Raw genomic sequence first — 132,693 nt, 5'->3', positions numbered from 1 at the left:
TAAAAGGAACATGCTGAGGTTGACAGGTATGCTGCATTAAGTCCTTTCTGTTTTGTGAACGGACCCAAGTGAATGGAAGCAAGAACTGAGGTTGGGGTGCCCAAAATAAGATGGTATTTAAGAACGAAACCAAAAACAAAGTAACAAACAAACACAGTGTCACAAAACAGATAACGTGTTAAACACAATCAAAAGGGACGATGTCCAAACCAGGAAGAAAGACAAAACCGGAAATGATAATGCAAGGAACATAGCAACAAACAAAGAAGGGGTCACACAACAAACAACATGTTCAAACCAAAAACAGAACCTGACTGGTAACTGAAGACAGGATGAAAGTGCATGAAAATGGCAGTAAAATGACCCGACGTGGTGTGTTGTCCGAGCAGTCAATATAATGTCTTGGGATAGGGACAGATGCGTGGAGATAGGGCTCAGGCGTGTCATCCTCCACACTGGGTTAGCACACCCAGGGGGTGGCGATCCTTACACTTTCCAAAATAATTGTAACAGTTTACTTCTTTATGAAACTGAAAACATTTGGAATTTGTATACTTGTATAGTTTTAAGATTATGTTTATAGTTCAGTAGACACTAACAATAAGGAGAGAAGACATCAATTGGTTTTAAACTTGCAAGGAGAACCATGCAGACCATTTACCATATGTTGAGTATGATTTACTTCTAAAACAGTATCTCATACCAATGGTGGTTGGTTAGTTGGTTGGATCCCTTAACCGTCCTTCTCCAGGCCAACGTATGTTTCCGAACACATACGGTATAAGTGCCATGATTACTTATTGCACTCACCTGTGCCTGCTAGTTTGGCGCCAGCTGCTGCTAGTTGCCTGATTGATTCCCCTCCTATTTATGCCCAGTACGCCAGTCACTCCTTGTCAGTCCTTCAGCGAACCTCTGCACACGCAAGGCAAGCACTTTGACTCTGGCTTCCGTCGGTCCCATTTTTATCCGTATCTTACTCGCCTGTTCCTGATTTCCCGTTTATCCCCGGCTATTGACCCGTTTTTGTTCACCGACCATGTTCTGATCTCCCACTCCGGCTATCGACCCATTTTGCCCATTTGACCACGCTCCGATCGCACGCTCCGGCAATTCGACCTCCACATTCCGATCACGCTCCAATCCCGTGAGTTACTTGCTCCCCCTGTCCAGCGAGCACCGGATCGCTGGCGTTTGTGTCCACAATATCCCAATAAACTTTTTTGTGCGACGTTACGCGATTGGGTCTACCATCTGTTCTGGTTCTGACAATAAGCACTTAAGAGTCAGGTAAAACGGGAAAGGCACAGCCAATCACGTTGGTCCACTGTGTTAGCGCTTCAGTAGGTAATGCAATTTAACCTGTTCTAGTAATTGAACAAAAGTTGATTGAATTTCATTTTATTATTTGTTATTTATTTAGTCATTACATAGTATTGGCGAACAAATAGTCGACAGTCGTCGAATATATTTTTCAATTCGAGATTACTGTCTTTTTTTCATATATAACTCCTTTTACTGTGTACCAGTGTCAGGACCAGAACGGAAACAGGACCCAACCACGTAACGTTTCTCACGAGTTTATTGAGCTAGAGAGAGGAAGGGCAGCGCCCGCGATCCGGTGCTCATAAGACACGGGAAGCAAGTCGCTCTCGCAATCGGATTGTGATCCGAATACAGAAGTGAATCTGGAAGTGGAGGGAAAAACAAGTCGATAGCCAGGACAGGAGAGCAAAAATGTGATTGGAAACGAGTCGTAAGTCTGGACGGGAGAGCAGACGTGGTCGGGATCAAAACAGGTCGTAGCCGGAACGGGAGAGCAGATGTGGTTGGGATCAAAACAGGTCGTAGCCGGAGACAAACGGGAGCAAAAAACGGGACAGGAGGGTGTCAGTGTCGAAAAAGGCTTGCCTTGTATACACAGAGGTTTGCAGACGGACTGACAACAGGGGACTGACAACAGGGGAGTGACAGGACTGGGTTCAAATAGTGACAGGGAGCCAATCAGAACCCGCGGCGGTTGGCGCCAAATGAGCGGGCGCAGGTGATTCCCATCAGTAATCATGACATCCAGTTTTTCTTGTCGAAGACTAGGAACTTGAAGCAAAGAAAATACATTTGTCTGCTGCTGTTAACACTTTATATGTGTTGAAATCTTAAAACTTAAGCGAAGTAGACACTTATCTGCTCTGCTGCTGTATTCACTCTAAGTGTGTGTGTGTGTGTGTGTGTGCGTGCGTGTATAAAAAATGGTTTTTTTGCATCTGTGCCCTTCATTTTTGCACTTTGTTGAATTGTGTACTTTATTACTGAGAAGTTGAGTCAGAGACCTTTCGACCTGTTACCTCACCTGCGCCTTGTTCCTCAAAAAGTTTTAACCTAACAGGCTGAAATCCTGCATTGTTGCAGTTGTTTGAATACAATGAACAGAATGTTAAGTTAATAACGATTTCTCGACTTGATTTCTTGACCATGAAGGCCACAGGAAAATGTTGCTTCCATGGCCTCAGTGGTTAAGGGATGCAACCACCCACCCGCCGGTCGGCCCACAGTATATGTAATCCGAAGTTTATGTTATCATAGGAGCATACAATTCAGAAGGGGAGGGGGGGGGTGTATTTGTCATTTTTTATTATATGTGGGACAATTGTCTCCAGAAATTCCATCCTGAAAACACCCTACAGACAAAACAACGATTGTTTGATAGATAGGTTCCCCTAATGATCTCATATTGCCATATTGCATACAAGCTTCAAGTTAAAGACTGTTTTAACAGACAAGATTATTGCATTTGTAAAACTCTGAGTACTGGACTCGTCCATACAACTAAGTTTGTTACAGTTTTAATTTTTTGACAGTATTTGTGTTGTGCATGATTGAAATGCTTGTGTGAGCTCATCTCACACAATGATGCGAGCCGTTGTACAGCACATGCTATTGTTTGGAATACGGAAAGTGTTAATGGTTGACTGCAGAGATAAATGTTGCCGCTGCAGAGCATCACGAATCGGATGAATCATGGTCGTGTTCCTCACCGAATACAATATCTCCAACGTCATTCCTGTACTAAGAAAGAATAGAAAGCAAACCCACCTCCTACATCACTATTCACTACATCTTGTTGAACATAATCTGACCCTGATCTCACCATTAACAACACAGAACATTTCACGAAATAGGTGCTTCTCAATTTTTTTCTGTCGTGCCCTTCTTGAAAAAATAAATTATCTCGTTCATCCAAATCAATGCCTTTTGGGACATTTTCCTGAAAAAAAAACAAAAAACCCTCAAGCGTCTTATAAGGGTGATTGGGATGTAATGTCTTTAAGTGACTGTTTAGTTTGTTTGGCTTTGTGCTGTCCGCTGCCAACATTTTCAACATAGCAAGCACACCGTTTCTATCTGTGGTCGCAGTGATGCGCTACACACACTTCTTCAAACTTCCTAATTTTAGCTTGCGGGAGGAGACTTTTGTTTGACTCTTTACCCAGCCTCTCTTGGCCTGTCTCTGTAACCGTATACAATGTATTCTTTATGGTGTGACTTGAGGGTCTCTTACACTTGGTGTCTTCACTTCATACTCGATGCTTATACTGCGTGGAAGCTAAACGTAAACAAAACACTCTACCATTGAGAAAGCCGCTGCACCCTAGTGTAGTGGAGGTGTAATTGCACTTTATTCAGGGAAAGAAAAAAGGTCATCCAAAGTCAGATGCGCCTGTGCGCCCCTTTGGCAGAGCCTCACGCCCCTTCAGGGAGGCCCGCCCCACTATTTAAGAACCATTGCACCCAGATTGTGTTGTACAATAAACAGTCTCAAATACCCTAACCCAGGGGTCTCAAACCCAATATACTTCAGGGCCACCAAAGCTAGGGTCTGGGTGAAACTGGGCGGAATGGGTTTTCCACAAGAAAAACTCTGATAAAAATATTCATTTGTTCTCAAATATCTTTTTTTTAATGCCACAAAAATAAGGTCTTTCAATTAAAACATCAATAATATGAAAAAAAAAATCAAATCAATAAGTTATATTTGTCCACTAGATGTCGCTGCTTTGTGTAGGGCGACCGGAAAAAAGTGCTAAAAAACACTATGAAGAAATACAAACTCCAAGACTACTTACACGGTTTAGAATAGACCATCATTTTAAGTGCAAAACTAAAATTTTGTAGTAGTTTTTGTCGTATTTCTACAGTAGTATTTACATGGTATTTCCATAGAATATTTTTTATAGTACATCTGCAGTAAATTTAAGTTTTGTTTATTTGAAAAGGTCACCAGTATGCCTCCATAAACTCATGTCACAGAGAATAACATTTTAGCCAAGGCTAATTCTCAATGTCTGTCCCCAGAAGGGCTTTTACAGATAAAAACATACATAAAATACACAATATCATAAAACAGCACAATTGCAGAGACTACAGGTTGTCACATATCTGACCTCTGATTAAAAAGTATTTAAGTTTATGTTTAAAAAGGACCCAGTTTGACTTTTCCTTTAGTTCAGTGGGTAGACAGTTCTCGGCTTTAATGTCTTGTACAGTAAAAGCTGATTGTCCAAAAGTAGTTTTCCTCCTTGGGACTTGACAGCTCCTCTGGTTCTGGAGACCACAGCCCTGAGCCCTCACTAAGAACCTGAGGGGGCTGTTGATGCAAGCATTTATAAATAAGCTTCAACTGTGCACATTTAACGAAGTTCTCAAAAGAGAACATTTTTAGATTCTCCAAACTAACACAATGATGTGAGCTAATGGACTTCTTATCCAGAATTTTAACCGCTCTATTGTAAATCATTTGTAGCGGCTTTATTGTAATGACCGTTGCCTGCGAGCAGGAGCAGATGCAGTAGTTTATGTGTGCGAAGATCATGCAGTGCATGAAAGTGCGTGCTGCGTGGAAAGGCAGGTTAGTCTCTGATCAGTCTAAATGTGTACAAGTACTTTGGCAACTCTGCAATTTGTTATAACATGGTTGTCAAATCAAAGTTGAGAATCAAGTCCAAGGTATTTGATTTCTGAGACCTGTTCAATTTTTTGACCATCCATCCATTATATGCATCGCTTATCCTCAGTAGGGTCGCGGGGGTGATGGAGCCCATCCCAGCCACCCTCGGGCAGTGGGCAGGGGACACCCTGAACTGGTTGCCAGCCAGTCGCAGAGCACACAGAGACAGACAACTCACTTGCTCATTCACACCTGGGGACAATTTGGACCGGCCAATTAACCTGACATGCATGCTTTTGGAATGTGGGAAAACCGGAGTGCCCGGAGGAAACCCAACATGCAAACTCCGCACAAGAAGGTTAGATCTCATGACCTCAGAACTGTGCCGCATACGCACTAACCACTGCGCCGCCGTGCTGCCGACATTTTTTGACCATTTATTTGTAGATTTATTTTTCCGGTTATAGACTTTTTAGAGGCAAAGCAAAACAGCCATGGTTTTTTTCTTTTGAAACTACTCCGTCACAGTTTGTAGGTGTTTAGACAGTTCATCAGACAATGCACACACCTCTCACATAAATCAATGCATTGTCTGCATACATCTGAAAACCTGCATTTGACATGATCCTGGCAGATCATTTATAAACACTGTAAAGAGCAAGGGCCCAAGAATGGACCCTTGCGGTACTCCTGTTTTTGATTTAAAAAATGTTGATGCTTCATTACCAATGACCACACATTGTTTTCTCTCTTCTAAGTATGATTTGAACCACAGTAACCACAGTGGTTGAGAAATTTAAGCTGGATAGTTTGTGGATCAAGATATCATGATTTAGCGTATCAAACGCCTTTTAGAGATCCAAAAAGACAGCAGCAACTATTACTATAGTACTGTTGTCGTGTAATTTTTAAAGAATTTCTATTATAATATTTCTGCAGTAGTATTTTTATAGGAGTGTTTTTGTATAATAGTGTTGCTGTAGTAATATTTTGCAGTATTTTTCTTTTCAGAATGAAAACAAAATAATACAATATTTAAGCACTAAATTTGATACTTAATTTAATTGTAGTAATTTTGTAGTATTTTTGAAGTCGTTCTTTCGAAGTATTTTGGGGGGAGAATTGGGGTAAAGTGAGCACCAAAATGTTTTTATAAGTAGTACCTTATTTGCTATTATAAATATGGATACAACCAGTCACTCTCGGTGCTCATCACCCCCGAAGCTTTGAATCTAAAATCGCCCCTGCCTCAAACCATCATCCCAAGGGCTTTAATTGACCCCGCGTTTGAGACCCCAGCTGTAACCCATGCCAACTCAATTGCTTTGGTAATGTCACAGATTTTAGCTTAAAGCTACAGGATATGATAACAATCTGTGATTGTCGTCTCTTTAGCTCTAATCTGGGTAAGAAAATCCTGTCATTGATCTCTGCTAAATTAAAGTAAAAGAGCAGTATACTCCTGGGAATTGTATCTATCAACCAGAGAACATAAAGCAATGTCCTCTGTTACAAGTAATCACAAAGGGCTTTGAAAATCTATGGTACTCATAATGGTTGTTACATGAGCTAAATGACTTATTGTATTGCTTTTATTAAATACTCCCTTAATAATCTTGCATTGTGCTGCCGTTTCCTTGACGACCAATTTAACAGGAATTGACTTTAAAAAGAGTGCAAAAAATTAAGATCTGTTCTTTAAACCATTTGATACATCTTTGTACATGAGGCATTATAACAAAAAAATAAATTAGATTGAGGAAGACCAGCAGTGAAAACTAAGAGAGCAATTGTCAAAGTCCAAATCTTATGAAACACAAGTAGGCCCCACAGTTTTTCAAATACCGAGATTGCTTTGGCCAACCTTGCTGTGAAAACCAGAGATATACATATATACATATACTGTACATACATCCTGGAGGGGGATTACCTCATGTGTGGTTCCCTCTCAATGTTTCTTCATTTTCCGCATGCTGAGGGATTTGGGTTTTCCCTTGCTCTCGTGTAGGTTTCAGATAAGGGGATGGTTTAATGGGAGTCTGTCATCAGTAAAGTCCTCTGAAATGTCTTGTGATTAAGGGCCAAACAAGTAAGCATGACTTGAATTGATACATACACACAAAAATGTTTTGATCATAGTACTCCTGTATTGGCCAACTGGCACGGCTCCCAGTCCGAATAAGATGTGACTTCAAGGTTCTCTTACTAACATACAAATGTTTGCATGGACTTGCCACCTCTTATCTCTCAGATTTGATTTCCCCCTATGTCCCTGCACTAGGCCTACTCTCTGAAAATGACGGTCTACTTGTGACTCAGAGAGCCAAGAAGTCTGCAGGCTCAAAAGCGTTCTCCATTCAGACCCCGGTGCTGTGAAATGCTCTGCCTCCAGATATAAGATTTGCAACTTCAGTGGAAGTTTTTAAATCTAGACTTAGGACCCACTTCTATTCAATAGATTATGATTGATGCCCACCTCATATTTTTCCTTTCCTTGTCGTTTTTTGACTGCCTGGCTCGTGGTGATAGGAGGGAGAAGGACAATTTGAGATGGAATGGCGTCTGGACCTGAAGGATGTCAACGCCTGCATCAACCAGCCAGTGGAGATGGGAAGCTGCGTCGTTGCCGTTATACTTTTTGGACTATTGTACAGGCTTGAGGCGACGTGACTGTCATGCACTTTCTGGACACATTTCATCATATTACCTATTGTTCTCGTTTATTGATGTTCACTATGTTTTTTGTAATGTTACCCAATGCTAAATATATTTGACCCTGGTCATCCGGGAAGGGGGATTACCACTTGTCAGGCCCCTTCTCAAGATTTCTTATTTTCTTCGTGCTGAGGTCTTTGAGTATTTCCTTGCCCACATGGTGGATTAAGATCAGGTGATGGTGTAATTGTAATCCTGTGAAGTCCTTTGAGACATCTTGTGATTAAGGGCTATACAAAAAAATATGACTTGACTTGACACACATGTATATAGTGAGAGCAGGGTTCATCAAGAACTTACTCCAGAACAATATGACTCAAGAAAAAAATAGCCATCTAAATAAGTACTTTGTGAAAAAAATACTCAAATACTGAGTTACTATAGCTACATCTTTCTTTAAAACAAACATTTGATCCATCCAATAAACAATAAATTACCGGTAAATGCTTTAAGTTTAAATTAAAATAATTAAGGTAAATTCGAGTACTTTAAGTAACAAAAAAATAAAATAATATAAATCACGGACATAAATTAGGCAGAAGCACATTTCAAGCCCCAGTCCTTCATTTGGTATTTTTCACAGCAGTATCACTTGAGGAGGAGGACTAGCGCATTTTGAGGGACTCTTGCAAGTCTGTGTACTTGACAGTTTGTTTGGGTGAACTGTGGACTAAAAAACTAACATATATTTGAGTGTGTAAGGCTACAGCTATATCCACTGCACATACAGTACAGTAAAAACAACACATCCCTAACCCTGCTGAAAGAGCCCCGTGGTGGTTGTTTGGGTCACCGGTCGATTCTAAGTAAAAGATACGAGGTCACTGAACAATTCATTTTTACCCACTTGATTTTCTGTATTCAAAACGTGGTCCATCAAGTCAGACCGCCAGGAAACACGGCAATGGAAATAATTTCAAGTATTTTCAAGCACTTCACCCAAAATTCAAGCACCTTTCTGACCTTGATAACATACTATTAAAATTGGAGCATTTTCAAGGATTTCAAGCACGCGTACGAAGCGGTATAGGCAAAAATTAAAGCAACTCTTTTCCTTCTGTGCGGTCTGGTACCAAAGGACCCAATGCTCCGTGCCGGTCCGCGGCCCAGTGGTAGCAGACCACTGCTTTAGTTGATTACTTATCATGCTGCGAGGATTTGGCCAATCGGATATCTATGCCAAGATCAAGTGACCTTTAAAGGTTGCTACTATGATCACGCCACTAACACAAGATGTCCGACAGCCGTGTAGTGCTTGAACACATCAAGGAAAATCCAACAGTATTTGGTGTGCCTCCTAGCTGGAGCAGTACGGCATCTTGTTATAATGACATTTGTCTTAGTGAAATGACATTTTTAAAGCAGCTGATGTAAGAGTGAACTAAGATGTGAATCTACACCATGTTCTCAATTGTAACCTTTTCTCTCCCAGTTGTATTTACCCTGACATTTTAAAAGAATGAGGAATAATTGTCAGGGGGTGGAGGAAGGTCCCAACTAATGGGCAATGCTAAATCAGTGGTAACTCTACACAGGCATGTCCAAAGTTCGGCCCGGGGGCCAGTTACGGCTCGTAATCAAGTTTTTACTGGCCCGCGGCCTCTGTCATAAAATTAATAATATGTGGCCCGCCAGTAATGTTGACCGCAGTATAAAATAAATATGTACATAACAAATTCACCATTTCACCAGATGATGGCAGTAGCCCTTTGCCACTTTGCTCAATTCGCTTTCTGTGAGAATTTTAGGCCACCCCATTTCTGACATGGCGACTGTAAATAAAAAAAAGGAAAGTCGACTGTGAGAAAGTAGAAATTGGGGGGGTTTTTTTTCCGAGAAATCTGAAAGAACTGCGTCTGCCTAATTGGCAAAGATATTGTGGCGGTTTTCAAAGAATATATTATCAAGTGGCACTGCTAGACAAAATCGTGCCTACCACGACAATCTAACCTGAAACGACCGCCTTGAAAAGGTGAAGCAACTGGAAGCTGTTTTAAGGTCAAAGCAGCGCCCTTTTCAAGAGAGCCTGTGAGTCAAATGAAAATGCTACAATGGCGAGCTACGAGGTCACGACGCTGATCGCCAAGCACTGCGAACCTTTCCCGGAGGGTGAATTTATTAAAAACTGTTCAAAGAATGCCAGCACTCACACATTTTCAGCTTTTAAAATCTGGCCTCTCTGAAAAGTTAGGACAACCCTGCTCTACACTATAGCTTAATTCATTCCAGCTTGAAGCTCAAATTGCTCATGTACGAGCAAATTTCCCTGATATGAAGTAATCAAAACAAATTAGCCTGTTCCTGACCTCCCAAAAGGGTCTAAGTAAAACCTCAATAGCTATAAAAATACAAGTTCCTACACACTAAAAACACATTTAAATATGTATTAAAAATTCTGAAAATAATGCAAATAAGATAAATATTCACAAAATAAAATGCGAGTTTAGAAGGTGGGGTACGGGAGAGTGACAGCGGACTTTCTATGATACGTAAGCACTTACTGTACACTTAAAATTAAAGTTACTGTAACTTTAAATGAATTCGAACGCATTTTTTTACAGTAAACTTTTTCTTTTTGGCCTGTTTCAGTTTTCATTCATCATTTTCTTTTCCCCCCGATAGCGGGACTCGCAAAGTTTTCGCTTAAAAAAATCATATCAGGTGTATTAGTAGAGCACTTTTCAGGCAATAAATTGACACTCAAAGTGCTGTATACAAACATTCAGTGTACAATAAGACCATAAAATCACCGTACTTTATCCCCACCCAACAACCCAAAACACAGACACACATAATGGTTAAAATACAATAAAAACAAAGTAAATAGTAATAGAAATACTATATGATTATGGTAAGGCATAGACCAATCATGTTAAGAAAGGGACCTGAGGAGGGCTTATCCACACTGATAGGGAGGACAACATATGATCTCGGGATTTCCAGCCATTGAACCCTACCAGTGCGGGCCCCCGAAATGAGGAAACTCTGAAATATAAAAATAGAAATGAAATAAACTGCAGAACAAACATGCCCACTGCCCGAAGATAGCTGGGATGGGCTCCAGCACCCCCGCGACCCTACTGAGGATAAACGGGGCAGATAATGGATGGATTGATGATTTAACATTGCACTCGCAGCTTGGCTACGTGACAATTGTATGCAAGCACGTAAGGAGCTGTATAGGTGTTGGGTAATAATATAATTGAATATGGGTGACAAAAAAAGACTGAAAGTACTGTATGTATATTAACTGAAAAATGAGCCTATCTTGGACTCATTTTAAAGGTATTGTTGATTCCTCAGAAGCCTAATGCATTCAACCTTCTTTTGATTTATGTTTTACTTATCTTAGTTCATATTATTTCTGTGTTTTTCAGAGGATCGGTGTCTAAATTGGTGAAAAAAAGAATTATAAATCGTTTTATATATTTATAGCACAGAATATTTTTTAATATATATTTTATTTTTTTGCATTTTTGGAGATTTTGTCTAGTTCGAGTTTAAATCTGTTCAGCGTGTAAAAAGCTCTGTGTGAAAATCTAAAATTGTTTTGTGTATTAAAACTTTTTTTGTAGATCTGTAAATATATTCATATATTAATGTGTTTTTCAGGGATCGCCTGCAAAACATATGACATTACTAATCACTTATTAATTTGGAGCATACAGTGTTATTAACAATTTCAAGCATTTTCAAGCACTTCACACTTAATTCAAGCATTTTCCTGACCTTGAAAACACAACATTAAAATTCAAGCATTTTCAAGGATTTAAAGCCCCCGTACGAACCCTGAAGAAAGATGTCGGATAACCAGTTGCCACTTTTTCTTTATGTTTACTTTTCACAACGAAAGAAACTTCTTCCCACTTAGCCAGCGCCTATGTAATCTCCTTTGTAGATGCCAGCTTTATTTGTTCGTCATGCTTTCTGTTGTTTTTTTGATACAAGAATACGACCTTTTGCAGCAAAGCGCTGTGTTATTTCTTTGGCGACTTTGTGATTGGCGCTCACTGGTTCATTATTGTACTCCCTGGCTCGGTCACTTACTAACACCCGGCCTGCGTTTTTCTATCATTTCTTGCTCCTTTTGATTTTCATTATTCTCCTTTTTTTCTTAGACAACTTGAAAATATCACAAAAAGGAGATGTAATGAAATGTGATTAAAGGTGTGCTCAAAACAAACGTGCTGCAGAACACAGGAACTCTACAGGTATAACCAAAGGAGCAGAATAAGGTGCTGATGACAGGAGGCGCATGTGCAAACCCAACTGAGCCGATGGTGAGCGGTCAGGAGCATTGAGCAGTCTCGAGCGGCCTCTAAAGGTAGCTTTTGGGACTGCTTGTTAACTGAATTTTCTTTCGTAAGGCAAGGTCGATGTTACGTACGGTTGGACTCCTTTGTGTGCATATATTTAATTGGCTGCAAAAAGGTAAACGTTTGTAACTCTTAATTTGTAGCATTACATGACGTTAACGTGCAAAGAACACAACTGAAAATAAATTGCAAAATTCCTTTTTTAATGATATTATCACGCAAAAGGAACATCAGTGAGGAAATATGTAGAATGGATTACATGCAACAGTGAGGGCTCAAATAAGTAAAAACTGTTCTACCAATTAAACAAAATGCAGGCTAAATAAATTAAAGGGTTTAACTTCTTACATAATTATAGCAAAACATCCTGCTGTAGAAAACGGCAGATCATTATACACTGATGCATTTCTTAATTGACTGCAAAAAGAAAAAATCTAAGACATTGATATGTCTTTTTACTATCAAAGTTGCACGCACTCTAAACTGCAACTTTTATGAATACCAGTATTTAGATATGTTCACATGGCCAGCATTAATACAACTGAAAAACATGTTTTTTTTAACTTTTGCTTGTATGTGTTATTTACCCTTTCAAACCTAAATGTTCAAATTAAATCCTGTTTTATTTTTGTTACTACCATTTTAAATCCCAATGTCATCCGTTTTCTTGAATCGGAACATTGTTTCCTCATTCACACTGTATTCCTGCACTATAGTATTGCATATGGTTCCCTCATTGAGTTTCATAATTTGGACAGCTAGCTTATTACTTGCTGCACTCGTCACGGATTACCATCGTCTTGCTTGCGCTATTTGTATTTCCTGTGGCCCTAAATAACCAGTTTGATTGATGATCAATATTTTTCAAACTGCATTCTGGATAAACAGCATCAGACTCCCTATTAATCTTTTATTGGCCGAATCTCCGTTTCGGAGATCCGGACAAGACCCTTGACAAGATTTGACATCTTTATAGTTAACAAAAGTGATAATAACGTTAGTTTGAATATATTGCTGCCAAAGTCAACAAAATATGTAGCGTTTTGGAAGACGCATTTAAATTTTCCAACTGGTGTATTTCTAGGCTATGGACACATTTGGCATGTTGTCTTTGGATCGCAATCTGCAGTCTTTGCAGCAAAGTAAACATAAGCACCAACAACAAATGCGACAAAAGGTTGATAAATGGGGCACGACGGGTGTTTCTCAAACCACAAATTTGTTCTTGGTGGTGGAGCCGCTTTTGGTTGCTGTGTCATGGTGGCATTGGTAGCCAATAGCCATCTTCATTGGAATCCCCAAGCGCTCTTTGTAAACTCTCCTGTTGGCCAGGGGGAATAAATCGTTTAAGAGAGTGACAGCTGACATTTAAGATAACCGTAATTTCCGGACGACAGAGCGCACCTAAATGAAATCCGCGTGCTCTCATTTAAGAACCAAACTCAATTTTGTCTTTAGACAAGCCAGAAACAGTGCCGGAAACAGTGCCGGAAAAGGCGCCGTAAAGGGGAACGGCACTGGCTGCAGCGACAATGTAGGGGCGGCCGGGAGACGCGGTAGTCCCGATGCTAGCGGGAAACTAGCCAGACAAAAAACACCCGGCCTGCAGCAGGCAAGCTATGAAAAAATTTGAATACAGCAGTATGCACCTGCCACGTGAGAAAATAAAAGTGGCGTACCGGTGATGAGACAGGAATTAATGGACTTTCCTGAGGACACAGATGTAATGGAGTGACTAATTTGGGTATGCATTTCTCGAACTGCACATGCGGCAAAGGTTAAAACAATGAACTAATAAACTACAGTTAAACCTTAGGTTTTGCTCCTGTTATGTATTATATGAATAATGTTCTCCTAAAGAAGGGCGTCATAAATATTTGCAGGTGTCACCGCAATTAACCATATTATTATATTGGAATCTTTTATTGGTCCAGTAACATGTTTTCCTGCCTCAAAGAAAAGAGAATAAACTGCACTGTAATTTAAAGCCCAGTGTTTAAAGCGGCTTGTAGTCCGGAATCCACGGTAATTATAAAAACAAACTAAGACACTTTCAAGTCATGAGCCTCACCCTATGTGCGTTATAGCATCACGGTTTTCTGCGTCAGATGTCCAGACAGCAATTTTATCTCCTTTTGTGCGGATGTTGACCACTGCTCCGCAAACATCATCGCTGTAGTCATCAAAGGCCTCTCCAACTAAGCATAGGAGCTTCAAAAACAAAGTGAAGGAACAAATGTCATAAAATGGACACAAAGAGAAAAAGTCAAATCATGTTTATTTGTATAGCCCTTAATCAGAAAGAGACTCAAAGGGCTGCACAGACCACAGATTATTGCAAACCGCAGACTATTATTACACCATCACCTGATCTAAAACCTACACGAGGGCTAATAATACACAGATAAAACAACTTAAGTTATTTTTACGCTACAGACCTACTGTTTTTCTGGAAAAAAGGCAAAAAGTGGAGACTAATTTACCTATCAGAATGCACTTTCCAAAACAGTGTTTCTGGCACTGTGAGTAAAAACAGTGTAATAATGAGACAAGCTCTGCCTTTTCGTATGTAATCTGTACAACTGTGTTGATGAGTTATGCTAACGGTTACATGCTAAAAAGTGATGCAAACGGCTAAATGCTAACTTCTTCATGCTAAAAATGTTTGGTAATGCATTATTTTAACGACTTCATATTTAAAATCATGCTAAGGGCCTCATGTTAATGAGTCATGCAAATGGTTACATGCTAAAAAGTGATGCTAACAGCTAAATGCTAACTTCTTCATGCTGACAAATTATTTTAATGCTAACACGCTAACGACTCAGCAAATTGAATGCGTTCAATGCATTCCGGGTGGGCCAATTCAAATGTAATGATTCATTCCTTTTGAGGATGTACAATTTAAATGTTTTTAAAGTGTAATAACAGTGTTATTATTATGTTATTACCGTGAAAGTGATTTTTAGACCTCCACAAGGCATATCCTTGTTGCTAACGATTATGGGCCCAACTTAAATGAACTTGCCAGTGCCGGGGGGATGTGTGTGTGTGTGTGGGGGGGGGGGGGGGGGTGCAATAGTTTAAACCTATGGTATGTATTTATGATATGCAATTCTTATGGGTTTTCACTATGTTTTTGTATTTTGGTTATAAGTTTGCCTTCTGTTTTTTTTCTCAAACAGTCCGATATTATATAAAACAGTTTTAACAATGATAAAAAAGATTTGGGGGGGTTTATTATGCAGCCAAAAAAGAGCGGTCAACAATGACTTACAGTTTCTAACCAGAAGCGGTCTAAGTCTGATCTTCTCTGCTGCTTGTTGAGTGTGATTAGCCAGCGTCCTCCACGATTGTTCCTCTTATCCTCCCACATGGGCTCAATACCATCCTGCAGAAACCCGATCATAGTTATTATATAATCATAGTTTAACTTTAAAATCAAATGCCAAGAGACAAAAAAGAACATTCACGCCTAGTAGCATGTCAATACACAGAAATAAACGGTATTTTTACTTTACCCAATTATTTTCAAGAGGTAGGAGGATATACAATGATTTACGTTTTCAAAGTAGGTTATCTGCGGTTATAAAACAATCTGGATAAACCACTGGGCAGCATAATGAAAATTTCAACAATTTTTTGGTAAGTAAATGGGGTGTTTAGACCAGTGTTTCTCAATTTTTTTGAGCCGAGGAACACTTTTTTAGTCGAAAAAAATCTTGAGGCACAGTCTCTGCCGAAAATGGTAATATATTAATTCAATTATTTTTATTCTTAAAGTTTAAATGTCGCGTAAATTGACGGTGTAACATTTTTATCATTGTTTCTGGTCACCGTGGATCTAGAGGTCTCATCTCATTATCTTATTAGCGGGGGTGCTGAAGCCCATCCCAACAATCATTGGGCAGTGGGCAGAAGACACCCTGAACTGGTTGCCAGCCAGTCGCAGGGCACACAGGGACAGACAACTCGCTCGCTCATTCACACCTAGGGACAATTTGGACCAGCAAATCCACCTGAAATGCACGTCTTTGGAATGTGGGAGGAAACCGGAGTGCACGGAGGAAAACCACGCAAGCACGGGGAGAACATACAAACTTCGCACAGGAAGTCCGGTAGCTGGATTTGAACCCACACAGGAGGTTCCCGAGACCTTAGAACTGTACCGCACACGCACTAACCACTGCGCCGCTTATTTTGGTTAATAATTTTACAGTAATTTGGGATTTTACTATATTTGTCACCTTTATAAGTTTTGCCACATATTTATTTTCTTTTTATAAAAAATAGTGGTATAAAAATAATACTTGAAATAAGCAAAAAGATCTGCCAGTACGACTTTTTATTTTACTACATTAACTTTTTAAGTTTTTTTTTTTAAATGAGAAATTATCAATCCAAATGAGTACAATTAAAAGCAATATTTTTACACCGATTAATTGTATTATTTTTATTGGAGTACAATCTTGAACAGCTTCATCAAACAAAATAGGTTATTAATAACATTTACCTGTCTACCTCATAATTAATATACAAAGAGTAAAATAATAGGAAACTGCTGCCAGGTAAATGAATGTTAAAGGTTTTTGGCTGACCACAGGAATAAAAAGAAATATACTGAACAATGGCATGCTTTTTTATGGAAAGATATCGGGAAATTTCCTGCGGTACACTAGACAAGGTCCCCCGGCACACTAGTGTACCCCGGCGCACTGGTTGAAAAACACTGGTTTAGACCATAGGTATTTAGGGTTAGTTTTCGGGGAATCTTTACAAAACGCTCAGGGATCACGTTTGAGGGTGGGTGCTCAGTCCAGGCCTTAATAGTACTCCGTCAAGCTGCGACATTGACTAAAATACAGCTGAAATGGGCTTTCGCTTTTTACGTTCTATTTATATATATATATATATATATATATATATATATATATATATAAATAGAACTCTGTCTTTGTATATTTGGAACGTCCTTGCTCATAACTCTTCCACAACAATATCAATCCAATGCGTATTTTTCCACTTTCTATTAAGAGTTTTTAAATTATTCATCAATCTGCATCTTCTCACTCAAAAAATCCGTCCACGACACGTACAGCCAGAAACCTATACAAAAAAACATCATGTTTTCTCATTTTTGCACCTTGTGACGTTGTAAAAGCCAACTGCAGTCTGCAGTCTAGACATAGGAGTGAGGGCTGAATTTAATCAGGCCTTCCCAGTAAAAGTTCAACAAAATTCTGGGCAATCAGATGTCTCATCTCATTAGCTGCACCGCTTATCCTCAGTAGGGTCGCGGGGGCAATCCAATGTACTTTTTTCTAAAAAAGTTGTATTCATTTTGCATTTAGTTTTTTAAATACTTTTTCACCACCTGACGGTAGGGCTGTAACAGTTAGTAAACGTTGTCAACCAAAATCGATAATAGAAATAGACAACTGCTGAAAGTCATTTATGCACCGTAGCGTTACATGTTTATCTCCCTACTGACTGAGCACAGTGCCTAATTGGTTTTACATTTTGCATTTTTATTTTATTTTTGTACAAATCCAGAGTATGTTCAATAAAAGATGTAATATTCATTGGAGCCATTTTTCTTGTCTTTATTATCATTTGCCACATAATTACATCAGATTCATGTTAAATTTAAGTAAAACTAAAATCTATTATCCGACTTATAGTGTCAATAGTCGGTGACTAGTTGACTAGTAAAATAGTTGTTTGTTGCAGCCATACCTGACGGATGAATATCATGCAACATATCTATGTAAGTTTTACTTATTTGAACAATATGACTCAAACATCTTATCAGATTACCAGATGATCTGTAACTCCTGCAACAGAGTTGCTTAAATTTTTTTAGGCTGGATCTGGGTTTCAGGTTTTTGCCTTTGATATATTCTAAGTATGATGTTACGAGCCCAACCCACGACACAGCCTGGAGCCAGGCAACAAAGAACACAGTTAAAAATATTTTATTCAGAAAAAAATGGGAGAAAACATCAGAACATCGGATGGATCGGACAAACCTTAAAAAGGGAGTAGTCGCAGCCTGCCATGAGATTACTTGACACCTGGATATAGTTGTACAGACTGGAAAGACAAAAAGCAAGATTTAATTCAATTCTAATTTCAGTAAATCTCATCTATAATAAATACATTTATTGTGACTTACGCCCAAAAATCTTCAACTGTGTCAAATTTAGAGATAAGTCGCAGGTTAGCCTGCCATGTTTTGGTCTTATCATTCTTGAAGAACCACAAACACCATCTGTTGGGTGAGAACAAAAGAAAGACACCAAATTATATGAAAAAATATTTAAATTAACACTGGGGCAATTATTCCCAATATAGGCACTGAGCTTCATAGAAACTTGGGTACATTAGATGGCACTTGGATGCTGCCAAAATAAACTATTCAGCAAATAATTTTTCTATTGCGTAGTTGAATTATATACTTTGTTGCGTGTTTGAATTTTACACAAGTAAGGAAAAACTTTGTGGATGGCTCAAAGACTTGTTTATAACTGTTAGAGGCTATCTAATTGTGGCACAAAGTAACTTGTGCACACCCTTTTTTGGTTTTTGTGCACACGCTAGATTTACGGATTTTGCAAAACTCTTTGCCATGTCGACTACATTTCGTTAAAAATCTTTTCTTGTAGGATTTATGTCATCCAATTCCTAGTTGGGGCAAAACATACTTAATTGCGATAGGTCAATAAAGCTTCATGAGAATAACCTAGTAAGAGTTAATGCCTTGTTGGGCTTTTCAATGGCTAATCATCCTGAGGCCATCTGATGCCATCCCTATCAGTGTGGATAAGCCTCTCTCAGGTCCCTTTGCTTACATGGTTAGTCAGGGCCTTGACATAATCATATAATAATAATAATTTCCTTTGTATTGTCATTCTTTGTAACAATGTACACATAACGAAATGTCGATACACGTGACCCGTTGTAGCGAGCCGATGCAGCCGCAGCCAACAGAGGGCGCTGCCATTTTACCAATGTTATAAGTCTTAGGTATGACTCGGCCGAGGCGCGAACCAGCGACCTCCCAGTCTCAAAGCGGGCGCCCTACCATCTAGGCTACTGAGCTGGTGTATTCCATATCTATTAATATTAACTTTGTTTTTATTCTATTTTAACCATTGTGTGTGTGTATTAGCTGTATTGGGTTGTTGGGTGGGGACAAAGGAGATTTGATTGTCTTATTGTACATTGAATGTTTTTATACAGCACTCTGAGAGGCAATTTATTGAAAGTGCTATACAAACAAATTTGATTGGGGTTTTCTGGCGGCCTGGCACAAGAGAAACAATAGTAATAACAATAATAACAAAATGCCCAAATCATCTGTGTAACCACTAGACCACTAGGGATTTAGATGACATAGCAAAAAGCATTAGATGTTATCATCACACCATTTTTACTCACTGTAACACGTTGTTAAAACGTTGTTTTGGCTGAACTCTTTCCCATGGTGCTTCATAAAATGCAATCCCTTTCCTTTTGTTATCTACAATCCTAGTAGCCAAGAGGATAGAATTCGGCTCTCGCATTGCCACGATACGGGTTTGATTACTGCTGGAAATAAACTATGAAATACAAAAACAAACTTTACATTTTATATAAAAACAACCACAGAAAAACACAGAAAGCATGAATTAAAAAAATGTACCAAAGAAGGTATAATACAAAACAATTTTAACCTTTTTTATACTCAACAAATTTAAAGTAAACAACACGCATATCGACCAATCAGAAGAGGAAAAAAAAGCGCCTAGAAGGGAACCGGCTTTTGATCGGTGGGGAGCCAGCCCCGGTCGTTCACTACCGAGAGCTAGCCCCTGATCTGTAACCTACATAGGGGCAAGGACAAACTCAAAAACCTCAGCTTGAGGAAATGAAAATAGACTTGAGAAGGGGCTGGAAAAGGGGATTGGTCTCTGTGGTGTCAAACTCATTTTAACTTGGAGGCCACACGTTCTTTCGGGGGCCGGACTTGTAGATTAGAGAGAAAGTAAAGAAGAAAGAGAATCTATCTGATTTAGATAGTTGTGGGGAAAAGAACTGTTATGCTCCTCTCAAAATCCATAGATATCACTTTTTTCTCATAACCACATTACACCTGACCTCCGTTGGCTCTTCAATTTATTAATGTGTTTACATACAGCTTCTTGCTAAAGATTAAAACCCCGCACACCCAAATCCACCTTGGCAATAAAAAGATAATTATTGTGGTATAATTTTTGCCATGAGAAATAATGATATAGTTCAACCAAACACAATGTATTTGAACTGTAGTTACACCATCTGAACGCCGGAGGAAATGGGGGAACTAATGCAATAAAAAGACGAAGAAGGTGACAAGGACCATCCGATCATTTTGCAAGAACAGCAGTTCACAGAGTGAAGTGGAAATATCAACAACACTGTCAAAATGAGCGAGGGAGGCGTCCAGGAGGCATTCTTATTGGATGCCCGAGCCAGCTCAACTGGCTCCTCTCAATACGAAGGAGCAGTGGCTCTACACTGAGCCCCTCCCGGATGACTGAGCTTCTCACCTTATCTCTAAGGTAGAGCCCAGCCACCCTGCGGAGGAAACTCATTTCAGCCACTTGTATCCGGGATCGTGTTCTTTCAGTCATAACGGACAGTCCATGACCATAGGTGAGGGTAGGAGCGTAGATCGACCGGTAAATCGAGAGCTTTGCCTTTCAGCTCAGCTCCCTCTTCACCGCATGACAGCAGACGCTGCACCGATCTGTCTGTCGATCTCCAGTTCCATCCTATCCTCACTCATGAACAAGACCCCAAGATGTGTTGGTTCCCCTTTATAAGAAGGGCGACCGGAAAGTGTATCCAACTACAGGTTATGTTCTGCTTTTTGATAACCTCATTTTTTAAACTCTTTATTGTATTTAATGTGTATCATATTTGTGAAAGGGTGTGTAAAAGTTTCTCAACATGCGTCTTTGTTCTGACATTAAAGATTGGTTAAAACAGCATCTGCTTTTGTCAACTTTCACTCAAGAGGCGAAAAATTAAGACCTAAACTGTGAAAGAAAAAAAGACGTGATTATTATCTATATTGATAATACATTTCATTACGTAATAAGAATTTTGTCGCATCGTCCAGGCCTACATCCATCACAGACCTGCCCCACGTCATCAATCACATTATCATGCAAAGCCACGGGGTGTTCTCCACCCCATCCCTTACTTCCTGGGACTGCTTCCCACAACACGTACAAGACGACATCTCAAATTTAAATCCGTCACACGATTCTTTGATTATCTTGCAAGATAGTCTCCTGCATATGTTTTGCCTGGCATTAGACAAGATAAAAATCCCAAATAAGATGGTATGCAAAAATCAGACAAGGTTTTTGCCAAATATAATTCTTCAAAGGAACATCAGAAATTTTAGATTTCCGTAAAATTCAGACTATAAGGCGCACCTGATTATAAGCCGCACCAAGTATCTTTAAAGGAAAAAACATTTTGTACATATATTAGCCACACCTGACTATAAGCCGCATGTGCCTCATTGAAACATCATACATTTACAAAGAAAGACAGTACACAGAAAAAGCTATTATTATATGAGATATTTTAACCCCTTAACGACGGCCGGTGAGCTGCAAGACTTCTGATAAAAAATAAAAAAAAACTTGTCTGACTGATAAGACCAGTTACTGGAATACATCATGCCACTTATCAATAAAAAGCCTAACTCTTGGGATTTAAGATATGATCACCGTGTCAAAATATACTCAACATAGAAACATCACCATCAGTCTGAAACAAGATACCCAAAAACTATAAAGCCGAGGTAACTTACCATTGGGTACCCTGGCCGTGTTCAACTTCTTTTAATGTCTGCGAAAATGGCTTCGTTACATCAACGACAATCCATCGAATCCAACCGTGTACAATAATTACTCAAAAACACACGATAATGGCGACAGATTAATAGGAATCCGCCTTAAATATTTCTTCAGCTTTGGACGTTAATTCTTGTACTCGTTCGTTTCGCCACATTATTTCCGTTTACAAATAAACAGACTCATAAAATTATTTTCAATGTGGTAGTTAGCGCTCCCATTTTGATTGACACTTTTCATAATGAGGGTCTGCTTATGCTAGTTTAATTCATGAAGGAAGCGTGAAGCTACATCAAACTTGCGTCTTTCTTGACACATACAATCTATGTGTCTCACTCATACCTTCACTGCTCGGGCGCCCCTGGCAGCAGTTAGCAAAAATGCATAAATTAGCCACATCATTGCATAGGCCGTAAGGTTGAAAGCTTGGAAAAAAAGTCACGTCTTAAAGTACTAATTTTACCATACAAAATCTCATATTAAATCTAAGTTAAAAAGTGTTCTAAATTGTTGTGCACCACTTTGCAAACACACACTTTTTTTCTTTAAATATAATAGTTTGCATGGGAAATGTTTTAGGTGTGACAGAAAGCCATACCTATTTTGTAGGGGATGTTTGATGTAGGGTTCAGCGCTCAAAATCTCTTGACCAGTCTCTTTTGCTTCTTCAGCACTTTCCTCTTTTGTCTGGGAAGGGATTGGGTCGGATTCCTGAAAAACAAGGCAACTCCATTCTTTATGAGTTTTACATCACGGCTTTTAAAAGGCAACTACTAATGGGAAGGGTATTAAAAAAAACATATATTCGATCTATGCAAAGCATATTTAATTGCAATCCCATTACTCCCCCCTTCCATGCATGATCACAACCAGGGTAAGAAAATCCGAACTTTTAGCAAAGTACAGAGTAAGAAAGGTAAGGGATATGAGCCTCTTATTTCTAACTCAGGTTGGGAGCAACCAAGCGTTTTCTCTAGTTACATCCCATTGGCGTTGGTTTAGTGGTTAAATGGTTGAGTCCATTTAATTACTAGCACAGCCCGCGCCCCCTCGGCTAGTGTCACCTGCAACATAGCGGTAGAATCTGTGGAGGCTCCAGTGTATTACGGTGCAAGTATGTCATACAGTGGTTATGTTGGACAATTATTTTACCACCCGATACCAAGACTTTGTTATCATCAACAGATATTAGTCCTCATTTTAACTGCATTGAACCAAATGCTACACTGATTAGCCTATCTTAATGGTTACGAGTGTGTAAGCTATGTTTGTGGACGTGGCGACACTGCTTAATCCGTAAAGTGCAGGGTGGAATTAAAAAAGGTTGAATAGAATGCATCATTGTCTAATATGCTCCACGTTTTTTTCTGTATGTGTACTCTATCAGAAGTAAATGAGTAAACTGGGCATGGTGGAGTAATCTTGTTTCTGGTAACCACTTAGTGTCATGTGATTTTTACAAATGGGAAGCGACACTCGTGAACAGTGTTGAATGATCCCAAATCATTTGAAAGGGACAGTGTGTAATATCTTTATTTTCAATATGTATCCATTCGAGAAAGAACAAAAGACTCAGCAATAGGTTCTTCCCTAAAGGTGTCACAATACACAATACAAATTTGAACTGAACTAAACTGCTCCTTTTTTAATGAGAGGTAATCTGTAATTGCACCTTAAATAACCAATAATCTGTAAATAACCAATATTGATCATTGATTGCTGCGATCTCAGTTGCTGCCAAATCATTTTTTGTATTGATGGATAGATACTTTATTCATCCCCGCAGGTAAATTCACATTGTGTTCCGTCTTGTGTTGTGTAATTTTATATATTCATATTTATGATTGCACTACTTTGAAATTCTATGTTACTTTAGATTCTATGTGTATATGTGCACTATATGGGACAACTTTAAATTTCATTTACACCCCGGGTAATAACAATAAAGGCGTTATATTTTAATAAGTGCCTCCTAGTAGTAGAAAAAAACCTTCATTCGGTAAAAAAAACTAAACATATTGATTTGGAAAATAGGCAAAAATACATGAACTATCATACTTAGGTTAATTAGATATATATTTATAGGTCGAATAATTTGTATTTTTTGTTTTTCTCTGTGTGCTCTGCGACTCGCTGGCAACCAGTTCAGGGTGTCCCCTGCCCGAGGATGGGCTCCAGCTCCGCCGCGACCCGACTGAGGATAAGCGGTGCACATAATGGATGGATGGAATTTGTATTTGTTTTTTTGAATCCATTCCAAGTAGTCACTGCCAAGTTAGTCTGGCATCCCACTGCTGAACTATGCTTATTTGACACTGTTTTTTGTTCGCATTAGACAATACAGTGTCATTTAGTGGTCAAATATTACACAATGTACCTTTAAGGGGAATGGAAAAAAAGTTACGCAGCCAGACACTGGGTGAAACTAAAATCGCCCTTGATTTCAAGCACCGGTACGAACCCTGTACAAGTTGCCAGGAAGGTCGTTAAATGAAGCTGTACTTCTACCACTTCGCAACAATTGACTTCAAAGTTAAATTTCGACGGAAAACAATAAAATGTTTATGATAAGAATCTTACATTTAAGTTTGCCAATTAAGTATAAGTGTTAATGTCCATTTAAGGATCAGGTTGACAGACTTGCAATGTGCAAAGTGGACGGCGAGTCCTCAACGTCAGCTTAAAACTTGCGAGGTCTCCATACTGCTTGACGTTAAGCACAGGTCGTGTTAAAGCTGACTAACTTAAAGCAAAAAAAACAACATGGCGAAAGAACAATGTTAGGTTTACATTTTATGACTACTGCTTCGACTTCGGAAAGTCACAATTTGCGTCTAAAACGGCAACATTGATTTTGTTTGCAAGTTTTTCGAGAAAGTGCTCACCGGTTCGGAGGTCGCCATTTTACAAATCTATGTTGAATGCTCCGAAGGTTTCGTCTGATTGGCGGAAATCGAGTCACGTGCCCATCTGCCCCGGGCATGCGCAGTGCGCCACATCTGGCAGGCTGCTTTCCCCGGCGCCGGGACTCCACCCCTCCGCCGGGCGTAGTGATAGGAATTCCGGCTCTTTTTAGAGAAACGGCTTTTTCGGCTTGGGTTACTTTAAAAAAAGATGGCTCTTTAAATGGAATCAGATCAAAATTTATTTGTATACTATACAAGTTTTCAGTCACCAAAATACAACCAAAGTGCTGTATAAAAACGTTCATTATACAATAAAAAAATCAACACTCCCAACTCAACATAGCAAAACGTAAAACACACAGAGACATACACAAAATGAGTAAAAAAAATAAAAATAAACAAATAAATGGATAAAATAAAAACATGACACCACAACCCCAAAATAATTTTGTTTGCTTTAATTCCTCTATTGCCAATTATTAGGTAGCATTTTGCACGAAATGACTTAAAACGTGAAGAAAATAAAACAATCAAAAAAGACAAAAAGGAAAAAAAAGAAACTTAAGAGGTAAAAAGAGAAGAAAAGGGGAATAAAGAGAGAAAACTGAAGAAAAAATAAAAGGTAAGAAAAAATATAAAAGGTAGTAAAACAGAAAAAAAAGACAAAGAAAAAAAAGAAAAGAGAAAATTGAAGGTAAAAGCTTGGAAAAAAAATGAAAATAAAAAAGGAGAGATGAGGTTAAAAATAGAAGAAAAAAAAGGAGTACGAAAAAAATAATTGAAGTGGTATGAAAAAGGAAAAAAAAAGAAAATGAAAATAAAAAAGAGAAAAAACACAGCAAGAAAAATGAGTAAAATGCCAGAAAAAAAGATACAAAGGAGGGATTAGTAAAGGAAAGAATGGGAAAAGGGAGAGAAAACAAGGAAAAAGGAAAAACCTGCAAAAAAAGAAGAAAAAAGTAAAACAAAAAAAGCGAGAACAAGAAGACAAAAATCAAGAAAAAGAAATAATACATGATGGGGAAAAAAAGGGAGAAAACTATAAAGGAGGAAAAAGAGAAGTATAATGTTAGTAAAAAACAAAAGAGGAAGAACACAAAAGCGAAAAGTAAAAAATAAAAAGGAAAAGTAGAAAAAAATCCAGGGAGAAAAATAAGGAAAAAACAGTAAATTACTAATAATAATGTAACATTAGTCACAAAATTGATTAAAAAAAATTAGAAATGTTTCTGCTTATTGCTAACAGCATTTATTTTTTCACTCAACAATTAACTTTTGTTTTGAAAACGGAACCTTTTTATATTAAGCAACTTTAAAGTCAAGATACTCCGAAGCTAAACTGAAATATCAATTGAAGATATTGACTTTTCAGTGCAGGCAGCACGGCGACGCAGTGGTTAGCCCGTCCGCGGCACAGTTTTGAGGTCTTGGGAGCAAACCATCCTGTGTGGAGCTTGCATGTCCTCCCTGTGTTTGCGTGAGTTTCCTCCGGCTACTCTAGTTTCCTCCCACATTTCAAAAGAGTGCATGTCAGGTTAATTGGCCGGTCCAAATTGTCCCCTAGGTGTGAATGAACGAGTGAGTTGTCTGTCTCTGTGTGCCTTGAGACTGGCTGGCAACCAGTTCAGGGTGTCCCCTGCCCACTGCCCAAGGATAGCTGGAATGGACTCCAGCACACCCGTGACCCGACTGAGGATAAGCGGTGCGGATAATGATGGATGGATGGAGTTTTCCCTTGCCCGCATGTTGGTTTACGATCAGGCAATGGTGTAATTGTAATCCTGTGCAGTCCTTTCAGACATTTTTGTGTTTAACGGCTAGACAAATAAATGTGACTTGACTTAGCTTTTCAGCACAGGCGGTAGAGCGCTCGTCTTGGGATCAAGAGATCGCAGTCGAAGTGTCTTTGGGTAAGACACTGAACCCCTAATATCCCCAATAAGCAGGATAGCGCCTTACATGGCTGCACGGCCGCTATTGGGAAATGTGAAGCACACTGTAAAGCGCTTTGGGAAGTCTTGACTTGAAAAGCGCTATATAAATGCAGATCATTTCATTTTAAATAAACCATGAAATACGAAAGTGAACCTTACATTTAAAAACAAAAAGCTTATCATGAAATAAATGATCCCTGAAAAATACAGAAAATATAAATTACAATATTGACACATCCACAAAAAAGATAAAACACAAAACAATCGTAACCTTGTATACTCCACAAGCCGCACGTGGGGCCATTTGGTTCGCGAACGACACACCACTAGCCGGCCAAAAGCATGGCGAGCACAGAGGAGAGAAGAGAGTGCGAAACGGAATTGTGCAGCAAAGACGCCAAACTCCAATGTCCTACATGTATCAAACTTGGCATTCAAGGCTCGTATTTCTGTTCTCAGGTAAAACGTCACTCTTTTTTCTCTAAATCCATCAAAAACGCTGTTTTAGCTCAGCAACGGGCCCTGTGTTATCACGAGGCTGCCATGCTACACAGATTGCTACAAATGTCTGTTGCTGTTTAAACTCACAACATTCATGTTCAAAGTATGACAGTGTGATATAAAGTTAGTTTACAGTTAAGGTACGTTGTAGGTTCCACCTATTATTTGAAATGTACTGCACTGCCTAACTACCTAGCCAACTCCTAACCGGTTGTCATAAGTGGGAAATAACAGTGCTGTATTTTACTCATCGTACTTCACGCACTGGGTTTTAAGGCGCACTTCCCAAAAATGAGCCTCTTGTCATTCATGTTTTATACATAAGGCGCACTGGACAAATCGGCGTATGGATTCCAAACCAATGTTCGGCGCGTTACTGAGAAAAAAAAATGTAATTGGATACAATTACATACTTGTCAAGCTCCAGGGCTCCATGCCCTTACAAACTGTCGTATTTTCCCTTACAAAATAGAAAAAAATCTTACACCATATTTTTTTTAAACGTGTTTATTTATGTAGCTCAACATGTTATATTGTAAATGTGTTTCGTTATATCATTCTGAACAGATTCTTAATATTAAAATAAAAAAATAAAAAGGAACAATTTTTAGCAGCGTAACTGAAATCCTTTAATAACACTTTAAATTTAAATTTGTAAATAAAGATATTGTTTGGAGGATAAAATTATTAGGCATTTCTATTTTGTAAACCAAACCACAATATCAACCATTGAATGACTGAATGAATGAAAACTTTATTTCAAACATTAAAATAAAAACGGAACAATAACTCAACAACAAAATAATGTTTTATTGTTTTAATAAGCTTATTATGTAGACTATGATTGCTATTGTCGGAAGCGCAGCAGAATGCGCGTTCACGCGATGGGGGAAGATTTTGCTGGGGAGTCAAAATTAGGCACTACAGCAGCATGTGCACAGTAGCATCAAACGCGCGCTTTGTTTGTAACGAAATAAACGATACCGAGATAGAGGCTACCGCGGCAACTCGTTTGACTTGATTGATTTGCCGTTTCGTGATAGTCTGTGTATACCGGATGGTACCCATAATTGACAAATTTGCGTATTTCCGTACAGATTTGCTTGTACGTCGTACACGTCTTAAAATGCATAATAAACGTACCTTGAACGGCAAAAACGTACAGGTTGACAGGTATGCAATTAAGTTACTTCATTTAAAAACTAAGTCCGTTACCCTCCAAATTACTGACACCCATATTTAGCACGTTTTTCGAGTTACAAATTACCATATAAACTCACATTGAAACCTCCCCCCTCTAAAACGGCTCATTAATAGCCTCATAATAAATAAAATAAACAGAAAAAAACCCTGTAAACTAACCTGTGGAAGCGGTGAAGTTTTCATATTTCTTGTGTAATCTTGAGAGCTTGCAAACAAACATTTGGCAGAGACAATGCTTATCCATTTTGTCTATAGGCTTCAAATCACTCGAAGATTTCCTTCTCAGTTGCTGAGTAATCTTCAAGATGTTTTTTTTCCCAGATATGGTGTATTGCAAATATAATTTGACAATAAATAAGACCCAAATTCAGCACTCCTCTACTGTTTGCCACATTGATATTGTTGTTCCTGTATAAGCCACGCACCCTCCCCATGCAATGCCTATCATTTGCTATTTGTGACACGCAACCAATTATGTGCATATGAACTGACCTATTGATTTTAGTGTTTTATTTTATAGTTGTAAATATGGCTTCGATGCGAGTATATATGGCCGGGAGAGTATCAGTACCTGCAATTTTGGAAAGAGTGGCCGCTTTAGGCTCAAAATGTTGGGTCCAAATGCTTTAGTAAGTTAGAATGCATTCCTGAAGTTAATACCTATCAGCAATGTATACTGTAAATGTATTACTCTGAGCGACATATGAACGGATAATTGGCAAGATGAGTTTTCGAAACTAGATAGGATTCTTATTGCATGTTTTGATACAGTTTTATTTTTTAATCTACAGGAATGTTTTAAGGGGAGCTGGCCGTCTCACAAGTTGCTGCACAAAAAAGCCAGTGAGTGTTTTTTGCATTAAAACCCAAATTGCGATGTCATATATCCCAGATTGACAATGGAGAGTGACGACATGTAAACATTGGCACACGACAATTGAAATAATCCGTTTGATTTAATCTTAGCCATGCTTAATAGTTTTCTTACAAATGTTGCAACACTGTTATAAAAATTAAAGTGGCACTGCTCCCAAGACCTTACCTGACGATTGTTTTTTCAGAGGAGGACAAGCATCAGAATGAATGCAAGAACTGTGTGGAGAAAGACATCAATACAGACCCCTGGCCTGGCTACCGCTACACAGGAAAACTTCACCCTTACTACCCCCTGGTGAGTTGTCACAAAACGAAATCTGGCCTTCCATAACCTCATAGTAACGCCACAGCACATTGAGGGAGTTAGAAAGGTATAAGGATTTTCAACCAAGTGTTGATGGAATATTATGTATCTTATCCGTTTGTGTGTCAAACCATGAATTTTTGTTCGAGTTTTATTCTACTCAAGCATGACGGCATGATCAACGTTTGTACTGAGAATTGCATCCGAGGATTGAATCCCTCACTTTAACAATCGTCAGTTTTTTTTACAGTTAAACGTCATTGATGTCCATTTTTTAATAGATAATTGTCTCTGTCAACTTTATAAGGACATTTTGAACATCACAGGTGGTCAGGTCATTTTCATTTCCACCACCAGCCATGTCTGTGTGTTTCTGGTTTCTTTGATACTTTGCTTCCAACATTTTCCAAGTCAAGTCCTGGTATTTGTATAACCCGTAATAACAAAAAGTCTCAAAGGATTCATTCAATATCAAAATTAGATAAAAGTTAAATCAGTTTATTGTTTGATAGGCAAAGGTTTTCTAAAAATAAAGATAACACTTGGTTCAAAAAATCCAGAATGTGATATATATATACACACACACTTTCTTGCTTTCTATCGTCTACTTTTCCTGTTTTAAGTTCCGAGTGTGGTGTTTTTATTGAATTTAATTTTCTTTATTGTATTGATAAAAAGGTAGTGAAACATGAATCCCATTCTGACAATGTAGTATTAAATGTAACCACCATAACAATTTCCTTAATCACTTGAGTGTGTCCGTCTTGATTAGAATATCATGAACCACTAAAACGGTACAAATGATTCAATTAAATTGTCTTGTAGCCAAATGTCAGATTATAAGATTGATTGTATGATTTTTTTCATCCCTTTTTCCTGATAGAACTGTTCTAAGTCTGATGTTGTGCTCAGAAAGGCGGGACTATATAAATATTTGTCTTGTCAGATTATTTTGTCAATCGATTTTAAAATAATTACTGTATTTTCCAGACTATAAGGGGCACGAAAAACCCCAACTTGGCCAGGAATTTGAACCGCGACTATAATCCGGCGGGCCCTTTATACGGACATAATTGGAAGTACATTACCATGTTTGTGCAATTGCTGCTTAGTTGATAAATGTTATCGCTGACCACAGTTGCTTAATAAAGGTGGCAACGGATTGAACCGGACAGCAATGCGAAGAGCACCGAATCCTAATCACCAGGTTGCCTGAGACATGGAGGCAATTGCATTCCATTGAATACAACGGGAATCTAACCCGGATTGCGGAGGGGAGTGCCCTGGAATCTATCCACTAGACCAGGGGTGGCCAACCCGGTCCCCGAGAGCCGCATGTCCTGCATGTGTTTGGAGTTGCTCTGCTCCAATACAGTTGTTTCCAATCACCTGGATCATTATCAAGCTCTTACAAAGCTTGCTACAAGCAGAAAATTGGCATCACCTGCAAATTTGGGAAACAATTATACCTTTTCACATTAATTAATTTATAGGTTCACATTCATTCTTAATGTTTTTCTCGAGGTCTTGTTTTGTGGAGCAAATTAAAAAGTATATTTGAGAACAGTAAAATGTTTTTAACCAGAGCTTTTCTTGTGGGAAACCTGATTTGGCCCAGTTTCACCTGGACCCTCGCTCCAGAGCAGTGCCAGGAATCAAATGGACTATTTCTGACGCTGCCTTGTTCACATTTTCGTTTTGTTTTATTGATTTTATTTTTTAATCTAGCGTTTTTCATCTCATTTAGGGCCTCTCATGTCCTTTGTTAAGGAAATGAGAGTTTAGAAAATGCTATAATTGTTGGGGGTACTTGGGTATTAGGCTGGTTACGCCCAGTGGTAAAAGTTTACTGTAGATTGAAAGATAACGCCCTAGGGATTGCATCATTTAACTACTGTTAATTTGGTTTAATGTGTGTTTGACTTGAACTCTTTCCTATTTAGACACCTATGCGGCCTGTACCCAGTGGAATCCAAAGACCTGACTATGCTGACCACCCTAGAGGTAATACAGCTTTTAAAAAATATTGTCTTAATTAAAAGTTCAACAGTTTCCAATAATAACAGTGTATATATTTGACTGTAACTATTGACCTTTAAGGTGAAATTAACCTATTTTGTATGTCTTAACATGTCTTATTTTCAGTAACTGGTTACAAACGACCCCTTTCTAAAACCCTTTGTTTTTGTGTCAACAGGAACTGTGGACAATTTATACAGTTAAAATTAAAATTAATAAATCAAGTGCTTAGCATAAATAAGTAAACCCCAACAGGTTTAAAGGAACATCTTGGTTTTTCTTTAAGAATCGAGTCTTATTTTACAAAATATTTCCACCTCCATCCATAAGATTGGCCAATCAACCTGACATGCATGTATTTGGAATGTGACTTACGCCGTTAAGCACAGCGGTGAACAGCCATGACACCACACTGCAGCAATACTATAAAAAATTCTGTCGTTTTTCTGTGTGGTTAGTTTCAGGGTGTTGGCTTCCAATGCCTCCATTTATTTTGGTTGCGTTAAACATCAACAGAATTACTGTCTTATTAAATTTTTAAATCTTCTGTAATAATGGGCTCCCTCTAATATTGTTACCTCTCTTCAAATTCCCTTTGCAATTGATTCAATGTTACCATGGCAACTCTACATCTGTCGTCTGCCTGCATAGATCCTTACCCAGGTAGCCATGGTTACTATGTCTTCATTTTCCATGTGATGCCATTTGAGGCACCAAAACTGCAATGTTTCCTTGTATCTTGATTTGTGTCAAAAATTTTTATACTATAAATTGAATCCACTTTTACCCACAAGCTTAAGTCATATGAAAATGTCAACTATACTGTATTTTTCTTTTCTTAAGCTGCTCCAATGAAATGTAAGTAATTTTAAAAATGCTGTGAACTTCTAAATGTGAAGGCTGGATTTTGCAAAAGTCAAAAATCCCTGTTGACAAGCAACTGTTGATACTCATACAGCAATCATCTTGTTGACTATATACATCATGGATCGGTAGAAGCCAGGCAACATTACTACCTAAATTCCCCTGGTATTGTTTTCGCTTGTTAAACAAAACATTGTTCAATTATCATACATTTAAATTTTCCCCTCAAAATGCAGGGTGTTCCAAAAGTCTTGGGTACATTTGAAGTCCCATGTCTCCTGAACTATAATAGGTGGTGAGATAAAAGTTGTGCCATTTTAAAGCTAATTACATTTAGTGTTTTGTAAGGCTGTTGATTATGTTAGGACCTTAGCTCAGCCCTTTGGCTGAGAGCAAGTGTCCCGGCTCCTTGGCTTTGTAGCGTATTATGAACTGACCGATAATGGATAATTTATAAAGAAAATAGAACAAGAACCCTTATTCCCCCCCCCCAAAATGGCAATCACTCAACCAGAAAATGCGTTTGTGTGCTTAAATTTGCAAAAGCTGAATCATGAATTGTTGTTCAATGTGCATTTTGCCCAACATTCGGAAAGGAGCCACCAGAGAGGAAATCCATAGTGAAATAGAATGTTTAAGTCATAGCGGATGGGTGTTTGTGCCAAGCTAAAAGAACGGGACAGCCCTCAACTTCTGAAGATGTGATCAGACAAGTTCGAAACTGGTTCATGGATAAATTGAGTGAGAAAGAGTCAACTGACATAATTTTCCAACAGAATGGGATGCCACCACCGTTTCTAAACGCAACACTGTCAGATAGATGGATTGGACGATTTGGGCAAAATTATCACATTCTTTTGCCTCATATCCCATGGTGTATGGGTCCCCTATCAATGTGGTTCTGAATCAATTGAGGACCAAATGTGAAAAATAGGCACCCTGGCAGGGGAGATACCATGATCAAGTTTGATTTTTGCAATCGGGAGATGGAATAAGAGCTTGCTCTGTCCACTCCACGCATCGGCCCGGTATTGCAGTACCTCCGGGAATGGTGCACTCGCACTGATCGCTGCTTGGCTCTGTGGCTAGGACCTTGACTCAGCCTCTTGGCTGAGAGCAAGTGTCTCGGCCCCTTGGCTTTGTAGCGTATTATGACTTGACCGATAATGGATAATTGATAAAGAATATAGAACAATAAACCTTACAAAATCCCTTCCCCCCTATCACAAGAATCGTGAATGAGTTGAAGGGACAAATAACAGAAGATGTTGCAACTACTGACAATGCAATGATGGAACAAATTTGACTACTGGCTTTGTGTTTGAACATATTTGAATATTACTTGTCAAAAAAGGGATTATAAGCTTTCTGGGTTTACCAGATGCTCTTTTATATGCTTCATAGGTTGAGATATTCGAGGTCAAAATGTGCCCAAGACTTTTGGATCACCCCTTTTTTGACACAAAGTTGACCTCTGTAACACTCTCCAGTCTAGTTCCGCAATCTTGCTTTTTTCATCTCTAGAAACCCCATTAGTGCCATCCTTTTTAAGTAGCATAGTCTCTGAAATGTAGTGTCCCTGTAAAGGTGTCTAGGGTGTTTTTGCTTGTATTTCATGTAAAAACAAAAGCAAAGAAAATTATAAGTTTACTGTATTAGAACAGGTGGAATGGTGGTTGAGAGGTTAGCACATTCGCGGCACAGTTCTGAGGTCATGGGATCGAATCCAGCTATCTGCGTTCCTGTGCGGAGTTTGCATGTTCTCCCCGTGCTTGAGTTGGTTTCTTCCCACATTCCAAAACATATATGTCAGGTCAATTGGCCGGTCCAAATTGTCCCTAGGTGTGAATGAGGGAGTGAGTTATTTGTCTCTATGTGCTTTGCGACTGGCTGGCAACCAGTTCAGAGTGTCCCCTGCCCACTGCCTAAAGATGGCTGGGATGGGCTCCATCACCCCCGGGACTCTACTGAGGATAAGCAGTGCAGATAATGAATAAATGAATGTATTAGAACAAAATATTAACTGTAACCTACAAGGAAAGTGCCTTCTTCCTTTTGATGGTACTGGAAAATTAAAAGGAAAAAATGGCCTCGAAAGTGCTTTAATTTGGCCATTTCGGTAGCAATGATTTGATAAAGGAGTACAAAACATTTATATATTTACAGTGTCCTTTGTGTATGTCCGGTACATAATAGTAACATATTTTGTCCTGATTAAAACACCCTCTTGCAGACTCGTTAAGCTAGCTCTCAATTTTTATCAACAAACTGTCAATCTTTCACACACACGCATGCAGAAAAGCCACAAAAAGTAATAAAAATACAGCAGAGACAATACAGTTTGGTTAATAGTCTTGGTGTGATTTTATTATTATATTTTTAACCGGATTTTAACTTTTTGTAATTTTTTTTTCCTACAAAAATAATACTCAACGAAAAATCCCTGTGACCCTAGTGAGGACAAGCGGTGCATAAAAATGGATGGGTAAATGAGAATAATGGTTGTACGTGAAACTTTAAATTTGTTTCAGCTGTTTTAATTTTTTATTTAGTAAACTGAAAAAATGATTATTTGCAAGATTTTCAGTTTACCTTTTATTCAATTATTTTTGCAGGGCAATTTTAACCTCTCAACATTATGACAGCCCGCCGGCGGACAGCCGGACTTTTGATATACAAATCGTGTCTGAAAATTTAATATTGGAAAGCTTAAACTCATGGGATTCTAGATATACCATTTCAAAATTTAATTATCACAGAAACATCACAATCAGTCTGAAACAAGATACCTAAAAACTACAAAGCCGGAGTAACTCACCATTTACGTCCTGGCCGTCATCAAATTGGTTAAATGGCTTTGTTATATCCAGGACAATCCATAGAATCCAACTTTGTGAAATATATCCTCCAAAACACACGATAATGCTGACATTTTAAAACTGCATGTTTCGCTCCAAAACTCCCCTTTGAAATTCAGACTCTGAAAATTATTCCCAATATGGTAGTCAGCCACTCACTTTTCGATTGACACCACTTTTGGCCTATGGCAGGCTTCACTTTCCGTGTCCACAGCCCACATTCGCCTACGCGTGCTTGTCTGATAAAAGGGAGATCGACACCTGTAATTCCGAATATTTTCAGCCAGTAGTAACCATATTGAATGATGATTGACTCATTGGTTAGCCAATGAAGATCCCAACATAATTTAATGCAATTTTCCGGGGTTATATTCAAATCAGAGACGAAAATAAATGCGCGTAATACAATTTGTGATTGATTTTTACGCACGGGTTTTACGTGCAAGTGTGCACAGTCATTGATTGACTTCTGGAAAGAGAAGTAAAAAATGTACAATTCACAATGTCTAAAAACATAGCCTAAGTAAAATACACATTTGCAAAGGTTTTATTAACTAAATTGTGCTGCTACTTCTATAGAACCTCAAAGTTCTGTTGCAATGAGGAACATAAATGGTTACAATCTTGTAAATAAGTAGTGTTGGTTGATTAGATATTGTAAAATGGCTTCAAGTGACTAATTATTGGTTGTTTTTTGTTTTGATTGGCTTGATAACTGTGAAGTCATATTTTTCCGTTAACTGTTACCTAAATATCGGCAGGATCACGCATCCCTATTTACTACTATAATTGACTGTAAATGTAGGCCACTATTAATGTCTCAATGTATCATTCCGTGCAATTTGTCAGTCTTCACCTAAAGTTGATTGAATCAATTTCTTTCTGCAGGGATGTCAGAATCTGAGGTGTTTCTTAAAGGAACATCACAAATCAAGACACTCCCCACTGAGGACATCGAAGGCATGAGAGTAGTATGCAGGGTACAGACGTATAGATTCATGTACTCCCAGCCCTTGTCATGTTTTACCTTTCATTTGTAATATATTTAGCCTCTCAATTGCAGCTTGCGCGAGAAGTCCTCGATATTGCAGCTTTAATGGTGAAACCTGGTGTTACAACAGAAGAAATTGATCATGCCGTGCATTTGGTAAATGCACACACAATGACAGGCAGAGAATACAAAATCATTTATCCATAATGTTACTACATGTGTGAACTTTTTTGTTTTGAGATGTGAGCATTTAACACCCGATCGCAACCCAATAGAGGATACATTTTATAACCTAGACGATGCCAGCTAATGACTATGAATACATTTGATTTTGTGCTTGTGTGAAAAAAAAATGTTTATATTTTAACCTGTGGCTAAATTTAAGAACATAAGTGCTTCACTTGCAAAGTAGCATCCTAATATTGTGTCACTTGTATTTGCATCAGAAAATTAGACATTTTTCATATAGTATATTTTTTTTTAAGACCTTGGGTAAATTTTCAATTATGGGATGCATTGCGAGTCTATTAAGAATCATTCTGAATATATACATAAACGAGAAATTCTTATTAGTTAAGTATGTCAAGTTGTGGACACAAAGCGGAAGGGAATTCAATCCCATTTACCACCCAGCGATAGGCCTGCACACACGGGACATTGTAAACAGCTTCTCATTTAAACGCAATTGTATCGAAGCAGTTCACCTTCTAACATAGACTGCAGAAGACAACTACACAAAAGCCATATTGTATAAAAGCTGTAACTCTCAAAAATAAAACAGTTAGAGGACCAGGCAAACGATAAGCTGCCTCGGCTGCTACCGTTAAGCTACCAGATAACATTTGAGAAAACAAACTATTGCCTCATACAAACGTGTTAGCTTCTACAGAAAGGCTAACATCCTGACGTTATTTACCTTAAATTACACTTCACGGAAACTAATATAACACTCACTCAAGTCAAACTCACTTTTTTAACAGACTCATTTGTTCCGCCTGTAATTGTACTAAAAAATTATACCAGGGTGTTCTTGCAGAAATTATAACCTGCTCTGCTTCAAATTATCCGCAGAACCTGGAATGGTGAAATATTTAAACTTGGGTAAATATATTTTATACAAATTAAAAGCAGCAGAACTATTTTTAAGCTTTAAACACGGATCTAGTAGTTTTTACTTCAATAAAAATAAATATGACTCAATCGACCGTGACACCACTTGTACTTATGAGAAACATTTGGATACCGCTATACGGCCCAACTCAAATCCCTAATTTTCTGCTCAGGCTTGTATTGCAAGGAACTGCTACCCTTCTCCTCTTAACTATTACAACTTCCCAAAATCCTGCTGCACGTCTGTCAATGAAGTTATCTGCCATGGAATCCCAGACAGAAGACCACTGCTAGAGGGTGATATTCTTAACGGTATGTATCATTGAGTGTTCGACCCTTATTTGTACTGGGCAATCTTCAATTTCTCATCTCCCATCTCATACTAACACTGAAGATAGGTTAACGCTGATATGGGTTGAACATTTTTCAATCCTAGTATTCTATTTATTTATTCATTAAAACAAGCATGCAATTTGGACCTCTTCATGAAAAAAAAATCACAAGTCTTCAATGAGAGACTCCCCCCTCCCCATGTTGTCTGACAGACCTGCCTTTAGGGATCAACGTGATGCCTCAAGACAAATGATGTCATTAACCATTCACAGTGGTGGTTCTCTTTTCACATTTCCTTTGTGTATTTCTGTAAAATTTTACCCACCCACACTCCCAATTTTATCAACCTAGAAAATTCTCATTTACCAACTAACATCCTTTTAATCCTGCTGCTATGTTACATGATAAAATCGATTTTCTGTCATTTCAAGTACTCATAAATTCTCTCTCTTGTCTTGTACACAGTGGACATCACAGTTTACCACAATGGTTTCCACGGGGACCTCAATGAGACCTTTTATGTCGGAGAAGTGGACGAAGGAGCCAAGAAACTTGTCCAGACTACATATGAATGCCTTATGCAAGCTATTGACTCTGGTAAAGTCCACAATTTAGCTGTTCAATGGGGTTTCTAGTTAGTCATCCTGCCATTGTAGCAGCAATCTGTGTATAATGTGTACGCATGCATTTGAGAATATATATAAATAACTGTACTAGACTATAATTACTGAAATGTAATGAACTGAAATTAAGGAAATGGAGCTGATCAAAAAGGTTAGAAATCTTATAAGAGACTGAAAAAAAAGTTATTTTTTTCACACACATTTTTGAAACGGCGCCAAAAAGCAGCATGTGGCTCCAGAACATGTTTAGCGGGTGGAAAGTCCAACTTTGTTGGTGATAGAATATAGTTTTCTATGTCTTTTGGTGCTTTAGTGGGTCCAGAGTGTTTTGTTGACATCATGGCCTCTAGAGAAATTCGGAAAAAGATTTGCACATACACTTATATGTAATGTAGGCATACAGTTGTAGTCGAAAGTTCATTAACTTTGTAGTCTTTCATAATAATAATAATAATAATTTCTTTTGTATTGTCATTCTTTGTAACAATGTACACAGAACGAAATGTCGATACACCTGACCCGTTGTAGCGAGTCGATGCAGCCGCAGCCAGATTCATGCCAAACGTGTAATGATGCCTTGTTCGACGAAAAATGAGTTTAAAAGAATGTATGAAACTTTTATAAAAGATCACAACGAGATCCAATGCTCTTATTTGCATTAATTAAAGCTGCTTAGTGGCGCATAAATCGCGCAACACGTCAAATCGATGAGGTAATTAGTTGCCAAAGCATTTAATAATCGTTTTTAATTGTTTCTTTCGATTCGTTGTTGCGGCCCTAGTGTCATTTGACGATCACTAACATTGTCACTAACGTTGTCTATCCAGTGAAGCCCGGCGTCCGCTATCGGGAGCTGGGCAACATCATCCAAAAGCACGCTCAGGCCAACGGATTCTCTGTAGTGCGAAGCTACTGCGGCCACGGCATCCACAGGCTTTTCCACACTGCTCCAAATGTGCCACATTATGCCAGTAAGTCGCTCCGACCCAAATGTCAGCTCGGTATTCGAGTTCATCCGCATATTTATCAGGGCGGCTTGTGCCTTCATGTTTTTCTTTCCAGAAAACAAAGCAGTTGGTGTTATGAAGCCGGGTCACGTGTTTACTATTGAACCTATGATATGTGAAGGTGAGTTTTGTTCATCAACTATTAAGACCGCTTCTCGTGAGCACGGTAAACAAATGAATTGTCCTCCTAATCAAAAAAAGTATTAGTCTGCATCAACTGTTTTAATACTAGACATTTTTAATGATCTACAACAGAGGTCTCCAACGTGGTGCCCGTGGGCACTAGGTTTCCCCCTAAGGACAATAAAGACAAATTATAATCATAAATAGAATAAGTGCAGGGTCCAGTTGAAACGGGGTACGAGGCAAACAATCATTCACACATAGAATATAATTGTTATATTTTATATTTTTTGTACATACTGTATTCCAGCCTTTTCGATTATTCATAGAACTCTCAGATTGAATTATCCCAAAACTGGTCCATTCATCAATCTCTTTATCTGTAGTCATGTTTGAATCTTTACATGGCAATTCACAATTCAGTAAGTTTGCACAATACTTTTTGATAGTCAAGATTGTCTTTATTGTCATTAACATAAAATCCCAATTAAGTTTTGTGGCCTTGGTGTCCAGTTTTTACAAAGGGAGTTCAAATTTACAAAGGGGGTTCATAACAGGATATAATATCACACATGTATACACGCATACACAAAGACGGTCTACATCAGGGGTCTCCATTGTGGTGCCCTCTGAGGACAGCAGAGGTGCCCTCGGATCTGTTCTGAAAATGAGTCATTGTTTGTTTTTTTTTGACTGATTCTTTTTAACCTTACTTCCAATAATGAACCTGGTAGCAACATAGTAATAACATGATAAGCGGTTATTTTAAAATGTATATCAAACTGGGAGCCCTTTGCTCTAATTACCGGAAATTTCAGACTATAGAGCGCACTTGATTATAAGCCGCACCCACCAAATTTTAAGAGGATAACCGCTTTTGTATTTACACAAGCCGCACCTGTATATAAGCCGCATGCGCCCACAATAAAATATAACAATCATGAAATCAACCCAAACCTTACTCTGAGTCCCGCAATTTCAACTGAACATAAAGTGCACAGTTAAAAAACCACAGCCGGTAAAATGAACTAAAAAGGATACCGGTAGTTAAGATTTGATGCAGACCTGCAGAGTCCAGGTCCCGTTAAAAGTAATCCAAGGAAAAAAAGTGTATATTTCCAAAGGTAAGGGTGGTAAAAATATATATCCACTATTGTCTGCCGTGTCCACAAACAGTGACCTTTACCGGTCCCCACTTCCCGTCATCCCCGCGTCTGATGCGCCCCTTCTTTTTAATTGGTCAGTGCAAGACTTATCAGAATAAGTGTCCAAAATAAATACAAATAAATACATTACAAAAATATACAGTTGCAAATACATATTATACGTGGTTACACATATTTACAAAGAAAGACTGTACACCGAGAGAGTTTTCAAAGCTTTAATAATAATATTATAACTTTCATCCCAAACCATGCCTGTAAAGGGTAGCAAAACGCTACTAAGAACACGCTCGCAATATAGTTAGCGGGTCTGTTAAAAAAACATACCGTACATGTAGAAGTCACGGTAAACCGTTCTCATTTTCCCCCCTATAACTGACTGCATCAACGTTGTCCTCCTTTAGTATGGGAAAGAGACTTTGTCTTACAGACTACGACCCACGCGCCCTTATTCAAAAACACGCTAGCAACACTCTCGCAAGGTAAAGTTTACGTGCAGTAGCTCTGTTTCCTCCTTTATCGGACTGCTCGATTGCGTTTAGCTTGTAAGCTGCGTCATGTGCCTTGAACTCGAGCGCCGCTGGCGGCTGTTAGAAAAATTACATAAATTGGCCGCATCACTGAATAAGCCGCAGGGTTGAACGTTTGGGAAAAAAGTAGCGGCTTATAGTCCGGAATTTACGGTAGTAACAAAAATTATATCTTGGCTTAAAAGAGGTTGGAGACGCCTGGTCTACAAATATGTACTTATTTGTTCCCAAGATCATTCTGAGTTGTAGATCTAGGTGCAACCGAATAGTAAAATGCATTGTGCTGCGGCTCACAGCCTATAAGTACTGAAAACCAATTGTGTTTCTATATGGTATGGCTAGACAATAACTGTAGAATTAAAAAAATAGAACCTATGTGTCTTTGCAGAAGTTGAATAATATAATAATCTGAAAAGTCACAACAAAGTTCCCGAATTAAGAAACATTTCCATTTAAAAAAGCTGAAAAAAATACTTCAATCAATCATTCAAATCATTTGCACTAAATTGAGTAATTGTGGGTTATTTTTGTCATTTTGGCAAAAGCTATCGGTCACTTATTTACAGTAGCCCAAGGGTATCAAACTAAGCTCGGGGGCCAAATGGTACAAAGAAAAACAGGGCATAACTAGTAAATTAGTGGCAAAGAAAAGTGTACTTTGATTGGCTCATAGGCTAAACATTGAATGATGATAACGGGATGTAAGATTTTATTATAAAACAATTCTTGAGGGTATTTTTTTTTCAATATTTTTTAAGATTTAATCTCTTGTAGTGTCTTGCATTGTTCATAAACTGCATTTGTTTACAAAATTAAAATGACAATTGAATGAAATTCCACTAGTCAAGTCACATTTATTTGTATAACCCTTAATCACAAAAATGTCTCAAAGGACTGCACAGGATTACAATGACACCATCGCCTGATCTTAAGCCAACATGCGGGCAAGGAAAAACTCAAAACCTCACTACCGTTTACTTAACTCAGGGAAACTAATGCAAACTAGAAAAGTGACTGAAATAGCACAAAATTGCAAATGTTATTGATAATGGATTTACCGAAGTATTTTTCAGTTTTATTTTTTAATATATAATCATATATAATTAGGCAGAAGGATTTTGATGAAAAAAATACTCAAATTTTAAATTGTCTTGGAAGTGACAGCCCTTACAGTCAACTTTCCTTTTATTATTTACAGTCTCCGTGCTGTAAATGGGGTGGGCTAAAGAATTTCACAGAAGGCCAAGGTCAAGGTGGTAAAAGGGCTATGTCCATATCTGGTGAAGTGATTTCTTTTTTCTTTTTTTTGAAAAATGTATTTTATACTGCAGTCTATTATTCATTTTTTGACAGAAGCCGCAGGCCAGTGAAATTTTGATCAGGGGGCGTACTTGGCCCCTGGGCCGGACTTTAGATATGCCTGGTTCAGGGTTAGGAACTAGTTTGAGCTCCAGATTCGGGTTCTAAAATTTGTTTAGAGCTAGGGTCTCGGTTTGAAACTGGGTCAGGGCTAGCGTGACAGCTAGGGTTAGGTCTAGACTTAGGGTTAGGAACTAGGGTTGGAGCTCCATGTAAGAGTTCTAAACTGGATGTTACAAAATACGTTTAGAGTCAGGGTTACGGTGTGAAACTGGGTTAGGGCTCGGGTTATAGCTAGAGTTAGGTGATGGGCTAGTGTTGGGAGCTAAGATTTGGATTTTAAATTAGGGTTTTAAACCGATTTTTAGAGTTCCGAAATAAAGTTTGGGATAGAGTTAAGGTTTAAAACTAAGGTTTATGCTCACTGTCGTCTAACCGGCACTAGATTTCTTCTTTTAATGGTACTGGGAAATATTGGCTTTGAAAGTCCATTAAAAAAAGGTATACGAACCCTGTTGTTAACCTTTGCGTTCTCTTTTTGAAACCTTGTGCGTTTTGTGTCTCAGGTGGCTGGCAAGACGAGACTTGGCCCGACGGCTGGACAGCGGTCACCAGAGACGGAAAGCGCTCGGCTCAGTTTGAACACACCCTCCTGGTCACAGACACGGGCTGCGAGATCCTGACTCGCCGCCTGGAAGACAACGGTCGGGCTCATTTCCTGAGCCAAATATAGGCCGGACTGAAGCGCACATGAGAGCAGGACCCTATTACGCCGACATATTGACATCCAGCATGTTGGGTTCTATGTAGACGCTCTAACACGTGCAAATGAGAGCTTACTTTTCCCCGGAGTTTCATGTCTAAGTGGCTATGGTGTTGTTCACAAATTAAACGGACATTCGTGAATGTTTCAAGTCTGGATTGGTTTGTTTTACAGAAGGAAGTATTAAAATATTTATGCAAAACTGATATGTGCAGTTATGTCTCTGGTAAATTAAGAAATGGCCTGTAGTGCTCAATGCTGGCCACGTGAAGCATTCGAATCCGCACAGCTGAACAAGATTAGTAAAAAAAATAAAAAAAAATAATATATATATATATATATATATATATATATATATATATATTAGTATATATAGTAAATACAGTACTACTAAAAAATTTCCCCATTTTTTTGTGTGTGCCACAAAATATTACAAAACTAAATCTCAAATTTAGTGATTAAAAACAGGGACCTATTATATAATTTCGTCTTGATTCTGAAAAGAAAAATAACACTACTCAAATGCTATGAAAGAAATGTCAACAAAAAACTACAAAAATCATATTCAAAAATACAACCATAATAATGCTAGAAAAACTATAGAATTACAACAAACTCGCACACTAATATGACAGACTAAATACGCCTACAGTGATGATACACAAACTACAAAATACTACAACATCTACACGAATACAACAAAATACTACAAAACTAAATATTAAATATAGTGCTTAAAAACAGGGACTTATATTCTTTTGCTTTAATTCTGAAAAATTACCGGAATACTATGGTAAATTAATACAAAATAACGACTTAATATTACAAAACTGCGTACAGAAATACTAGAAAATCCTACTCAGAAATACTTCAAAAGTACAACCGTAGTAATGCTACAAAAATGCTTCTACAGAAATGCTATAAAAATACAGTAATACTACAAAATATTAGACGTACTACAATGGAAAAACGGTAAAAGTACTCCCGTATTGCTAAAAATGCAGTACTACCAAACTTAATATAAATGTGATTAAAATGGACTTAATTTAATATCTTGCTTTAATTGTGACCATTGTGATCTTCAACAGAATTCATTTGAATGGCATTCTTGAATTAATCACACAACTTTCAGTCAAAATTCGTTCTCCATTGATTGGCCAACTGAGTATTACATTAAAACATGATGAAAGGATAGCCTACATATGTTTTTTTTTCCATTAAAGCATAAAAGTAGGTTACATTAACATATAGTCATGTGATAAACCCACCATCTATAGATTGCATTTTATATGCACATTTTTCTCTTTTCTCTCTTGAGGCAATGCTTTGGTGTCCACCACTATTAACACACAAGAGGAGCAAATCATAATTACCAGAATTAGAATGTATTTAATTGTCGTTGATAACAGCATAGTGTACATTGTTTGCAATGAGATTAGACGTGGCACTCAAGGAAAAACGTGGATCTATATTATGTTAATATTGATGGGCAGTATTTACAAGGTATTTACAGTGTACCTTACTGGATTGAAGGCACTATTTGGATGTTAAATTAAAAGTACATCGGCCCGTATCCAAGAAAAGACGATTTGTACCTTCAACCGTTGATTTACATTTTGTAAGAGAGCTGTTAAAAGGCGTTTCCACAAAAAGACAATTTGTAACTGGTTGATTCTTTTTTTAGCAGCAACATTTGGGCGTCATGTTTTTGGAAAATACATTTAAAAAAATTATGTTTCATGTTTTTATGATTTTGTTACAATACTAATATGTTTAATACTAAAATATAGTGGTCAAACTCAGGGATGAATACAATCATAATCATAGCTTGTTTTCTTAAACAGTGTCTCTAAACCGGGCGGCACGGCGGATGAGTGTTTAGCACATCGTTGCACAGTTCTGAGGCCATTGGATCGAATCCTCCTGTGCAGAGTTTGCATGTTCTCCCCGTGGTTGCGTTGGTTTCCTCCCAGATTCCCAAAACATGCTTTTCAGGTTAATAGGCCAGTCCAAATTGTCCCTCGGTGTGAGTTGTCCTTCTCTGTGTGCCCTGCAACTGGCTGGCAACCAGTTCAGGGTGTCCCCTGCCCACTGCCCTAAGATAGCTGGGATAAGCTCCAGCAGCCCCGCGACCCTACTGAGGATAAGCGGTGCAGCTGATGAGATAAGTACAACAAAAAGCAAAAGATCAGCAGTCTCTAATATTAAAAGATTAAATCGAATATGTTTAAAAAATGAACTCAATTGACATTTTCCATAATCTGCCATAACAGGATAGAACTTTAAGAATTACTCATACAAGTATAGCACATTTCAAATGCAATAAAAAGCAAGGCAAGTAAAAGTTAAACACCCGCCAAAATTAAATGATGTCACTTCTTGTAAATTGCTTCTATGGAATTGTAGTCTTTTTGGGGGGGAATTTAGCACATTCCATGAGGGTGGATAATTACTCCTGGGACAAGTAGAATTTGAACAAAATAGCAAGTAATAGTACAGTATAAATTCATAACATTTAATTGCACATTGATATACAGTTTAGGGTAGTTTATCAAATTATTAAAGAAAATAAAAGTTTTTATAATTCTATGGCCTACACCTTAAAGGATTTTATACATTTGACTATAAAGGATTTTATACGATTGACTCAGTTTAATGCAATAAAGATATTCTCTGACTGGGCTGTAGTTCAATGTCAGGGCAGGCTGTTTGAAATGCATAATATTTTGTCTAGGAAATTTTGATAACAGGACTCGTTGATTTGCTGACAACAAGGCGCTGTGTTGTGAGATTGTGGGGCGCAAACAACCGCTTGGCGCGCCCATGGGAGGAGCAGAGACGCCATCTTGCGGGGAGACGTGAGCCAATAAGAGAAAGCTAAAGGACTTCAGAAGGAGGCTTCCCAGACATTCCAACGTCACTACTTCAGCCGTCTCCGATGGAGTACACTTAGTTCTTCTGTTAGGAAAAATAAACACCCGCCCCTGTGTGAAAGGACTTCCTGGTAATTTTTTTTCTCTCAAGAAATGAGCGCACATGATTGTTGGATGAATGTAGGTTGTGTTTGGTTAATGGAGTCAGATAACTAATTTGAACGATTTAGTAAACGGTGCATTTTGATAATTAAATTCCAACAACCCCAGGAAGTTGATTACAATGCACTGTGACACAATACAATTGAGCATGTGTGTGACCAAAAAATGATCTAAAATAATAAAGGAATATATCTAATGCCTTTTATTTAGGGTTAAATGATTGCAAACACCTAAGGTGAATCAATCAAGTACTCTTTATAAACGTTTTGCAGATTTTTAAAGAAAAATCAGGGGAAGAGAAAGATGCAGACATGAAATGTTGCTCCAAAGAGAGAATCGCTCGCCCACCACAAAATGACGACTTATACGTGTAAACGTCTTGATTTGTGTGTTTACAATATTTTTTGCATGTCAATCAAAAGTGGTATGGTGCTCGAACGAAACACAAAAATAAAAACAGCCGCTGATACGTGTCAAAAAGCTACGAGTAGAAAACGAAAAGTTATGGGAAAACATACGGGTATGAATTAGAACTGCAAGCAAGCTTCAATGGCGTCAAGGAGGCTACCGTTAGAGACCAGGGGAAACTAGTCAAGCTGTAATTTTTCCATCTGCGCATATGCAAAGAAGACAAATGACTGAAGCAAGCAGATTATTTTACAAGTCAGGACCTGGATGTCATGTCTTGGCAACAGGTAACTTGAAAAAAAATGTTTATCATCCAACTTCTTCTATATACGACATATCACACAAATAAATCGTTAAAAAATCTTGCATTGTGATTTCGGGATTTTTCTTTTTAGTTTATCTCTTTTTCAGTGGACATGCACCTACGATGAAAATTTCCAAGCCCTCCATGATTTCTAAGTGGACCAAAGGGCAAAATAGCAGAGTTTTCAAATACTTGATTTCTTGACTATAAAGGTCATTTTTTAGAATATATGGCTCATAGGTCCACTGTCTTTGCCAGGGGTGTCTGTACTTTTCAGGAAGCGGGCCAGATTTGGTAAACTGAAAATGCGTGAGGGCCGACGATTCAACCTGGCAATCTTTAAACAGTCTTTAATAATGTCACTTTCCGTGAAGTGTTTGCAGTGCTTGGCGATCAGCGTCGCGACCTCGTAGCTCGCCTTGGTAGTTGCCTTGGTAGCGATTTCATTTGACTCGCAGGGTCTTGTGAAAAAGCGCTGCTGTGCTGTTTAAACAGCTTCCAGTTGCTTTACCTTTTCACAGTGTTCGTTTCCGGTAGGCTTTTGTAGTCAGCATGTTTCCTTTAGCAATGCCTCTTGTTATTATATATTTTTTAAAACAGCCACAGTCTCTTGGTGGATTAGGCAGATGCAATTGTTTCAGAATTCTGTGAAAAAATACTCAAATTTCCACTTGTCCTGGAAGCAGCAGAGTTCAAAGTCAACCTTCCTTTTATTATTTACAGTCGCCATGACAGAAATGGGGTCGGCTAAAATTCTCACAGAAAGCCATGGGCAAGGTGGCCAAAGGGCTGTGTCCATTATCTGGTAAAATGGTAAACATTTTATGTAAAAATGTATTTTATACTACGGTCAGCATTACTGGTGGGCCACATCTTTTCAATTTAATGACCGAGGTTACGGGCCAGTAAAAAATTTGATCCCGGCCGTAACTGGACCCCGTGCTGAAATTTGGACATGGGTGCTCTGAGCTAAAAAGATACTGACGGTCGTGGCTAACATTAGCTCTGGCTTGCAAAATGTGAAAAAATATATATTTTCACACTTATTGATTGGTCTATTAAAAAATATATATATTAAAGAAAGATCATGTAGTGCAATATATGGAAAATGTGAAACTAGTTTGTTTTGTTTTGATCTTTGTCGACTGTCCTCTTCGGCTTTGTTATACAAACATTGCAGTCTTAAGTTGTCAACTTTATTGCTTGCACTATTTCTTTTATAAACGAACATTTATGATATGTTTTAATGTGATACCTTCATAAATGAGATGGCCAACACTTTATTTTAAAAAGTATTGAACACAATTGCAATAGTTTTATTTATGTATGAACATGGTTGAAAAACAAAGAAAACTTACAGTATTGCTGCAGTGTGTTGTCATGGGAATAGGAACCTTTGTGAGGTATCTGTTCACCAGTGTGCTTTACAACATGAGTCACTCGAACCCAAATTACAGAATACAGTATATTCAAGAAGAGTGGTTTATACTGCTGTCAGGATTATTGTAAATTTAGAATGAATTAACTATAAATATTGAGCATTACAGAGATCCTTACAGTTAAGTAGTATTTCCTTATTTCAAAAAGTCTTATTACTTGGTGAACAACTCAACATAATCAACTATTTGCCGGAGAACAGCTGCATTGTCATGTATTTGTAACCCCAGTCTGTTTCATGTTCCTTGTGTTATGATAGTGTAATGTGTGAACAGCTATTCCTTAACAACTTACTGACTGGTTGTAATAAAATAGAGAAGACTCTCAGGTTATGGTGAAATGAGAATCAGGCCTAGAACTGACTACATCTCCTCATGAGCTAAAAATAATGTCTCCTGTTTCTTAAGATGATACCAAAAGTTACTAATATGAGTTTATCCCATATAGGTCTTATTTAAATAAGAACTAAATGATTTCATGTTCAACATGAATAACACCATACCACTGAGGGAATCCCATCTCTTTTCAAAGTACTGTACTGGCTCTTTTCACTCGGCTCACCTAAAAGAGCCGTCTCTTTTGGTTCCCAAACGGCTCTTAAACTTGTGTGTACTGTACAGTTCTAAGCTACCTGTGGAGGTTGTCGCTTGAGCTGGCTCTATATAAAATTCTTGTTTTGCAGACATCATATACTGCTTTGGAGTCATCAATATAGTTTAAGAGTCCAAACGTGGCTCATTTTCCTGGTTTCACTCGTTTTCTTTTGACTTTTTTTCTTTTGCTCCTCTGTACCGTCTACCCTCTTGAACTGTTCCTGTGCTAATTGAGTGTGTATGTCTGCACATGATGTGAAAACCTTTATATGGTAAAAAGAATAACTTAGAAGTCACCAATGTATTTTATTTTTCTCAGTTTGATCTAATGTGAACAAATCTCTGATAAATCCATCTATTGGAGTTGTTTGCATTGTTTTAAAGTCACAATTGGCATTCATGGACTGGAGTGCGATAAATCAGAATTTAAGGAATGATAACAGCTTTGGAGTAATGGAAGGTTGTTTAGGTATCCCTCTAGCAACAGATTTATTGTGGACTCAGACTCAGGACTGTTCGGATGCTGTGGAACAAACAGACAAAGACAAAACCTAAAAGTATCTGCGCGATAATTGAATAATCAATGTTTTCAGTGATACCTTTTGCCTTGCATTAGCAGTTCAAGGGCTTCATTGATGTTGTCCAAAGGCATTTTGTGGGTGATGAACTCGTCCAGTTTCACTTTTTTGTCCATGTAGGCTAAAACCATTTCAGCCACGCCGTCCTTACCTTTAAATCCTGATTCAGACAGTAGGGAAAAAAAGCAAAAGTCACAAAACAATCTCTGAAACATAACCCATTTTCAAAAGTGTTTAGCTAACACAGAACGCATATGCTTTTATTTTTTGACACATTCACCTTAATCAGACTTAATCATAAGCATTTTTACAATGCTATAATTGAAAGGATTGGATTCAAACAGAATCCTTTAGATCAGGGGTCTCCAACATATTACAAGCTCAGAGCTACTTTTCGCTTTGGGATCAAGAGGTCGCAGGTTCGATTCCAAACGCCTCCATGTTATATGTCGAAGTGTCCTTGGGCTGGACACGGAACCCCTAATGCCCCTGATAAGCAGGTAGCCTTGCATGGCTGACACTGCTATCGGTGTTTGAGTGTGTGTGAATGGGTAAGCGTGAAGCAAATTGTAAAGCGCTTTGAGAGGTCTTCATTGACTTGAAAAGTGCTATATAAATGCAGACCATTTAAATGGTTGATTGGTTGGATCCATTAACCACTAGGGTCGTAGGGGCACCGTTTCCTGTGATGTGTCTTGGGCAAGTACAGCCTAATGGCGTCCATTCATCTCCAGGCCAACTTGTGTTTCCACCCGAACCAGGGACCTTTTCGCGTGCAAGGTGAATGTGCCAATGCACTACTTCTAAAAAAACAAGTAACCATTTCACTATTATTTTGTTCCTATGTAATTATCACAGAGTTCGTACCCCTTTCTCACGGCTAAATTCAAGCACTTTTTAAGGACTTTCAAAGCTTATTTTTTTAATTTCTCCAGTAATTTGAAAAGAAGAAATAATACATTATTATATTGTTAATTATAATAGTTATTGACTGATAGTTGTTGTTATTATTATTATTATTATTATAATTGATCCCACCAACAAAAACAATGCATACCTGCCAGCACTACTGTGTTACACTACTGCTTTTGGCCCCTTAAAACACTTTCCAATTAAAAAACATTAATATACACTTCTCCAAAACTCTTGACACGAGTAATATAGTATATGGCTGCATTACTTTAGATAAAATTTTGCAACTTCCAGTTATAAACAAACATATTTTTGGTTGTATTTTTTATATTTTGGAGAAAATTGCGCGTAAAAATAGAGTGCTCGATAAAAGCTACCGCTTTAATGTCGAAAGGTTGGTTCTAGTGGGAATTGACGCTTTACATTGACAACGCAGTACAAACTAATGTCATTTGCTGGTAATCACGAGAGAAGAAGAAATGGAATGGTAAAGCAGTTTTTAAGCAGACTTATTTTTCTTCATTTAATGTGAGGTCTTTCGAGTCAGACTGCCGAGAAACATAGCAACCATTTCAAGCATTTAAAAGCACTTCACCCAAAATGTATACACATTTCAAACCTTGAAAAGACAACATTAAAATTCAAGCCTTTTCAAGGATTTCGAGCACTTGTACGAACCCTGTTACTGGATTAGTCATTGAAAGTAGAGTGGAATAGACTTAGCCAAGTAAAACATTAATTTGACTTAAAAATCACAATGACCAAGCACTGGTGTGTTATATTCAGTACAGGTTTGCAGGCACCTCAGCTGTCCTAAGGGGCACTCTGGTGCCCCCGGGCAACATGTTGGAGAACTCTGCTCTAGAATATTTACCTCCAAACACAGAACCCTTCCATGTCCGCCCACCAATCAGATCATTGGGACGGGCAGAGAAATCCTCCTTGTCGGTCCAGCCAACAATCACACTCACTCCCCAGGCCGGCATGCAAGACTCCAAGGCGGTACGCTAGACAGGAAAGGAAGACCTTTATCTTGCAGGATTGTTTCACACAGACCCCTCCCCCTAATATTTTCTCACCATTAGGGCTGCAACTAACAATCATTTTAATAATCGATGACTCGGTTGATTATTCTTTCGACTATTCAATGGATCGGATTTTTAAAAAAGATAGTTTTAATTTCTCCCTGTATACAAATATTGACGTTTTCTACAGATTGGAAAAATAGAGCACAACACAACAGAATATTCTATAATATGACAAATAATAATACAACAATTTAAAAAATATATACAAATGCATGCTATATACCTGCAAATGTGTAATATACGCTTTTCGTAGTACCTTATTCAAAGATCATATTACACTTAGACTTTTCACACAAAACACAAGTCAAGTCAAGTCAACGTAGAAAGCGCAATAAATTTTATTTAAATATGTGTAGCAAAAATATAAAAAATGTAAACCCACTTTTAAAACTGTTTAAAAAAAAAAATCCTTTAATGTGATCAAAATTCCCAATGTGCGAATAATAAACACTGTGCTTAAAAGGCTCCCCTTTGTGTTGGGATAAATATATCATCATCAGTATATTTATTTTTACTTTACATATTTTATTACTTATTTTCATATTTTTTCCTGTATTTCTGCATCACTTTCTGTTCCCTTGTTAACTTTGTATTGTTTTACTGTTCAATGACGATTTTGTTTGAATTGATTCAATGTTCAATGAAAAATCTTTGAAAAAATAAAGTAAGATATTTTTATGGAAACGGTCCCAACATGCTCTCTGCTGGACCAAAGTGGTACTGCAATATTACAACTTCACGAGATCCACTGCACTTATTTACATTGATTAATGTGCTTAGTGGCTCATAAATTGTGCAACACAATGAATCGATCAGGTAATTAGTTGTCAATTCTTTTAATAAGCAATTTTGATTGATTTTATCGATTCGTTGTTGCAGCCCGACTCACCATTAGTTTGACATCCCCGACACATTCCAGCGAGTAGTCAACTCCACCGTCGGTCATCTCGGCTATCACTTGGTTGACGGGTTTCTTATGATCCTTCGGATTTACAAATTCGGTGGCTCCAAACTCTTTGGCTTTTTCAAACTTGTCAGCGTTTATATCCACGGCAAGAATTCTTTTGGCTCCGGCATATTTGCAGCCCATGATTGCAGCCAAACCCACCGCCCCTAAGCCGAAAACAGCGCAAGTCGAGTCCGGTTGCACCTGGGGATAAAAATGTTTGTATAGTCATATATCAGGGTTCCCCCAAAGTCTTAGAAACTTGAAAAGTCTTAAATTTGACTGCTGAAATTAAGGCATTGAAAAGGTCTTAGTTTTAGGAATCGTAGACAAAATTTAGCTCTTAAATGTCCTAGTTTTCCCCTGTTTTATCTGCGCTAATAACTGTTAGGGCTGGTATACCTCCCTCCACCAGATGGCCCCCATTGGCATTTTGAACACGTGTGTCTATTATTAAACACCTGTGCCCAATCTTCCTGAACCCTTTAAAATTGCATATTTGTTTAGGAAACTCTGTCTGGTCGTTTTGAATTCTCCTTTTATTCTGCTTGTGTCATTTTCACAACCATGCCAGGTATTTTTGGTTTCTTTGTTACTTTTCTACTTGCATTTTCCGATTCTAGGTTTGGCCTTTTGGTTGTTGTTTTGTGTCCACTTGCTTGTTTGGTACTTTGGTCCTGATTTTGTGAATAAATACCGTTCCTATTTCAAGCACCTACAGTATGCCTGCAGTTCCTGCCTCACTACTTTCAAATCATAACAAATAACTGTGTAACATGTTAAATAACAAAAGTATAGAATGTCCTGTCTTGGAAGGATTTTTCATTTTTTTCCAACTTTATTGATCTGTGACCGATAAATGCAATGCGTGCGGGATTTTAGACCGACGTGCCAGTGTGTCCAGGTTTGGTTTCATCGCAGGGTCACTCCGTCCCCCTCGGGTTCATCACATTCTGTAGTGTTCCCAAGGGGGTGCCGGGGCCTTGTACTCGGAGTCACCTCGGCACCTGGGTCGGTCCCTACCCGTCACCGAACCCTCCTCTGTCTTGCTCACAGGCACCTCAGGTTCCTAATGGTGAACAAGACCTGGCCACAACCAGGTTGAAGGCCGCAGTGCTAGTCCAGTCCACCCTTGCAAACCCCACATCCTGTGTCCCATGAAGTTGCTGGCGATTGAGGGGGGCATGTCCGAGGGGGGCAGACCCGTAATAAGCAGTATTGCCTTGTAGGGGACCACGCGCATGTATAAGGATTTTACATACACAAACGATGTAAAATGAGCTGACCTTTTGGGCTTGCCCAACTGGGGGATTTAGAAGCTCTTAATCAATAGCTCAAGTTTAGTTGAGTGACCTGTATGGTCAATCAATAGGGGATTGTTAGATTAGGCCACTCAGATATGAAATAGGAGACTTGAGCTGACCTGCTAGGTTGCTGTGACTGTCCTTGCTTTGCGGATTCCTATCGACAAGCACTTGTTAAAAAACATGAAAGTTGTCCGTATGCTACATTTTATAAACTTCACTTAAGTATAATTTTGTACAAATTCCTTAAAAATGGCACAAACACACCTGATATTGTCTCCCCATACCTTAGCATTATTTACTGCCGCTCCAAATCCGGTACAAATCCCACAGCCAAGGAGGCAGACTTTTTCCAACGGTGCGGCTGGGTCGATCTTGGACAGAGCAATTTGGTTCACCACACTGTACTGCGAAAAGGTGCTGATTCCCATAAACTGCAACAGCTTCTTCCCCTTGCAGCTCAACTTGGAGGAAGGCGCTTGGCTGACATTGTGAGGTACGACATGCCTGGACAAGATGAAAGTTTTGATGTAGAACAGGGGTCAGGAACCTATAGCTCACAAGCCACATATGGCTCTTTTGATAAGTACAAATGGCTCAAAGATAAAATAATATTCATACAGATTGCACCTGTAGCATTCTGATATGCATATGTTGTCATGATTACCCAAGTGGAGCCACCTGGGGTAATCATGTGGCGCGCTGGAATGTGCTTCCTGATTGGTTAATGCTCCCTTTTTAAACGCGTTACGCGGAGAACTCTTGGTCGGAGGATTACTTTTTACCCCGTTTGACTCGCCTGATTTTCCTGTGTATTTTTGACTTGTTTACCTGATTCTGCCTGCCTCCGATTCGACCTGCTTTCGTCCCACGCTACGATCTTCTCTTCAGTCCTGGTAAACTCGACCTGCCTTCGTCCCACGCTACGATTGATCACGTCTCCCGCTAACCCTTACGCTTACCCAAATAAAGAACTGTACGAACGCTCTGGGGTCTCCTGCTCTGTTCTGGTCCTCCTGACAGAATCCTCCGACCAGAATGGACCCCGCGTTCGTACATTTGCCCCCTGACCACTATGAAAGCCTGAATCAGAAGCGCAATTCCCCTTCAGAATGTGCAGTTCGGCAAGTCCTTTCCGAAGTGGCAAAATTGGCAAAGGCACCTCCGGCCGTATGACTGCGCAATGACTCCCATGCCTGTCTGTTCGACTCCCATGCCTGCCTGTTCGACTCCCATGCCTGTCTGTTCGACTCCCATGCCTGTCTGTTCGACTCCCATGCCTGCCTGTTCGACTCCCATGCCTGCCTGTTCGACTCCCATGCCTGCCTGTTCGACTCCCATGCCTGCCTGTTCGACTCCCATGCCGACTCTTCTGAATCTGCCCGCCCTGAGTCCGACTCTTCTGAATCTGCCCGCCCTGAGTCCGACTCTTCTGAATCTGCCCGCCCTGAGTCCGACTCTTCTGAATCTGCCCGCCCTGAGTCCGACTCTTCTGAATCTGCCCGCCCTGAGTCCGACTCTTCTGAATCTGCCCGCCCTGAGTCCGACTCTTCTGAACCTGCCCGCCCTGAGTCCGACTCTTCTGAACCTGCCCGCCCTGAGTCCGACTCTTCTGAACCTGCCCGCCCTGAGTCCGACTGTTCTGAACCTGCCCGCCCTGCGTCCGACTCTTCTGAACCTGCCCGCCCTGAGTCCGACTCTTCTGAACCTGCCCGCCCTGAGTCCGACTCTTCTGAACCTGTCCGCCCTGAGTCCGACTCTTCTGAACATGTCCGCCCTGAGTACGACTCTTCTGAACATGTCCGCCCTGAGTCCGACTCTTCTGAATCTGCCCGCCCTGAGTCCGACTCTTCTGAATCTGCCCGCCCTGAGTCCGACTCTTCTGAATCTGCCCGCCCTGAGTCCGACTCTTCTGAATCTGCCCGCCCTGAGTCCGACTCTTCTGAATCTGCCCGCCCTGAGTCCGACTCTTCTGAATCTGCCCGCCCTGAGTCCGACTCTTCTGAACCTGCCCGCCCTGAGTCCGACTCTTCTGAACCTGCCCGCCCTGAGTCCGACTCTTCTGAACCTGCCCGCCCTGAGTCCGACTCTTCTGAACCTGTCCGCCCTGAGTCCGACTCTTCTGAACATGTCCGCCCTGAGTCCGACTCTTCTGAACATGTCCGCCCTGAGTACGACTCTTCTGAACATGTCCGCCCTGAGTACGACTCTTCTGAACATGTCCGCCCTGAGTACGAGTCTTCTGAGTTGACTCTCCTGATTTTCCTGTGTTACCCTGTGACGTGCCGTGGGTTTATTATTTTTTTTTTTCTGGGGAACTTCTGGAGCCGTTCCTTGAGGGGGGGGTTCTGTCATGATTACCCAAGTGGAGCCACCTGGGGTAATCATGTGGCGCGCTGGAATGTGCTTCCTGATTGGTTAATGCTCCCTTTTTAAACGCGTTACGCGGAGAACTCTTGGTCGGAGGATTACTTTTTACCCCGTTTGACTCGCCTGATTTTCCTGTGTATTTTTGACTTGTTTACCTGATTCTGCCTGCCTCCGATTCGACCTGCTTTCGTCCCACGCTACGATCTTCTCTTCAGTCCTGGTAAACTCGACCTGCCTTCGTCCCACGCTACGATTGATCACGTCTCCCGCTAACCCTTACGCTTCCCCAAATAAAGAACTGTACAAACGCTCTGGGGTCTCCTGCTCTGTTCTGGTCCTCCTGACATATGTGCAAAATTGAATGTTCTACGCGCATAGCTAGCAAATCACTAGTATTAATTATGGTGTGGTCCAGTATACAAAGAGCATACTGCCCACCACAGTTTGCAGTCAAGGTGCCACATCAACAAACCCCATTTTGGCTGTAGGTCACTAAGCAATCCTTTATATGGAAGCTCATTGAACAATTAAGGTTCACTGATGAGACTCTTGATGATAAAAACTCACAGAAAAACTAATCAGTTAGAAATGCCAGCCAAATACACAGAGCAATTTCATTGGGTAAGCAGAAGGGGTAGGCATGGCTATGCACAAAGTGTACTTTTCTCTACTGAAAATAAATGGTCAGTATCCTCGTTTGCAGTATTTACAGAAGAACTCTGCTTGCATGTATTTTTGAAACTGTTATTATGTAAAACAAAGGTTAAAGTAAGTAATTGTATGAGGGAGACAAGTTTAAAGTGGTATTTATGTTGGTATGGGATACAGGTTCTGATATTATTCTTGTTTCATAAATTGTATTTAATTTTTTAACATCACACTGTGAAATAAAATGCGCTGAAAAATTAGATTTTGTCTGGAGAGCAGGTTTGGCGGTTTTGCTAAAATTTGTCTTAAAATATATGCCGTGGTTTAAAATATTTTCCTATTATGGCTCTTTGGGTCAAAAAGGTTCCTGAACCATGATGTAGAATATTGCTGATTTACGTAAAGTTTGTGAAAGTTATCATTAAAATGATTCATTATTCATTGCCATGAGACAAAAGCTGTGAACTAAAAGCAGTGTTGGAAGAATGCATTCCTGGAACGCAATTACTTTTCTCCGTAACAAGTACGCGTTATTAATATCATTTTGTAACCCCACTGTTGCATGGTGCGTTTTTAGGCTACTTATTAAAGGCAAAATGGAAAATCGGATCTTTGATTGGTTTGAAGCACCGTTCAAAAATGGATATGGAGCATCTTGTCTATGTGTAAGTATATATGTTAATTTGTGACTTGATAGGTACTGTCAGAGGAAAGGACTACTTTTTGGTGCCTGTATTCTGCAGGTAACTGAATTACTTTTTGAATATAGTAACTAGTAACTGTAACTTATTGTTGTATTTAACGGACTATATTGTTTCTAATTGTTTGGCCAGGGTGCGATTTATACGCCGTTGGGGACTAATCTGTGAAATTATTCACACTTTTCATATATATATACACATATCTAGATATATATATATATATATAGGTATATATATATATATATATATATATATATGTGTTTTTTTTTCTTTCTTTCTTTCTTTCTTTCTTTCTTTCTTTCTTTCTTTCTTTCTTTCTTTCTTTCTTTCAGGATCGTACTAGTCATTAGCTGACCAAACCCCAATCCAACCCCTAATGCCGAGCGCCAAGCAGGGAGGGAATGGTTACCAATGTTGTCTTAGGTGTAACTCAGGCAGGGCTCGAACCAATGACCCCATAGTCTCGGGGCGGCAAACGTTCAGAAAATACCAAAGTAAATATTTCTAACTTGCTCAGAATTGATTTCTATGCAAGGAACAAACACTTTGTGCTTTACTGTTCGTTTACATTTCCCCCAAAAATTAGATACAAAGTCATTTTAGTGATGCTTGTTAGGGGGTGGGGAACATTGGGGCGCAACTGTTTAGCTCGTGCGACTTGTACTCTGAAGGTACTCATAGTCTGGAAAATATGGTACTTTTTTCAGTAACACGCCCAACACTGACTAAAGGATAGAGAACATCAGGGGGGGGTCGGCGGGGTTTTTTTTATCCGCGGTGTTCGCTTGGCAGAGGAAGGACGAAAGCCGTAAGATTCGAGCTGATGTTCCATCGAGGGGAACTATTTTGTAATGACGTAAATGTCACCTATCAAGTGATTAATGTCTCGTTTAATAACTTCACTCCGTCATCCCGTCTCTTTGCAATGACCAATCAGGTGCTCGGGGATATAAAGCATGGTGCTTTTCAGCACATACTTTTCATAAAGGAGCAGTTTTTGTTAATATACGTTCTCAATCAAAGAAGAACTTGTCTGAGTCATTGGGATGAGTGGGGCTGGAACAGTTGAGGACTATTGGGAAATGCTCAGGCCTTAGGTAATAACCTTTTTTTGACAAACTCTTTCCACCCAAAAAAAAAAATGGATGTAGCGGTGAGGTGAGTTTGAAAATAAAAACTAGAAAAATAAAAGACAAAAGAAGAAACAATAAAATAAAGATAAAAAAAAGAGAAAAAAATGAAAATAAAATAATTACGATAAAAACAGAAGAATAAATGAAAAATAGGAAAAAGAAAGAAAGACGAAAAAACACAAGAAAAAAATAAAAAGAGGAAAAGCAATAAAAAAATTAAAAGTTAAAATAAACAAAAGAAAAAAAATACAAAGGATAAAGGAGAACATAATAAAAATAGTGGAAAAAATGAATAAAAAGTAGAGGGGGGGAAGCAAAAGAAAATAAGGACAAATACATTAAAAAATGAAAAAAAACAAGCAGGAAAAAGACAGGTTTTGTGGGTCTTAGATATTACTACTAATAATGTAATATTCTCCACAAAATAATGTGTTTTTAAAATATCTATTATTCTGTTTAGTGACAATAACTTTTATTTTTTTCAGTTTGCCGTAAACCTTTAACCCATTTTAATGTTTTTATACAGAGCAACTTGGAAACCCTGCATGACACAGCAAAATGTCCGTTAAAAATACTGAAAACTTTCAGTGCAACAACAAATACAATTAAAAATAAACTACACATTAAAAATTAAACTAATCGTGAAACACATCCCTGAAAAACATAAGATACAGTGATGGGCAAAAACATTTTAGGTGTAATAATAGTAATTTGTCCCCCTTGCATTTGGTATGTCCGCCCTGAGACTTATGTATAGATAGGGCCATGTCTAACATTTTGTTTTAATAATGCATGTTCATATTATTTTTTGCTTTTTAAAATCAATACTGGGGAAGCACGGCGGCGCAGTGGTTAGTGCGTGTGTGGCACAGTTCTGAGGTCATGGGATCGAAACTTTCTGTGTGGAGTTTGCATGTTCTCTCCATGCTTGTGTGGATTTCCTCCGGGCACTCTGGTTTCCTCCCACATTCCCAAAACATATATGTCAGGTTAATTAGCCGGTCCAAATTGTCCCTAGGTGTGACTGAGCGAGTAAGTTGTCTGTCTCTGTGTGCTCTGCGACTGGCTGGCAACCAGTTCAGGGTGTACCCTGACCACTGCCGGAAGATAGTTGGGATGGGCTCCAGCACCCCCGTGACCCTACTGAGGGTAAGCGGTGCAGATAACGGATGGATGGATGGAAGGAACTGAATAATGCATACTGTCCAGATCTGGGCCATGGCATAGTCACTATCTTTGATTTTTGCATTTCGGAGATGGAATATGAGCTTGCTCTGTCCACTCCACGCATCGGCCCGGTATTGCAGTACCTCCGGGAACGGTGCATTCGCAATGATCGCAGCAAGGCTTTAGGGCTAGGACCTTAGCTTGACCTTTTGGCTGAGAGTAAGTGTCCCGGCTCCTAGGCTTTGTAGCGTATTATGAACTGACCGATAACGGATAATGGATAATGAATAACGACGATAGATCAATAACCCTTAAAAACCCCAAAACCCCAAGCGGGCTAAGAGTCTGCTTAGGGCCCCGCAACCACTAGGGGACCCTCAAGAGTAGTTAATTTTTTTGGTGCCAAAATTGTCAATTTGTGTGTCCACTCAAAAATATGTCTACAGAAATACAACAAAAATACTACACAATAACTAAAATACTAAATATCAAATATGGTGCTTAAAAACAGGGATACAGATATTCTAGACCACAGGTGTCAAACAGGCGGCCCGCGGGCCAGATCAGGCCCGCTAAGGGATTGAATCCGGCCCGCGAGACAACACTCAGAGAAGCGCAAGAGAAAAACAAGCTGCAGGTTGAAATATGTCAACTTGATGTTGCCAAAGCCAGGTGCCTCAAACAAAGACACTGTACTTGTACTTATTTCTCTCTCTCTCTCTCTTTTCCACCCATTTCCACTCTCTGTCTCTTTCACTCTCTGTGTCTCTCTTTTTCTCTTCCTTTGTTGCTCTTTGTTTCTTTCTCTCTCTGTGTTTTTTTAACTTATTTTGCTCTAACTTCCTTTTTTCTCTCTTTTCTCTTTCTCTCTTTCTACCCTTCGTGCTTTCTTTTCTCCTTTTTCTCCTTCTGTCTTTCTATATCTCTTTGGATTTCGTTCTTCCTCTCCCTTTCTTTTTCCCCTATCTCACGACTTTTTATCTTTTGTTTCTCACGCTCTCTCCCTCTCTCTCTTTTTCTTTCTTTGCCCTGCCCTCTCTCCTTATCCCTCCCTGTTTCTCTTATTTCTTTATCTATTTTTCTTTCTCTTTAATCTACTAGTCTGGCCCCCGACAGAATGTTTGTCTTATCGTGTGGCCCTCGAGTTAAAATTAGTTTGACACCCCTGTTCTAGACAGTAGTACTATATAACTTAATACCACTACAGAATTATTTTCTCCAAAAATACTACAGAAAGACAACTACAGTAATATTACAAAAACACTAAAATAATATGGCAAAGATACTACTACAGAAATGCTACCAAAATTATAAAAAAATACTACTAAAATACTGCTTTGGAAATACAACAATTATACTTCTACTGAAATACTATGAAAATACCAATACATAATACCAAAATAAAAAACTACCAGAGAAATATTACTCCAAAAATACTACTACAAGTGTTTTACAACAGAAGTACTGCAAATTACAATAGCGATACTACAAAAATTATCCTATGGAAATATCACAAAAATACTACAGTAAAAAACTACAGTAACACGACAAAAAACTACAGAACTTCAATAAGAATCCAACTTCAGAAATAAGAAAAAAAAAAAAAAACTAAAAAGACCCAACAGTAATGCTTCAAAACTAAATTAAAAAATGAAGTGCTTAAAACAGGGACCTAATACACTATTTTGCTCTAACTGTGGTCGTTTCAAAGCCAATTGATGAAACTTATCTATTTCAAAAGAATTATAACATATCACATGCGGCCCCCGACACCAAATTGTTGCCCACCCCTGGAGTAGAACATAGAATGAGTTCTAGTAGGTATACAAATTATCGTGTAATCTAATTTTGCTTAGGGCTCCATGACTTGTGAAAAGGCAGTAACTCACCATGCTTTTTCACACTGGTTCGTTTTGGGACTCTTACAAAAGCGACACTCTCTGCATTGGGAGATGATGAGGGGAATAACTTTGTCACCTAAAAGAAAAAAAACAGTGTTGTTAAAAATATGGGAGCTAGCAAAAATCCTCCAAGTTTATGGAACAAATGTGTGGTCAGAGATCAACTGACCGGGCAGAAATTCTGTGACCCCGGGTCCGACACTTTCCACAATGCCTGCTCCCTCGTGACCAAGCACAAGAGGAAAGAGGTTCTCTTTGTCCGTTTCGTGCAGATAGAAAAGGTCCGTACGGCAGACACCCGTTGCCACCATCTGCTCCCAAAAGAATAACATGTACCATACATTCTGGAATATGGAGCGCAAGTGATTAAAAGTCACATGCTCAAATTTAAGAACATACATGTTTAATACTGCACGGAAAAATGTGAGCCCTGTATTTCTAGCGACAGCAACCGGGACAACCATACTGTGAAGAATAATGCCAGATTGCAACACAGACCTAGTGTCACAGACCATAAATGGACACAGGACCCAATAGCGCTCGTTTTCTCAGTTTTTATTAATAAAGAGGGATAGCAGGGCTTGCTTCCAGGATCCGATGGTTGACGGACAAGAGGAGCAGGAGATGCAAAAGTGGCAATTCTGTGTCCAGCGAGGAGGGTCGAAGACAGGCGGGAATTACGAGTTGTTAGCCGGGACTGGAGAGCAAGGGCGGTGTCAAGTTTGGAAACGAGGTCGGCAACAGGAGGCAGGCAGGTAACGGGGCAAAACAGATCGGATAACAGGCAGGCAGAATGGGGCAGAGTCAGATCCGGAAATAGGTTGGCAACAAGGATCAGGCAGAAAAAAACAGGGCAGGAACAGAGTCTGACGCAAGAGCTTGCCGAGCTGGGAGCAACGGTTCGCTTAACGATCTGACAGGGATCTCTTGGAAGTTGGGGCTTTAAAAGGAGTACATCAGCCAATCAGCTGTCCGGGCTGTTGGCGCCAAATAAGCAGTCGCAGGTGCTCTGAATCGGCTTTCATGACACCTGGTGTTTGTGCTGTTGTCATTGGTGGTTGCCATGTTGATGGACCAAATTGCATTCACTTGTCATCGTTCTTTAAGGTTTAAAAGAAATGTATGCGGCCTCACATGAATGCAGACGATACGGAAAGAGAGATCTAATGTTGTTGAAAGATAACTTCCACCTCTGTTCAAGTTGGATGTATAAGTTAAGGATTTATGGGTGACCATTCAAGTCATAGTGTTGAGAGCACTGAACTCTTGACACTGGACTAACAGTGGTATAGATGACTTGTGAAAAGGCAGTAGATTTGATCTAGTTTTAGTTAAAGAACCATACACAAATGTTAATTTTGGTATGTAGTTCACATGTTACAATGACAATAAATTTGCCACTTACAATGCTGGGAGTAAAATATAAGAATAGAATATGATTATGATACTGGGACTAAGAGTAGTGATAATGAGATCTAATCTACCGCTTTTTTGCAAGTCATCTATACCACTGTTAATCCAGGGCTCTGACAACTGAGCTGAACTTGTTGAGACGGTGTACAGCACAACAAAATGTTAATGTTCTATGGACTTTATTTATGTGAAGAACCCACAGAATGTTTTTTGGCTATTATTTATTTCATAAACAATGTTATTATTCAATTTCTGACTTTTGTTTTGTAAAGTCAAGTCGTGTGAAGAACCGAGAAGGGTTATTTGACTGCGGCTTTCTGGAAAAACATTACATTTTTACTGGGCACTCATGCAATTGTCACACAGTTTCTGTTAGAGACTGAAACACCTAAGGGGAAAGTTATGTGGCCCTCACAGACAAAAGGGTGAATATGCTTTTTTAATGATCTAATTAATAAAAAGGGATCAGGAGAGGGCTTTTAGAACAGGTTGGAATTTCTTATCCTAGGTTTGTGTGCTCTCCTGTTATATTTGCAAGTTGAAAATCCATTGATGTCTTCCCTCCTTATGCTCTACTATTTATAAACTTAAAACATCGGCATATTCCTGAGTTCAATACCAAGAACATATTCTACATTGCCTTCATTAGTATGCTAATGCTTAGGAGTCGAGTTTAACTCAGTGCAGTATGCTTTTCTTGTTCAGTTCTGATATGTCTGGGGCTGAGGGGGCTCGGGATATTTTGTTTATTTCCTAGAGGTGTTTGTTCAACCCAGGATCTAAGAGGAGAGACGACATTGTAAGTCATGCCGCACGATGGCATTTGCCCGGCAACGTCAGCGTGTTTCAAAAGACGTTGTCTGCGGTTTTGCTGGGGGATTCAAATTTCTTTTTCTGCAGTTCCTCAGTCAGTCAGTACATCGTGACTTTTTTTCTTTTTCATTTTTTGTTTGTTTTCTAGGGTTGTTGTTATTCTCAATGCTGCTGGCATACTAAACAATGTTGGAAAACTCTCATTGGAGTTTAGCACCTCAAAGTATTGTTCTGTTGGTGTAAACCAGAGGTGGGCAACCCGGTCCTGGATGTCTATGGAAGTTTATATTTTTCAACTCAGGTGATTTCCATTTTGTGGGGAGTGAACTACCCAAGCTTGCCAAACCTTGGCCTGGGGAGACAACCTGCATTGTCCTAATGGTATGATTCCAGAGTCCTTTTGCTGTTTGCCTGCCTTTGCGATTGTGTCACATTGAAGTGTTCAATACGCCCCCCCCCAAATTATGTGACTGAAGTGTTTGTAAGAAGGAGTGCTGTTGAGGTTCTGGTCGGTAAATTATAGCTCCTCGTGAATTGAAATTGATGTCTGTTGTCTCTCATTGGGTGTTTTATTCAAAGAAGTCAGATGATAGACTTATCCTGGACTTTGCCATAGAAATTTGTTTCCATTTATGAAAAAACACACCAAAATAAGAAAGAATCTCTATTTTCTTACCTTGACACGGACCTCATTGGCCCCAGGCGGCTCAACTTCAATCTCTTCAATTGTCAAAGGCTTTTTTGCTTCCCAGGCTACTGCTGCCTTACATCTAATGACCTTGAGATCATGTCAAAACAAAAATGAAAAACACACAATAAGGCACATGAGAACTTGTTTGAGTTGGGAATCTAATAATGATATGGAGTAATTCTATTAAATGTGTACTGTGCTACCAAGTATTTCCTAACAGCCCAGGCAGGTTAAGAATGAGAGCTGTAACATTATGATCACAAGTCTTTTGCAAGCTAGTGATAACGTGGCTGGGGGAAAACCCCCTTTGGCAAAAAAAGAAAAACATATATTAAAAAGTCCTGCCTGTTTTTATTGAAATAATAATTTATTTTCAAAAATATGGCCCAATATTGCCGTAAAATCGTGCTCAAAAATCCAACCACCCATTTTCTGCACAGGGGTGCTGAAACCCCATCCTATCTGAAATCAGGGGATACCCTAAACTGGTTGCCAGCCAATCGCAGGGAACACAGAGACAGACAACTGTTTATTCACACATTCATTCCTAGGGAAAATTTGGAGTCCAATCAACCTGCCAATGGATGTTTTAAGAATGCATGAGGACACAAACACAGGAGAACTCCGCATAGGAAGGCCAGTAACTGGAATTTAACCCAGAACTTGTGAACTGTGAGGCAACTGTGCTAACCAGTCATCCACTCTGCCTCCCCATAAAGAGAAAAACACACACTACTACTACCAGGAGGGTATACAAACTACATTTGCTCTTTCAAAAGTTAAACCAATGCAAGTTAGTGGGTGATGAAAACAACTTAAATAGGGTCAAGGTTCTTTACAAATTATTACTTCAATATAACTTGATTAGAAGAGTAATACAATGTTACATTTAGTCCGGATATATACAGGATTACAGGTGCTTGAACTCCTTGAAAATGCTTGAATTTTAATGTTGTGTTTTCAGGTCAGGAAATACTTGAATTTTAGGTGAAGTGCTTGAAATTGTTCCCATTGTCATGTTTCTTGGCATTCTGACTCTAAAGATCAAGCAATAAATGAAGATTTTTTTAAATTCCAAAAGTGCGTGAAAATAACGCCGACAAGCCTCATTATTGCGGTCGTGTGAAGCATCACCGACCTTACGAAAAAAAACAATTTACATTTCTCTTTTAACTAATTTAGACACAGATTATCTGAAAGACACACAAAAAATATAGATTAAAATAAGTAAAACAAAAGGCAAACCATCAGCAGTCTCTAAGATTAAAAGATTCAATGCACTCTGCTTGGAGCAATCAGTATCATTAAAATGACTCAAAATTTGGCTACTTTTTCAGCTTTTTATTCACACAGTACTTTCTTTTTTGTCATCTATACTGAACTCCATTTTTACCCAACACCTATAGAGCTTTTTCTGTGTTTGGGAACAAGTGTAACATAGCCAAGCAGCGCGTCCATTGTTGAAGCAGAATTCATGTCAGTTTATAGCAGCCAATTGACACAAAAAGATTGTGGTTCATAGATAGGAACAACTTAAATTAGCACAAAGTATGTGACAACAGAAAAATAGCAACGTTATTTTAGTTATCAAAGTCAACAAAAACAACCTGGTTCCCTTTTAACTGCGCTTGACTTCTTTCTTTGGAGGTACTGGAAAAATTGAAAAACTTGCCTTGAAAGTGCTTGAAAAGTTCTTAAAATTAGCCATGCAAAAAGTGTACTAACCCTGAATATAACTCTCCCGCCAATACAGAATTAACATTTAGCAACCATGAGCGACAATCATGAAAATCCAACTTACCTTCCCAGCTGTAGCCATTTTCACAGTCACTGTGTTTCCAGCAGTTAAGAGGAGTCGGGAGATGTTGCGAGATGACAGCTGCTGGTCTTGTTTGTGAACTTGCTTAATAAAACAACGGGCGGAGCATCAGAATCATAGATAAAGTTGAGCACATGTACTTTGCTCTATTCACCGTACCACAATTGACCCCTACAGAGTACACAGCTTGTACAGAACACTAAAAATAGATCATCTTTTTCATTTGATGTTCACCCGCTTGCCCTCGTTAGAGTGGAGGCTCATCGAGTACCGAGCGAAAAAAGTCAGAAGATCATTTATTCGGATGTTAATCATTATTGGAGAGGGACAATACGCCTTGTTATTGGAGTGATTTAACAGTGGTTGGTCGTCAGGGCCTGCAAGGCCTTGTACGCAGGCCTGAAATCATGTTCACTTAATACTTATTAAATAATTCCAAAATGATTGTCAGCTTCCTTTTATTTATTTTACCCTGGTTGTGATGCTTCCAGGCATGTGCTTTCATCTTTAATGGCATTTCAGCCATTATCTGTTGCCAGGGTCAGATATCTAGCCGGGGGCCTTCACAATCAGCTCTGCAGGCACTGAAGCATATAATAAGAGATGACAAAGCTGTTGTTTAGCCATTCAGACTCTTAGTTGGCAGGGCCAGGCCTTCTAAAGCACACATATAAAGACTAAATAATGCCCCTTTGACCGGCGTGCCTACTGCGAGCCCAAACTAGTCGTGTCAAATCATAAAAATCTTCCCCTACATGTGGATGGAAACGAAAAAAAATCAAAAAGAGAACCCCGGCTCATTGTGCTGCCTGTGGATGCACTCAACGCCTTAACACAGAGTCCCGGAAAGCTGGAATAACTTTTCATAGGTAAAAGAGTCTTTGGTTTTATTAAGTTAATTATTTAATCTAGTTGAGAAGTTTAGTAGCGCCAGTCCCTCTTGGAAGCTAACATTGTTTCACTGTTTTTAAAATTTGCTTCTTACTGCCTCTGTCACGGTTGCCATGGCGAACAATTGGCCCTGCGCGTGTGGCGCCAGCTGTGGCTCGTTGACAGATTGGTTTCCCTTCTATTTAAGCTCAGTGCTCTCACTCACCCTTTGTCAGTCTGTCAACGTACCTCTGCCCCGCAAGACGTGGGTTTGGACTCTGTCCGGTTCCCTGCCTGTGTTTCCTGTCCGGTATTGTTCTCGTCTATTTTGTCCTGTTTAATATTGATCTCCAGTTTCGTTCCCGTCTAGTTTGTCCTGTTTAATATCGATCTCCATTTCCTTCCCGTCTAGCTTATCCCATGTAATTTCGATATCCAGTTTCAATATCAATCCTGTCTGTCCCGTCCTGTCCAGTATCGCTCCATTTGTCGAATATCTGCTCGAGCAATTGGTATCGATGCTGTCAGCCTCTGGCTTCCTGTCATTCTACGCCAGACTGCTGCCTTACATCCTCCGCCCAACGATCGCCGAATCACTGGCGTTTGGGTTAACGTGCATGACAGCCCCAGTTCCCGTAAAATAAAAGCTTGTGTGAGAAACGTCACGCATTAGGGTTCTCCTCCTGTTACGGTTCATGACAGCTTCTCTTCGGACATGTTACGTTAACATTGTTTCTGTTTTTCGACTTGTTTTATTTTATTTTATTTTTCTCATGTTCGAAATAAAATTTTAATAGTTAATAAAAAGTTAAAAACCAAAATAAATAAATAAGGCCACACCACATCGCCGGACTCACTTCCTTTGATTTACAAGGTGGGAGTACAAGCCAACCAAAAATATTTTGTAAAACGGCCCTCTTTCAGGGTTTGTAGAACAGTTACATAGTTTTAACCCTTCATGTGGCAAGTGACCATGCTGTGTATGGTTCATATAAAGTGTTGAAATTTAAATGCAGTTTTTAAAATGATAATATAACAAGCTTATCTTTCCGTTTTTGTGCTTTATATTTTATTTCATTAATTTCCTGTAACAACAGCACCTGTTGACGTTGACAAAAAGTTACCCGTATTAAAAACGTAATTGTAATTAGAGCAAGTTATGATTTATTTTCCAATGTACATCCATTGCCTTTTAACGGCAACGTTGACCTGACCAATGTGGCCGCCACGTAGGCAGACTAGTTAGCGGGCTTCTATTTCTGCATTTAGTCCTCTGTACATCCCCGTGTTTATAAGAGCCTCGGGTGACGTAACCGATTTCACAAACTCTGATTGGCTAGGGGGCGGTAACAGAATTAATACAACGAAAAGGTGAAAAAATACATCCCCGGTGTCCACTGCTTCTGACGAATGAACATTTTCAGGCCTAAATCGGATACAAATTGAAGCCAGAAATACAACAGGACAAGCTCAACTTCCAGAATTAGTTTTAAAAATGAAAAAAAAAAACTTTTTAATGGAACAGCAACACACAGATAATTTTTCTCAAATAAAAAATATGTTTAGTGAGTTAATGTGGCTGTATTCCTAAACAATACTGGAGTTTTATGAGGTTATTATTGATGTTTTATATGAGTGTGGTAGCTGTAATAAATGTTTTATAGAGATATACATATATATATATATATATATATCTCATCTCATTAGCCGTACCGCTTATCCTCAGTAGGGTCGCGGGGGTGCTGGAGCCCATCCCAGCAATCATCGGGCAGTGGGCAGGGTGTCCCCTGCCCACTGCCCGATGATTGCTGGGATGGGCTCCGGCCCCCCGCGACCCTACTGAGGATAAGCGGTGCAGCTGATGAGATGAGATGAGATATATATATATATATAGATAGATAGATAGATAGATACTTTATTCATCCCCGCAGGAAAATTCACATAGCCTTAAAATAGTTATTGAGGGTTGGATTGATTCAGACGTAGCACTACTGAAGGCCCAGGTGTGAAATGCACACCTCGCTTCTGGATTTAAACCACTGCGTTATAATTTCATAGAGAGTACTTACTATATGTCGAAAGGCAAAGGATATTATGTCATGGCCACGGAATTTGTTCAGCAAGACAATTCTGAAAGACACAAGTAACGCAATTGAGGCTGCAACAACTAATTGATGAAACAATTAAAATTGTTGATTAAAAGTGATGGCAACTAATTAGATCATCAATTCGTTGGATCACGTGATTTATAAGCCACTAAGCATGTTAAATCAACGGAAATAAGAGTGCACACAATTATGATTATTAATTGTCCATTGCATCATCGCAAACAAAATTGAACTTTGTAGTGGTTGAGTGTTTCATCATGGATGTTGGTTAACAATTTTCAAGGGAACAGAAAGTGCTGCAGAAATACATAGAAAAAAAATCTGGAATTAAGTAACTGAGGTCAAAAGAAAAAGTAATGAAAATGACATGTTTAACTCTACTCAAGGGGCAGATTCTTAATAATGTTATATATCATTTTCAAATTGGGAACGTCTTTAATATTCAAAGATTCAACCCCAAAAACGAATTTTGACAACATTTTGAAAAGTGGGTTTACAATTTTGATATTTTCGGCAGATAAAAGTTTTGCTACATAGAAATGAAAGTTATCGGTCTTTCTTCGATTTGTAATATGATCCAATAAGGTGGTAGGAAAAAGAGTATATTACACATTTCCAGGTGTATAGCATACATTTGTATTTCTGTTTGTGAAGTTATTTGACACACACTTGGGTTTTTGATTGTTTTATATGATATTCTGTTGTTCTGTGCACTGTTTTCTATCCATCCAAAACAGGAAAGCAGGAAAAAAAAAAAAAAAAAACTTCTTCTGATTCATCGATTGTAAGAAAATTATCGACAGATATCGATTATGAAAACGATAGTTAGTTGCAGTCCTAGATACAATGCATATTGTACGATATGAATATGAACAAAAAGGGCCTACTCTAAATTTTGGAAAAAAAATCATTTTTAACCTGTGATTTAGAAACTAGTGTCAGTGTTGGTACACGCTGCTCGTCGGTGCCAAGGTGAAGAGACGGGTTAACGCTATATACCAAAAAAAGACAATGGCCAGATGATGAAGGTGCTGTATCTGAGTTAGATATGTCGGCTTCCTCTGCTACTGGTATTCATAAAAACCAGTACCATTACAGTCTGTTTCATGTGAGAGAAGCAAAGTCTATCCCAAAGAACTAACCAAGAAAGGGATGAGCGCTGCCAGGCTGTACTAGCCCAAGTCACACCACAGGGAGTGGCGCCTTGGAACTATGAGTGAGATTCAACCACAAATTCCATCCATTGGGTGATATTCATTGGTGTTGACGTTCCTTGTTACTGCTGCCTTTTTAAATGTTCTTGTCGTACTTACTAGTGTCACGGGGTGTGACCGGACCGGAACGGAGGCAGGAAGGGAGAACTCAATTGCGTGACGATCAAAACTTTTATTTACCAAAATAAAAGTTGTCCAAAACTCAGGGACAAGACAGAACAAACAGGCTTAAACAAAAACGTGCAAACACAGGTTTCTTCCAACTCAACTAAACAGGACAAGGCATAACAGAACAGACAATGTGTAATGAGCCAGCACCCGCAAAACCCACGACCCAGCCTTAAATAGCAGACACGCAATTAGCTGATCTGCTTCAGCTGGTGCCCAGGGGGCGGGGCAGACCGGTCGCCAAGGCGACATGACAGAGCCCCCCCTTTAAGGGACAGCTCCCGAGGTCCTAAAAAGAAAAAATTACTACCTCGCGCCCCGGAATGGTTCGACGCTCACGATTGGGGCAACCCCGCTCCCTCCTCCGAACACGCAGGAACGGGGAGAGGCGGGCGCCATCTGCGTCGGGCGGATAGGAATCGGCGCTCGGCAGGGGGGGTCCGGCGGGCAAACTGGACAGGCGAAAACAGACAGGCAGAACCGGCGAAAACAGGACAGGTAAACAAGGGAGTCGGACAGGCGGAATCAGGGGAGTCGGACTCAGGACAGGCAAAACAGGAGAGTCGGACTCAGGACAGGCAAAAACAGGAGAGTCGGACTCAGGACAGGCGGAAACAGGAGAGTCGGACTCAGGACAGGCGGAAACAGGAGAGTCGGACTCAGGACAGGCGGAAACAGGAGAATCGGACTCAGGACAGGCGGAAGCAGGAGAGTCGGACTCAGGACAGGCAGAATCAGAAGAGTCGGACACAGGACAGGCAGAATCAGAAGATTCGGACTCAGGACAGGCAGACTCAGAACCGGCAAAAACAGGAGAGTCGACTCAGAACCGGCAAAAACAGGAGAGTCGACTCAGAACCGGCAAAAACAGGAGAGTCGACTCAGAACCGGCAAACAGGAGAGTCGACTCAGAACCGGCAAACAGGAGAGTCGACTCCGAACCGGCAAACAGGACAGGCAGAATCAGAACCGGCAAACAGGACAGGCAGAATCAGACAGGACAGGCAGAATCAGAACAGGCAAGACAGGACAGGCGGATTCAGGACTGGCAGGCAGGGGAGCCGAACAGGCAGGCCCGAGAGCCGAACAGGCAGGCCGGAGAATCGAACAGGACAGACGAAAACAGGACAGGCAGAGTCGGACTGTCAGGCAGCGGAGTCGGGGTCGGACTGTCAGGCAGCGGAGTCGGGGTCGGACTGGCAGGCAGCGGAGTCGCAGTCGGACTGGCAGGCCGCGGAGTCGGACTGGCAGGCCGCGGAGTCGGACTGGCAGGCAGCGGAGTCGCAGTCGGACTGGCAGGCCGCGGAGTCGGACTGGCAGGCCGCGGAGTCGGACTGGCAGGCCGCGGAGTCGGACTGGCAGGCCGCGGAGTCGGACTGGCAGGCAGCGGAGTCGGACTGGCAGGCAGCGAAGTCGGACTGGCAGGCAGCGGAGTCGGAGTCGGACAGGCAGGCAGCGGAGTCGGACTGGCAGGCAGCGGAGTCGGACTGGCAGGCAGCGAAGTCGGACTGGCAGGCCGTGGAGTCGGACTGGCAGGCGTCAAATCCCCCCGGGACCCCATTCGAGGCACAGCATTGGCCACGACGGGCGGGGCCGTGGTTCGAACGGGCAGGGAAGGTTACCTCAATGGGTGCTTGCCAAACGGCGTCCTCCAGCTCTCCCCAAATCGCGCTGGGATCGTTTACTGAGTTCTTTTCTGGCTGGCTCATTCTGTCACGGGGTGGGACCGGGGTGACCGGACCGGAACGGAGGCAGGAAGGGAGAACTCAATTGCGTGACGATCAAAACTTTTATTTACCAAAATAAAAGTTGTCCAAAACTCAGGGACAAGACAGAACAAACAGGCTTTAACAAAAACGTGCAAACACAGGTTTCTTCCAACTCAACTAAACAGGACAAGGCATAACAGAACAGACAATGTGTAATGAGCCAGCACCCGCAAAACCCACAACCCAGCCTTAATTAGCAGACACCTAATTAGCTGATCTGCTTCAGCTGGTGCCCAGGGGGCGGGGCAGACCGGTCGCCAAGGCGACATGACAACTAGTTAAAGCAAAAGTGGGCAAACTACGGCCTGAGGGTCACACCTGGCCCGCCAAATGAAAATGATCAAAATATAATGACAGATGAAATAAACCCCGGAGGTGCTTTGCTACAAGCAGAGGCTGCAGGAGAAACCACGGATGTGGATGTTAAGGTTCTCACTGGTAAAGTGTGGTGCTGTTCTTACGGACCCCTTCTGCATCCTCAGCAGGTATCTCAGGGTCACAGGTGTTTCACACTTAACCTGTACACCTCTCCTCAGTGGGGCAGCAAGGACCAAATTCACCTTCACCTGCAGAAGGGGTCCAGCTACCACCTCTTGACAGCCACAGCCACCTGGAACTACTTTCAGCTACTGTGGCTATCTCCTAATAGCCTTCTGTACTTGTTTGGAATTTAATCTGATTTTCTGCAGGAAACTGCGCATAGATGTGGCAGGGAAACCTCGATTGGGTGGAGGGTGGCATGCCACCCAGCGAAAAATGGCTAGCTTGTCTTCCCAGGGAACAGTAAGTTTGGCTAAAATGATGGACTTTGAGCTCCTAGAAAGAAGGATCATATGCGGTCAGAAGGTAGTTGCCACTACCTCCTGAGGAAAGACCAGCTTCTTCTTGAGATCTACTCACAGCTCCCAATCTGATGCGCGGTTCAGCATTGATGGTAGGCGGTTGGATTTTTTCCCCTTTGGGACATTACTGCCCCCGGGTTGGAAGCTTGTGAGTCTCAATGGTACTGATGGATGCTTGTTGGTGAGGCTTCTCTGTAGTTCGACCCACTCGGCGACCTTGGTGAGGACTTTGTCGTGTCTCCACCGATAGCGGCCATCTGCCAGAGCTTTTGGGCTGCTGGTCAGAAAGGGATTCAGTGTGCAATATATATCTACGTTTTTAGTGCCAAATTTTTCTTCAATTAAAAAAATGTTTGCTTAATTCTGACCTAAGGAAACAGTGTGTAATATTTAGTGCCTCCTGGTGGTACAAAAAACCTTCGTTCAATAAAACAAAACACAATTGATTTGAATACTAGGCAAAAATACATCAACTGTAATACCAAAGTTAATTTTTATAAAAAAATCTTACGTCGATAAATATATTTCTTTTACATAGTGAAATCCCAACCTAAGGTCGCCGCCATGTTGTTCTGCCGTTTGCTGCTTGCTGTGGCACTAGTTTTCGTTCTCATTAGACCACAGCGCCATTTAGTGGTGAAGTATTACACACCCAGGCTTTGTAATACAAACAAATGTGACTGAAAATGTACGAAAACCTATACTAAAATTGTTTTTTTAATGCAATATAAACACTATGTAATTGATTGTACTAAAAAAATATGACCAAAAAAGTTCAAGCACTTAAGACATCAATTTTACTGTTTTCTTGTTTTATATATATATATATATAAAAAAAAAGAAAGAAAATTATAGCAGTGAAAAAAAATCACCTGGCTATACTTTTTTTTTCATTTAGTATTTTTTGGTAGGTTTGTTATGTTTTTTGTTTGTTATATATTAAAAAATGACAACCAAAAGTATACACCAAAATTAATAATAACCTGTATTGCTTCATGAGCCACGGTAACCATAAAACATTAAAACTATACTGTTAATTTAATATGATCATTTAAGCTGAAAAACAGAAAAACTAGTGCCGAGGATAAATATTCAAACATTTTCGTGGAACTGTGTGCCTCGACTCTAAAAAGGTGAAAAAAACACTGTACTGTACAATAAACAGGTATTTATAAAATGAAAACATTGCCATCTACTGGCCAAAATAAACAGTACACTAGCTATGCCGGTCATAGAAGGTGAATGATGGATTGCATGAACAAAGAATGCATTGAATTTTGGGTGTTACACACACAACGCAGCACCTATTTACTCACAATTAGACAAACTATGTAAAGTAATGTGTGTAAACCAATTTATTTTATTCACCAAATAAACATCACAGACAGTCAACCAGGGTCGGGGCTGGTTTGTATTTGGATGGGGGACCGCCTAGCAGGGGCGTTACCAGAAAGAGAGGTGGGGTGATTGCAGTTGGCAAGGGTGGGCAGTGCCCACCTATGAACACGCTTTGCCCACCCAAAGAAAATTGGATGTACTCCTGATGGCATTTTGCACCGCAAATGGCAGGGGTCTCAAACCAATTGCGGCCCCCACGATTATAGTTTAAGGCCCCTGAAAGTTAAAGGGACAGTGTATTATTTCGCCACTAGATGTTGCTGTACTGTGGTGCCACAGAAAACGAGTGCTATAGGCACAATGGAAAAAGACAAAATGCGGAGACTTAAGATAAACAAAACGCACATTGTTAGTTTTGAAAAGAGGAGAAATAAGAAAAGAAATAAGAAAAGAAAAAGAAATAAAAAAGTGACGAAAAAGGAAAAAAGAAATATGAAAAATAAAAAAGAGAAAAAAGAAACAAGAAACAAGAAACAAGACAAAAAGTCAAACACAAGAAAAACCAACAAAAAAGGACAAAAATAAAAAAATTGGAAAGGAAAAAAAGAGAACATTGCTTTTTGCGTTTTAGTCTTTTTTCCCTTTAATCATTTTATTTTCTTTCCTTTTTTTGCTTTTCTTTTTCCTACTTTTATTTCCCCTTCTTTTTATTTTTGTTTCAGAAAGGCTGGATAAAAATGGAAGCAAAAAGAAAAAAAAGGAAAAGTAAAGGACAGAAAATTGCAATTTTTTCTTTTCTCTTTTCCCCATTTAATTCATTTATTTTATTTCCTTCATTTCTTTCCTTTTCACTATTTCTTTTTCTCCATTTTCCATTTTTAACTTTCTTTTACCCTACTTGTCTTTTTAGTCCCGATTTCCATTTTCTGACTCTTTTTTTATTCCCTATTTTTTATTCTTCTAAAAATATTTTCCCCCTTTCTCTCTTTCTTTAAGAAAGTTTGGGAAAAATGGTAAGAACACGGGTGCTTTTTGCTCACTTTCAGTTTCCGTAGTTTGTCGTCTTCCTTGGACTCATTTTTGGTTGCACTACACATTAGAGCGACATCTAGTGGACAAATATAAAACACTGTTCCTTTGAGAACTGCAGATTTTTTTAACAGCGCTGTTTTTGTGGAAAACCCTATTTGGGCCAACCTGACTTGGTCAATTGAGTTTGATACCCCTGCCTTTGCCCCAGCTTACTCCTTATAATGGTTACATTTTCCCAGCATCAAATCATGACTATTTCACCCGGAGAAGGCAACAATTTTACCAATTTCTGAAGCTACAGAGGGTCGGGGCCTGGTTTCTACTTGAATGGGAGACCATTTGGCTATATGAAGTGCTTTAAAGACACAGAGTGTAATATTTGAGCACTCGATATATTACATAGTGCAACTGAAAAATCAGAGCTAAAAAGACTCAGTTACCATTTCCCCCCTCAATTTCACACAGCCTTTTGTGAACCGAAAAGAGTAAACATGACAAACACGAAAAGGGAAGGAAGCAAACAAATGGAAAGATTAAAAAGCAAAAAAAAAGGGAAAAAGAAAACAAAGGAGTGAAAAAATGAAATTATAAAGAAAGGGAAAAAGAGGAAAAAAGTCAAAAGAGGAAAAAAACGAAAAAAGAAAAAGAAGTAATGGGAAACAAAGAAAAATCATAAATTAGGAGAAAAGGAGAAAAAGGAAGACAAAAGAGAAAAGAGAAAAAACAAAGATGTAAGAGAAAAGTCAAGTCAAGTCATTTTTATTTGTATAGCCCTTAATCACAATATGTCTCTAAGGGCTTCACAGATTAGTACACTATGTTAAACAGACTATTTTTCAGCCGACAAGAAGAGTAGGTTATTATTCATATGCAATGGAGTAGAAGTGAGTTTTAAGTTTAGATTTAAACATTTCCACTGAGGTTGCAGATCGGATCTCAGGGGGAAGAGCATTCCACAGCACCGGTGCCCGGATGGAGAACGCTCTCGAACCAGCAGAACACTTCTTTGCTCTCGGGATCACCAGAAGACCGGCACTCTCAGATCGTAGGCTTCGGACCGGGACACAGGGGCAGATCAGATCTGAAAGATAAGAGGAAGCAAGTCCATGTATGATTTTGTACAATACTAAGAGAACCTTGAAGTCACATCTTTGGCTAACTGAGAGCCAGTGCAAGTTAGCCAAAATCGGTGTTATGTGATCGTACTTTTTTGTCCTAGTTAAAAGCCTCGCTGCGGCATTTTGTACTAGCTGAAGAGACTTGATTCTGGACTTCGGGAGACCGGAGAGTAGTGCATTACAGTAATCGAGACGGGAGGTAACAAATGCATGAATTATAGTTTCCGCATCAGACTGAGACAGTATTGAACGGATTTTGGCAATGTTACGAAGATGGAAGAAAGCGGTTCTAGTAATTTTCTTTACATGCATCTCAAAGGTTAGATCAGGGTCAAATATGACACCTAAATTTTTAACTGAGTCACTCTGTGTGATGTGACATTTGTCAATGTTCACAGCAGTTTTTGAGAATAAGTCACGGCATTTAGATGGACCAATGACTAACATTTCGGTCTTTTCAGAGTTAAGACGCAAGAAATTGAGTGACATCCACTCTTTTATCTCAGTGAGGCAGGCCTCCAAATTTCCACAGTTTAGTGTGGAAGATTCCTCCAACGGAAGATAGAGTTGAGTGTCGTCTGCGTAGCAGTGGAAGCTGATATTGTACTTGCGAATAATGTCACCTAATGGAAGCATGTAAATGTTGAAAAGAAGGGGGCCAAGCACTGAACCCTGCGGAACACCGCAGGTAACATTAAAGGGCTCAGATGTTATTTCACCATATTTAACACAGTGCGTCCTATCTGAGAGGTAGGATCTGAACCACGAGAGGACGGTTCCTGAGAGACCAATCCATTTTTCCAACCGTTCTAGTAGGATATTGTGGCGCACTGTGTCAAAAGCAGCACTAAGATCCAGCAGCAGCAAAAGTGATGAAGCGCCAGAATCCATTGACATTAGGAGATCATTTGTTACCTTGATCAGAACTGTCTCAGTAGAGTGGTTAGCCCTGAATCCTGATTGCATGGATTCAAAAAGGTTATTCTCGGATATGAAAGCATTCAGCTGCTGTGCCACTACTTTTTCGAGTACTTTAGAGAGGAAAGGTAGGTTTGACACAGGTCTGTAATTACTTAATATTTCTGGATCAAGGTTGGGTCGTTTCAGTGTGGGTTTAATAACGGCGGACTTAAAAGCTGCTGGAACTACACCTGAGGAGAGTGATATGTTTATAATATTTAGAACTGAAGGTCCAAGGACGCCAAAAAGACTTTTAATAAGTGAACCTGGGAGCGGGTCGAACTGGCAAGTTGTCGGTTTGGCCGCATTTACCACCTGTTTGAGATCATCAAGTGACAGTTCACTAAAACCGGCCATTTTCCCAAGGCAGCCACCCTGTCGTGCATCTGTAAATTTCAGTCCTTTAATATGTGTGGTATTAATAATTTCTTTAGCAATTTCTTCCTGTATGCATTGAATCTTCTTAGTAAAGAAGACCATTAAGTCCTGAGCAGAGAGTGTCGAACTATCTGCGATAGTCTGTTGCCTTGTAAGCGATGCTACAGTGTCAAAAAGGGCTTTGGGGTTGTTCTTTTGAGACGCAATCACCTTCGAAAGGTAGGCCGATTTTGCAGAGGCAAGGGCCGCTTTATACTTTAACAAGACAGACAGATAAAACAAAAAGAATGGAAAATGTAAAAAGAACAAAGGTAAAATGTAAGAAAAAAGTGTAAAAAATAAAAACAGATGAGAAAAAAGAGAAAAGGGGGAGGGAAAACAAAGAAAATTAGAAATAAAATAAAAAGGAAAGAAAAACAGAAGAAAAAAGAGGTAAAAAAATAAAAATAAAATAAGAAATAAAAGAAAGAGAAGAGAAGAAAGTGAGAAAAGTGGAAGAAAAAAAAGTTTTGGGGGGTACACGTAGCAGCAAACTGACAGACAATCATGTCAGCTCCCTTCAGGTGAGCCTTATTTTATGTCAAACAAATATTCATTTCTCCAAAATACGACTACTAAAAAAACATGTTTCTAAAACAGTTTGTGTATTTTTTGTCATTATTCATATCCAAATATTTCATCCATGATGAATGAAGTTTTTCTCCCTACCACCAGTAGGCCCTTAAAAATATGCACTTTTCCTTTAACCTTCTGCACATCCATCCCCCAAAAAGGACCCTTGACTTTTACAAAATAAATCTCCTCTTAACCGCTTGAGGGCAGCATGGCTCCATTTGTCAATCCTGGACCAAGGCTGCAGCTTGCCTATGAATTTACGGCAAGGAGAGGGTTGGGCGCCACCAGGCTGAAGCCCATCCCAGCCATCTCCGGGCAGTGGGCAGGGGACGCCCTGAACGGGTTGCCAGCCAATCGCAGGGCACACGGGGACAGATAACCCACTCGCTCATTCACACCTAGGGACAATTTGGACCGGCCAATTCACCTAAAATGCATATCTTTGGAATGTGGGAGGAAACTGGAGTGCCCGGAGGAAACCCACACAAGCACGGGGAGAACATACAAACTCCGCACAGGAAGGCCGGTAGCTGGATTTGAACCCACGCAGGAGGTTCCCACGACCTCAGAACTGTATATATACATATACTGTATATATATATATATATATATATATATATATATATATATATATATATATATATATATATATATATATATATATATATCTGTCATACGCCTTTTCCAAGTCCATGAAAGCCAAATAAACATTTTTTGCAAAATATTTTTCACACACCTGTCGTACTGCAAACACCTGATCCACACATCCTCTTCCTTTCCTGAAACCACTATGCTCCTCCACCACCACCTCATTCGTTCTTTCTCTCACTCTCTTAATCAAGACTGTTCCATACAGGTTACCCGGCTCAGACAACAAACTGATACCTCTCGAATTGCTACATTCATACTTATCATCTTTACCCTTATACAATGGCACCACACATGCACTACACCAATCAACAGGAACCACACCACTTAAAAATCATACATTCAACAAGCGTACTAACCAGTCAAACATAGCTGTGCCACCTTTTTTTCGGCATTCAGCAGTACAACCATCCAACCCAGGTGCCTTCCCCCCTTTCATTTCTTTCAATGCCTCTTGCACCTCCCATGTTTCCACAGGCTTCACATTTAAATCACCCAACACGGGCATTCTCTCCATACCATCGATCGCCTCGACTCTCACCTCTCTCCCATCCTCCACATTTAGCAACTCCTCAAAATACTCTGCCCATCTCGTCCTGACTGCATTACCGCTAACCAGCAATCTACCATCCTTATCTTTCACTTTCTCTTCCTTTCCAGACTCACTGTTTCTTACTCTTTTCACTTCTTTCCAGAACACTTTTCTCCTTTCCTAAAAGTTCACTCCTATCTTTCGACACCATTCATCATTTGCTCTCCTTTTTGCTGCTTCCACTACTGCTTTTACCAACCTTTTCTTCACTTTATATCTTTCATACGCATCGCCACTCTTATCTTGCAGCCACTCCTCAAAGGCACGTCTCTTTTCTGTCACAGCCTCTGATACCTCATCATTCCACCATTCACTTCCTTTCCTAATACCTCGACCAACTTCTCTCATTCCACACACTTCTTTTGCACTCCACAACACTGCCTCTTTAAACTACTTCCATTCAATTTCCACACTCTCCATTTCTCTTCTACTAATCCGTTCACACTCTTCCCTTATCCTCTCTTTAAACTCTCTTTCCTTTTCTGCCTTATTCAACTCCGACATTTTCTCTTCCCTCACACTCTTCTTATAACTAGCCCTCCACGATCCATCTATTCTCAGTTTTCCTTACACATAAAAATGATCAGACATACCACTCATTTCACCTCTGTTAACATGCACATCCAACAATCTACTCAACATCCCTTTCCTAACCACTACATAATCCATCAGTGCTCTGTCCACCATCTTGCCACTACCCACTCTGACAAAGGTATACTTATTCACGTCCCTCTTTTTAAACAATGTATTTCCAATCACCAACTCATTTTCCACACATAACTCAATAAATGTCTTCCCACTCTCATTTCTTCCTAGTACTCCCTATCTACCAATCACATTTTCAACTGTTTTATCACCCACTCTAGCATTCAGGTCACCTAGTATTACCACTTTCCACCCTTCTTTTGCACTTGCCACACATTCGGACAAGCCCTTTCAGAACTCCCCTCTCTCCTCAACGCTTCTTTCTGAACCAGGTCCATATGCACTTTTAAACATCCATACTTCTACACCCCACTTCAACCTCACCCACATCAATCTGGAAGATATCTCTTTCCACTCCAGCAGTTTTTCCTTTGCTTTCTCATTCACAAGCACAGCCACTCCTTCTCTAGCATGTCCACCCATAACTCCAGACCTTCTACCATACATACCTCCAAACTATAATTCACCCTTTCCTTTCATCTGTGTTTCACTCAAGGCTAACACATCAACCTTCCTTTTAGTCATCATCCTTCCAATCTCCTCTTTCTTCCACTCAGTCGCTTTACTTCCACATCCTCTCACATTTAGTGACCCTATAACTAGGGTTTGCGAGACCTTACGGTCTCCTGCCCCCCTTTCTTTGCCTTGCTGTTTCTTAGGGAGTAGCAATAGAGAGGAGAGGATCCCCAGTCCTCTCGCTCCCTCCACTTTAGTCTAGTCGCCTCTTACGACACACAGCGGACCACGCTGGGAGAATTCTCTTACCTCTCACGAGGAGAGGGCCCCTCACCACAGGGACATATATATATATATATATATATATATATGTAACGGGTGTAATAATAACTTTTATTTTATTGAAATTCCTGCTAAAATATGTGTATAGTTTTTGGTAAATGTCCTGCAATGCTGAGTCCAACAGTGCCATCTGCTGGTATGGGGTGGGGTTTGGTTTTGGCTTCTAACATGTGACCAGGAGGCGGGGTTTTGTCAGTTTAACCAGAGTACTACAAAGGTAAGACATATCTTTTGGTGCTCCACAAAATAAGTTAATTTTAAACTTTATAACCCCAGCTGACAAATCTCTCACCATGCATAGTAATGTGATTGATATTGTCAAGCTGTTTAGGTTTATTTTCGTTTTGTTTCTGTTTTACTAAATCTTAATTCCCCTTGTAGAGATCAAAGAGATCAGACCCAGCAGAAAAAGCTAATGTTGTGACTCATCCATTTGCAGGTAAATTGTACCCATTTTTATACTCATTATTGTTTTTATTCCTATTTTTCATATACATTAAAAAAAGGATGATGTTGGTTAAAATTCAGAGTAAAGAAAAACATGTTGAATTCATTGTAAACGTTAAAAATCCACTATACGATCTCTTGTTAAAAGTATCTTGTTAAAATGCAAAGATTTATAAATGTATTGTGATATTCTAAAATGTATTTTCTGTAAAGTGAAAAGACAGCTCTTTGATATGCTTTGTTGTCAGTTTAACCAGAGTACTACAAAGAGATCAAAGAGATCAGACCCAGCAGAAAAAGCTAATGTTGTGACTCATCCATTTGCAGAAACTGTAATAATAAAAACCTCATCATCCAGTCCAGCGTGAATGTGGATCTTTGGTGGGACACGTACACCGCGGTTACATATATATATATATATATATATATATATATATATATATATATATATATATATATATATATATATATATATATATATATATATATAGTATTTAAAGTTAGGGGAAGAAAACAAATACTTTCATGAGAAATAAGTGAATATTTATCAACAAAATATCTTATTCTGTGATCCTAATACATAAATAGGATCAGTTTCTTTTATTCTAGTATTTTTAATAATAATTTGCAACTTTTGGGTGCCAGAAAAAGGTAAAACTCTTTCATTTTATTGCAAAAAAGTAGTAATGCTAAACTAAAACGGCTGGGGAATTTAAGTTCAATAACGAGGTTTTGTATTTTTTTCTGTAGTAGTATTTGTGTAATAGACTCACAAAGGGACAATGGGGACAACTCTGGCACCCCAAATAAAACAATTTTTAGGAGTAGTACTCTATTTACTATTATATATCTATTGTCACGATACTCCCGCCATTTTCATTTGGCATTGGATGCAACAGGAATCAAACCCGTGTCATGGCAGTGAGAGCAAGTCCCAACCACTAGATCACTCAAATAGATGACATATGAAAAGGCACTGGGATTGATCCCATGTTTATTCACAGGGACAAATGTTACAGAATGGATTAAAGACAAATGGCGGGCCCGATTAAATCATCCAGTAGGCGGTATGTTTAACATGCCTACACTAAAATATAATGCCAGTTAGAAATCAAATTTACCAGACAATCGCAATTTCCACAATACATCTCATTCCGTGATCGTAATACACAAATAAGCTCAGTTTCTCTCATTCTTTTACTATTAGCAATATTTTGCAACTTTTGGGTGCTGAGTCCTAGGCCAGTGAAAGGTAACAGTAATTTCACTCTATCATTGTATTGCAAAAATGAATAAATGATAAACTTTCTAAGTAAAACTAAAAGAAATAGGTTCAATAATGATGTTTTGTATATTGTTTTTCCAAGGTTTATCTCTTTTGCAGAAGACAAATAAATAAACAGGAAGATGTTAATCACAAAAGTAGTGTTTCTTAGTTTGTTTTGAACTCCCTAAGTATCTTTAAATAGGAAAACACTGCTATCTAGTGGCCAACGTAGGACAGTACACTAGATAAGGGCTTGACCATCTTTTTTTTAATTTATTATTATTATTATTATTATTATTATTTTTAAAGAGAGCTGCTTATCTGATGTATGCCAGTTTTATGAACCTTTACCAAATGAAATTTTATCATCATTGTTTATTTATTATTTAGAGTGCGGCTAATACGTGTATAACAGTTTTTGGGAAAGAGCCACGAAAGCAAAAATAATTGGAGAATCACGCCATATATTTAAAAAAAAATCAATAAAACCACTAAGCCTGCTCTCCACACAAAAGATATAATTTTATTTTGTAACATTTGATGATTTGATAAAATCTATGATAAGTGTCCCTTATCAATCTAAATATACCACTTAAAATTTGTCTCCCTCATGCAGCTACTTAAGAGGGTTGAGGCTTCCTTCAACTGCCATTTTCCCCCTAAATAATGCTTTTAAAACAAGGTGCATGCAAGGTTCTTTTTAAAAAATGTCACAAAATACAGCAAACAAGGATATAAAAATATTTACCTTCAGTGCAAGTTGCGTCGGGCGAGGAGGAGAAGGAGTGCGAGCGCCCTTTGTAATGCTCCGCCCCTTTCTACTGTTCACCCTATAGAATTGGTCCAGGTGCTTTGCTAGAGCGTTTGGGTAAAAAGTTTGTTTTGGGCATTGTCTCAGGAGGTAAAGCGCTCGGGATCAAGAGGTCGCAAGTTCGATTCCCGGCTCCTCCGTGTTATATGTCGAAGTGTCCTTGGGCAAAACATTGTATCCCTAATGCCCCCGGTAGCTGGTAGTTGCCCTGCATGGCTGACGCTGCTATCGGTTAGTTAGTGTGTAAAAGGGAAAAGTGTGAAGCACATTGTAAAGCGCTTTGAGAGGTATTCATTGACTTGAAAAGCGCTACATAAATGCAGACCATTTATCCATTTATTTATCCATTTAAAGTTTGTTCTGTGGGTTTTCATTATGAAGTGTCTCAACAATGAAAATGGATTGTTTAATGAGCTTCCATAAAAAGGATTATTTAGAGATTTACAGCCAAAACAGGCTCTGTTGATGTGAAACCTTGACTGTAGTTGAATTGCTCAAGCTCTATTTCTCTCTGAGCCATATGTACTCATGAAAAGAGCCATATATGGCTCGCGGGCCACGTGCACTCATGAAAAGAGCCGTGTTTTCTTTTATCCTCACTGTTAAATGTGAACCTGGAGTGCCACGTTGTCCCAATATGTTGAACCCATTTTGTAACAATGAAAATAAAGGTATATTCTTTTCTATTCTATTCTATTCTATTCTAGTCTTTTTGTCTCAACAATGCATGAGCAGCTTCGCTACGGCACACCTTTTAACACATACGCAAGGGGGCTCTATAGTTGTTGGGTAATGATTAGGTTCAATATGGAATACGAAAAAGAATGTACGGTAAGTATAAAAACAGAAAAATGAGCCAAATTTGGACTCATTTTAATGATTCAATCTTTCAATCTTAGAGAATGCTTATCTTTTGCTTTTTGGCACGTCAGCGTCATTTTCAAACACTTTTTAAAATGTTTTGCTCATTTATTGCGTGGTCTATAGAGAATGCCAAGAAACATGACAATGGCAACAATTGCAAGCATTTTCAAGCACTTCACCCAAAACTCAAGCATTTTCCTGACCTTCAAAACCCAACATTAAAATTCAAGTATTTTCAAGGAGTTCAAGCACCCGTGTGTACCCTGAACTTGTCACTGAGAATTTTCAACCGCAATGACCCATCACTGGTGAGCTGTTTTCAGAATCTGTCCATGGGCTACTCAGGCGTTCTTCGGGGGTTACCTGGTGCCCACGGGCATCACGTTGGAGACCCTCTGATCTCCATTTATTTTACATCCAGTTATTTACCTTTCGGAGGTTGAATGCAAAATGTTATTTTGTATTTTTCTTTCCGCTCCGACACCAGAAAAATTATTCTTCCTTCGAAGCTGACTTGAATTTGACCTTGACAATTGAAGTCTAAAGCCGTTTTAGTAAGAATGTGAAGGCAGATGCCAGATTAGCGTTAGCGTAGCGTAGCATAGGTGAGGCGGAGTTCACCGTTAGCTCACTTTAACACCATCAGCTAAGCTTAATCATAAATTCTGGTCTTCTATTTCAATTCAAGGCTGATTAAAAAGTTCAAAATGAGTTTTTTGGTGTTCCGCCTATAACACTGACTACTTTCCTTTCACTAGTTTTGATGGAAAATATGAAAGAAGCAGGGGTGGGTAAACTAGGGCATGCGGACCACACACAGCCTCTCAGGCTTTTTAATCAGGCCCGCCGAATGAAACTGCCAAAATTATCATGACAATATATATCACTTGTCGGAGCTAAAATATTAGTCATAAGTCAAGAACATTTGCTGTTATTTAAACTTGAAAAAAGCGTTTTTAAAAATTGTAGACCTTTTTAACGTTGATAAACAAAGTCTTGTCTTCACAATGTCACCAGTCACTGAAATACGTCAAGGCACATATCATCGGAAAACTTAAACTTTTGGGATTCAAAATATTTCAAAATTTACTCATCACAGAAACATGATCAGTCTGAAACAAGATACCTGAAAACGAAAAAGCCCACGTAACTCACCCAAAAGTGCCAGGAACTTTTATTCATGACACGATTCCCCGCAAATATGGTGTGGTTACATTCACAAAAGTCCAATAAATATAACTGTGTAAAATGTTTACTCCAAAACACCTCGATAATGTCGACAGATTAAAAAAAAATCCGCCTAAAAGCATTCCTGCGTGTTTGACGTTTTTCGTTGTATGGGTCTGTTTGGCTCAATTTCTCACCTTCAGAAATAAGAAGACTTATTTTTATTACTTCTGTTAGCCTCTGACTTTTTGAATGACACCACTCTTGGCCAATTACAAGCTTTTTTTAACGGTCTTTAGCCTGTGTCAACCTATGAGGGCCTGTATTGAAAAAAAAAAATGACATCAAAATCTTGGTATCTTCTTTTAGTGGACTGACACACTGGTTATCCCAAAAATTCCGAACGTAAATATGTACTAATTTACGGTGGGAATTCAAATCAAAGCTGAAAGTATAAGTATTTTTACACACCATTAGTATGCGCAAGTGTGCACAATCATAGAATTAACTTCTGAAAATAGAAGTCAAACATTTACAACTCTTTCACAATGTTTTAAAATTCACCAAAGTCTGTTCTGATTCGCTCTAAATGGATAATTTTGGAAAAAAACCTTGACCTACGATTAAAAATGTTTAAAATACAATGTTAAGTTTTTCAGATTGTGATCAAATTTGACAAGATACTAGGTAAGGCTTCAAGCTATGGTCTCACCTGTTTTCCAGCTAGTACATTCTTTTGCAGGAATTTAATTGGGAAAAAAAAATCAGGCGGGAATAAAACCCTTCTATTTTTGATTATTGTACTCAATGTTAGTAGCACTTGCAGTGAGTATTTCAAAACCTCAGAGTGTTACCTTTCAAAAGAAAACAAATCCGTCCATTTTCTCCAAATGGTTCAATAACAGCATTCAATTTTCTTTGGCTACGTGTTGGATTGGGATTTTAGGTGAACATCACAGGAACAGTAAGGGGCTAAGTGGTGTCAAGCGGAAGTGTTGTCAGGTACGGAGAATGTTATGTTGTCATACACCACCCTGAAGTATATCTGTCGGATAAGCGCCACCTCAGCTCTTATAACCAATAGCGGATGAAATTATGCCGAAAAGATGAACTCTGTTCAGGCCTGCAGCAGGCCATCTGGCAAGGGTTGCAGTTTCCCAAGCCACATCGCCCACTCGGCCTCGCTCTGTTCGGCCGAGACCAAGCCAGTAGCGCTTCCGTCATGAAGGACGAGGGGTGCTTGGGTGTCGTGGACTGGTCTGCACGCCTGCAGGCTACAATACAGTTCGCCACTGTTTTTTGGTTGACTTTTGTAGTATGATCGGGGGTCTCCAATCTACTCTAAGCTAAGTGCTACTTTTTGTTACTAATTAACACAAAGGCCACCCAGTCTAATATGAATATCTTATATAGATGGCTTGCTAATTGGCTAAAAAGGTTGCTAGATGGTTAGCTAGAAAAGTGAACAGGTAAAAAAAACTAAAATGGGAGATAGATATCTAGCTAAAAGAGTAAAACACTGACTAAATAGCCTGATCGAAAGCTAAAAAGAGCAAGGGTCGCACAAGTTAGCTTGATAATTAGCAAAACAGGTAAAATTTTATCGAGCCAGCCTGCAAAAAAATTAAAAAGCAAGCTAGACAGCTCGCTAAAAAGCTAAAAACAAAGCTGAAGTGTAAATGATCTGCTTTTATATAACACATTTCAAATCAATTAAAACCTCCCAAAGAGCTTTACAATGTGCAAACTTACCCATTCACACACACTCACACATCAACAACAGTGTGTGTAGCTCTGTATCTCAAGATGAGCACTTTGCCCCTGAGCTACTGCTCTTTATAAGGCCAATTAATTGTAATCATTACCTGTAAAGCGATAGAAAGATGAATAAATACATTTGTTTAATAGAATCTTTGTCCATTCTTTCGATGAGTTGCTTAAAAACAATTGTCAATACAGGAATAAATTTTTTTGACCATGAAGTCCATGAACTGGAATTTGTTTATTACAATTTTCAATATAAACAACATCAGTTTTTACTATTCTATTATTGCCATGTTATTCCCAGGTCAATTATTAAAAGTAGGGTTAAAAAGAATAATAAAAAAACATGTTGACCAGAAAATCACAATGACCTAACACTGGTGAGCTGTTTTCAGAACAGGACCCTGGGCACCTTATACCCTTGGGATGTTACAAAGGAACCCGCTTCTGGAATGCGGTAGTTGCAGAAGAGTTATTTCTCCTGTTAACGAGTTTTGTTACACATTATTATAAAACTTTTATTACCATACTGTCATTACAACACGGTGTGTTACAGCACCATTTCAACACTTAAAGACCCTTTCATAGCCTAAGTCACAAATAAAATCGTGACGTCACAGTCAAAGATGAAGGCAAAAGAACACTTGAGCTGTTTAGAAGTCAGAGGAAAAGAAAGCTGTCGTAGTTGTTAGTTGTCGTCATGTTGTGTGTCAGGATCGAAGAAAAAACTTTAGTCATCGTAAATTGAAGTTTCACAGAATCTCAGTGGGCACTCCTGATCAAATAAAAAGAAGAGACTTGTGGATGCATTCAAGCGAAAAGATTGGACCGAGGCATTAAAAAGCTCGGGTTTGCAGCACACACTTCATATCAAGGAAGAGAAATTAGACGATAATGATTGTTGCTATCAAAACCGTATTACTTATTGTATACACAAATATCTTGCCGTTTTGGGTTTGCAAAGCATACTATATATCAGAAAAAAAAAGTTTCATTATTGTGATTGAGTTTATATTACTCATATGTCTGCAAAGTATCTTGTTTTTTTCTCAGCTTCAGCTAACTGTAGCCTAAAAGCTATTAAAAGATGCATCTCCTAAAAAAAACAATAAATACATGAATAAATAAATATACAGTCGTATGTAAAAGTTTGGTCATTTTCAAGATTAAAATCATTGGTTGTTTGGATCAGCATTTTCAGTTAAATGTATCATATAGCAGACAATCACAGTGATATCTGAGAAGTAAAATTAAGTTCATTGGATTTACAGAAAGAGTGCAGTAATTACTTAAACAACAGTAGGCAGGTGCATAAATTTGGGCACCCTTGTTTTTTATTGATTTGAATACCTCTAGTACTAATTATTGGAACACAAAATCTGTTTGGTAAGCACACACAGGTGAAGCCAATCATGAGAAAAGGTATTTAAGGCGGCCAGTTGCAAGTTGTTCTCCTCTGCATCTTCTCTGAAGAGTGGCAACATGGGAGCCTCAGAACAACTGTCAAATGACCTGAAAGCAAAGATTGGTTAACATCATGGTTTAAGGAACGAATACAAAAGGCTATTCAGCTGTCAGTTTCCATAGTGAAAGTAGTGGGGAAATGGAAGACCACAGGCACAGTTCTAGATAAGGCCCGGAGTGGCAGGCCAAGAAAAATCTTAAATAAGCAGAGGTGAAGAATAGTGATAACAGTCTAACTCAACCCACAGACCAGCTCCAAAGACCTACAGATGGTGTCACTACGCATCGTACAACTATTTAGCGCACTTTGCACAAAGAGATGACGTATGGGAGAGTAATGCGGCAGAAGCCTTTTCTGCGCACATGCCACAAACCGAGTCGCTTGAGGTATGCTAAAGCACATTGGGACAAGCCAGCTTCATTTTGGAATAATGTTCTGTGGACTGATAAAACTAAAATTGAGTTATTTGGACATAACAAGGGGCGTATCCATGGCGGAACACATCATTCTAGGGCAAACACTCTCCAACCACAGTAAAATTTGGTAGGGGTTCCATCATGCTGTGGGGCTGTGTGGCCAATTCAGGTACTGGCAATCTTGTTAATGTTGAAGGTCGCATGGATTCCAGTCAGTATCAGCAGATTCATGCGAACAATGTTCTAGAATCAGTGACAAAGCTGAAGTGGCGCAGAGGCTGGATACTTCAACAAGACAACGACCCCAAACACTGCTCAAATTCTACTAAGGCATTCATGCAGAGGAACAAGTACAATGTTCTGGAATGGCCATCTCAGTCCCCAGACCTGAATATTATTGAAAATCTGTGGTGTTATCTAAAGCGTTCAGTCCATGCTCGGAAACCATCAAACCTGACAGAAGTGGAGATGTTTTGTAAAGAAGAATGGTCGAAAATACCTCCAACCAGAATCCAGACTCTCATTGGAAGCTATAGGAAGCGTTTGGAGGCTGTTATTTCTCCAAAAGGTGGATCTACTGAAGATTGATGTCATTGTTCTGTTGGGGTTTATGCACCTGCTTACTTTTGTTAAAGCAATTATTGCACATTTTCTGTAAATCGTATAAACTTCATTTCACTTTTCAGATGTCACTGTGTTTGTCTGCTATATCATATATTTAACTTAAATTGCGGATCCGAACAACCAATGATTTATAAAGGAAAATCTTGAAAATCATCTGGGGTGCCCAAACTTTTGGATATGACGGTATCTAAAAAAATGCTTAGATTGTATGCAATGCGTGCCTGACCTACAATGTTTACAATGTCAGGCTGGTATTTAGGCTACATGCTAACGGTTAGCTGAAGCTAAGAAAATAACAAAATGTTTTGCAGATATAATTTGACATATTGTCTCGATAGCAGCAATCATAAACTTTCGATTTCTCTTACCTGATATGGCGCGAGCGCTGCAAACCTGGGCATATTCGATGAGTGCCTCAGTTCAATCTTTTCGCTTTAATGCATCCACAAGTCTCTTCTTTTTCTTTCATCGGTAGTGTCCGCTGGGATCCTGTAAAACTTCAATTTATGGTCACAAACGTTATTTCTCCCATTCTGGCACACGCACACACCAGCTGACGAAAACCAGCAGCTACAACAGCTTTTTTCCCCCCCTCTGTCCTCTGAACAGCGCAAGTATTCTTTTGACTGCAGGCTAAGTCTCGCCCACCTGATTGATCAAAATGTTTACTTAAAAAATAAAAGGGTCTATTGAATAAATATAATTAATTACAATGCCTATTTAGTGCTAAATGCTCCTCCATCAATCAAAACGTCACATACGACCCTCAGTCCGCCAGCACGACCTCTGCATTGTATTTATCTTCAAAGTTCCCTCCAGAAGGTCAAGAAGTAATGGAACCCACGGATCAAGTTTGACCTTAAGCTACTGAAAGACACAGGTGGTTTAAAGCTTCCAGGAAGTTTGCTCCTTTACTTGCCTCGGACGAAAATATTGAAATCCCAACCATCAAGTTCTCAGAGACAATGACTGAAGCAGCAAAATAAATTGTAGGAAAACACCAAAAGGAGATAAAGCCATGGGTTACAAACAAAATTCTCCTCTAGTGCGACACAAGGCGAGAACTAAGGAAGAAATGATCAGCCCTGTAGAAGCAGCCAAGTTAAAAGCAACCAACAAGAAAATCAGATGAGAGAAGTAAATATGAAATTGGTGGAAGACCGATGAACGGAGTTAGAATAGTGCCTCAACATGAACAATTGAAAGAAAGTCTTTCAGATTGTAAAAGACCTCACAATAATAAAATAGACAAAAGTCAGCGGAATCAGGATGAGGCAGGAATTAAGCTAATCAAAGAAAAAGAGATCATGAATGGATGGACTGCTACAAACTCTACAAGCATCTGACACAGGGAGACCTTAAAGTCTAAGAATTCCGGCACAAGGAAAAGTCAGAGAAGACGTAGAGGCAGCAATTAATTCGCTAAAGAACGGATAGTCTCCAGGAATCGACAACATACTTTCAGAACTCATACGAAATGGTGGTGAGCAAACTCTAGACATCTGGACAAAGATTCTCAAAAACGTCTGGCAAACAGGACAGTTTCCATCTGCATGGACAAAAATCGCTAGTAATCATGTTACCAAAGAAAGGAAATCTTCAACTATTCTCTAACTCCAAACCCATCAGTTTAATCAGCCATGCAAGTAAAGTTATGCTGAAGGTCCTACAAACATCCTAACCGAAGAACAGGCAGGTTTCAGGGAGGGAAGGTCCACCACAGAACAGATTTATAATCTGCGCATCATATGCGAGAAGTTTCAAAAACACCAAACCTCTATCATGTTTTTGTTGTTTTCAAGAAGGTGTTTGAGTATGGCAAACCCCTTTGTGGGCCACCATGCGGAAGTACAATATGGGCAAGAAACTGTATGCCAGTCCAACAGTCTGTTACTAATCAATGGTACCATTGGAGCCTGGTTTTGAACCACAGTCGGTGTGAAACAGTGCTGCATTTTCTCTCCAATTTTATTTAACTGGAGAGGATCATGTCCAAAGCTCTGGAACAACATAAAGGTACAGTCAGTACTGGGGAACGCAACATCACTACCCTCCGTTTTTTTGATGTAATTGCCGAATTGGCAGGAGACGGAAAGTAACCAAGAAAACTGGTCAATTGCTTGAACAAAGCATCAAGCCACGATGGGATGGAAATTAGCACAAAAAAAAGACAAATAAAAAGTAATGAGCAACAATCCCCAAGGTATTACTGCAAAAATCACCATCAACCGCAGAGAGCTAGAACCTGAGTAATGATTCTTGCTAATCTACTTAGTCCAGGAGCCCTCCAAGGTGTTTAACTGCACTGTTTTTACCTGCTGACTAACGAGCAGACTTAATCTAAGCAAGGTGCCCAATTAAGGAAAATAAGTTGACTTGGTGTGTCCTTATTTTCCACTCAAAATTCAAATTCAAAATGTCTTTCCTCAGAATTGAGTGATTCCATATTTATTTCCCTGCACTTGCTTCATTAAAGTAACATTTATCGACCTATGCAATGTTTAATTCATTTGAGCGTTTTTGAATGCCAATATGTTGCACTTTAGAATGGCCTTATGTTTTTTTCATGTTTCTGAGGTTTTTCAACAGAATAAAATGTCTGAGTGAGTGCTTGAGATCCCATACTTTTCTCTAGGGGTTGTAGAAAGGAACCGAGTGGTCAAAGTTCTAAAAAGGTTAGAGTTGCAATAGGAGGGATAACATGAGTCCAAATTTGCTCCTTTAAAACAATACAATTTTCTAAATAATGAGGCAATTGTCATTGTTATTCACAGCACGGCAACTCAGGTTTTGAGATTATTACAGATGTCCACTTTAACTTGTGTCTCAAATATCAAAACCATTGTAAATTACATTTATGGAACGATAAAATAAAATACGTAAAAAATGGTAATGGGTACAAAATGTCATCAAATTAGTGTGAGTTGATTGTTAACTATGTTTCCTGCAGGTATTTCTTTAAGTCCACCAGGTGTCAGTATTCAGTAACACAGTGGCAACAATGCTTCAATACAGTGTGTCAAGGCAGTGTGCCAAGGCAGTGTGTCACTGCGTGGAAACGATACATAATGCCTCATCAATCTATCACTAACGGCAGGTGTACTCAAGCAGGAGATCAGAAAAATCATGGGAAAACAGCAATCCAACGGCTTCTGCTGTCACCACGGTCCATGAATACAGGTTCCCACTGGACAAACGAACAGCCGTGCGGTCCTGCAATTCGTCTGCCGGTTGGCCCCCTCTGGAGGACAGCAGTGTGCTCGATCCTGGCAGTATGTTTTCCTAAAGGTTGGTTTGGTTCATTTTTGTTCAAACAGAAATAAAGAAATAGAACAACACTTTTATTTTCTTTTTAAAAATCATATTTTTAACCAAACATTGACAGAGATGTCATTAACCTAGGATAGCAACACTGCATGCCGTGAGATTTTGAGTGCCACCCTTTTCTTACACACCTGCCGCCTGCTGCATCCGATGCCACTGGCGATTGGCATTTTTGGCGTCAGGTCCAGGTCAGGGCACCTATTGGAGGAAAATGCCGTCTGGTATCAAACATTATTGAGAATTTTGGCACTCAATCACTATAATCCTCAAGTTTGCGCGACACAGAGGCAAACAGATAGCTGCATTTTTCGACAACAGATCTGCTCTAAATACAGAACACCACAATGATACCTGAAAACATTAATGGCGCCTTTCTAGAGGATATATTAGTCCATGTTTTGCTAACATTTTTTTATACAATACGTAATAGGACAAAAACGGGGGGTTTGACTGTAATTTATTCAATATTTACAACATATAAAATTTCAAGTCCTCAATTTATACATCAGAATTGAAAAGCAGTAAAAGTTATCTATCAAAAACGCTCCACTTCTGTATTAAGGGAGTCAGGTCGCTGAGATTTTCTTAAAACTTCCCTTGAACGATGACAAGTTAAATGCAATTTGATCCATTACTGCAGCAACACAGAAAGACAACGTCTCATGTCTGTGTTGCAATCTGGCACTACTCTCCACTATATGGTTGCCCTGGCATTGTTATCTAGAAACACAGGGCTCACATTTTACGTGAAGCAGCTCTCATTCGTTTTTTTTTCCGGCACAGCTGTAAATAGTTTTACCTTTCTGTATTTTTATTCCGCTTCACAGTTCTTGACCGATTGCCCTTCCAGACACGCGGTCCTTTCCACGATTCAACCCCGCCGCGTGTGTTTGCAAGAAAGAGTTTAAATGCCACCAGCGCAATTTAGACTCACTGCCACAAATTCCTGTTGACCTTTTCACCCTCATTATCCACTCTGTCTAACTACAGAAGCCGCACTGCCTCGCTCACGCCCAAAGCAGTTGAAAGGCGCCAGTAAAACTGAACTGTTTTCACCTCCACTTAACCTGGATGAAAACACACTCCAACTTGAGTTGTACACATCTGTCATCAGCAAAATACTACTATGCAATTCACCAAGAATGACTGATTTTATTTTAAAATATCTAGCGACTATTACAGGGGATTCTCGAAAAATTTAGTTTATTATAAGATTCTTTTCTCGTAGCGTGACATAAATTCTAGACTACAACTCTCTACTTTTTCGCTACATTTTAAACACCACTTCTGTAAAAAAGATAGAGCTTATTTTCAGTGTTGGGTGCGTTACTTTCAAAAAATACTTAATGGTAGTTACTCACTACTTCTTCCAAAAGTAACTGAGCCAGTCACTGTATTACTCTATAGAAAAAGTAACTAGTTACGAGGGGAAGTAACTTTTTTGTTACCGTATTTTCCGCACTATAAGGCGCACCGGGTTATAGGGCGCACCCCGAAAAAATAGTTTTTGGTCCTATTTTTGACATACATAAGACGCACCGGATTATAAGGCGCTACAATGGGAACGTCAAAAAAAAAGTCAGATAGTTCAGTCAAACTTATTACCCCCTTAACAATCCCAAAGCTTGCAAATACGCAAATACGTGTCGAGAACACGTGCGGATGCGGTGTCCGTACGATGTCACTCAAATGCATCGTTCCATCATTCGGAAGGTTAAAGTCTTGGGATTCAAGAAATTCCAACCATTCCTTAGTTTCTATTTTCTTTTTCGCTCGCAACTTTACTGTGCATATGACAATAAACACTTGAAATTAAGTTTAATTTAAAAATAGACACTCCATTCCATCCATTATCTGCACCGCTTATCACAGAAACCTCGAGTTCAGTCTGAAACAAGATACAGGGACAATATAAAACCCGGAGTAGCTCACCGAAGTCGTTGTGTTCATAATAATGTGCAGCCAATGTCCTCTTATATCCGTGAGGGTAGTAAATCCAGGAGAATAAAATATTTACAAATACAGAATAGAAAAAAATGCTTTCTCTATGCCGTCAGCCACATGCTATACACATTCATCTTTTTCGGCCAATTGCAGGCTTTGTTTCACCGTTCAAGCCAATGCCAGCCTGTAAATGATAAAAAGGATCCGCCCCTTGACCTCCGAATAACTTAAGTCAATAGTGATCGATTCAAATGATGATTGACACATTGGTTAGCCAATGAAACGCCGGTAAATAAATCCCAGCATACACCGCGTACTACTTGGCATTCGGGGGAAAATCTAGTTGGCGGGTGCAAGTTAGTTGGAAAACTATGCGATTTAATATTGATCCATAAATAAGGCGCACTGTATTATAAGGCGCATGGTCAGCTTTTGAAAAAAATAAAGGCTTTTAGGTGCGCCTTATAGTGCGGAAAATACGGTACTTTAAAAAGAATTTGTTGTATGTCAAATAATTTGAAATTGTCTAGGCAGGATTCAATTCAGTTGAATAGAGAAGAACAGATAGGTAGTTGTGTTATAAAATCTTGTAATATTTATTGCACCGCACCAGCAACATATATATTATACGCTTGAAGTGCAACTAAAATAAACAGTTAACAATGTTATAAAATAGCAATCAGCAGTTAACAATTTAAAGTGAGTTTATTAACTCAAATATAACTCCTACAACCTGAGACAACTGGTCAAGTAGACATTGGCAACTGAACTCAAAATATTTTCTTCACAACAAAAGTCAACAGTAAGCATAAATGTATCATGAATCTCAATTTAGACAACTGTTCAGTAGACATATGATCTGTACTTTTTCCCAAAAAAATAAAAGGTTCAACAATAAAATACACACCAAAATTTGTTTAACACAGCAGTGTAAATCTAACAAACTGAGAAGAATGAGACCTTGTGTACTTCTTCTGACATGTATCCACCAAACAGACTGTCATACTCCTTCTAAAATCAGTCATTTTATCTGAGAAACCATAGCTAATCAAACTTTGTGTCGGATAGCTTGTTTCTCAACACAAAATACACTCCAACCAAGGTTTTTTTCCGTAATGATTGGAAACAATTAAGGCGACCTTCGAGAAAAAATAGTCTATGTTTTTCCCAACAGTATTCATGAACAAATTGAAAACTTGGGGCGGCAGTAGCTCAGGAGTTAGAGAGATCGTTTTAGGATTAAGGGATCCCAGTTCGAATCCCGGCTTGTCCGTGTTACATGCCGAAGTGTCCTTGGGTAAGACACTGAACCCCCAATACCCCCAATAAGCAGGTTAGCGCCTTACATGGCTGCAGAGATCACGGCCGCTATTGGGAAATGTGAAGCACAATGTAAAGCGCTTTGGGAAGTCATTGACTTGAAAAGCGCTATATTGGAGGACTTCTTTTTGCCATCACGGAGTCTTGGCTTTCCCGACGCCGCATTACATCACCGGCTCGAACGAGACGAAGACTCCGGTAAAAACAGGGGTTGGAGACTACGCGCTACAATAGTAGCGGAACCATTGATACACAATGCTCACTCGATATGGAGTTTCTAGCTATGTACCGGGAGAGTTAACTGTGGTCTTTGTGTTTGCTGTATGCTTTCCACCGCTAACAGTTTCGCCAGGTGCTAACGTTAGCATAGCGCTATATCTCCTGCCCGCTGCTGAACGTCAGCTTGCACTGCCCCAACGGAGCTTTATCGTCGACGGCGACTTAATCGGGCATGTTTATTGACTGTACTCCCAAATCCCTTCAATTGTGGACTCCCAAATCTACTAATTGTGGACTGAGCGATTCGGAGGAACGCTGGACTGTGTAATGTAAGATCAAACATTTGGGAACTCTGTTTGACCTTCACAAAAGTACTTTTACAAACGAAGCCGCCAAGCAAAGAAGGTCACAGCAACCTAGCGAGTTCGCTTAAGTCTTCCACCTAATATTCGAGAGTCCTAATCTAACATTCCCATTTACACGTTTCGGTTTGTCAGCACCGCAACCCGTTCTTAACAGCATCACTAAATCTTAGTCCAAGTGCGCCTCAAGTTATTTTATATTTCCAACAAGATTAATGTTTTCATTAGTCGTGTGTACGTACCCACATTTTTTGTTGGTTAGCTATTACATTTCACCTCTGTTAGCTTCTTTTTTCTTTCGGTTCTTTGGGATTGCTGCAGTATATGTGGGCTGGAATGCTACTGTCTCTCTGTAATTGGCTGTCATTGTCAAATCATAGTAGAACATGACAGTAGCTGTAAATGAATTTCAGGGAATCAGTTCACAGCAGTTTTACCTGTCACAGTGGGTGCTCCTCATTAAGCACAATACAGAGCGTAGACGGTGTCTGGTACTTATAGAATGACAGTGGGTGAAAAATACTAATTGTAATCATGCAACTCAGGGGCCATTTGAGGTCCAGAGCTGTGGTGGTGATCAGATCAGGGTTTGCCAAAATTGGTTGACTAGAATTAAAGAAATAAAAATAAAAGTGATATATAAAAAAAAATTAAAAAATGTATATATATATATATATATATATATATATATATATATATATATATATTACTAAATTTTGTGCAGGCTTGGGGAGTAACGGAATACATGGAACGGCAAAAATGATGTTGGCAAGCTGTTTGGATTTATTTTCATTTTGTTTCTGTCGCATTTTATGTTAGTTTTGCTGGAGATCAAAGAGATCAAAGCCAGGAGAGAAAGCTTACCACGTGTTGTGAGTCATAATTTTATTCATACTTAGTTTCTTTTGTCTTTTATTAGCATATCTAGGATTGGAGTAATCCAAAAGTAATTGAAAGTAATCAAGTTAAAGTAACCCTACCCAACCCTGAATACTACAATATTATGCATACATAAATACAACAAAAATATAACAAAAACATCACGACAGTAATACTAAAGAGATACTGCAAAAATACTTGAAAAACTTGATGCAAATAAATTGAACTCAGGGAGCCGTGTCCCCACGAGATGCTTATTTTTTTTTTCAATATTCTTTCACGGATTCGATCTTGTTGACTATAAGTCTGAGTATGTAGATGTTCAAATTGTTTTGGATATTTTGTAGATTAGTACATATTCTAATTTATGTTCTCATTTCTCTTTCTTTGAGTTTTTCATCTTTTTTTCATTTTCTTTTATTCCAACACTGCAGATTTTTTTATTTTATGTATTAATGTTTCTTCTTTTTCTATTTTTTTCTTTGTTGTTTCTTTATTTCCTAGCTGTCTATGTCTTTTTTCACCCCTTTTCTCACTCTTTTGTTCATTTTTTGTCTTTTTCTTCTATTTTTCCTATCTTTTGACTTTTAATTTCTTCCTCACCCCCTCTTTTTTCCTCACTTTTTTTCGTTGTATTTTTTTCCCTCTTATGTTTCTTTCGCATTTGTCTTTTTTTCCTTTTTGCTTTACCTTTCCGCTTTTTTTCAAACCATGTTGTTCATACTTTTATACAATAATTGGTAATACAGTATATGGATTAAAGCAACTGAAGAGCTGTTTGGAAGGCTAATCCGCCCGTGGCTCTTTTTAGAGGGCTAAGTCTAAAAAGGCGGTTCTCTAAAAGAGCTGGGATTCCCACCACTCTTGCCAACGGTATTGAAAATATGTCATTAAATTTTCCTCACATTGAAACGGCAATTCAAAATGTCTTCGGTTGAGTGTGCAAAATCTAGGACTGCACATTTTAGTAGCCTGTAATGAACCATAGACGAGGTTGAAATTGAAAAAGTGTACTGAATGATTGCAATTTTAGTCCAAAGTGGGGGTTTGAAAGAGGTCAACATTATTCAAAGATGTATTGTCAGTGAAGCTGACATGACAGGCAAATGGTTTGGTGGCAAGTGGAGAATAGAGATTGCCAGTTTGTGGGGAAAAATGAAAGCAGCCGCTCAGAACTCGCTTTTGTGTTAATGCCGAAAGCTTTAGTTGTTTATTTTTTTTCTTCCCATTTGCTTCTCCATCACTCAAGAAAATTCATCTCTGAGCTCCCTATTGTTTGTGATTTAATTATTTTATTCAATTGATTTTCGCCTTGTTGCACCGAACAGGGTTCCCACAAGTACTTGAAATCTTTAAAAAAATGCTTGAATTTTAATATTGTGTTTTCAAGGTTTCAAAAGTGCTTGAATTTTAAGTGAAGTGTTTGTAAATGCTTGAAATTCGTTCCATGTTTCATAGGTTGGATGTTGGGCTAGGGTTAGGAGCTAGGGTTTGGGCTTCAAACATATTTTATGGTTTCAAAATTGGATTGGACCTAGAGTTAGAAACTAAGGTTTGGACTCCTTTTAGGGTTTTTAACTGAATTCAGGGTAATAAAATAGGGTTGGGGATAGGGTTTAAAGCCATAGATAGGTGTAGGTTCAGGGTTAGGAACTAGGGCTAGAGCTTCATGTTAGGGTACTAAATTGAATGTAGAGGTTTCAAAAGTCTAAATGGGGGAAGGGCCTGGAACTAGGCTTTGGGCTCTATGTTAGGGTTCCAAAATTGGTTAAGACCTTGGGTTACAATTTGAGGATTAAGGCCAGGGCTACAGCTAGGGTTAGATATAGAGCAAGTGTTTAGACTGAAATTTAGTTTTAAACTGATTTTAGGGTTCCAAAATAAAGGTTAGGGTTTGAAACTAAGGTTTAGGCTCCTGTTCTTCTGATCGACGTTAGATTTTTTCTTTTGACCGTACTGGAAAAAATAAGAAAATGGTTCTGAAAGTCCTCAAGATGTATACTGTATGGCCATGAAAATGTTGTACAAACCCTGACCTAAGGGGATACAGATGGAAATCTTCAAAAAACAGATTGGTGGATTTGTGTTAAGGCGCCTGCCCCGGGACTTGAAGGTCATGGGTTTCATCCCTGGTCATACTTCAATTTCCATTGGTACTCATTGCCTCCCTGTTTGGTGCTAAGCATGAGGGGTGGGCCATACTGGTACTGATCCGGTTATTTTTTTTCTTAAAAATGTCATTATTATTGAATAATTGATCGCCATACCCCTTTAGTTAGTTTATATCAATGATAGACAGCACAAATACTGAAGGCTCTAAAATGTTATTATTTTTTAATAACTGCTATGCAAAGTTATAAAATAAAAAAATAAAAAAAGCAGCATTGTAACGAAATTACAAATATAACAATGTCAACATGACAACTTTTGTTGAAATATAAAGTCCATACCGGGCTGCGCTTCCTGTTTCCCTCTGTCATATTTAGCTTCTGATACGGGTGCGTGCATAGATCTGACTCTATCGTCTGCCTGGCAGGCAAGATGCAGGCGCAGGACAGTCGGGGAGAGTCTCTTAAAGTGTTCCTGTCAGTCACACAAACAAGCATAAACTAAATGAGTGGCCGAAGGCGCTAGGTGAGGAAGAAGGACTGCGCTACACATAGAAGCGGCTCTTAGAGGGACTTGGTGGCTGGGTGATATAGTATATAGAAATAGTATTGATCTGATCCAAGTCCTTGCCTGGTATCGATGCTCACTTGTACTCAGCATAAGGTGTTGGAATTGGATGACTAGTGTCTACATACAGAAGAATCATGGCATTGCCTCCTGTGATGTGGACTGCAGAAAATCTATACCTTCGAAACTCGAACGCAACATATTACGTCAAACCACATGGTAAGTACCAAATTTTCTCGACCATGAGGTGCACAAAAAAGGTTCTGATTTTCCTCAAAGTGTGCGGCGCACCCTATCGTGCAGTGCGGGATGTAAAGCGGCAGACGTAGCTGAGGATGTGGATGAACCTGCCACAGGATGAAGTGGGCGTCCCTGCTAAAGGGTGAGGTAAGGGCGGGTATATAAGGGTAGGTTAACACTGCAGAACCTAGGTGAAATCCAATGTTGTTGTGAGATTGTTCACATTTCCAACTAAACGCGAGTTGTATGCGACTTTTATGCGTATCCTGTGTGAACGCCACAAGTGTCTCACAAGCAATGCGCCCATTGTTTGCGGAAGTACTAAAGGATGCCGACGTCGTAGCGTGTCTAGCAATTTGAAAGGTATTGTGCTACTGGAGGCTGGACAGAGTTGTACCCCCAAATATTTATAAAATCCAAAACCTCACTTTCCTTCCATTGAATGCTCTCCATTTTGTCATTCGCAATGGTATGTTGATTTCTACGCTACGCAGAAGAATATGGAAATTAAGGAGACGCGAGTCAATTGAACATTAGAGAATCGATGGTTCGCAAGTGGAGTAAGCTGAAAAAAGAACTCGGACAAGTCTTAATCTGTGTGTTTTACTTTGAGATAAATACTTAATAAATAAACTACAACCAAATTCGGTTTTGCCCCCGCTGTATTTTCAAATACACACACTTGTATGCTTGTCTGTGTTGTTGAAGGTGGTCTTGTGCCTAAATTCGACTCCATTGCAAAATCTGACTCCCCTTCGCGTGAAGGTGCACTATGCTTCCGACAGGAACATGTTTCGCGGTCGTATTATGTGTTTATTAGGGATTTTGATCAGCGTGATTCTGACAAAAATGTGATCGTAGTTTATATCAGTTTCTTAAGACATATGCAAATGTGACAAACACCACAGCGCTGAGCATCATAGTTCACGCGAGGAAGAGTCAGGTTTTGTAGAGGAGTCGGATTTAGCAAAACAGATGTCGCAACTGCAAACTATTTGGTAGTGGAACCTCTGTATGTGTTAATACAGAAATAGAGCCAGCGTAACGTAGAGATTCCATCCATCCTCAAACTGCAATGATCAATGCCTGCTATAAGTTTTTATGACCACCAGTTTGTTTACCCTTCCTTTAAAGACGTCTCGAGCATAATCAGTGTAACATGGCTGTAGTTAGTCACTCTCCATGCTGATTGGCAATAACTGCAGAAATTTGATTTGATCCATACCACACTTTATCGTCCATTGGCGAAGATGTTATTTTCCGGTGTGACAGTTGCACAGGGTTCTACGGGTGCGCTAAATCCTTAAAAATGTGTTTTCAGGGATTAAAAAGTGCTTACATTTTGGGTGAAGTATGTGTAAATGCTTAAAATTATTGCCATATTTTTCAACAAGTCTTCATAAAAATGAGGCAGACACTGCTCTTTGGTGCCTTGACTTTGCCAATGCATTTCTTCTTCCCTTGTGATTAACAGCAGCTGACAATAATTTGTACTGCATTATTCTATGAAGCATTATTGCCCAACGACTGTTTGCGCCCAAGAGGACAGGTGCATGCTATACCGTAACAATTATGGATATTTATTATGGACCATACAGATAGCATATTGCTCTCAGTCTCGCCCAGCGCACTCTGCTACGCTCTCTGTCTCTGAGTGCCTGAATGAGTGACTAGCCCCTTACCCCTACCTGGCCACTGACCGGCCTGCTGCATCCTGCCTGCCATGCAGATAAGAGGGCAATGGGAATGTAAAAGTGCAACCACGCCAATCTGCCCACCCCTACCAGAAGTTAAAAATTACAAAGGTAAACGGGAATTGCAGTGAGGTGCAAACTTTTCAAATGGTCTGCTACTGTGGTAAAACCACAAATTGACATCAACACATAAAAAGCTTACCATACAGAGAGCAACGAGTTGCAACAAGAGCTGTAAACATGTTACTGTTCCTCCACTTCTTTCTTTTTCTGCGCCTCATCCCTGACCAATCAGGGGTTGGCGTCTATACACACACACATGGGGCTGAGTACGGTAAATGATACGACGATAGTTCTACCGAACTGATGCGTCGGGAGTCATTAGTTGACCAAATCCCCCAATTTAAACCCTTAATCCTGAGCTTCAAGCAGGGAGGCAACGGGTACCAATGTTGTAAGTCTTAGGTATGACTCGGCTAAGAGGAAACCAACGACTTCCCAGTCATAGGGGGGTGCCCCAATTTGACTGTTCCTGGACAGAAACCCGTTAATCCGTTGTCACAATGGAAACAGAGCCAAAAGGGCATCTTTCTCGGAGCAGAGAGCCAGAAGCTCTGAATGAGAGTCAAATTACATTTTTTCGCACTACTGACTTTTTTTTTAATAGTAAAAAGTATTGGATGAAAATAAGGTTGATATTGCACTGTATTTGCACGGATCAGATCAATACCTCCAATTTTATGTATCGCCCACCCTTCGCCAAAGTACTTCATTTTGTCCCTGGAGATGTTGTTTTTTGCCTGCCAGGACACTGCAAGATGTTAGTTCTGTCTAGTCTGTGTGTGACAATCGCAATGTAACCTTGAATAAGGGCTGTGTCGATTTGACAATTGTAGGACCCATACATGGAAATTGCTAAACCTAATAAATTGAATATACATCTCATAACACCACTACTCGTAAAGCATCAACAATGTAGTTATAGTGTATCAGTGCTCCAACTATTCTCGTGTTTTATACATAATCCTTCCGTATGCATTGGCTTTTGGTTCATCGAGTAGATAGTTCAGATCTCTGAGCATATATAACATCAGATGACAAGCTGGTAAAATGAGAAATGCCATAACAGCTGTTGATTGTGTGCCAAGCAGTGAATGACTCGTGTATTATTGATCAGCTATACTTAGAGAGGAGATTCAGAGTGACAAGTACAATTTTTCCACAGACAGAGGACACACACAGGTTGCAAAACTGTAAATTATTTGTGTGCCACTTCATTCCCGCGTCAGTCTGTCAGTGTGAGAATGTAAATGTCCTGTCGATTTAATACTGAACGATGTTAGCCGGGTAAAAACGGACAGGCATTGTGTAAATTTGGCATATATAAAGGGAATCACTGGTCTATTTTCTGTGATGGTTCTTGCCAATAACCCAATAGGAATGGTGCTGAAGCAATGTGCAAAAACACTGATTAGTAAAGCAAGCGGTGGTGTTTTATTTGGGCAGGGTTTGGTACCCAAGAAGTACGGTAAGGCCACAATCTTGGTCCCAAAATACAGGTGAGGGTTGGTGTTCCAGTAAATCCTAGCAGCGAAGGTGACGTTCCAAGAGTTTGTCAGGCAGTACTTGTGATCTGGAAGTAGAGGCAAGGGTTTGGTACACTAAAACAACAAGACACTGAGACAAGAGTGCTTTGTACATAACAACAAGTTGAAAAACTAGCACAGAGCCAAGGGGACAGAGTGTTTGAATAGTGACAAGGGAGAGTACCGATAGGAGTGAAATCAGGAAGAGTGACAGCAGCTGTAGTAAGGAAAATTGGACCCAGAAATGTGTGGCCGAATAATGTTTGGTCGAGAGCAATAGGAGAAAGTGAATGATAGAGAGAGAACGTGATTGAATGATCGTGTCAGTCCTGATTAAATCTTTACTTATATGTATAACTTGTCTTTTAAGATTGGTATAATTTTGACGACTCAATTTACTAATTACAGATCAATATCAATACTTTCTCAGTTTGGTTACCAATTTTCTAAGCTCATGTGTTTTTGTGTGGGGATAAAAACCCCTCAAAAAAGACACAAATAGAAAAAAATCAAATTTTCTTCCTCGATAAATGAAAAGTCTTTCTATTGTCATGTCCCTGCATGAGATCCTTTGCAACATCCCTCCCTCTTCCCTTTGCAGTTGTAAATATAAGCAGTAAATCGGGTGGCTTATAATAAATTCTTGAAGCCAGGTTATTACACCATCACGGAAAAGTTTTTTTAAAGTGCAAAATTAATCATTACTGACTCACAGGATGTATTTCAAACCCGTTGTGTTCTCAGATTTTCAGGGAGTATTTTTGTCACTACCCAATTAAATTCCATTGAAAGTGTTATGATTTTTTTCTGCACTACATCACATCATAACAACTTCAAACACCTTGTAATGTTGCAAAGGCAATTAGGTAAAGGACAGAGTTGTTGCGATTACAAAGAATGTGTCATGGCGGCTTTCGAATCTATATAAAGCATTCATCTTTACCAACATAATGTGACTCAAGTTGGATAACAAAGTCAACAGAGTTCAGCATTATTATGCTGCTTTAGTTTAGGGATCATGGTTACATTTTTTCTCCAATCATCATTGGTAAAAGTGCTATTTGAAGTCCCGTTATCTACTTCTTGTCTTATTATTATTTTCAAGTGTATTTTAGCATTAAACATCACAGCGCATGCGACCCGCATGAATATGAAAAAAGGCCTAACTGGTGGAAGGCAAAGTGTTATGGTCTTCTAAACGTCCTTTCACTAGAAGGCACCAACCAGGTTTAGAACTGAGCACCCAATCACAATACTCTTGTCCCTAATCATCCTGACCCTTAATAATGACATTTTGGAGAGGATATGTCGTCAGGTCATTTTATTTCCACTGTCATTGCTACCTCAGATTTTTTGGGGTTTCTGGTTTCTTGTTAGGACATTTTGTTATCAGTTTAATGCCCACTTGTTGGTTTGTTACTTTATTCCTTGCATTTTCTATCTCCGGCTAAGGTTTTGTTTCTAATTTGGACTTTGTCAGGTTTATTTTGTTTGGACATGTCATTTTTTTTGTGCTCCCTTGTTTGTTTGTCACTTTGTAGTTCCTTTTGCTATAATATACTATCCCTCTTCTTTTTAGAACCCCTGCCTCAATTCTTGATAACCCCGTTGTGTACATCACGCAAAAACAGAATAACCTGTCCACCAAAGGACCCAGGGGGATGCTCCTTTATCTCCGTCCCGGCGTTGACTTTAGGTACTTGTCTTGCCGGCAAGAGTAAAGCCCCTCAGTTGCACCTTGTTTCATTTCTGGGCAGCGATGAGAGAGCCCCCTGGCTGCGCCTGGTTTCCTGTCTCCATGGTGAGGAGAGAGCCCCTCGGACACTGCTCGTTTCCTTTTTCAGCAACGAAGAGAAAGCCCCTCAACTGCTAATTCTTTCTTGTCTCAGGGGTGAGGACGAAGCCCTATGGCAACACCTCTGCGACCCTAATGAGGATAAGTGGTACGCAAAATGGATGGACTGATGAGTTATTATTTTTCAATTTATAGTTGTTTTTGTTACAGTTACTCTCAGTTGGTAAAGACATCATCTCGAGGTAAGTTTGACCCTTGGGGACTTTTACGAAGGTGCTAACCGCGATAACCGAGGGATTACTATATTTCCTTTTTTTACCCTCTCTCTCTCCATCAAACCCAGCTACATATCTTGCCTTCCTTCTTTGACATTCCGTGTCCCATCGCTCCATCTCCATATTCACACACAGAGACTCCCCCCACCACTCTGCTTGTTTGCTGGTTACCTCCCCTCATCTCTCTCTGCATTGCAGTATCTGTGTCAGCCATCGGCAAGAATAGCTGTCTACTTGTGTCTGTGTGTGTGTTTTGTCTGAGTGTGCTTAGATGCTGCAGTCCCTCCTCAGCAGCTGGACTGGAACTGTAATGCTTCTTCCTTTCAACTTTTCTCTTTCATCTGTGTTTTTGCAATTTTCAGCTATTCTCGTACAATTTGTATCTCCTTTTGATGGCATGTTTAGAAATAATGTCTTCATTTGCTGCAATAGGTTTCTGTTATATCTTGTAAATGTTAAAATTAAGCTGGAATGGCATCATCATTTTGTTACACTTTGACTGAGCACTGTAATGGTTAATACCATTGTTTGGGTTAACACATTACAAAGGGACGTGTTCCTAGAATGTGATTATATTTTGTCGTACAAGTACTGAAATGCGTTCTTAAGATATTACCGTTCTTCATACTTGGTATGTTACTACATTACATTCTAAATACAAATCATGAACTACAGTGTCTAATAGTGTATATAGTGTTTGAGTACTTTTGCTCAGCTTAAGTTGTACATCTCCATGTGCTGGGGCAGGGGTGGGAAAACTACGGCCCGCGGGCCACATTCGCCTAACAAAAATGGTCAAAATGGAATGACAATACATATACTCGTAAATAAAGTACTACTAATCAAACGAAATGAAGCAAACTTTGTCCCCATTGGATATTTATGTGTCTCCAACCAAATCCTTACAACAGAAATACTACAAAAATACGACATTGCTACAAAACTAAATATCAAATTTGTTGCTTTTTGTTGTCATTCAGAAAAAACAATACTGTAGAAATACTACAAAAATATGACTACAGTAATCCTATAATACAAATATAGTAACACAGAAATACAGGTCCTTCAAAAAACAACGAGCATATTGTGATCAAGTTCATATTTTTCCAAATTGTAATGACAAAAATTCAACCTTCACATATATTTAGATTCATTGCACACCAACTGAAACATTTCAGGCTTTTTACTGTTTTAATATTATTGATTTTAGGCGGCATTAGCTCAGGAGGTAAAGCAGTCGTCTTGGGATCCAATTCCCGGCTCCTCCGTGTTATATGTCAAAGTGTCCTTAGGCAAGACACCGAATCCCTAATGCTCCCAAAAAGCAGGTAAGTGGCCTTGCATGGCTAACGCTGCTATCCGTGTGGGAGTGTGTGGTAATGGGTAAGTGTGAAGCACACTGTAAAGCACTTTGGGAGGTATTCAGTGACTTGAAAAGCGCTCTATAAATGCAAAACATTTAAGTTTACATTTATACAGCTCATTGAAACCTCAAATTCCTATCTCAAACAATTAGCATATCTAGAAAAGGTGCTCTAAATGAGCTACTGACCTAATCATCTGAGTCAACGGGTTAACTCTACACACCTGCAAATGATTCCTGAGCCTGTTAAAAACTCCCATCTGGTTCATTACTCAAAACCGCAATTATGAGAAGCCTGCTGACCTGACTGCTGTTTAGAAGGCCACTATTGACACCCTCAAGTAAGAGGGTAAGACACAAAAATAAATCTCTGAGCAAATAAGCTGTTCCCAGAGTGCTGTATTAAGGCACCTGAGTAGGAAGTCTGTGGGAAGAAAAAGGTGGCAGAAAATGCGTCACAACCAGAAGAGGTGACTGGTTCCTGAGGAAAATTGTGGAGAACAACTGATTCCAGGTCTTGGGGGACCTGAGGAAGCAGTGTACTGAGTCTGGAACAGAAACATCCAGAGCCATAGTGCACAGGCGTTTGCAGGAAATGGGCTACAGGTGCCGCTTTCGAACCAAAAACGGCGGCAGAAACTGCTGACCTGGGTGACGGAGAAGCAACACTGGACTGTCGCTCAGTGGAGCAAAGTACTTTTTTTGAAAGAAAGTTATTTTTGCATGCCCTACTGAAATCAATGTGCAAGAGTTTGGAGGAAGACTGGGGTGAAGAAATGCCAAAATGCTTGAAGTCCAGTTGTAAGGACCCACAGTCAGTGAAGGTCTGGGGCGTCATGTCAGCTGCTGGTGTTGGTGCACAGGGTTTTACCAAGGGCAGGGTCAATGCAGCTTTAGAGCACTTCATGCTATAAAGTGCTGAAAAGCTTTATGAAAATAAAGATTTTATTTTTCAGCACGACCTGTCACTTGCTCATACTAGTAAATGGTTGACTGACCATGGTGTTACTGTGTTTAATTGGCCTGCCAACTCTCCTGACGTGAACCCTAACGAGAATCTGTGGAATAATGTGAAAAGAAAGTTGAGAGACACCAGACCCAACACTGTGAATGAGCTTAAGGCCGCTATCGAAGCGTCCTGGGCCTCCACAACACCTCAGGAGTGCCACAGGCTGATTGCCTTCATGCCACGCCGCATGGAAGCAATCATTTCTGCAAAAGGATTTCCGACCAAGTATTGAGTGCATGACTGAAAGTATTTGAAGGTTGACTTTAAAGAAAAATTAAAAACATTTTTTTTATTGGTCGTATAAACAAATGCTAATTATTTCAGATAGGGATTTATGTTTTTTCCTTACTAATTTTGCCAAAATCATCAATATTAAAACAAAAAAGGCTTATATGAAAGTCTAATGTTTATGAGTACATTATAGAAAATAATGAACTTCATCACAATATGCAAACTTTTTGAGAAGGACCTGTATTACAAATAGTACATGATTACAACTACAGTAAGATTACAAAACTACTATAAACATACTACTGTGAAAACATTTCAGAAATAATTCGAAAATAGTACAGTACTGTAGAAATACTTCAAAAATGTCTCTCATTAAATACTAAAAAAAGTTATAACAAAACTAAATATCAAATATAGTGTTCAAAACAGGGACAAAATATATTATTTTGCTTTCATTCGGAAAAGAAAAACAATACTATAGAAATACTACAAGAACTATTACAGTAATGATATACTACAAAAATACTAGTACAGAAATATTACAACACAAATACTACAAAAACACAACTAGAAAAATATTACAGAACTACTAAAGGATTACAACAACAATACTATGATGGAAATGCCACAGTAAAACTACAGAAATACTGTAGTGATACTACAGATAATGTCATGATCACTAACTCTGATTACCTGGAGCAATCAGGTGGCGCCTGGGCGGGCGCCTTCTGATTGGCTGGCACTTCGCTCTTAAGCGTGCTGCGCCCAGAGTTCCGGGTCAGAGTGTACATTTGTAACTCTGTGTGTTTCTCCTGATATCCTGTTCACTTAAGAACTCTGCTTACCCTTTTCTGCCTGCCTCAGATCCGACCTGTTTCCGTCACACGCTTCGATCTCCTCTCCAGCCCCGGTAAACACGACCTGCCTGATTTTCGCACTCCGATTGCCCACTCGATCCGAAGCTATCTCCCCGGCGCGGCTGCTGACGTCCGACGGTCATCACGTCTCCTGCACGCCCTGAACGCTTCCGTAAATAAGGAACTAAAACGAATGATCTGGGGTTTCCTGGTCTGTTCTGGTCCCCTGAAACACTACAAAAATAGCACTACAATTATACGATTACAAATATTACAAACATACCACTACAAAAATCTACAGAAATACTACACACTACAACTACAGTAATACTACAAAACTAAATATCAATATAGTGCTTAAAACAGGGACCTACTATGTGAAGTACATTGTAAAGCGCTTTAGGAGGCCTCTAGTGACTGGTTAAAGCACTTTATAAATACAGTCCATTTATTATTTACCATTTAATTGTGAACCTTTCAAAACCAACTTGATGTGGAATGTCACTAATTAGTTGGCAATGTCTTAATTGTGTTTATACTTACCTACAAATACAACTGAATGAATTTATGGTAGCGCAGTAGAGAGCGCTGAAATTCTTCTTATGTAGATATGTCCCCTACCCTATACACCTAAGCCAAATTTACTACTCTTAATTAAATAAAAAATACTGAAACCAGGCAGCTAGCTTATATTTGCACATTTGGTAGGGTGTCACCAGTATCAAATGGTGGGCAGTGTGTGTGGAGGGGGGTGGCTTTATAAGAAGAACAAACCAACTGAAAATCAATGGGGCAAACGTGAGCACAGAATATATGGTAAAAGTGTGCTAAACTTTGGTCATTTTATTTGTAAAATAATTTTTGCAATAAACCTTGCCTATTTGAGTGGTTTAAAGCCTATGAAACAAAATAGATATGGAGTGTCTCTGCTAAGTCTTTGTTTACAAGCACTCAGAACTGTACACGCCAAGGAATACAAAAAGGGTTCACTGCTTCTACAGGTTAGTGTACATGTTTTCTTCTACTGACTATAAAGTATAATATGACTTTTTATAAGCAGTTCAAGGGGATTGGCTTCCACGCAAGTATATAAATTGTAACTAGATAGTTACTTTTGGATTAACCCGCTACCTTTTGGTGTCAGTAATCATCATGTAACTAACTAATTACTGTTTTTTAGCAATCAGTACATTGAAAACCAACCCACATAAACCGTGTTCTGTTCTCAAACAGTCCATTCTTTTAAACAAAAATTTCTTTTGTCGCAGCCTGACAATTGACTGTTGGATACTAACATTCTGTTTCCTTCTAACACTTCTCTGTTGGCCACCTATAGCGACCAAACAGCCCAAGGGAGCGGAAAGTATTCCTGCTGTGCTCACTATCTGCCTCGAGGCTAACTAAACCATTTTTCTTTTGCTGCTATCCTTTAGCTGCACAATGGTGTTTTCTGCTGGAGGAAAAAGGCTTAACACAGCAGCAGCATTGGCAACTTTTAACTTTCAAAGTAACACATTTTCTTAACTCTAAATCACTTTTCCCCCCCTAAGAGTAGCTATTCCTCCGATGCATGGACCAATTTTGTGATGTAAACAACAGGAATCATACCAAATTTCCTGTCAAGTTAAGCCACATTGTATACACACATGTATAGCCCTTAATCACAAAATGTTCTAAAGGACTGTACAGGATTACAATTACACCATTCCCTGGTCTTAAACCAACAGGTGGGCAAGGAAAAACTCAAAACCTCAGCTTGATTACTGTAATGTATTGCTTTCTGGTCTCCCGAGGTTTAGCATAAAAAGTTTTAAGCTTGTCTACGATAAGAAAGTTTGACCATTTCACTCCTATATTAACTTACTTGAACTAGCTCCCAGTTCACTTAAGATGTGACTTTAAAGTTTTCTTACTAACATGCAAATGTCTGCATGAACTTGCACCCTCTCATCTCTCTGATTTGATTTCTCCCTATGTCCCTACACAGAGCCTCCGCTCTGAAAATGCCGGTCTTCTTGGGACTCCAAGAGCCAAGAAGAAGTTGGAAGGCTCAAGAGTGCTCTCCATCCTTGCCTCGGCGCTGTGAAATGCTCTGCTTCAAAGATAAGATCTGAAACCTCAGTGGTAATTTTTAAATCTAGACTTAAGCCCCACTTCTTTTCAATAGCTTATGATTGATGCCCACCTCATATTTTTCTTTTCCTGTCTTCTTCCGACTGCTGGCTGGTGGTGAAACCAGGGAGAAGGACACTTTGAGATGAGTCAGACGACCAGCGTCTGACCTGAAGCATGTAAACGCCTGCATCGACTAGCCAGCAGAGATGGGAAGCTGCGTATTTGCTGTCACTGCTTTTTTTGACAATTTTACAGGCTCAAGGTTTAGTTCCTGTCAGGGACTTTTTGGGACCATTTGCAGGTTTGAAGCTTTGTTCCTGTCATGCATTCGTGGGCAATCTACAACCTGTGAGCCACATGCGACCTTTCAGCCTTTTTCATCCAGCCTGGCAAACGAAAATGGTAAAAATATAATGACAATAGTAGTAAATACGATAGTACTATGGGCAGCACGGCGGCGCAGTGGTTAGCGCTTGTGCGGCACAGTTTATGTCATGGGAACCTGTCGTGGGTTCAAATCCAGCTCCAGACTTCCTGTGCGGAGTTTGTATGTTCTCCCCGTGCTTGCGTGGGTTTCCTCCGGGCACTCCGGTTTCCTCCCACGTTCCAAAAACATGCATTTCAGGTGAATTGGCCAGTCCTAATTGTCCCTAGGTGTGAATGAGCGAATGAGTTGTCTGTCCCTGTGTGCCCTGCGATTGGCTGGCAACCAGTTCAGGGTGTCCCCTGCCCACTGCCCGGAGATGGCTGGGATGGGCTCCAGCCTCCCCCGCGACCCTAATGAGGATAAGCGGTACGGCTGATGAGATGAGATGAGACAATAGTACTCATAAAAAATATTGTCCATTCGTGTGTCTACAACAAAAGTATGATTACAGAAATACTACACAAATGTGACAAACATACAACAAAACTAAACACAAAATTAGTGATTCAAACATGTAACATGGATATCATTCTAAAAAAAATATAGCTATACTACAAGATACTACTACAGTAAAACTGTGACGCAAAAATATTAGAACAGAAATAATACAAAATATAATAGCAGTACAGAATTGTTAGAAGAAATACTCCAAAATAATACTATGGACATACTACAAATGTAATACTCTGGAAATGCTGCAAAAATACAACAGAAATAATCCAAAATTACCACTGCATTGATTCTATAGTGCAAAAATACGACGACAGAAATAATACAACAGGAAAAAGTCAAAATACATTATGAAATACCACAAAATACAACTGAAATAATACTACCAAATTATTACAGAAATACTACAAAAAGATAAGTACAGAAATCCTATTAATTTGCTGCAAAGAAATACAATAAATATTACGAAAATAAAACAACAGTAAAATTACAAAAAAATACAACTGAAATATGACAAAAATTCTAACTAATACAAAAAAAACAACATACTACAAAACTAAGTATCATATAAAGTGCTTAAAACAGGGACCCTATACTGTATATCATTTTGCTTTAATTTAGAGTGTTTCTCAACTACAGTGGAACCTCGGTTCTCGACCATAATCCGTTCCAGAACCCTGTTCGAAAACCGATTTGTTCAATCACCAAAATCCCTTTTCCCATTAAAAGTAATGTAAATCATTTTTAATCCGTTCCAACACCCTGAATGTTTACCATGAACGTAAACATAAAGCTAACCCAGGCTAATCGTACGTTCGTGTTAGCGTAATCTTCCTTACGAAAGATTACACTAACATGAAGGTGTAAAAATAAAAAAATCTGGTCGTTTACACGTCATTTAGGACCTGGGTCTCCACAACAGGTGGCTAGCGCTTCATTGGAAATGGGGCTCCGTTACAACACCCTGAATGTTTTACGTAAACAAAGCCAACCCAGGCTAATCGTACGTTCGCGTTATCTTAATCTTCAGTATGAAAGATTACGCTAACATGAACGTGTAAAAATAAACAAAGGGTAAAGAAAATAATTATGAATAGGATTTCTTACCTTTGTGGTGCTCAGCAGAAGCCATGCTGTATGTATAGCAAGATCGGAAACTGGCACACCTTCTTCATATTTTGCTATTATTTCTTTCTTAAATGCAATAGTTGTACGCACTACTCTTCTTTCTTCACCTGTAGCAACTTTGCTGCTTGCACCGACCTTCTTCGGAGGCATAATTAGGGGCTAAAACACTTGGTGCACCTATATTAAAAGCAAAAGGAAAACAAAACACGTCCGCATGTGATAACAGTTCTTCACGAGGGGTGGGGGCAATCTACATGATCTACACCCGTACGCCGCTCAGCATGGCACCCTAAGGTACCGGCGTTCGAACTCCGATTATTTGATCAAACAGTGAAGCAAGAATTTCTCGAAATTTTTGGTCGAGAACCGATTTGTTCGAACTGAGAGGCGTTCGAAAACCGAGGTTCCACTGTAATTTGATTGAACTAATATATTTAAAAGGAATATAACTTGTAGATTTCTGCATGTATATCTATACATAGATAAAAAATATCGGATATGTCTCCAAGATTGGCCCCGTGGCCAAATATTTTAAACCAACGCGCCCCCTTACTCCAAATAGGTACCCACCTTTGTAGAAGAGCCTTAGAAGTGGAGCCACGGCTAGGTCTTCCCTACCACAGCTCCGGCGTGACAGATCAGAAAGATCATCAAGGAGTTTCTATTGAAATCTTACGCATAAAGCACGACTAACATGCAGCCTGCGGGCTCGTTGGCTGATTTAATCCGGACCGCCATGAATTTCCAAGTATTTAAAAAAAGAAGTGAGTCTCATGGTCATTTTCATCAAAATTATAATTTCTTAAATCAAGGCCAACCAAATGCTTTCTACAGCAGCCAGACAGCAGTGTTTAGTTTTATAGAGTGGTGAGTTGGTTCAGGTGTAAAACTGCAATAACTCAACTGTTTTAATAAAGCAGTTAACACATTCAACGCCAAAGCATAGGGACCATTTTTTTCTCTGTTGTTTGTGAATAAAGGTGTTGTGTTTAAAAAGATACCTTAATATACCGTATTACACGACCTGAAAAGGCACAGTCATAATAAGGCGCGGGTGCCTAGCATTTTGCAAGATATTGTGCTACCAGAAGCTGAACTGAGTTGTCCCCCCAAAATTAATTAAATCGAAAACCTCACTTTCCCCTCCATTGATTGCTTTATGTGTTTTCGTCCGGCATGGTGTATTGATACCTATTAGGGTTCCCGCGAATCCTTGAAAAGTCTTGAAAAGCATTGAATTCATGATTCTAAAAATAAGGTCTTAATTGGCATTAAAATGTCTTAAATAACATTTTCGAAAGTCTTAAAAATGTAAACACATTGATAAGATTTATAGTTGTTTGGAAAAAAATAATAATACCAATTATCAATTGTCTTTTTTTTAATAACTCACAGATTTAGTTTGGCAATGGCGTGACGACAATAAAAGAACTATCAAAATGGTGATGTAGTTTCAGTTCGGCCTTCCAGAGAAGACACATGTTTTAAGTCTACCCACAATTCACAGACAGATACTTTTATTTTGGACAATGGGAAAGTGTGAATTTAAGGTGAAGTGGCTGTCAGACAAATGTTTTTTTGCCATAGCTAAATAACTAATCAGATCATCAAATTATCAAAGTTCATCCAATAAACAAAAAAAGCATGTAATTTTAAAATAGATTAAAATAATCAACGTAAATTCAAGGGCTTCAATAACAATTAAATGAAAATAGCATAAATCAGACAAAAACTAAGCACATGTAGCACCAAGTAGAACATTTAAAGCCCCAATACTTATCTTAACAGACTCTGCAAGCAGAACAATAAGCTAGCCCATGAACTCAAAGAAAGGAGACATTGCATGTTGTAGCTGGTGTTTTGCACTTTTTTTAAGAGGAACATGCTTTTGATGTGGGGCCAGGGGGCTCCTCCTACTCTGCTTTTTCATTGTCGGAATTGCTATTCGACATTTTCGATCTGTTTCATCTGTAAACAAAATTTCCCCCACTGAAGTTGAATATGGTCGTGTGACGAGGCTACGTTTGATTGGTTAAACATGGTAGAGCCTGACGGGGTTCTGCGTCAAAATAAATGCACCTTAGCGGAGACAAACAGATGCGTACTTGAGTGGAGAGGATTTATTGAGTAACGAAGTAACGACTTCAATGTTGCCTAATGTAGCAGAGTAAAAGTAGCGTTTTTCTTCACAAATTTACACAAGTAAAAAAAAACTCTTTAGGGATTTAAAAATAAACCTAGAATCTTCCTAAATTTGCTCAAGTTAATGTAACGAAGTTACTACCCACCTCTGGTTAAATACAGAAATGGAAGCAGCTACAGAGGCTGCCCAATGGTCGTGAAACTACGGTAAACACACACACAAAAAGACTTCAATTAACTTGCAGATGTCTGGCATTTTGCAAGTGCAGGTTTAATTAGAAGCTAGCTGATAACATTTACCGCTTCTGTTGCTTTAATCAGACGCATACACACACACACACTTACCTGCACACACACTCTGACACAGCAAATTTGTCTCCTATTCTCATTGTTTAAAGGCAGGGGTCTTAAACTCACGTGCAAGGGGCAATTGCGGCCCAAAGGATTAAAATTTTAATATGAAAGTTAAAAAGACTGTGTGTATGATTTGACCATAAGTCACGGTGAATTAATTCATTTTTCACATTTTTTGCCCAGCCTTACGCCAAGTTTATATATTGTTTTGGGACACCCATAGCAGAAATACGGCAGAAAATTATGTTTTCTTCTAGATCTGTGGTCTTCAAACTTTTTTAAATGGAAAGCTTTTTTTGTTACTGATTAGTGCAAATGGCTCCAAGTTTCGAAAATAAGAACCTATTATTTTATAGTATATATTCTAACTTTGTTATTACTAGGTTATTTATTAAATTTACGAGAAAATCACAATGACCCAGCAATGGTTAGCGAATTTCAGAAAAGGTCAGTGGGAAACCCCTGCTATATATAAAATAGAAATATGTTGACTTATGAGAGACAGAAAAATAATCACATTTATATGAAAATCATGTATTTTTGCTAGTTATTTAAATACATATGATTTTTTTTTAATGAATGACGGTGCTGATCATGGATTAATTCATTACCGATTGATCTTTATATTGATTATTGATGTGTTTTTAATTTTTTTTTAGATCTTATTTTGTGTAGGGAGTAAAAAAACAACATATTTGAGAACAGTGGATTTTTTTATTAGGGCCTTTTTTTGTCAAAAGCCTGATCCGGCCAAACCATACCCACGTCCTGGCTCTGGCGGGCCCCCAAATGAATGTGTTTGAGAACCCCGTTTAAAAGGGACATTACAGTATATATTATTTAGCACATTCTAGAAATATTTTCTTTTAATTCATTAAGAAACAATTTTGATTTAAGAAAATCGTATGAGAAATAAATGAAATGTTAAATATAACAGGCATTTAAAAAAAGAAATATAACATGAGAAATTTGTATTTATTTCACCAAACATGATGCTCACTTAAAGGGAGCTGATATGATTTTCCGTCATCTTGCTGCCACGGTACCCCTAAAGGCTGGGCAAAAAAATGAAGAAAAATGGTCCTGTTTGGTCACTTTGAGTCTCTGAAGTTTATATTCTTCCTTGCTTTTTATCTATGGACAACACTATTTGACGACATCTAGTGGTCAAACTATACAATCTGTCTCTTTAGATTAATTTTCAAAACTTGTGGAGCCCATCAACAAAAAAAGCTACTGTCTTTGCTAACTTTTTCCCAGCAATATGTCCCACATATATATACAGTATGTATATATAGTAGATGTATTTCAACAACCCGTTGTAAACTTTTTTTTTAATACAGATCTCTCAAGGTTCAACTTACCATTTTAAAAATCATAATTAAGGGTGGAAAAAGGGCCAGAAACCCACATCAAAGGTAAAAAACAATATTGTCATGGATAAGGAAGCCTAATAAGGTAACAAAGACTTGAGACTTGACAAAATTGGATGATGTTTTATTGTTTTAGGATATTTTACAACCGATGTCAGACATGGGAACCACCGACCCGCTAACACAGGGGGTGTTACCTGAAAGCTAACACATGAGGCGGGATATTTAAATTTTTTTGGAGTGAATGTTACCATGCTGAAATGCCACATAATAGAAAGAATGACACAATTGTGTGCAGCCCTTTGCAACTCTCTGTGACTAAGGGCTATACTAATAAATGTCACTTGACTAAAAAATGAGACGTCGTTCATGTGACATCCTTGTTATGGGCAACATTGTGCAGATTTCAATGGCTAATAAGCCCTTAGACAGCGGTGCTGAGACCACCTCGCATAATTGTATCGAACTACACTTCAAACGAGTTTTAGTTCAGTTTATATGCAATCGAACATGCGGTAGCTTTTTAGTGTTGGACAACAAAATCTATATTTGAAGACAAAGCTTGTTCATTTCAGGAGAGAATGAGAGCAATTGACCACTATAGAGACTCCTTTCTGGTAAACAGACACATTTCAAGAGCATGCTTCAGACTTCCAAAACTATCGAACACCCACCCTTGTTTTGCTCCAGTTCTCAATCATTAAACCCAGCTTGGTACCTGTGTGCATTAGCTCATCTATCAGTCAGCGAAACACAATTCGCTCCCTGACATTCCTGACATTGCAGCGTCTCATGCTCAAAGGACCAGAAAGGCACATCTCCATCAAGAACCCACTTGGGTTCGTACGGAAGCTCAGTGCAGTGTCACAGATTTGTGTAATAACGGAGGTCTTTATTTTGACAGGTTCAGTACCAGTCAGGTAGCAAGGTAACAATCAGGGTCCAAGATGCAGCTGAGGGGACGATAGTCAAGGAAACTCAATCAGTGAAGGTGACAGTCCAATAGTTTGTCAGGCACTACTCATGATCCAAAATGCCAAACAAGGGGTTTAGTACACTGGCTTAAAAAAAAGTCTGAGGCCAGTGCTTGGGATCTGACAAGAAAGGCAACGAACTAGCACATAGCAAAAGGTACAGCATGTTTTAATTGTTTTGAGGGAGAGACGTGATAGGAAGGAAATCACGACATCTGACCACCACTGTGAGGAGGGTAATGGAACTAGGAAATGATTGAACAAATAAGGTAAGGTTAATAGAGGGGGAACAAGAGCGAGAGAGAGAGAGAGAGAGAGAGAGAGTGAGAGAAAGAGATGAGAGGGAGAGAGAGAGAGGGCTAAAAAGCCCATGAAACAAATGAAAAACTGTGCAACACTATCTGAGGGCACATGGGACCCCCTAAAGAACTGTAGTCAACGGCGCATAGACTGTGCATAAACCAGCACTGGTATGATCGGATCCGAAGATCAGGACTAGCCAAGCTCATTCTTAAGGTCACAGTCCAAAGAAACTGAAAGAGAGCAAGACAGAAAAGGAACTGGGAGAACAACACCAGTAAATGGACTGGTGCCAACTTTGCCATGACCCAAAGTCAAGTCAAGAACCTAGAGCAGTGAAGAGAGCTGTCCAGTTTTATCCTCAGTGGTGCCCTACGACCGAAGCAGTTAAGGGATCTGTGAACTGTGAAGTAAATTAAAACAATATGCAACTACACAGCATAATTACTTAATTACAGTAATAAAAAAACTTTTACTTTGGTACACTCCACCACACCAGTTCAGGGTGTCCCCTCTGCCTACTGCCCGAAGACAACTGGGATGAGCTCCAGTGAATAAACAGTGAAGATAATGGATGGATGGATCGATGGATGTTCCGCCACCGATGGAAGGACATATTTCGGTAAAGAAACATGACAATGATTTCTGTTACATGTAATGCGATAGACTTTGATTTATGTTTCTCGATTGACAGGTGTTTTTCCGTCACACTGAAGGACAGGGAATCAATAAGCAAATGACAGAGCTTTTCTTATTGTCACGACAGCAGACTCCAATGAGCTGTCATCTATGCATCTTGTGAGAATTAGGAGTGAGCATGACAGGATAGTTAAGTTATGCAAAGCACAATGGAGAACGGTTTCATCAGTTAAAGTTCTCATCGGTTAATCATTTTAATCATCTTTCTTCCTTCGCTCTCACACTCTATCTGCTACGGATATTGGACGGATATGAGAAGGTGATTTCTGTAATCTGATGTTGGATTCGCACGACAAGGTGCAACGGTGACTTGGCAAATCATCAACCCCCTTCTACAGAATGGAGTACGAGGATAAAAGGGATGCAAACGTTTATGATGACTTTGTAGAAAAATAATTCAGGATTTTAACTGTACAAGTTTGTAGAATCCGACTAAATATTATTTCAAAAATTGATAACGACCTATTTGTCAACGGCTCTCTTGGGATGGTGCGAAAGCACAATGTAGGAACACAGATTAGCACAACCATCTAGTTGTCCTTTATGAGGACAATGCTTGTTTAGAACACCAGAGACAATCAAGGGTTCCCAAAAAGACAAGCGCAAGGTTCGTAGTTTCAGTGAATCCAAGTAGCAGTCAACAATAAGAAAGTTTAACAGGGGGTATTCAAATACGAGGGGTGAGGCAGGGGTTTGGTTCATTGAATAGACAAAAAAGCTGTGACAGGGGTGCCTGGAACGTGACGGGAAAGGCAACACACTAGCTAGGAACCATAGGGGTAGGTATTAATAAAGGAAAGAGGTCAAGTCATGATCAGGTAGAAAAATCATGGGGAAATCAAGACAAGTGACAAAAGCTTTGAGGAAGAAAAGAGAAACCTGGTGTGACAAAAAGAAGCAAGGGCATGCAAAAGGAAAGAGAAAGAAAAAGAGAAAGAGAGCAAAACAGAATATCAAAGCTTCTTCGAATATTTTTGATAATAAAAAAGGTACACACAGAATAATAGCATCGTGGAAAACGAAATGCAATGCTCATATAATTAAAACATTTAAAACATTTTTTCCTTACTTTTTGAGAATTATTGGTCCAATTATATATTATTTTAGCTTTTTTTAAATAGAAAATATGACAAATAATATTAGAAAAGTACTGTAAATGATTACAAATATATTTTATTTTAACTTTGTAAATGACAAACAGTAGTTATTAAAATGCGTATGTTGGAGGAAAAACATTCTTAAAATACACAAAATAAGCTCTACATTTTGGAAATTTTTGCTAAATAGAAAAACGGTTACTTTTTTACAAGAATTTTTTAAGTCATTTTTTTTCAAGTCAAGTCAAGTCAAGTCAAAAAATATACTGAATATTTGATAACATTTAACATTTAAAAGGAAGATTTCTTTTGGGTGGGGGCTCTTTGCAAGATGCTACATGTGCCAATCTAAATACCTATCCAGAAAGATTATTACCTTATGTATGAAAATTAAGAACTCTTTGAAAACAATGTAATTTTATGTTAGCCAACTTGCTCTTTTCTTAAATATCGACAACATTTACTGTAACAAATTAATAATATAAAGAAAGAAAACAGTAATTTTGAAGAAATAATTTACTTGTTATAAAGCAATCCCTTACTTTTCACAGAGGTTGCATTCCAAAATTGTTTCGTGATAGTCAAAACCCCTGAAGTACAAGCCTTTATCCATTCATTTATTCATTCATTACTCAAAAACAAAACATATTTGAAATCTTATACTTTTTTCACAAAAAAACTTCTGTAGGGTCGAATTATAATTTTAAAAATGAATTGGCCGTTTTATTGCACCGCTCCATGGATTACTGTATGGATTACTTTACATGATACTTTGCCGCCATCATGTGAAGGTTATACCTTCCAGTTCTGTCTTGTAGAAACCATATATTTTTCGATTATCAAACATTTTTGAAAAAGCGCCATGGAGCAACTTGGTAGTACCAAGTTTATAATTCAATTTTTTGAGTTAGTGAAAGCATCTTCCTCTGTTTAGCCAATCAGAATGCACGATGAAAATCTGCGAAGTATCAAAACAGCGATACCGCAAGGGATTACTGTCTAAATATTATTATTGACGCCTATGCCTTGCATGAATTTGCTTGTTTGCCAGTATATATAACATAGGGGTCTCTCCCCTGTCATGTTTTCAGAGAAAATATAAATTGAATGTTCTAGAACATTATCAATTGGAGCACATGTTTATACATTTTCACAGATGTGGGTATTAACGAGTTACATTTACTGCATTAAATTTACCTGAGTAAGTTTTGGGACATTTTGTACTTCTAGGAGTATTTTTAAATCACTATACTTTTTACTTTTATTTCAGTAGATTTGTCAAGAAGAAACTGTACTCCTACTTCGTTACATTGTGCTACATTGAGGCCGTTACTGAAATCCCATGCTTGTAAGTACGCGTCTGTCTGTCTCTGCTAAGGCACATTTGTTTTGTTTGAGACCCCGTTTCTTTTATTTAGATTTGACCAGTGACCACCAGTGACAACCACCAGGTGGCACTTGTAAGCAGGGTTATGAATGTTTTTTTTACTATAATGCCGGGCAGTCACTCGTCCAATACGTTTTCACATTAATTTATCAGCACATTTATGTATTTCTTTCTTTTTAAATGAGCAATTTCATTGAATTATTTATGTGTTTAGAGAAATAATTTTAAGTTGTTTGGAACTATTTTAAATCATTTATTCCTTCATTTTTTATTGTAATTATTTTTTTTTCATTCATCCATGTGGTTATTTACACATTTAAATACATAAATAATTTGAACATGGATAAAAAATAAAAAATACAAAAACTTACAAAACAAAGTACTTTTAATCGCCCAAAAGCAAAAAAACCAATGTTATTGCCACACAGTTTCCATTTCAAGAAACATATGGAAGCTACTTGTAATGCAATTCATATTGTTTGATGTAATACTCAAAAATTTGGAACAAAAGACCACTTCTCCCAGTGATTAAGGATGTAGTATCACTATTGTCATATACCCTGGTAAGGGATCCATGAACCGTGAGCAGTATGTGCAGTGTATATAGCTGTAGCCTCACATATACATATTCCTAAATTCACTGAGGGTTCACCCAAACAAACCCTCATGAGTACACAGACTTTGATAATTTGATGATATGATTGAATAAAACAAGACGTTGCTACAGTTACTTAGTACTTGAGTAGATTCTTCACCAGGTACATTTTGACCTTTACTCAATTGTTTGGATGACTACTTTGCTTCTACTTGAGTCATATTAATCTAAAGTAAGAGTACTTTTACTTGAGTCAAATTTTGGCTACTCTAACCACCAATGCTTATTCGTGATTATTGATTTTTAAAATTGGAATCTTGAACAGACTAAGGGCTAATACCTTCTTTGAGTTCACTCATGGGTCCACACTTATAAAAACGCTATCTTTAGACCATAGCGTGTACCAGAAGTTGGTCGATACAACTGCATGCTCCTAAGCCGACCAATGTATATATTGATTGTTTTCTTCCTGACCATCAAATCTGTAGCATTAGCTATGAATTAAAAGGAAACAATAAGAACAAGCTCAGTTCCTTAGATGTTGAATTGTTTCTCGTATTTCGATGAGATAAATAAACCCTATTTTCATCTGTATGTCTTGGAAAAGTCGACATGTCAGTTTATGTCAGACAGCCTATCATGCAGCAAGGGCCGTGATGTTCACAAGAATTTGTGTTAGGTTATAAAGCCAACCAGACATTTAAGTATCAAGTTATAGTGACAACTGAAAAGTAGGCCATACAAGTCTCTGAGGCTTTTCTACTCGCTAACCTGCTCGATGCAAGTGAGAGACAAAGTCATGATCAAGATATGGCACTTCATTTCCCCTTTAGACAGTGACAAACTGGGGAGAGTGGCTGGAGAGTGCCCACCTGTTAGTTTTATTATTGTTGTTTTCACCACTGATGGGAGTATTTTAGTAAAGAAACATGAAAATGATGCAGTTACATGTAGTGCATTGGAGAGAGTTTCACTGACTACAACATACAGCAAATACTATACACAAGTACCAGTTTTTTTCATAGAATACCATTGAATGTAAATAACTAAATGTGAAATATTCTTTTTATATAATTTGACGCAATTATTGTTCAAATGTGCCATCAAACTATCATAGATATCCGACCATAATTCTTAGGTGCTAGGACAGGGATGTCCAAAGTAAAGTCAAGTCATGTTTATTTGTATAGCTCTTAATCACAAAGAGTCTCAAAGGGCTGCACAGACCACAGATTATTGCAAACGACAGACTATTATTACAAAATCCCCTGATCTAAAACCTACATGAGGGCAACGAAAAACTCAATATGAGGAAAATGCAGAAACCTTGAGAAGGGATTCCACATGAGGTAATCCCCCTACCAGGATAACCGGGCTGCAATGGATGTTGCAATAACAGATAATAAACTGATATTGTCAACATAAAATATAGTTTATTCATAGGCTATAGAATAAAAGTGTGTTTTAAGCTTCGAATTAAACATTTCCACTGAGGTTGCAAATCGAATCTAATTTTCACCGGCCTGCGGTCTCTGTCATAAAATTAATAATATGTGGTACGACACTAATGTTACCGCTGTACAAGATAAATTTGTACAAAAAAATTGTAAAAATAAACAAAATCACTATTTCACCAGATAATGGCAGTAGCCTTTAGGCCACATTGCTTTCTATGAGAATTTCAGCCCAACCCATTTCCCACATGGTGACTACTAGGTAAAAACAACTGTGTCTGCCCAATTTGCCAAGAGACTGTGGCTGTTTTCAAAGAATATAATATCAGGAGACACTGCTAGACAAAACGTGGCTACCACAAAAGCTAACTGGAAAGGAACGCTGTGAGAAAGTGAAGCAACTGGAAGCTGTTTTAACGGCACAGCGGAGCTTTTACACGAGGCCCTGCGAGTCAAATGAAAATGCTACGAAGGTGAGGGACAAGGTCGCAACAACTCATCGCCAAGCACTGCAGACCTTTCACAGAGGCTTGATTTACAGAAGACTGTTCAATGTAAGTCTATTGCGACATCTTATAAAGCGTCCATGTCTAACATGTAGGCAATGGGCAGGACCCGACCTGTTGGATGATTTAATCTGCCCCGCCACAAATGTATAAGTATGACAAAAAAAAAGCAAGTCTCTAGTTTATTTCTATCAAAAGTTATGATTCCCTAAATAATATAGCTTGGTGGGTTGTTTAATGTGTAAAACTGCATTCACTCAACTTTTAAAACAAACCAGTTAAGACAATCGATGCCAAACTTGAAAATCTTTTTCCCCTAGTGTTTGTGAGTATTTGCACACATGCCAACGTTTTGTCGTTAAAAAAAACAATAGATTTCAACAGAATATTAAAAAACAAACAATTTGCTTATTTAAAACCAGATGTCACCGTTGCCATGGCGCCCAATTGGCCTAGCCCATGTGGCGCCAGCTGCAGCTCGTTGACAGATTGGCTTCCCGGCTATATAAACCCAGTCCTGTCACTTTCTTTTTGTCGGCCCGTCTGCGAATCTCCGTGTATACTAGGCAAGCCTTTTCTTCGACCCTTGACTCCCGCCTGTCCTGTTTTTGCTACCGTTTGTCTCTGGCTACGACCTGTTTGGATTCTGACCACGTCTGCTCTCCCATCCCAGCTTACGAACTTGTTTTGTTCCCAACTATGTCTACTCCCCCGTTCTGGCTTACGACTCGTTTCTGACCACAACCACGTCTTGCTCTCCCAGTCCTGGCTACTGACCAGTTTTCCGCCTCTGAAACCGCTATCGCTCGCTACGGAAGATCCACTTCCGTGTTCGGATCACAATCCGAGTATGAGAGTGACTTGCTTCCTGCGCCCAGCAAACACCAGATCGGGGGCGCAGCCCTTAATCTCTCTTTCAATAAGACTTGTGGTAAACGTCACGCAAGTGGGTCCTGTTTCCGTTCTGGCCCTGACACCAGAAGTGGCAAACTTTTACCAAAACGAAAAGCTAACGCTAAAATCATCGAAAAATAAAACTCAATTAGCCGCGGACTAAAATACTAGTCTCAAGTCAAGATTTTTTTGTTGTTTGGATTTGAAAAAAATCCCAGTACCGTATTTTCCGCACTATAAGGCGCACCTAAAAAACTTTATTTTTTTCAAAAGCTGGCCATGGGCCTTATAATACAGTGCGCCTTATTTATGGATCAACATTAAGTTGCAAAGTTTTCCAACTAACTTGCAGCCGCCGTCTAGATTTTCCCCCAAACGCCAAGTAGTACGCGGTGTATGCTGGGATTTATTTACCGGCGTTTCATTGGCTAACCAATGTGTCAATCATCATTTGAATCGATCACTATTGGCTAAAGTTATTCGGAGGTCAAGGGGCGGATCTTTTTTATCATTTACAGGCTGGCATTGGCTTGAACGGCAAAACAAAGCCTGCAATTGGCCGAAAAAGATGTGTCAATCATCAGTTGAATCGATCACTATTGGCTAAAGTTATTCGGAGGTCAAGGGGCGGATCCTTTTTATCATTTACAGGCTGGCATTGGCTTAAACGGCGAAACAAAGCCTGCAATTGGCCGAAAAAGATGAATGTGTATAGCACGTGGCTGACGGCATAGAGAAAGCATTTTTTTCTATTCTGTATTTGTAAATTTTTTATTCTCCTGGATTTACTACCCTCACGGATATAAGAGGACATTGGCTGCACATTATTATGAACACCACGACTTCGGTGAGCTACTCCGGGTTTTATATTGTCCCTGTATCTTGTTTCAGACTGAACGCGATGTTTCTGTGATAAGCGGTGCAGATAATGGATGGAATGGAGTGTCTATTTTTAAATTAAACTCAATTCCAAGTGTTTATAGTCACATGCACAGTAAAGTTGCGAGCGAAAAAGAAAATAGATACTAAGGAATGGTTGGCATTTCTTGTATCCCAAGACTTTAACCTTCCGAATGATGGAACGATGCATTTGAGTGACATCGTACGGACACCGCATCCGCACGTGTTCTTGACACGTATTTGCGTCTTTGCAAGCTTTGGGAATGTTAAGGGGGTAATAAGTTGGACTGAACTATCTGACTGTTTTGTCGACGTTCCCATTGTAGCGCCTTATAATCCGGTGCGTCTTATGTATGTCAAAAATAGGACCAAAAATTATTTTTTCAGGGTGCGCCCTATAACCCGGTGCGCCTTATAGTGCGGAAAATACAGTACTTAATAATAAAGCAAAATAGTGAAAAACAAAGTTTTAAAGTTGCAGTTGCCATTCTCTTACTGAACCAACTCACCTAAGAACAGAAGGTCTGGGTGTGGCCCCAGAGCCAAACTGAGTTTAACATCTTTGTAATAAAGCAATGAAAACTACCGGATGCCAAATACAACAAATTACACACTCCTTGATATTTACTTATTACAAATTTCAGTAATTGGGAGTCAAACAGGTTTGATGGTTTATCCCCGTTGCATTCCCTGCACCTCACTATGTCTCTCACTGTCACTTCCGTCTAAATAATTCAGAGCTATGGGCCAGTTGGGCAAGAAGGAGTGTATGATTGAAAGGGTCACCTGCTCAAATACGCTGCTTCTAAAAGGAAAGCAGCACTTCCCAAGTGATACGTGTCAGAGGTGAACACTTACTGCCAAGAGCAGAGTGGGAATGAATGCCAATGCGATGTAATTTCCTCCAAATTGAAAATGATTATCGGCTTTTTCCTTCCAGGCTTGTGATAGATAATTAAAATGTGTCACCTCCGGCATGAGTTTTCCAGGTATGTTTGTTTCATCATTTAATCATAACATGACTACTTTGATAATAACATTACGCATTCAGTTGTTATAAATGCTCTTATATTCGTTTGGATATTTTAACGAAGTATTTGTTTTCTGTCAGTACTTTCCAAGCGTTGTTTCTGTGCAGTGTTCTTGTAATTCTTCCCTTGAATCTGTCATACTCTTACCATAATACCTTGAACATCTACCTGGGTCCAGTCTTAATAATGTGACTTCCTAACTTCCTAAATCTCATGTTAGTTAAGTTTCATTATGTATAAATCATCGCCTATTTCCTATAAGAGACATTTTTTGATGCCTTCTATGGGAAAATGCTCTCCTGTTCAAGAAGCAAGTATACTGGGATCTATATTATTTTGTGACTTTGTAATAAAAGTCCTTAACTGAACTGCTCTCTTCAGCTTATTTTTTGATTATCATAACCACTTGGTCTGGTCTCGGGAGTTGCACACGCAGCGAGACAGCCAACACTTCTATATCAGATTATTTCAACACTTTCGTTATCACTTTGGCGATGTAGACTTAGGATTCAATATGAAAATATACTGTATGGTAAAAAAAGCAGTGTAAGTGGGACGGATAGAGAGAGACCCAAGAACTTTACTTTTAGAGAAGGTACCTGTCAGAAACCATCTTGGGATGGTGCGGAAACACATTGCAGAAGCAAAGACTAGTGCAATCAAATGTTATCAATTATTAGGGCAGTGTTCATCAATTGGCACAAGGTTTTAGAAGACGGAAATAAATTCAGCACATGGTGTCCTTTTGTCATTCTCTTTTATTTCTGTCACTGCTCCTAGTTAACATTCAAAGCAGGTGCTGTCAGGTGTCAGGAAATGAAGAGTCCCCAAATGAACAGCCAGATTCTTAATGTCCTTCTGGGAGCAGACCGTGCAGAAGTTCAAGTGAAAATTAGTTTTGGTAAGATAACATAATTAGAATATCAAAGTCATATTCACTTCACATTCTAATCTATTGGAGTGTAGAGCACAACTCCACGGTCATTGGACCATCAAATCACTGCAACCGCATTTTTTAACTACAGTAATCCCTTGCTGTATCATGGTATACCTATCGCTGCTTTGCTACTTCACAGATTTTATTGTGTATTGTGTTCTGCATTCTGATTGGCTGAATAATTCCATACCCCTTGTCTGCTTGTCTGCCTGCGCCTGGGTTATGTATGCCAAAACCGCAAGCTAAATGCAGCTTTCCATTGTTGCAGACAAAGTATCATATAAAGTGGATCGTGTCCTTAATTTGTACAGTTGTGCAATAGGGTTGGATTATTTTTCGAGGTAAAATTTGACGGTAAAGTTTTTTTGTAAAAAACAAAACAAAACAACAACGTTTATAAAGTACAGTTATTTTGATTGTTCAACAAATACTTGGGTTCATTCTTGAATAATAAATAAAAAAATACCGGTTTCTACTTTGGCACTTTTATCTATAAAAAATCACAAGGATCACAAGGATTAGCAAATCATTTCAGAAATTTAATCCATTGGGTATACCGTAAATTCCAAACTACAGAACACAGCTAATTGAAAACAGCATGTGCAAAGTTAAGAAGAAAAGAAAACACTTTGTTTCTGTACAAGGGTGGCCATTTGGCTTAAATCACGAAAATCGTTGCAACTGGGTTTTTTTATTTTGGCAAATTTTTTAGACATTTTGAAAGAGTTGTAAATGTTTGGCCTCCCTCCAGAAGTCAATCAATGACTGAACACATTTGTGCTTAATAATGTTCCGTACGAAATGAATTGCAAGTGGCGTTATCCACATTTTTTTGGGGGTCTAATTTAAATAGTTTATGAACATCTGCGTATCGCTCTTCAGAGAATTTCTTTGGCTAACCAATGCATCAATCCTCATTTGAATTAATCAATTACTACTAGCTAAAGCTTTTTGGTGCTAAATTAGGCTATATCTGTTTGATCAAATTGACCTTTATAGTGTAATGCGAGCTGTGGAACGTGAAAAAAAAGTAGTGGGGATTTTACTGTCTTGTTGTATGCTAAATGTTTTTATACAGCACTTTGAGTGGCAATCTTTTGCCTGAAAAGTGCTTTACAAACAAATTTGATATTATCATTCGACTCATTAAAAAAAGAAAGAAAAATATATCAATAAAAGCTGCATCGTATTGTAACCCACAGTGTTTAAAAAATGTAGTCTGGACTTTACAGTACTGGAAAAATAAGTTACTTTACGTTGGGAGAGAGGGCAGCACGACAGTGCAGTGGTTAGCGCGTGTGCGGCACAGTTCTGAGGTCGTGGGAACCTCCTGCGTGGGTTAAAATCCAGCTACCGGCCTTACTGTGCGGAGTTTGTATGTTCTCCCCGTACTTGTGTGGGTTTCCTCCGGGCACTCCGGTTTCCTCCCACATTCCAAAGACATGCATTTCAGGTGAATTGGCCGGTCCAAATTGTCCCTAGGTGTGACTGAGCAAGTGAGTTGTCTGTCCACGTGTGCCCTGCGATTGGCTGGCACCCAGTTCAGGGTGTCCCCTGCCCACTGCCCGGAGATGGCTGGGATGGGCTCCAGCCCCCCCGCGACCCTAATAAGGATAAGCAGTATAGCTAATGAGAAGAGATGAGATATTGGGAGAGGAAAACATTTTAACTGTTTTTATTTTTTTTAAATGTTATGTGGCGTTTTAAACAATAAAGGAAAATTGAATTGTTTAGATTGTCATTGACAACAAAGTAGTGTACAATTAGACATCGCACTCCAGGATAAACATGTAATAAAAGACTAAAAATACTAAATAAATACTAAATACTAAAAGAAAAACATAACATAAGAATAATATTAAAGACTTTTAGGATTGATAAAAAGCTGGCACAAATTCCATAAATAGACAGTCAAAGGTGAGAAATGTTCTGTTTATTCAAAATATCCCACAGGTGAACGGACTCATTCTAAATACTGTAAAATGGTACCATGACTGGCAACTGGTAGCTCTCCTGGTTGGGTATTTTAGTATTAAAAATAAGAAACCGTATCATATTTACCAACACATTTTATTTTCTTGCTGCTAAATGTTATTGTATTATTTTTCATTGCAGTATTGTTATGATACACAATTTTTTATTGCACTTTTCTTATGATACGCCTAAAACTTAGCCAGAGTTGGGCAAGCTTTTGAGTTGCAAGCCACATTGACTTAAAATATCTGGCCAAATTATTCTTATTTGTATTTATGACAAAATGTATATGCAGATATCTACCATGCAGATATTTGTTATTTTTATTTTTTTATTGGTAGGGTGGATCCCTTAAAGAACGGATTACAAGAAACAATATCCAACGAAGCAGAAATGTTTAAGGCGGATTCCCATTTCTGTCGCATTTCTGTTGGCATTATCGTATGATTTGGAGTAAATATTTTACACTGTTGAATTCTCTAGATTGTCCTTAATGTAACAAAGCCATTTTTGCGGACATTCAAAGAAGTTGAAGGTGGCCAGAGGATGTAATGGTGGGTTACCTTGGCTTTATAGGTTTCAGGTATCTTGTTTCAGACTGATCCTGGTGTTTTTTCTGATGAGTACCGATGGTAACAATATTTGGATCGATCGTCCCACCCTTTCTTGTTGGTTGTGACACCACAATTCAGATCCACGTCATTTCTGAAATTCTCTGACTGATCTAGCAGTTCGCCTGGCACGCAAGGCATACAATACTTTTGTATTTAAAATATAATCTAAATCTCTCTCACACACACCTCTATTTGTGTCACTAGTGGATTTTTTTCCCTTCCCCCCACTCAAGTTAAACCAGCCAGCTCAAGCTTTGGCCTCATAGGCTAATTATCGACTTTTAAATCTTGGGATTGGTGTTCCTGACCCCCAACCTCCAGCCCCTTCCCCATTGGATTAGTGAGACTGTTAACTGACCTTTAGGATCTAATCCAGAAAAAAGACTCATGATTTTCAGACAGGCTTACACAAAAGTCATAAATGATTTGAGAAGCAAAGCGGTATCCATCTGTTCTACCTGTTTAAGCACAATATCTTTCTGAGCTCTTTTACTTGCATATACACCGGCCACTTTATTATTAGGTACACCTGTCCAAATACTCGTTAACACTTAATTTCTAACCAGCCAATCCCATGGCGGCAACTCAGTGCATTTAGGTATGTAAACATGGTCAAGACAATCTTCCGAGCATCAGTATGGGAAAAAAAGGTGATTTGAGTAACTTTGACCGTGGCATGGTGGTTCATACCAGAAGGGCTAGTCTGAGTATCTCAGTAACTGCTATCTATTGGGACTGTCACGCAATACCATCTCTTGGGTTTACAGGGAATGGTCTGAAAAAGAAAAAATATCCAGTGAGCAGCAGTTCTGAGGGCGGAAATGTCTTGTTGATGCTAGAGGTCACAGGAGAATGGCCAGACTTGTTCGAGCTGATAGAAAGGCAACAGTAGCTTAAATAACCTCCCGTTACAACCAAGGTAGGCAGAAGTACGTCTCTGAACGCAGAAGTACGTCTCGGAACGCAGAGTACGTCAACCTTTGAGGCGGAT

The 132,693-nt window shown here is 39.1% G+C and overlaps 3 protein-coding genes, 1 long non-coding RNA gene and 2 pseudogenes across 4 annotated transcripts; 4 read left to right on the top strand and 2 right to left on the bottom strand.

The window, feature by feature from the left end:
- Positions 1–12,158: 12,158 nt before the first annotated feature.
- On the bottom strand, positions 12,159–24,901 carry eif4eb (eukaryotic translation initiation factor 4eb). Its single transcript, XM_088354625.1, has 7 exons — positions 24,755–24,901; positions 22,468–22,580; positions 18,152–18,247; positions 18,006–18,069; positions 15,254–15,367; positions 14,048–14,187; positions 12,159–13,297 (listed from the first exon to the last, which is right to left on the bottom strand). The coding sequence occupies exons 1-7, from the start codon at positions 24,770–24,772 to the stop codon at positions 13,183–13,185; spliced, it is 660 nt and encodes a 219-aa protein (XP_088210751.1). The 5' UTR covers positions 24,773–24,901; the 3' UTR covers positions 12,159–13,182.
- A 2,101-nt stretch (positions 24,902–27,002) lies between these two features.
- metap1 (methionyl aminopeptidase 1) lies at positions 27,003–43,542 on the top strand. The gene is made up of 11 exons (XM_088354992.1): positions 27,003–27,168; positions 29,205–29,256; positions 29,475–29,584; positions 31,537–31,597; positions 36,223–36,314; positions 36,398–36,481; positions 37,609–37,747; positions 38,234–38,365; positions 39,219–39,362; positions 39,454–39,519; positions 43,140–43,542. The coding sequence occupies exons 1-11, from the start codon at positions 27,052–27,054 to the stop codon at positions 43,304–43,306; spliced, it is 1,164 nt and encodes a 387-aa protein (XP_088211118.1). The 5' UTR covers positions 27,003–27,051; the 3' UTR covers positions 43,307–43,542.
- LOC148351430 (U2 spliceosomal RNA) lies at positions 33,371–33,538 on the top strand (annotated as a pseudogene).
- Positions 43,543–49,399: 5,857 nt separating the features above from the next.
- Positions 49,400–66,681, bottom strand: LOC148351427 (alcohol dehydrogenase 1-like). Its single transcript, XM_088354514.1, has 9 exons — positions 66,580–66,681; positions 64,764–64,865; positions 62,031–62,172; positions 61,850–61,937; positions 54,229–54,448; positions 52,581–52,841; positions 51,478–51,610; positions 49,713–49,851; positions 49,400–49,636 (listed from the first exon to the last, which is right to left on the bottom strand). The coding sequence occupies exons 1-9, from the start codon at positions 66,595–66,597 to the stop codon at positions 49,603–49,605; spliced, it is 1,137 nt and encodes a 378-aa protein (XP_088210640.1). The 5' UTR covers positions 66,598–66,681; the 3' UTR covers positions 49,400–49,602.
- Positions 60,001–60,125, top strand: LOC148351428 (U2 spliceosomal RNA; annotated as a pseudogene).
- A 41,492-nt stretch (positions 66,682–108,173) lies between the features above and the next one.
- On the top strand, positions 108,174–113,033 carry LOC148351426 (uncharacterized). Its single transcript, XR_015852940.1, has 3 exons — positions 108,174–108,219; positions 112,339–112,475; positions 112,591–113,033. It is a non-coding gene; the product is annotated as an uncharacterized LOC148351426 (long non-coding RNA).
- Positions 113,034–132,693: the final 19,660 nt, after the last annotated feature.

Source organism: Urocampus carinirostris, chromosome 15 (assembly GCF_059441175.1).
Source record: "Urocampus carinirostris isolate Australia breed hairy pipefish chromosome 15, RoL_Ucar_1.0, whole genome shotgun sequence".
In the NCBI taxonomy this organism is placed as follows: Eukaryota; Metazoa; Chordata; class Actinopteri; order Syngnathiformes; family Syngnathidae; genus Urocampus; species Urocampus carinirostris.
The sequence above is the reverse complement of the archived record's forward strand: the minus strand, read 5'-3'. Positions and strand labels throughout refer to the sequence as shown.

Coding starts and splice junctions, on each gene's coding strand:
- LOC148351427 (XM_088354514.1), bottom strand. Junction 61,938..62,030: donor GGTCACAGAATTTCTGCCCG/GTCAGTTGATCT, acceptor TTTTTCTTTTAG/GTGACAAAGTTATTCCCCTC. Junction 49,852..51,477: donor GAAGGGTTCTGTGTTTGGAG/GTAAATATTCTA, acceptor TGTCTGAATCAG/GATTTAAAGGTAAGGACGGC.
- metap1 (XM_088354992.1), top strand. CDS start 27,052: ATGGCGAGCACAGAGGAGAGAAGAGAGTGCGAAACGGAATTGTGCAGC. Junction 29,257..29,474: donor GTTGCTGCACAAAAAAGCCA/GTGAGTGTTTTT, acceptor TTGTTTTTTCAG/AGGAGGACAAGCATCAGAAT. Junction 39,520..43,139: donor TGAACCTATGATATGTGAAG/GTGAGTTTTGTT, acceptor TTTGTGTCTCAG/GTGGCTGGCAAGACGAGACT.
- eif4eb (XM_088354625.1), bottom strand. Junction 18,070..18,151: donor ACAGTTGAAGATTTTTGGGC/GTAAGTCACAAT, acceptor TTGTCTTTCCAG/TCTGTACAACTATATCCAGG. Junction 15,368..18,005: donor GCGACTACTCCCTTTTTAAG/GTTTGTCCGATC, acceptor GGGTTTCTGCAG/GATGGTATTGAGCCCATGTG.